Genomic DNA, 142,461 nt, shown 5'->3' with positions numbered 1-142,461 from the left:
TCGAACGGTGATGATCTTGCGTTAGCTCAAAAATATCCTCCATGCAGCACACGATATCTCACTTGGTCGGTCCACACGTTTTAGATAAAACCGAGTGATCCCGTGGTGGTCTCTGGTCTTGCGTTAGCTGAAGGGCAGAAAGGATAAGGAAGCAACATGAGGCGCATGGTATTTTGTGGATTACTCCTGTTTGCTCCTAAGCAGTGATCGTTCCAAGGTCTTGTTTTAAAGCTGAATTGTAGAGTAGATTCTCATTTTGCTTCGCAAAGTGCTCGAAGAATTCTTCCTTCCCCCTTTTCTATTAACTAATCAAGACTACGTACGATAAGCTCTTGTAAATAGCCTTTCTCAATAAATTCCGGATGGATCCCCCTCCTGTTTTCCATCCAAAAAAAAAAAAAAAAAAAGACTACGAGAAGCTGAAAAACTATTCAACTTTGCATTCACGAAGGACCCAAACCATCGACTAAAGAATAAAGAGAGGGTATGGATTAACGTGAGATTACCTTTTCTTGTGCAATTTCACGGTGGGGGATTGCATTGTTAAAGTTAAGGCCCAGTGTGAGTTGAATCCTTGGCAACTAATTGCCTATTGTTTTTATTCCCCTGTAATGCTCCCGCGAGCACGGTCGTCTTCGTATTAGAGAAACACAACAACAACAAAAAAGTGAATAAAAATTAAAAAAATTGTTATTAATCATCAAAATAGTTACAGTGGTTCCACGGTACTATGGTAGATCATCCTACATGCATTGTATGTAGTGTCGAGACTGACAACCCTTCAGGAGAGCCTCATGATCTTACTTTGGATAGTACATATAGCAGAACAAATATCATCAAAAATAAAATAGTTAGATATACATATATATTTTTTAATAGTAATAAAAAAAATGATCAATAACAAAAAATTGTAACCAATTAGTTCAATATGTGGCTATAGAGTAAGTGACTACTACTATTCTGTAAAGGCGATAACCAATTTCTCATACGTATACTATATTATGTTCAATAGTTACAACCATGCCCTCTCCCTAACCCCCAACAAAAGAAGAAGAAGCCAACCACTCTAGCTCAAACCGGAGAAAGAGAAGAGTGTACAACGATAACATACATCGATATCCGTGCTGCGAAAAAACTTATATGCCATATGTATTGCACCTGTACTGTAAGAATTCTAGATTGGCATCTCCAACCCTAAAGCGTGACACCACATTCATCATTTGTTCCACTTTTCTTTTCTTTTCCCCATTTTTTTCTTCGTTACTTGCTAGTGCGACGAGACTTGCTGAACTTCAATATTTTTCGCCTTTTCATACTGCTTGCAATATTTTATGTTACTTGAAACTCACATTTGCGAAAAATATTTAAAATATTTGTGCAGTATTTTAAATAAATATACAACTAGGCAAGTAGGATTATAATGTTACAGCAGGCTGTTCGGTTGGAGCGCAATGCCCGACTCTACAATAGAATGCAGAAGAATTCATCAGTAGGGGTTCTTAATACCATATTCAGCTCAAGGTTCTGGATCAGACAAGAGGCCAATTAAGTCGGAAGCCGGAAGTTCAAGAAAGCAGGAGGCCCTTTGCTGCATCACTTAACTTTGCTATGAACGACCGGAAGCTTTCTTTTTGGTGTCAATGGTATTTTGCGTAGCGAGGTGGTTTTAATTGTGCTGTTTTGTTGTTCTTCTTTGAGCGATTGGGTTTTTTCTTTGTAGTTTAGGTCCAGGGGAGACTTTTCGTCCCCCTTCCTTCCCTCCCAGACTTCTATTGTTGAGGTCTTATTTTGTTCTCTCAATGAAGTTTGTAGTGGAATACCGACCATTTTGCTTTAATACGTACATGCATATATATATATATATATATATATATATATATATATATATATATATATATATATATAGATACACACACACACACATATATATATACACATATCACTACAAGAAAATTGGGCATTAGCGACGCTTTTTTTGGCCTTTAGCGACGCTTTTAAGCGTCGGTAAAAACCATCCCGACGCTTTCCTAAGCATCGGTAAAGCGTCGCCTATGCTACAGTGGGAAAAATATTTTCCGACGCTTTCAAAAGCGTCGGAAATTAGCGACGCTTTAAAGCGTCGTTATAATATTATTTTTTTAAAATAAAATTTCGTGATTTTAACGACGCTTTAAAGCGCCGTTAGAATATTATTTTTTTTTAAAAAAATTTCGTGATTTTAACGACGCTTTAAAGCGTCGTTAGAATATTATTTTTTTTAAAAAAATTTCGTGATTTTAACGACGCTTTAAAGCGTCGTTAGAATATTATTTTTTTTAAAAAAAATTCGTGATTTTAACGACGCTTTAAAGCGTCGTTAGAATATTATTTTTTTTAAAAAAAAATTTAATTCATCCAATCACATAAAATATATATGACTCCAGAATCACATGGTAACTGCATAATATAATTCATCCAATCGCTAAAATATATACTAGTGGTTGCAGCATAACAATTTCAGCTCTAATTATGAAGCAACCACATATCTTTTGACTACAATTGGGCACAATACAACAGCCATGGATGGTGTCTCCAACATAACTGACATGGAACAAGGAGACAGACTGAAAAAGGGATAGGCAGTGGATAAGATGACACCAAATAGTACATGTTCTCAGGAATTTACACTACTGAAATGACAGGAAGTTGGATAATAATAATATGGAGATGATTCTGAAAATTGATTAGCATGTCATGAACAATAAAAATGGATAAAAGAATATAATGAGGATATGAACCGAAACACAGCTTCTTTAAGAAATGAGCACTTGGCTTCTGTACAGGAAAGAGTCTCTCTTCAATTGATGATTAATTTTATAGATCTCAAACTACTTTTCTTCTTCTGGTGGCAATGTTGGACTCTTTGAGCACAAGCTGATACTGTGAAGCTCTTTCATCCTCTCCATGGGGTTGCACAAACCTGAGAAATTTAACTAATTTGGTCATTCAGTTGAAAGAAATTTTCTGTAGTTGGGCATGTACAAACCGGATGTGAATACTAGAAGGTTGTCCGCTGATGGCACCACGCTGACAGTGTTCAATGAACTAATTTATTATGACAAATGATCTAACTGTTGGATCTCTCAGATATTTTTCACATTGAATCAAATAACAAGCAAGAAATTAATGACAAACATGCTAAATCTAAGAACTGAGTTAAAATGTGTAGTATTGTCGGTACATGAATGCATCGGGCTTTTGTTATATAGGGCATACATGCAAAAATTTCAATGCAATCAAATGACAAGTGCTTTCTTTTCCTTTTTTGATTTCTTATACAAGGGATATTTATAGTTCTTTCCTTGTGTGCCAAAAATAATCCATAATGAATGCCTTTTGAAATAACATTGATTAAGATGATTAATAGGATAACGGTGAGATCTAGAAAGAGTTAATTTATGTCTGTTTATGTTGAGTTGAATATACAAGTTATAAATATAATGAGCAGCAATATCCAAAATTTTGGGAAATAGACTGAGCTCTAATTATGGAGCATTTGATAAGAGTGTGTTCCTCCACAACACACTCTTATCCCACTAAATTCCAAGAAAGAATGCAGCATTACAGTTCAGATCACCAAATCCCGCAAAAAGACCACCAAATAAGGCAAAAGATAGAACCATTATCACATAGAGATCTAAGGAAACTATCTCAGCAAGAATCCACAGTTCAGATGAGCAAATCGGCCAAAATAACCACCAAACAAATGGAGAAAAGAGAGAGAATCACAAGAAAGAAAGCCAACAAAAGTATCTACTCCGTACCTGCCCTGACCCCGGACGCGCCGGCCTTCTTCAAACCCTTCTTCTTGACGATGAAGCTGGCGCCGATGAATAAGCTCGAGGACAGCGCGAGGATGAGGCCCTTGATGTTGTCGGCGGACATCCCGGTGTAGGACTCCACCCAGCTCCTCCCCGACGCCGCCCCCGGCGCCATCGCGGAGAAACCCTATCGATCCGGACGCTACCTCGAGATCCCCACCGCCCGTCCCACGGCGTCGCCCATGGCGGCGGCAGCGGCAGCGGCTTGTCAGCGGGAAGGGAAAGCACCCGCGCCGCTAGATTTCGGGACGTAGGGGACGGCGCACGCGGCGGAGAGTCGGCGGCGGGGTGGATCCGTGGTTGCGGTGGGTCGTCGCCGTCGGTCGCCTCGGTCTTGTCGGAGATCTAGCGGCAGTGGGCGAAGAACTCGCGGAGAGAAGCGAGAAGACGCACAATGAGGAGGTAAGCGGAGAAAGAAAGTAGAAGGTTTGCCGGGGGGTGAATGGAAATATGATAGGGGAAGGAGAGGGGAAGAAGATCCCAAACCTGGCCAACGGAGAGGGGGAGAAGGGGAAGGAGATGCGGCGGAGGAACACGATTTGGGATCGTTCGTCGGAGGAGATTGGCTGAGATCGGTGAAAAGGGCTGAGGACGGAGAGGGTCGGTCGCCGTGAGTTAGGGATTTAGGGCTGTGGGCTATGGAGGGAGGGGGTCGATGGGGTTTTGTGGAGGGGAGGAGTGAAGTCCGACGACGCTTATAAGCGTCGTCATATTTTTTTCCTACGCCAACGCGTACAAGCGTCGGCGGAACCTTTTTTACCGACGCTTTAAACAAGCGTCGGCGGTTACCGTTGCAAGAAAAAAATTTGCCGACGCTTTTTTGTAGTGTCGGCAATATAGAGTCGCCAAAACCCTTTACTGTTGTAGTGTATACATATACATATACATACATACATATATGTGTGTGTATATATGTATACCTATATGTATCTATGTATGTATGTATGTATTTTTAAGGGAGAAAGAAGAGAAGTCCCCCTATCTAAAGGATCTTTGATGGATGGCTATAATTGCATGGATCAAAAGTATTTAAAACATGTTTAATGAATATGCTCTACACTGGCTGTAATATAATTTCTTTATTTTTTAAATATTTAAAATACAAAAAAGCATTTTTACTTTAAAAATATGTGTAGATATAAAATAAGAAAAGAAAGAGATAGTCTCTAAGATATTTATATAAATTTGGACGCAGAGACGACAAAAAGGAGGGGGAGATCAGTGAATTCTGTCTCCAGCAACTCATATTACATACAGCATAGATATCTCACAAATTAAATAATTAATTAAAAATAATAATTACAAAGATTTATATCTCCTACCATATAAGCCACGTATGAATAACCATGTGACTTGCATGTGCTGTGATCTATCTTTAGTAAATGATAGGAGATATCCCTTAACCTTGGCTGACTAATCATAATCGTGCTTGGGACTTGACCTCCTTATTGGGTGAGCCGGGTCAGGTTCGGGGGAAGCATTGCCAAATAAATAGCCAAAATTAGCTAGGTCGGAGACCATCTCGGCTCTGGCTTGAGAATACTTTCTAAATCCTAATCGGGTACCTTCGGACGTTGGGTTGAGGCTCGGGCTTTTAGGATTGCGGTAGCGACAAGGTGAGGAGAGGCTGTGTCGGTGGTGAAAGGGGGCGGAGAGGCTGTGGCGGCAATGAGAGAGGAAGGGAGGGCCAAAGCAACAGGAGAGGGGAGACCGTGGTGGCGGCGAGAGAAGAAATAGAGGCCGGCGACAATGGTGAAAGGGGGAGGAGAGGCTCTGTAGCAACGAAAAGAAGAGGAGGAGAAATCGCAGCTGGGGTGAGATGGGAAAGGGAGGCCTCGGCACTTGCCGCATCCAATGCTGGGGCTCAAATCTTGTTTCAAATTGAGCTTAGGACCTAGGCCTAGGGCTAGCTACCATATTGGGTTGAGCCTTAGCCTGATCTTCTAATTATAAGTTATAATAAATTAAAAAAAAAGAAGCTTGGGCAGGGTCAACGTGAAATCGGGCCTAGCTTGTTTAACGGGCGTGCTCTAATTTAGGCCCAGCCCGACCTATCAGGTTTAAAAGCTAGGTTCAGATCCGTTTGAAATACTTTGAGCTCGGGCAGGCCACGTGGGATTTGAACAGGTCTACTCGGGACGGAGTTTTCGCACTAAAGAAGGGTTCACCTAGTAATACAAAGAAAATTAAACGCTTCGCTGTACCTCACGTGTGCGGTCTTGCTCTTGGCATGGTCGCGAAAGCGTAAGCGATAAAGCATAGAGCGGACGTCAGTGCCGCTGCCTTTACACAAACTCACCTACGCGGAAGTAGGTTTGAAGATTCTTGGTCAGTTCTTCCCGAGCTTCCTATTTTACCAACAAAAATCATTCAAAGATGAAGAGAAGAAACGGTCAGCACTCAGCTCTCTCTATCCCTTGTGACCGAAGACCGGTATATGGCTCTTGTGATATTAACGAAGAAGTCGCTTTTCTCAGTCAAACTTCTCTTCTCTTGTACGGACACAAAACCACAGCCTTATATATCCCGACGCCCCATCCCTCCTTCAGGTTTAAAACCCACTCGATCCCCTTCTTTTATTTATCTCATCCTTTATTTCTCAATCTCTTGCGGCCATTCAGCAAGAAACAAAGGGGAAGGAAATACTTCCAGCTTTGCTTTCAGTTGGCCTCCGATCATAGTCTCTTTGTGCAAGCTCGACCGACTTCTGCATAAATAGTTGGTTGCTAAAGCGAACTCCACCTCGTTTGTGCTTCCCCTCCATTTGTTTTATACGCTCCGTTCCAAGTATTGCTTCTTGTAAGTCCCAGCATCATTGTTAAGCTTCGACACCACCCCAACGTTCACGCAATTTATCAAGCGGCAACATTAATACCTCAGCTCAAAGTACATCAGCAGCACTAGACTTCCACTAGAATTACTTCTAGTTCCAGGAACAGCAATAACCTCGCAAGCCATGCCCTGATTCTCTTTTCCAAACGGTTCTCCTAAACGTTTCTTCATCTGCCTTTCTCGGCAATTTTCAATTTTTAGGCACCGACGTCATCTCGTTCTGTAAGTAAACAAATGGAGAAGGGAACCAGCTGGGACCTCAGTTTGCTTCTCGAGGCGCTAACTCAAGGCGAAGAGCAAATTAGGCAGCTCCAAGCGCACCTAGATGATCCTTCCTCCGCTGAACGGAGCAAGTCGCTAGCACAACAGATACGATTCACCTTCACCAAAGCCATTTCCATGGCCAAATTGATCAGCGCCGACAGCGCTCGGCAGCCACCTTGCCCCAATAACACCAGCGCCGGCTCGCCGCGATCAACCGGCAGGAGACCACGGAGCGAGAATTCTGAGAAAGCCTTCAGGGAACACGAGCGGAGGGAGATGTCCAACAAGAGGTACATGTTCAACAGATTTAGCTTGAGAAACCTTTGACATGCATGCATAGCTTTCTTAAAGCAGTCTTTTTTCTGAACAAGATTTTGTAACCAAAATTTCAGGAGGGCTTTGCCCAGGTGGTCTGGCCAAGTGCGCATTTCCTCTGGCGCCACCGCCGAAGGGCCTATAGATGATGGCTTTAGCTGGAGGAAGTACGGGCAGAAGGACATCCTTGGAGCCAAGTATCCAAGGTCAGTAACTTATCTACTATAGGAGAAAGGCAGGGCTTTCTGATCCTATCCTGCTGTATATACCTTTCGCCTTGAAAGCCGGCCACGTTAATTGGCCTCCTACTAAGCTACCCACCGGTTTGCCCCACCCAATGCTAGGGTGACCATTCCTTTCACTCCTTAATGTAACATTTTTGGTGGGCATAACTACAAACTTAAGAGATCCACCAGCTTGCCCCATCCAATTAATGCTAGGGTGATCATTCCTCTCCTACGGGCCATACTTTCTGGCCAAATTTGTGATGCGGCAAGAGTCTTGCTGGAGTGATGATCAAGTAGGTCAACATAAAGAAGCATCGATTCCTTTGTGTGTCTTTGGTAGTGTAGCTAATACTAATTTGATAGTTGCTAGATAACTTGTCCACGTTTTTTTTTTGTTTCTAATTACCTTGAACAGCACTCTTCCTGAAATTTTCCTCTGCCATAATCTTCTTGACTTTTGCCTTTGGTAGGCGAGTGTTGGCAGCCTACCACAAGTTCATTTGAATTGCTTCCTTGATTTGACCGATATTTTTTGCTTATTCTAATGTTTGAATGGTGCATATTGACCGACAAACAGTATATTTCTTCGGCAGCTTTGTGATTTTAATAAGCAGAGAAATCATTCAGTTCTTGAATATAAACATAAAAGGTCCATGAATAAATTATTGCAGTCTCCCATTTTTCACTTTTACAAATTACAATGGATAGAAATTTCCATCTAGTCCATCTTATTTGGATGGACTCTTTCTGGGAAGCACTCTGATTTGGATCCGTCGCATTAGATTACTTAGCTTAGAATCTGTCTTATTAAAGTATGACTGTCAAGGAGTGGATCATACAAGTAAAATGGGGGGGGGGAAGTAATCTCTTAAATTGTCTTCTAGGATAATGCGTCCGGTAATAAAGTTTCAATTCAAATGCTTGTTAGGCAAACACATCAGTCCATGCTGGTAGCTTTCCTGATCGAGCACCTGATTCCAGTCTTCTCTCCGTTCTGACATGATTCCTGCACTGTAGACAAAGATGCATCCTTTCAGTGCTTGATAGGACTTAGCATACTTTGCCTACTTACCCATCGGAATGAAACACTTACCGGTTACCAGTTAGCAATTTTGGAAGAAAAAAGAAGGAAAGTTTGGGGCATCCTCTCCTCTCTGATCTGATCAGAGACCATTAAACATTTCTTGCAGAGGCTACTACCGGTGCAGTCATCGCAATTCCCGAGGATGTCTTGCCAAAAAACTAGTGCAGAAATCGGATGCAGACCCGGCCGTCTTTGACATCACATACTGGGGGGAACACACATGCCTCCAAAGGCCACGGGCGCACTCAGCATCAGCAGCCCCGGAACCAGACATGCAAGGAGACCAACAGAATCCTCCACTCGAGCATGACAAACAACATCCCCAGCATGATCAGCAGCTGCTCCTGAGCTTCCGAACAGGCCTCAAGGTGAAAACTGAAGGCTTGGAGAGGGAGGATCAAGACCTTACGTCTTCTTCCTTCTCTTTCCCTTCTACACCAGTCAGCAGCTTGAAGCATGAGAACCAAATCTTTTCCGCGCCTCCGACACTGGAGAATAAGCTCACGGGCAGTTTCTCCCCTAACTTTGTCTCACCAACAACCTCCGGGTCGAGCCACTTCTCAGTTCTATGCCAGATAGACAACCATGGAGACGGAACAGCTCCGCATACTTCAGAATCTGACCTCGCCGGGATAATCTCCACTTCAGCTTCGGTGACCAATTTCCCTTTGCTTGACATTGATTTCATGCTCGAACCACTTATGGATTTTGAACCAAATTTCCCATTTCATAATTCCAACTTTTTCCGATAAATTATGTAAAAAGAATCCGATCACTCAAATGGGTGTCAAGATGGGCCTGTTGCAAACATTATCTAGTGAAGAAGAACCAAAGATGCAGGCATGCAAGGGAGGGCTCCCATTTGATTTTGTCGCAGTGTTATTCTATTATTAATGTAGGTAGAACTTTCAGTAACTCTTATTTCTTTCTTTTCTGCGCTTGGGAGTTCCTTTGTTGTTGCTTAATTGTTCAATTGTTGAAATTAATAGACTTTTTGTTTCATGCTTAATGTCCTTATATGAAGGCCTCCCATGGCAAAGGCCAAGTGTTTTTCTTTGTTTTTTTTTAATCAGAAGGGAGGCAAGGAGCCACCCAATCTTAATGTGGAAGAATGTACAGCAGAGATTGAGAACAAAGGAGAACAAGGTTTCCGGCAGCTCTCCATGAGAGATATTACAAACCTTTACTAATGTAGGCCATAACTTGAAATCTTCAGGGCTTACCATTAGCCTTGGATTAGTTCAGCTTATTACATGGTGCTAAAGCACTAGATATTCATCAGTTCAAATAAACAAGATGGGCAGAGAAGACAGAGAGCTAATTAGCCAGTGCAAGTCCATCTATGCATGCCAAATTTCAATGACTCAGTTGTCTAGGAGGTTTGAAGGCAGTGCAGATTACTTGTGCATCAGGCATGGATGGTTAGATTGTGCATGGATGGGTTTCCTTTAAGCCAACGGACCTATTATTGAGGATGATCTCATACCCAATCTAGCTCACACTAATTTGCACTGAATCAGAATAACAATTGCATGTCAACTACCATGATGACAAGGAGAGTAATAAATCTCTTTATTCTTATCGATCCAATAACTCCTAAATTTAATATATCAAAATGTTGGAATTGATCTGCCATGGGATTTACATTATACATTAGAAAAGCACTTGAAGTACTAAACAGAATAGGTATTAGTTTTATAATAGTTGGAGCAGCAAACTCGGATCCACCAAGAATCTCATTTTTTAATAGTACAAAGGGGGAATTGGCCAAAATTTACTAACTAATCGGCGCAAACTTCATCAGAATAGTTTTTAATTCATACTGAATTTGAAACATCATCGTATAAACTTATTTCTTGGTTAGCAATCCATAAAAAGAAAAACAAATATTAGTAAAGGAAAGGCTTTTTTTTTTTTTTTACAGAGAGGATGTAGAGCTTGCAACTCAACTTCAAGGAGAATATTATTGACTGAATATTATTGGCGAGGAGTGAGAAAGAGTTTTTTTTGTGTGGCTCTTTCTCTTAATTATTTTTCTTTCGGTATTTCTTTTCTATTTTTTTGTTTGTTCTATATCTTGGCCCAGCATAGTGTAGGCTACCACCCGGTCAATAATTTAAAATGATTAGAGATTGTGAATTGTGACACTCGCCAAACTTCGTGGAGACCAATTTAGAGCGGCGTCTTTTATGGATCTATTACTGGGTTGACTAATAAATTCAAGCATGTAGTTCTTATTTTTGCTTATTGTCAAATCGTGTTTATTTTTCCATGGTAGGCCAACCACATAGATGCTGTTTCAAAGTTAGTATTCAAATATAGTTTGCAAGGACTGATGCTTTCAAATTCTCACTTCCTTGCGTCCATCCATTCACGGCCCACATCCGCCATTGCCCTGATTGAAGACCCGCCCGGGCCAAGAGCACGACCAGCTGCATCACTAAGCTCCTCTGCCCTCTTCCGCAATCTCCTCCCTTCTTCCCCTTCCATTAGACACCGAACGACCCTCGCTATTTCTTCTTTCTCCACCAAACCGCTCTCGGTAACCTTGGGCCTTAGCGCCACCTTCACATCCTCGGTAAGCTGGATCGCGTTCATCTTTTGCTCTGCATACAGCGGCCACGCGATCAACGGTACCCCTTTCACAATGCTTTCGAGCGTGGAGTTCCACCCGCAGTGGGTCAGAAAACCACCAGTAGAAGCGTGGCCGAGAACTTGCACCTGAGGAACCCATGAGGGGACTACAAGGCCCAAGTCCTTGGTCCTCTCCAAGAAGCCCTCAGGCAAGAAGTCCAAGTGGTTTTTCTCGTTCTTCTTGGCGCTTAAGTACGCTGCATTAGCCTCACTCTCATGCGGGCTCTTCGCCGCCCACAGGAACCGCTGCCCGCTGATCTCGAGACCCAATGCCAACTCCCTTGTCTGAGTCAGAGTGAGCGTTCCCCCGCTCCCGAACGACACGTACAACACCGAACCAGGCGGCCGCCGGTCCAGCCACCTCAGGCACTCGTGCTCCTCATCCGGTACGGTCCAGACCAACGGACCAACCGGATAGACCGGAGGTATCCCTTCACCTTCCTCCAGACCCTTCACAGCCCCCGGCTCCAGATCCTCTAAGCTATTCACCAGAATTCCCTTTGCTTCAGGAAATCGTTTCATCGCGTTCAAAAACAACTTGTACGCGTCGCTTCCGCGGTCCTGTATGTTGAGAAAAATGTGCCTCGAAACTCGAAACGACTGCAAATTGAATTCGGCTCAAGTTTGCTTGAAAAAGTCTGTGCCAACTGAATGGAGTCGACTCCTGCAGAGCTGGAGTCGACTCCTATGAAGCTTGAGTCGACCCCAGGGATGAGAGGGTCGACTCGCATCTGCCACAGTGAAGAAACAGAGAGCAGTTTTTTGGGTTGCTTGCAGGAGTCGACTCCAGTCCTGCAGGAGTCGACTCCAGTCCTGCAGGAGTCGACTCCAGCTCTACAGGAGTCGACTCTCTCAGGAAGACAGAGCGTGCCAGTTTCGGTGCTGATACTTGGAGTCGACCCGAGGATGTCCGAGTCGACTCGAACTTATCAGGAGTCGACCCCTGAAAGTGAAGAGTCGACTCCTGATCACGGGATTGATTGAAACGATGGCAAGATAGGTTTTTTGACTTAGGGTTTTTCGTAGGGAAGTTTCCTTATGTGTTGAAAACCTATAAATAGGGTTTTTTGGTGAACCCTAGGTGAGATGAGAGCGGCTGTAGTGAGTTTCTTTTGGAGTCCTATCTCTCTTGTAAGCCCTAGGTGTGCAATCTCCAACAGGAAGAGAGATCATTGTAACCCTTGCTGAATATATTGAATCTGTGCGTGTGGCCTCCGTGGACGTAACCCGTATTGGGGTGAACCACGTAAAATTGTTGTCTTTGTGATTGTTTGATTTTATTCTCTACTTCTTCTTCTTCTCGATTCGTCTTTCCGCAGTTTGGACGCAGGAAAGGGAACAGTACGATCGAGGGTGAGTCCTTTCATCGCGCAACAACTGGTATCAGAGCAACGTTCCCTGTGTTCCAATGGCTGACGAAGGAAGATTGAGGATAGAGAAATTCAACGGACAGAACTTTGGTGTGTGGAAGATGCAGATGGAAGATTACTTGCTCTCAAAGGATCTGGATCTACCACTGGGCGGAGAAGAAGCGAAGCCGACAGACATGGCGTCGGAGAAGTGGGAGCGTCTTGATAAGAAGGCGCTCGCCGCTATCCGTTTGTCCTTGGCATCGGAGATCCTCGCCAATATATCCAAAGTAAAGACTGCAAAAGATTTGATGGACACACTGGCTTCCATGTATGATGAGCCAACAGGAGCGAACAAGGTATTCCTGATTCGACGATTATTCACTTTGAAGATGAGAGACAGTGGGAGTGTTCATTCACATCTGAGTGAATTCAATACCCTATGTGCCCAATTGGAATCTGTGAAGATCACGTTCACTGATGAGGTGAAGGCGTGGGCTCTTCTAGGTCAGATGCCTGAAAGTTGGGAAGGCTTTATCACGGCTGTTAGTAATTCTTCGGGAAAGACTACAGCGAGGTTTGATGAAGTGGTAGCTCTTATTCTGAGTGAAGAGGCTCGAAGGAAAACCCTGGATCCATCAGCAAGTTCATCTGGGAACGCGCTGGCTTTTGAAGAACGTGGAAGGACTTCAAAGAAGGGAGACAGAAATAGGGGTGGACGATCCAAGTCTAGAAACAAGTCTAGACCTCTTGGAAAGTGCTGGAATTGTGGGCAGAAGGGTCACTTGAGAAAAGACTGCAAAGTATCGAAGAACAATGGTGGTTCTGACACTAAAGCAAGTGCTAATTTAGCCGAAACTGCAAGTGAAGATGATGCCCTGATACTTTCCTGTGATATTCATCCGGAGTCGTGGATAGTCGACTCAGGTGCCTCGTTCCATGCTACTGGAAACAAGGCAATCATCTCAAACTATGTTGCAGGTGATCACGGCAAGGTGTATCTTGGTGATGGAAACAGTTGCAACATCGTAGGGAAGGGAGATGCTCAGATAAAGACATCAAGTGGGATGACTTTAACTCTGAAAGATGTGCGACATGTACCCAAACTGGCTCGAAATCTGATTTCGGTAAGTCAGTTGTCGGATTTGGGGTTTGTGACCATCTTCAATGATGATGCTTGGAAGATCACTAAGGGAGCCTTGGTGATTGCTCGAGGTGCAAGGTCAGGAATACTATACATGACAGCTGATACTGATTCCACCGTCAGTACTGCAAATCCGACTGTTGATGCAAGGACATGGCACATGAGACTTGGCCACATGAGTCAGAAAGGGATGAAGGTGATGATGACTAAAGGAAAACTGGGAGATCTGAAATCTGTGGATTTGAAATTCTGTGAAGATTGTGTACTATCAAAGCAGAAGAAGGTCAGTTTTTCAAAAGGAGGTAGTACCAAGAAAAATTCTAAGTTGGAACTCGTACATACTGACATGTGGGGACCAACTCAAGTGGCTTCTCATGCAGGAGCAAGGTACTATGTCACGTTCATCGATGATGCTACCCGAAAGCTATGGGTCTACTTCTTGAAGCACAAATCCGATGTATTTGAGAAGTTCAAGAGGTGGAAGGCTCTAGTGGAGAATGAGACAGGTCAGAGATTGAAGTGTCTCAAGTCTGACAATGGGGGCGAATACTGCAGTGATGAGTTTGAGGTTTTTTGTGCCTCAGCTGGAATTCGAAGACTGAAGACGGTTCCAGGAACGCCACAGCAAAATGGCGTTGCAGAACGCATGAACCGCACCATCAACGAGCGGGCACGATGCATGAGGCTTCATGCGGGGTTGCCGAAGATTTTTTGGGCGGAAGCGGTCAGTACAGCAGTGTATCTGATCAACAGAGGGCCTTCAGTTGCATTGGAGCTTGGACTGCCGGAGGAAGCATGGACTGGGAAAGAGGTGAAACTATCTCACTTGCGTACCTTTGGTTGCATCTCTTACATGCTCGATACTGCAGACAATCGAACCAAGCTGGATGCAAAGTCAAAGAAGTGCACATTCATTGGGTACGGTGGTGATGATTTTGGATACCGACTCTGGGATGCGACAGATCGGAAAGTCATCAGGAGCAGAAATGTTGTATTCAATGAAGAGGTTCTGTACAAGGACCTGCAGCAACAGACGGGCCAAGGCGACAAAGCTGTAAAATCGGAATATGCAGAGCTGGATGATGAAACAATGTCTCGAGACGATGAAGAAGTTGCTGAGCCAGTGGGAGAAGCACAGCAAGAAGAAAAACTGCCAGCTGCCGATTGCTTTGCGCAAGGGTAAAAGAAACAGAAAAACTCCATCTAGGTATGCTGACTCCCTACAATACTTGTTGCTTACGGATGGTGGTGAGCCAGAAAGCTATAAGGAGGCTTTACAGGTCGAAGCCAGTGACAAGTGGAAGCTTGCCATGGATGATGAAATGGATTCCCTATCATCCAACAGGACGTGGGACTTGGTTCCACTTCCGAAGGAGAAGAGAGCTTTGCACAACAAGTGGGTATACAGACTAAAGCTTGAACCAGATGGTTCTGAGAGGTTCAAAGCGAGACTTGTTGTCAAGGGTTTTCAGCAGAAGGAGGGCATTGATTTTGACGAGATCTTTTCTCCAGTTGTGAAGATGTCTACTATCCGGATGGTGTTGAGCATAGTGGCAGCCAAAGACTTACATCTTGAGCAGCTTGACATCAAGACTGCATTTTTACATGGCGACCTTGAAGAGGAAATCTACATGAAGCAGCCAGAAGGATATGTAGTGAAGGGGAAGAAAGATTGGGTGTGCCGACTTTAGAAAAGTTTGTACGGGTTGAAACAAGCGCCTCGTCAGTGGTACTTAAAGTTTGATCAGTTTATGCTGAAGAATGAGTTTCAGAGGTGTAATGGTGATCATTGCTGCTACTTTAAGGGATTGAAAAGCTCATATATCATTCTACTTCTGTATGTAGATGATATGTTGGTGGCAAGTGCCAACATGGGAGAGATTGTGAAACTGAAGAAACAATTATCCCAGGAGTTTTCAATGAAGGACTTGGGTGAAGCCAAGAAAGTCCTTGGGATGCGTATCAGCAGGGACAGGAAGCTTAAAACGTTGAAGTTGTCTCAAGCAGAGTACATTGATAAGGTGCTGAAGCGGTTCAATATGGACGGGGCTAAAGCTGTGAGTACTCCGCTGGGCGCACACTTCAAGTTATCAAAGCAGGAGTGTCCGACTACGCAGAATGATCGAGATGAGATGAAGTATGTACCCTACTCATCAGCGGTCGGAAGCCTTATGTATGCCATGGTTTGCACGAGACCGGATATTGCCCATGCAGTGGGAGTGGTGAGCAGATACATGAGCGATCCAGGCCAGGAGCATTGGAGAGCTGTGAAGTGGATATTGCGGTATCTGAAAGAAACCAGAGACTTAGGACTATGCTATGGTGGTCCTGATGTTTGCCTATATGGTTTCGTGGATTCTGACATGGCTGGAGACATTGATGGCAGAAAGAGTACTACCGGGTATGTGTTCACACTGGGAAGTGCTGCAGTTTCATGGGTTTCGAAACTACAGAAGATTGTAGCATTGTCTACGACCGAGGCCGAATACGTTGCTCTTACTGAAGCGAGCAAGGAGATGGTTTGGTTACAAGGTTTGATGAAAGAGCTTGGCATGGAGCAAGGCGATGCGAAGTTGTATAGCGACAGCCAGAGTGCTATACATTTGGCAAAGAATGCTGCTTTTTACTCAAGGACCAAACACATTGATATCAGATATCACTTTATTCGGTCACTCCTCGAAGAAGATTTTTTCCGGCTAGAGAAGATACATACAATGGACAACCCAGCAGATATGTTGACAAAGGTAGTTACTCTTGAGAAGTTGCACATATGTGCATCTTCTGTTGGTCTTCACAGCTAGAAGTGAAGACAGAGGTTCACACACATGGAGGATGATTGGAGATCATGTTGCTGATGGGGTTACGGTTGCTTCAGGCTTGTTTCTCGGCAAGTGGGAGATTGTTGAGAAAAATGTGCCTCGAAACTCGAAACGACTGCAAATTGAATTCGGCTCAAGTTTGCTTGAAAAAGTCTGTGCCAACTGAATGGAGTCGACTCCTGCAGAGCTGGAGTCGACTCCTATGAAGCTTGAGTTGACCCCAGGGATGAGAGGGTCGACTCGCATCTGCCACAGTGAAGAAACAGAGAGCAGTTTTTTGGGTTGCCTGCAGGAGTCGACTCCAGCCCTGCAGGAGTCGACTCCAGCCCTGCAGGAGTCGACTCTAGCCCTGCAGGAGTCGACTCCAGCCCTGCAGGAGTCGACTCCAGCCCTGCAGGAGTCGACTCTCTCAGGAAGACAGAGCGTGCCAGTTTCGGTGCTGATACTTGGAGTCGACCCGAGGATGTCCGAGTCGACTCGAACTTATCAGGAGTCGACCCCTGAAAGTGAAGAGTCGACTCCTGATCACGGGATTGATTGAAACGATGGCAAGATTGGTTTTTTGACTTAGGGTTTTTCGTAGGGAAGTTTCCTTATGTGTTGAAAACCTATAAATAGGATTTTTTGGTGAACCCTAGGTGAGATGAGAGCGGCTATAGTGAGTTTCTTTTGGAGTCCTATCTCTCTTGTAAGCCCTAGGTGTGCAATCTCCAACAGGAAGAGAGATCATTGTAACCCTTGCTGAATATATTGAATCTGTGCGTGTAGCCTCCGTGGACGTAACCCGTATTGGGGTGAACCACGTAAAATTGTTGTCTTTGTGATTGTTTGATTTTATTCTCTACTTCTTCTTCTTCTCGATTCGTCTTTCCGCAGTTTGGACGCAGGAAAGAGAACAGTACGATCGAGGGTGAGTCCTTTCATCGCGCAACACTGTATCGGCTCGATGAGATCCTTCCCCTGGACCGGCACGCACCCGGGCAACCGGACTGGTTCAGGCAAGTCGCGGTACTCTCCTTGGAACGACGCGTCCAACTTGGGGAGGTGGAAGACAAGCGAGAGACTCATGCACGACGATGTGTAGAAGAGGTACACCAGGATGCCGAGCTCAGCAGCCACGTCGAAGGCGTCAAGGCAAAAAGGATCGACGATGAGAGCGGCGAGAGACACCGTGGATTTTAGAGACCTCAGAAGAGAACGGAGAGGAGGGATGTTGGCTTTAACGGTGAGAAAGACCCTCGCCTCCGGCTTGGTGTCAAGGAAGGCGTCAGGAGGTAAGTTGGGGAGGGAGACGACATTGACTCCGTCGGGGAGGGAGTCAGCGAGGGAGCGGTTGCCGGCGGAGTCGGAGTGGTCCGTGGGGTGGGCGATGAGGGTGATGGCGAAGCGGTGGTGGCGGGCAAGGTGGCGGGCAAATGAAACGAGGGGGATGAGGTGGCCCATGCCAGGGCTAGAGAGGAGGGCTATGTGACGAGGTTCCGGGTCTTCCATGGGGTTGGAGAGGCCTCGATCGGTCAAGCCTGAGGTTGATAGAGCGGTGGTGAGGTCAAAAAGGCCCATTGCATTAGTTAAGCCTGAGGTTGATAGAGCGGTGGTGAGGTCATAAAGGCCCATTGCATTAGTTTTTATCCAATCGGATATACACGCGGAAGGCCGTGGAACTTCCACGAAAACAAAATAAATAAAAATAAGATATCCTAGTAAATAAATTAAATAAGAAGATGGCAGATGTCACCAGAAATATATAAAGAGATTATATATTTCATACAAGAAACTACTAAAATACTTCGAATATCGAAGGACGTGGAACTAACAAATTAAGGCTTACTTAAATAAATAAATAAAATAAAAAGATCATATATATATATATATATATATATATATATATATATATATATATATATATATATATATGTATGTATGTATGTAAGGAAAGGATGTTGCTACATATATGGTACATTACTTCAAAAATATCCAACGGAATATAAATATGGAAGGACATGAAATATTTATTTCACGTGAAGAAATGAAACAAATTAAAGCATCTTTAAATAAATAAATTGTGTAAAAAGATCATAAATGTAACGATATGATGTCGCTACATATATGAAAGAAATGGTTTCTTTCTTTATAAAAGAAAATATAGAAATACATTAATTCAAATATATCCTGTCGAGTATAAACATGCATGGAAGGACATGGAACGTTTATGCAATAAAAATAAAATGAAAAAAATTATTTTTTCCTTAAGTAAATAAATCAATAAAAAGGATCATAATTGTAATGATAGGATGTGGCTACCTCTGTGAAACATATGTTTTATTTTCATCAAAGAAACTATTGAAATACATTAATCCAAATATATCCAATCTAATATAAATATCGCATGGAATATTTATTCCATGAAAGTAAAAGTAAACAAATTAAGGCATCCTTAAATAAATAAACCAAATAAAAAGATAGTAAATATAAGGGCATGATGTTGCTACATATATGAAACAAATGGTTTGTTTATTAAAAAATTGTTAAAATATATTAATTTAAATATCTTCAATGGAAGGACATGGAACATTGACTCCACGAGAACAAAATGAAGCGAATTAAGGCGCATTTTTAATTAATAAATTAAATACAAAGATCATAAATGTAAGGACGGGATGCTGCTATCTATATATGTAAGAGATGATTTGTTTCTTAAAATACAATAGTTCAAATATGTATCTAATCAAATATAAATATGGAAGAACATGGAATATTTATTCCACGACAATCTAGGTATCCTTACATAAATTAATTAAATAAAAAGATTACACCAAATGTATGCAAATTACATCAATTTCCTATGTTTCACAAACAGGGAATGTAACACGAAATATAGGTGTTGGTATCTTCTCGTGTCATGGCGATCATGGTCAGGGGCGGCTCAATACATTCTGGGGCCTAAGGCGAATCCAATGAACGGGGCCTTTTTTTTAATAATTTTTTTTAATAAATATAAAATACTTAAAAATATATAAAAATAGATAGCTATCAAGTACACTATTTTAATAAAGATACATGAATCTAACAAAGACAGACAAAAAGCCTTTTTTATTTAATATAATTCTTGAATGGAAGCACATAAAAGTAATTATACTAAATGAAGGGCCATGAAACTGATTAAATAACTGAGATAATGCTTGGCAATACTGTTTACCATGTCAAGCAAAAGCTAAATAGGAAAAGGTCATCCCATGGCACTTCATAGTCAAGGTAAAGGAAAGAATTTTTCCATACCTTTCTATAAGAGAAAGTAGGGTCATTATGGGAAATTCACCCCATCCCACCATCTCCCCTTCAAGTAAGTACCCAAGCGGCAACTGCAACATCACAGCACAGCAGCCATTAAACCCCCTCCCTCCTTTTCTCTCTCTACCACCTAAGAGGGGAGAAGAAACCGAGAGGAGAAAACTAAAAGAATCTCCACCCTCGAAGAAGTCCATCTCCAATCCCCCTATCTTTCTTCCGGATGGCCCAGCTGGATCAGGAGTAATGTGAGGGAAGGAAAACCAAGACCAAAACCAAAAAAGAGAAGGGATGAAAGATAAGAGTGGCTTCAGGCGTCTATCAAGCCAACCAAATCCCTCCTCTCTCTCTCTCTCTCTCTCTCTCTCTCTCTCTCTCTCTCTCGCTCTCCCCACCCAAAACAAAACTACTGTCCCCAACATCCCAAATTGCCCCTCTGCAGGCCAGGAAACTCTCCACCTCCTTTCCATCAAGGGAGAAGACTCGTAGCCAGCCCCAGATCGGGGCCTTTGCTTACTTTTGGTCAGCCTCCCGGGGGCCTTGCATTAGCCCGGGGCCTTAGGCGATCGCCTCAGTCGCCTAGAGCCCGGGCCGGCTCTGATCATGGTGCATGGACCCCGATAGTGTAATATTGGTTCAGCCTAAGTTTACTAGGCTATCTTAAAGCGGGCAAGATGAAATTTTGGCAAATAGGCCTAGCCGGCTATATAAACCTCCTCGCAGTCTTACTACGGGTGGTGTTAAGAAAAATGGGCCTCGATAAAAGTGGGCCTAGCCCAAGTTGACGCGCATGGTCGCAATCTTACTAGCGGTTGTGAGTTGCGACCATGCGCGTCAACTTGATAACTTGGGGCAAAACCATCCTTATGTTTAAGTGACTAATTATTTTCTATGGATGTAGACCGAACATGCACAGAACAAGCGTCGGCCACCACTTAGCCCCTATAAGGGCTCGTTTGGTTCGCAGGAAAAAAAAGAGAAAAAAATGTGGTTCACGAAAAAGTAATGAGATACCTCTTGTTTGGTTTGAGTTTTCAAAGGAGAGAGAAGAGAAAGTTATATTCCTATGAAAATATGATTCCCACGTTTCATAGGAAAGTCTTTCTCATAAGCTGAGAATCACTCCATTTTTTTTCCCAAAAACGCCCTTCAGCATTAAAGAGGCATTAAAGACCTAATTTTTATTAAGGGTATAATAGGAATTACACAACTTTTTTGGAAAAGTGGATGGTCAACCAAACATAATCACTCTGAAAATCTGTCACTTTTCCATTATCAACTAAAAATGCCAAGCTCTAAGTGGCTGGTCCTAAAGAATCAAGTATTTGTGTGCTTTTGCTTATCGTTGCCAACTAGTGCTTATTTCATGTAATACGCCTGCCAAATAGGTGATTTTAATTTCCACAGCAAGAAGCAACAAACTATCACATCATATTGCAATTGTGGGGATTACCAGCTGAGTAGTTCAAATTTGCCGTAAGAGGATGCTTTCGCTGAGGAACTGTTTGAGAAATTCAGTAGGACTGGCTAGATTTCTTTCATTGAAAAATCTGTTTGAGTAATCCCCAACTCTCGTAGCTAAATCCCCGTGGGAGGCCTTTATAGACTTTTTGTTTTTGTGTGAATGCAGACTATCAGGCCACAGATAAGGATTTGGGCTAGGACTTGGATGGGTCCTCAGAAGCGTAAAGACAGAGCGGGCTAGCAAGCCCAATTCTTGTCGGAAAACCCAAAAAGACGCCGCGTGACTGAGTCGTGGCCCGGGAGTAGATGGTCGGATCGGGGAAGGTCGCCGTGCTGGTTTCCTGCCCGCCTGACTACTCTAGGCCCGTAGATGGCCCAGGCGTTCTCAAATGTATGGGTGGTACGTTTTGCTGTGTGCGCTTGGCCCTGTTGGATTGATTGGGCAATACTGCCCATTTTTTCCCCTTTCTTTCTTTACTTTTTTTTTCCCCTCCTTCTCTTGATTTGTTTCCTCTCTCCTCTTTGCACCTATTTCATCTCTAATAAAATGAATCACAATTTTGTTCACCATTTTGAGAAAAAGAAAACTGTACTGATCAAATTGGAACAAATGGTGATATATCTGGCTTATTTGAGATTCGGAAAGAGGTATGCTAATGAAATCTCATCTAACCAGAAATTGATCCGTGTGCTCATTGCCACATTCTGATAGGGTGAGGATTGAAGTAATGAATTGATCTGCATTTAGGCAATTTCCGCAGTTTGGATGAGCAGAGAACTGTGATTGGTGGGACCAAATGTGATTTCTAGGCATAAAAAACAACAACGACGACGACAACAACAACCCCAACTCACCGGCTACTTCCCTGGCCTGGGCATGTGATACAGGCATACAGGCCCTTCAAAACCATAGCCTAGTTATCACATCCTGCTGCACAGCCAAGCTAAAAAAATCCAAGCGGCTTTTGCTCATGGCTGGCATCCCTCTCTGTCTTATAGGGGTCCAACTGTACAAAGATCAAATCCACATGCTGAAATCCCTTCCACATTTTTAAAATGAAATCTGCAACCAGGATTGTCCAGGTTCGTTGGATAAGCAAGTGAAAAAGATAGTTCTTGAAATCCAAAAACATAATAATAATAATAATAATAATAATAATAATAATAATAAGGCCACGAGCGATCGTACAAATTGAACTGGTCGTATTTTGTAGAGTAATGGAGGGCAAACCGTTTAGTGCACGTCGAATGGCAGGCGGCGGTCAACGATTCCATCGGTTTCATGTGCAAAATATTCTGTCTAAATAGATTGACCAGCACAATTTATTTTGGGCTTTCTTGTGTGTATATATATATATATATATACGTTTAATTATTAAAATCTTGTAGCAATGAAAAAAATGGGGTAAGATTTATTAGGCACGTACCCTGCTCAGGACCAACACATGACCCACTTAGCCGACCATGACAAGATGGGCTAACATGGAGCATGCCCAACTAAAACGGCACCTAAGCTATGGCCAGTAGAGAGTCAAGAACACGCCGTATACGGCATTGAAGCAAAACAGCGAAACGAAGCTACGAGTGGACCAACAATCACGTAACATGATCACTGAGGGCAATAGATTAAGATAAGAATACCAAATTCAACTAAGGATGGCAACATTACCTTGATGACAGATCCATTTTGCTTTGGGCTCGTTTGGTTCGTAGAAAAAGAAGGAGAAAAAGTGTGGTCAATGGAAAAGTAATGGGATGCCTCTTATTTATTTGGAGTTTTCGAAAGAGAGAGATGGAAAAGTTGTATTTCTGCAGGAATATGATTCCCATATTTCATGAAAAAATCTTTTCCATAAGAAACATGAAAAAGTTAATTTTCCATGAGAGGAAATCACTCCATCTTTATTTTTTTCCAAAAAGATCTTTCAGCATTAAAGACGCATTACAGACCTAATTTTTATTAAGGGTATAATAGGAATTACACATAACTCTTTCAGAAAAGTGGATGATCAATCAAACATAAGCGCTCTGTAAATCTATCACTTTTCTATGTTTAACCAAACATGCCAAAAATACATTCTCATGCATTCTCTTTCTAGAAATCTTTTTTTCAAAAATCATATTCTTAGAAGGGAAAATGTTTTTGGATGGAATTCTAGTTTGTGACACCAAATACCGTCTGCAACAATCCATTCAGAATAAGAAAATAATAATAAAAAAGAAAAAAAATCACCCATGCCATTAGATCCTTGAGTTGAGCTCATGCAGTTGTCAGGCTCTCATCATGGATTTGGTGGTTCAATATTGCACGTCTCTATCTCCCCCCTCGGTCGAATCCACCTAGTAGATTGCCTCAGCAAAACCTCATGGGAAAGGAGGCTCTGACGCCGGATTAGAATATTCCTCCCCTTCTTTGGACCACCAGATTTTCACACCCATTGCACCTCTTTTGTGGACCTCCATGAGAAGGACTTGTTTGACAAAACGATCCAAACGCCAGGGATCCATGTTTTTCTAATTTTTCAAAACGGTGTACCATTGGCTTAATTTGGATCGGATTTGATGGAGCTATCAGCGGTAAAATTATATTAATTTGCTGCATCATAGTCATCAGATTATGGAACCTATTTGGGATTTTATCTCGTGTTCATGACTTCTGTTTCATTGGTCAACCACTGCATAACTTTCTCCCTTTTTTTATGGCTAGTGGAAAATTTAGAATGCCATGAATCTTTGGATGCCTATGTCCCTGTCAACCTCTCTATTATTTATCTTCCATGTTGGTTGGAGCATCCAAATTTAAACCATATAAATATTGCTCTTGGATGGAACCCATCTTTACCAAATAGCAATGTTTTTCTTTTAATCTTATTGGTAAGAGTGCCAAGTAGTATTTAAAAGTATTACCCATCCAGAGTTCTAGTACTCGATCCATTTCATCTTTCCTCGCTCCTTCTCGTCTCTTTGCGTACATTTTATTGTTCGGGTTCATGCAATGCATGTCCAAAAAAAAGCTTAATGGCCATCAAAAGAGAGTTTTTTTTTTTTTTTTTCAGTATAACGATAGCTTACACACGATGGACATGAGTATAGCCAACTGAATCAAAAAAGATAAATCTGAGCATGGAACAGAAACCAACGCAGGGTCACAAGAGAGTTTTAATTGATTGCATGGCTAAAAATAATAAAATTCATCTTTCATGACTTGCTTGTGTAGATGAGGAAGAAGGGATGTAATGTTGGAATTTATAATGAAATTTTGCCAACTTAAATGTTGCAAGAATGGGATACTAATCAGTTGAGTTGATGAAATAGGTAGATATTTTCTGTTATCCCCCCATTCCTTTTTTTTTTTTAAAAAAAAGTTCTTTTAGTGTTTTTTTTTTGTGCTGCTCTCTATATTGTTTATTTTATTTTATAAAAGTAAAGAAAACATAGTGCTATTAATTTTTATTTATTTTTTATTATTTTCAGTCATAGTACTACTAGAATAATAGTTATTTGAAAAATTATTTTAATATTAAAACTTAAACAATTATTTTTTTAGATGAATAGTAATAGTGATCAATAATGATTGTAGTGGTGGACCCTCACAACGGGATAATGCGTGATTTAAAACCATAGTCTTCACGTGAGTGGAGGATAGGTTCTTCGGCCAATGCCATCTCCCATCTTTTTGATCTGCCCGATCGAACATGGCCATAAAGGAGGTTATCCTTGTCGCCCCAACTTTTTATATATCCTTCCAAATCTTGAGAGGCAGCATGAGACTCGCAATAGGAGGTAGTAGTATGGTTGCATGGGTTATTAGGTGTGGTATACCATGCGGCCATTTTAGTTCCAATGATATATATATATATATATATATATATATATATATATATATATATATATATATATTAAAAAATTAAGGCTAAATTATATTTGCATTTAATAATTTGAAAAATATACGTCTATGCTCTTAAAGTTTATTTTTATCTAATACTTTTTGATATGTAATACTTTTATCTAACAAACTTTCAAAAAAAACCAAAATAATCTTAAGTGACATAACAACCATCAAAGACATAAATATATATATATATATATTCTCATACTCACTGAAGAATAATTTTAGCTTTTTATATAAGGTAAATGGTTTCATTAGCACCGCTAATTTAACTAGATGCAAGTGTAAATTTTATACATTATTATATATAAGTGTAATGAAAATAAATATGAGGAAAGTTTTTGTAATTCATTCTTTTTTAAAATAAAAATAGTAGATAGGTACATGCCCATTTCTTTTCCTTTTTTTTAATATGAGTATGGAATCTTTGTAATTCAGAATTAAATCGAGAGGTTTAGTTATCTGAAAAAAAAATGTTAATCAGTGGCGACTAAATGGATTGCTAGTGTGCCGGCCCGATCAGATTGATTAGTAGAATTAGCTCGCTCTGGAGACGGGATTCAATTTTGTCTTAATAAAAAAAAAATTTCTAATAGAACGAGACTGGTACAAAGAAATGAAGCAATTAATGTAATAATAAATCCCATATAGAGAACCAACCAATAATGGGCCGATCGCATAAAAGAAAAAAGAATGCGCAAGGCTAAGTTATTTCAAGATGGAACTGTAAGTGGGTCCAGCCCACTTGAGGAGGCCCAATAGCCCATTAGGGCTTAATCCTTGTTTTTTTTGTAGGACCGCTTGGGAGACCGCGTGATGAAATAAAGGGACGTGTGAACCTGAGGCTGGCGGCACATCAAACATAAAAACTGAAGGGCTTGCGGCTGAGAAACACGGAAAAGAAAACAGAGAAAGGAAGGAGCATACGGCAGAGAAAAAGAAAAAAAAAAGGAGAAGGGCGCGAGAGAAAAATCCAAAGATTTGCGCACGCCCTACGGAAAAAGAAACAGGTTCTTTTTCTTGTTCCTTTTTTTTTCTGGATGTGATTTTCACATGGAGATTTAACAAATTGGGTTTCAATCTAAGAGTTGTATTGGATGCTATAGGGAGTTTATAGTATTCATTGCTACGGATCTCATTACATTCTTGAGTTCGTCATACTGTGGTGGTTTGGATGAGATCATTGTTACTCTTAGGGAGGTGATATTGGAGTTTTCCCAATTTGTTGTGAACTCAAGTTTTGGGCATAAACTTGAGGATTGTAAACTCTATATTTATTATAGTGGATTAATTGGATTTGCCCCGTGGTTTTTTTTTCCCTCTACACTGGAGGGTTTTTCCACGTAAATTTGGTGTGTTTTTCTTTTTGCTCTTCAGGTGTTTGATATATTGCCTGTGTGAATATTGCTTCTAGTTGGCTTTGGTTTTGCCTTAGTTTATTCTGCAATATCCCTGTTTTGGCCCCAACAAGTGGTATCAGAGCTGAGGTTGTGTGGGTGTGGAGATATTGTGGAAGTAGATGGAGAATTCTTCTGGTACTATGATGAAACTTAGTGCTTCTAATTATTCTATTTGGAAGCCTATGATGGAGGATATCCTTTACTGTAAGGATTTACATGAGCCCATTGAAGGTGCTAATGCTAAGCCAAAGGACATTAGTGATAGTGACTGGAAGAAGATGCACAGGAAAGCTATTGGGTATATCAGACAGTGGATTGATCTCAGTGTGTTCCATCATGTATCTCAAGAGACAGATGCCTACAGTCTTTGGATGAAGTTAGAGGGTCTCTATGAGAGGAAGACAGCCCAAAACAAAGCCTTTGCAATTAGGAGGCTTGTGAATTTGAAGTTGAAAGAGGGAAAATCTGTTGCTGAGCATTTGAGTGAGTTCCAAGACTTGGTGAATCAGTTGACCACAATGAAGATAGTGCTAGATGATGAGTTGCAGGCATTATTACTGTTGAGTTCATTGCCCGAGAGTTGGGAGACTTTGGTGGTGTCACTTAGCAACTCTGCTCCTGATGGGGTGCTACAACTTACTCTGGTGAAAGATAGTCTGTTTAATGAAGAAACAAGAAGAAGAGACATGGGTAAGGACAGTGCACAGGCTCTTGTTACAGAAAATAGGGGAAGAGGTAAGAGCAGAGATTTCAAGGGGCGCGGTACTTACAGAAGTCAGTCTAGTACAAGAGGAAAAATCAAGTGCTACTACTGTAATAAAGAGGGTCATATGAAGAAACACTGCAAGGCTTGGAAAAAGAAATTGAAAGAGGAAAAGAATCAGAAGAAGGCCAACAATGAAGACACCACTGTTTGTGTTTCAGATGAAGCAGTGGCAGTTCTCTGTGTGGGAGAGGACCAGTGTTGTCATGTTGCAGATCCTGATGTGGAGTGGGTAATTGACTCGGCATGTTCCTGTCATATCACTCCAAGGAGAGAGCTCTTCACTACTTATAGAGCAGGTAAATTTGGCAGGGTGAAGATGGGAAATGACAGTTATGCTGATATTGTGGGAATTGGTGATATCTGTTTTGTTACCAATGTTGGATGCTCCTTTACACTCAAGGATGTGCGACATGTTCCAGATATGCGTCTGAATCTGATCTCTACTAATGCTCTTGATATAGCTGGGTATGATAATTATTTTGGCAACAGGAGATGGAAACTATCGAAGGGGTCCATGGTATTTGCTAGAGGAAAGCTTTGCTGTACACTTTATAAAACAAAAGTAAAGTTGTGCGGTGGTACAGTGAATATGACTGAAGACGATGCTTTACCAGATCTGTGGCACAGACGGCTGGCTCACATGAGTGAGAAGGGATTGCAGATTTTGGGAAGGAAGTCCCTCATTCCTTTCCATACAGGTATGTCATTGAATCCCTGTGATTATTGTTTACTTGGCAAGCATCATAGAATTTCTTTTCAAAAAGTCTCTAGTAGAAAACCCAATATATTGGATTTGGTATATTCTGATGTATGTGGTCCCATTGAAGTAGAGTCCTTAGGTGGTCGTAAATATTTTATTACCTTTATTGATGATGCTTCACGAAAAGTGTGGGTTTATGTTTTAAGAACAAAAGACCAGGTATTTCAGTGCTTCAAGCAGTTTCATGCCTTGGTGGAGAGAGAAACAGAGAAGCAATTGAAGTGTCTTCGTACAGATAATGGAGGTGAGTACACATCTAATGAGTTTGAGAATTACTGTTCAGAGCATGGTATTAGACATGAGAAGACAGTTCCTGGTACCCCACAGCATAATGGTGTTGCAGAGAGGATGAATCGCACCATTATAGAAAAGGTCAGATGTATGTTGAGGATGGCTAAACTGCCTAAGTCATTCTGGGGTGAAGCTGTACTTACTGCGTGCTATTTAATCAACCGGTCTCCATCTGTTCCTTTAGGTTTTGATATTCCTGAAAAAGTGTGGACAGGGAAGGATATTTCCTACTCTCATTTGAAGGTATTTGGGTGCAAGGCATTTGCACATGTGCCTAAGGAACAACGAGCAAAGCTTGATGATAAGGCTATTCCTTACATATTTGTTGGTTATGGAGATGCAGAATTTGGCTACAGGCTATGGGATCTAGAGAAGAAGAAGATCATCAGAAGCAGAGATGTGGTTTTTCATGAAGACCAAACCTTGGCAGATTTTGAAAAAGTAGAGAAGCCCAGTCAAACAGTTGAAGGTGTTCCTGACTTTACATCTATCTCTTTGCCTCCAGAAAGTGCCACTGATAGAGAAGAGATGCAAGTTGAAGACCAAGGTGATGGGCCAGTTGTTGATGAGGACGATTTATTTGAGCAGAGGGAGCAGTCAACTCTGCCAGAGAGTGTTGAGCAGGGGGAGCAGCCTACTGCGGTAGAGCCTCGGGTTAGGAGGTCTACCAGGGAGCGTCGTTCATCAACTAGATACCCTGAATCAGAGTTTGTTTTGCTTACTGAGGAGGGGGAGCCAGAGAGCTTTCAAGAAGTGCAGACTCATAAGGACAAGCAGAGCTGGGTGACGGCTATGCAAGAAGAGATGAGTTCTCTACAGAAGAATGACACTTATGAGTTGGTAGAGCTTCCTAAAGGTAAAAGGGCTCTAGGAAACAAATGGGTGTTCAAGCGAAAGATGGATGGTGAAAAGTTAGTGAGGTACAAAGCTCGATTGGTGGTAAAAGGCTTCAAGCAGAAGAAAGGTATTGACTTTGATGAGATATTCTCTCCAGTTGTCAAGATGAGTTCCATTCGAGTTGTTCTAGGTTTGGCAGCTAGCTTAGATCTTGAACTTGAGCAATTAGATGTGAAGACTGCTTTTCTCCATGGTGATTTGGAGGAAGAGATCTACATGGTTCAGCCAGAAGGATTTGAAGTAAAGAAAAAAGAGCACATAGTTTGCAGGTTGAAGAAGAGTCTGTATGGGTTAAAGCAGGCTCCAAGGCAATGGTATAAGAAGTTTGATTCATTCATGGTGGGTCATGGCTATACCAAGACAGAGGCAGATCATTGTGTGTATGTTAGAAAATTTTCTGATGGTAAATTCATTATTCTCTTGTTATATGTAGATGACATGTTGATAGTAGGACAAGATGTTCAGTTGATTCGCAGTTTGAAGGTAGAGTTGTCCAAGTACTTTGACATGAAAGATCTTGGGGCAGCACAACAGATTTTGGGTATGCAGATTTTTCGTGACAGAAAAGCTAAGAAGCTGTGGTTATCACAGGAGAAGTATATTGAGCGAGTACTTGAAAGGTTTAACATGAAGCAGGCTAAACCAGTCAGTACACCTCTTGGTAGTCACTTTAGACTGAGTAAGAAGACTTGTCCTTCTACAAAGGAAGAGAAAGATAGCATGGCAGTAGTTCCTTACTCCTCTGCAGTTGGAAGTTTGATGTATGCCATGGTTTGCACACGCCCAGACATTGCTCATGCTGTTGGAGTTGTTAGCAGGTTCCTTGTTAATCCTGGGAAAGATCACTGGCAAGCAGTGAAGTGGATCTTCAGATACTTGAGAGGTAGCTCCAAGATGTGCTTGACTTTTGGGGGCTCAAAACCAATTTTGGAGGGCTATACAGATTCAGATATGGCAGGTGATCTTGATGGAAGAAAATCTACTTCAGGGTATTTGTTTACTTTTGCAGGGGGAGCTGTATCTTGGCAGTCGAAACTGCAGAAGTGTGTTGCCTTATCTACCACTGAGGCTGAGTATATTGCAGCTACTGAAGCAGGGAAAGAGATGCTTTGGATGAGACGGTTTCTCCAAGATTTGGGTTTGAAGCAAGATGAGTACGTAGTTCATTGTGACAGTCAAAGTGCATTAGATTTGAGCAAGAATGCCACATATCATTCACGTACGAAGCACATAGATGTGAGATATCATTGGCTACGTCAGGTAGTTGCAGAACAGTTAGTATCACTACAGAAGATTCACACTGACAAGAATCCAGCTGACATGATGACAAAAGTTGTGACAAGAGAGAAGCTGAAACTTTGTGCCGGATTGGCCGGCATGGATTCTAACTAGCAAGTTAGAGTACAGTCTCCTTCCTCTGTGGGCTGGAGGGGGAGATTGTAAGTGGGTCCAGCCCACTTGAGGAGGCCCAATAGCCCATTAGGGCTTAATCCTTGTTTTTTTTGTAGGACCGCTTGGGAGACCGCGTGATGAAATAAAGGGACGTGTGAACCTGAGGCTGGCGGCACATCAAACATAAAAACTGAAGGGCTTGCGGCTGAGAAACACGGAAAAGAAAACAGAGAAAGGAAGGAGCATACGGCAGAGAAAAAGAAAAAAAAAAGGAGAAGGGCGCGAGAGAAAAATCCAAAGATTTGCGCACGCCCTACGGAAAAAGAAACAGGTTCTTTTTCTTGTTCCTTTTTTTTTCTGGATGTGATTTTCACATGGAGATTTAACAAATTGGGTTTCAATCTAAGAGTTGTATTGGATGCTATAGGGAGTTTATAGTATTCATTGCTACGGATCTCATTACATTCTTGAGTTCGTCATACTGTGGTGGTTTGGATGAGATCATTGTTACTCTTAGGGAGGTGATATTGGAGTTTTCCCAATTTGTTGTGAACTCAAGTTTTGGGCATAAACTTGAGGATTGTAAACTCTATATTTATTATAGTGGATTGATTGGATTTGCCCCGTGGTTTTTTTTCCCCTCTACACTGGAGGGTTTTTCCACGTAAATTTGGTGTGTTTTTCTTTTTGCTCTTCAGGTGTTTGATATATTGCCTGTGTGAATATTGCTTCTAGTTGGCTTTGGTTTTGCCTTAGTTTATTCTGCAATATCCCTGTTTTGGCCCCAACAGGAACGGTCATCGTAGAGAGCAAAGCTACAAGTAATTCATGATTTCTCCTTGGGAAACTCATGGTAGTTGCAAATGGTAATCGTTTGAAGAATATGTTGGAGAAAGACCATAGCCTGAATCTTCCTACTTGCATTTTTGGAGAACCATTTCCGAGCCATCATGTATTAATCAATCATTATTTAGAAACTGCTAGATTATAAGTCCCATAATCCCTTTCCTTGACGCCGATCACGTCTAACCTACTTGATACTGATGCTTAATAGATTTCTATGTTCGACCTGATCAACTCGCATTTTTGTGAACATCATCATTGTAATATAGAAACATATTACGATAGATTTCATTGTGTGATCCGATCCTTATAATATAGACAAGACACGAGGCATCTATCTCATGGATACGGAATTTGTGGACGGTCAATTATTTTGTTGCTAATGCTGCAAGTGGGTCTGCTAGATCCAAAAAGGAAAAGTAGATACATATTGGAGCCATGTATGGGTCATTACTTAGATGTGGTCTGAAATTGAATCTCTGACTTCAAACTCCAACCAGACGAGCCATCAATTTATAGAGGGGACACGACCTGTCAGGATTAATTGGAATGGACCGACAATAATTAGTTCAGAAATTTCAGCCAGAATGTTGTTTTGGTCATTTTGCCTTGGTGGTGGTCGTAACCTTAGCTTGTCCAACTCGTTGGTGGATCAAGCATACAGGATTCCTGAAAGGTGAGAAATTTGCGTCAAATCCTTCTGGTGAAATGTCGAAACTTACCTTGAATGCCAAGTATCTACTTAGGGGAGGGCTGCCTCCCAACGGTTGATTTATCTCTCTCTCTCTCTCTCTCTCTCTCTCTCTCTCTCTCTCTCTCTCTCTCACACACACACACACACACACACACACACACACAAAGAGCTAAAGGAATATAGAGGCTGAGAAGAATATGCACCAACTTATATGTGATAGCAACACAGTTTCTAGCTTTAGCTGATAGGATACACTCTCCCTCGGCCGGACTTCTCTTTAATGTGGTTTTGGACATCTTTAAAAGGTACGGAGACATGCTTCAAACTTCAAACTTGTGTTCTAATACAATGTTGAAACTACCACTTATTTTAAAAATTTAAACTTATAGAATGAGATACATTTATTTATATATTTTATATATTTTTTTTTTACGGTCGATAAATATTTACCAACCCAAGATAGCACTTCAGGAATCGGCAAGTAACTCTTGCTGTATGATGAGATGGCTGTATCAATGGGAAATTTGGAGTTGCCTTTTTTTTTTTTCTGCTGTATGGAGCACGTGTGATACAAGTAATGGCCCAAGGAACAATCAGATTTTGAGATGATTTAATGATTAAATAATTATGGAACGGTCGTAGTGCCGGGAAAGGTGCCATCTCTATTAATTCAACAGCTATTGTGGCTGTGGCTGGTTCGGGGTGGTGGGACTCAGCACACGTGAATGTGGTCCCGACGGAGGACATAAGCGGCATGATGGGACTTTGAGCATGCCTCCGTAAGGCATGGGTAACTAAATATGGTCCCTAAGAATCACCATCAATCTACTAGGTTCCTTGGTGATAACGTGCTGTCCATTAATTGCGAAACCAGCTTCTAATCAGAATACGGTCTTTGCGAGCGAGAAACTCGGCTATATGAAAGTATGCCCACATTTCCTTTTTGTTTTGTGTTTTTTGTTTTACATCATGGATTTCAATGTGTATTAACTTGTGAAGTAGGTCATGTTCAGATTTTAAACTACTAGTGTACTCCTAAATGAGCAATTAGCTAATTATTGCAGAGTTCTCAGGTTGTTGTACATTGGGTTAGCCCTGGATGGAAGAAGCTTTCAGCTTTTTTTTTTATATATTTTTTCCCTACTTTTCACTTTCTTTCTTTTATGGTATTTCTATAATCAAGCGAAACCAATTTTTATACAGAGAAAAATATTAGCTCATCAGTAATAAAAGATTACTCCAAACCATAGGAACACCCTTCTCAGAAAGTGACATATAATAGAACCAACACCATACCAAATTAAAAAGGGCAAAGAAAAAGAAAAAAGAAAAAAAAGGGAAGGAAGAAGCCAGAAGACCATATGTTTCTTTACACGGGATTCGAGCCCTTCCATTTCTGAGCCACCTCCGTGAGGGTCTTGTAGGCCAGCCCATCGTCCTGCAGCCCTTTGATCGCCGCCTCTTGGAGCTCCTTCACCCGGCTCCTCACCCTCTTCCCCTCCTCCCCCTCCATCAACTCCTTAGCCACCCTGGCAATCTCCTCCCTCCCGATCAACCCATCCTCCCCTTCCTTGGGCCGCAGCGCCGCCTTGACGCCCTCCACCAGCATGACCGCATTCTGGCGCTGCTCGGCGTAGAGCGGCCATGCGATCATCGGCACGCCGTTCACCACGCTCTCCAGGGTCGAATTCCACCCGCAATGCATCAAGAATCCGGCGGTGGCGCCATGGGCCAGCACCTCTACCTGGGGCGCCCAGGATGGCACGACCAGGCCCCGATCTTTGGTCCGTGACACGAACCCTTCGGGCAGGAAGGCGAAGGGGTCACCCTTGCTCTGGGCGCTGAAGTAGGACCCACTGGTCTCACCGCTGTCGCTAGGGCTCCGGACCACCCAGAGAAACCTCTGGCCACTCATCTCCAATCCCAGAGCCAGCTCCACCAGCTGCGCCCTGAGGAGGGTCCCACCACTGCCGAACGACACGAACAGCACCGACCCATGTGGCTGCATGTCCAGCCACCTGAGGCACTCCGAACCGTCCATCCCCGGCGGGGAGCCGGTCTGGACCAGCGGTCCGATTGGGTAGACCGGGGGCCGGCCCGGTTCTTTTTCCCGGAGGATCTTGGCCGCCCCGGGCTCGATGGCGTCGAAGGTGTTGACCAGGATCCCCTCGGCCTCGCGGTAGCGTCTGCCGTGGTGGACTATCCACTTGTAGCACTCGTTGGACCGGTCCTGGATCGGGTGGAGGAGGTCCGGGCCGGGGACCGGCACGCAGCCCGGCAGCTCCAGCGGGCCGGGGAGGTCGCGGTACTCGCACGTCGTCGTCGCGTCCAAAGTCGGCAAATGGAAGAAGAGGGAGAGCAGCAATAGATTAGAAGGGAAGAACATGTAGTGAGGGATGCCGAGCTGTTTGGGGGCGTCGAAGGTGTCGGCGCCGAAGAGATCGGTGAGGAAGGCGACGAGGTTGGTGGAGGATTGGAGGTCGCGGAGGACGTCGCGGAGGGCGGGGACGGAGCGGGCGGCGGAGACGGACATGATGGTCTCGACGCGGGCGTCGGGGGGGAGGTCGTCGAGGGGGACGGGGGGGAGGGCGACGGAGGAGATGGAGGGGGGCAGGGCCGCGAGGAAGGCGGACTGGGCCTTGGAGGCGGAGCTGGCCAGGGTGATGAAGGTGAGGGTGAAGTCGTGGTGGGCGACCAGCCACTTCGCGAGCTCGGCCAGGGGGATCAAGTGGCCCATGCCCGGGGTCGGGAGGATCGCCAGGTGTGGGGTGGTCTTGGTGACGACTCCATTCGTCTCCATGGCTAGCCTAGCTCGGAGGATTGCTTTCTGTATCTCTCTCTCTCTCTCTATCTATCTGTCTGTTGTACGAGTTGTTATTGAAGAGAGGATGAGGGAAATGGTTATATATAATCATGATGGCTGGGGTTTCGTTTGGCTGGTTCTTAGTCCAAGGGGTGACGTCCTTGTTTTGTACATGGATACGTGTGGGAAACAAGATGGGGGAAGGAACGGGGGGATCGAGAGGAGGGGGAGGTGAGGTAAGAAAAAGCGTAAGGCTTATGTAAGAGAGAGAGAGAGAGAGAGCTCGTGGTTTAACGCTGGCTTCTGGGGACTGATGGGTGGCTTCTAGAAGCTAGGCCTAGTTTCGAGGGACACTTCTCACCTAACAGGGGTGGGGAACGGGATTTGACTGCTGGCTATATTTTTAGAAAGTTCTGAGAGCAGTGGGAGCTAAAGAAAAAGGATTTGAAGTTTTGAACGAATAGAAATTGGGATGGATTGGATCGGGGTGGGTATCCACGATTGCTACGGTGCAAAACACGCATTGCAGATGATCCCACTATGAATGGGTGCAAGGAAAACTAAAAGGTAAGGTTTTGTGATTGGATCAAAGGCAAAGCTCTATGTGAAATTGGAGGCTTAGGTATCTTTGTAGTTGGATAATGACATATATTCTTTTTTTGGTGATCGATATTCTGTGTCCTTATGGTGGGATGGGGAATAGAGATTGCCATAATGGTGGAAAATAAAAGACCTTGCTCGCTAAGTCTTTATATATATATATATATATAGGAGAGAATATTTTATATTTTTTTACAATTCCACATTAACTTACCCTCTCAATCCGAATTAATTAATATTTTCTCTCTCATATATATATATATATATATGGGATTGATATGGTAAGTTATCAATCTATCCATTTTTCATTGGACAAAAAAATACTCATACTTTTTATGACTCTTAAGAATATTTTATGTGTTTTTAACATCCCACATTTCTCACCCTCTCAACCTCCTAATTAATACTCACTCCCTCTCTCTCTCTCTCTCCAGTATATATATATATATATATATACAAGTATGCATATATATATATATATATATATATACATGTATGCATGCATGTACATATATGTGTGTGTATATATATCTGTATGTATATATATATGCATATACGTACGTATATATACATACATATATCTATCTATATATATACATACATCTATTTATATACATGTATATATATACACACATACACACACACACGCATACATACATACACACACACACACACACACACATATATATATATATGCATATATATATTTAGTACAATTAGAATTTGTTTATGATATTTGGGAACTTTCGCTGCATTATACTTTTGATTTCACTGTAATACCTATTCTAGTATTATTTTCTCCCCCTCCTTTTTTGGTAGAGTTGGGTATAAATCAAAAGAGATGGCTAAGCCAATAATGTAGGCGAAGTGGAGCCATAGTGTAAGGATCCGTGCGGACGTGTGTTTAGTCTCACATCAATTGTTCGTCGGGTAGATTTTGAATACTTATATAGAATCAAAAAATTCAAATAATATCATTTGGTGATTTTTTTTTATGAGGTCTTGGGTACTTATATAGAATTAAGAAACTCAAATAATATTTTTCGGCTAAAAAGATTTGATATGATTATTTTTAATATTTGAAAGATTTTGCTGTTAACTTGTACTTGCATATCAAGGGGGGGAAAAAAAGCATTTTGGCTTTCAGACCATCTAGCTTAGGACGAAAACAACAATAAAAATGAAAAAAAAAAAACTTGAAAATTTTGTTTCACTACGGTGCCTATTATGGTATGTATTCTTTTCCTCTCTTTTTTGGGGGATAATGGAGGATGCCAAACCTATGATGCAGGAAAAATCAGAGTATGGAGTGTCCGCCCGGTTCATGTGGTGTTCGTCTCATTCCAGGAGAAAGGGAGCGTGACTGTGCATGAGTTGGTCTCACCCATATGCAAATGTGAGTTATCTAATAATAATGAGTTCTCGACGCTATTTATGTAGAGGTGATAAAAACGTAACCGGATCTATAGGTTCACACCAGAGCTTCTAGACGGTGGAGAAGATTGTGGACCAAACATCTTGTATTTGATTTACTAGTTGAATCTTATAGTCATTTTCTTTTTTGGTCATGTTATAACAACATGTGAGGCATTAATGCGACTTAATTTAGGGCATATTTGGTTGAAAGGAGTTGGGCTCTGAAATAAGAATGGAAATAAGTGATTCTCACTCGAGGATTCTATTCTCATTCCCATTCTAGGAAAGAATGGAAATGCCTGAATACTCCAAAACTAAGTCTTGAGTCTCCTTCTAGTATTCGAATCCCATTTTGCCAAATTTATCTAAAAAGTTATTTTTTCCAAAATTCTCTTTGTTTAATCGATTTTTATGAAATATCTTTCCGTCTAATTAATTTTTGATTCTGATTTTGATTCTGGTCATCAATTAAACATATCAGAAAATATGGCTATTTCGATTTCTATTCCAATTTATTTCGATTCCAATTTCGGTCACAAACTAAGCATACCTTTGAGTTTTCAAATGTGGAACCTACCACCAAAACACTGGCATCAACTTATCCAAAAAAATAAAAAATAAAAATACTAACAATAATGAAGATAATGATGATGAAGAAGAGCATGCCGACGTGGATTGATTGTACATTGAGCAGGGCTCGACCGCGCGGGCTAAATTTACAATTTTTTTTGGATATGTCCGAAGTATACTAAGCTGATTAGCTTTCTATTTTTTGATACAAACTCATTAGCTTTCTAAGACCCACATTTCGCCCCCTGGAAAAGGGATCTACTCAAGAATTTGATATTAAATAATGGATGTTGTAAGTTTTCCGATGCCAATATTGCATTGTAAACTTGAGGCCTATAAATGATAGATGCTCCTTACATGTTATGATTATCAGCGGCAATGCCATAAAACTTACACTATTTTCTATTATATATTATGATTATTTTAATATTAAAAAAATATCATAAATTTTTATTGGTGTTATACAGCAATATGAGGAGATGACATGCTGACTATAAAAAAAGCCTCTATTACATAATAAAATATCAAGACGTTTCTGTTTCACCAACGAATAATTATGTGATAATGGCTTACGATAGCTTTAGGTCATACATAAGTCATAAAACTCTTTATTTATTGAGCAAGAAGGTGGCGAGGCCCCGCCTGTCATCGCACGTAGGCAAGTTTGTGTTTTCAGAAGATTGTATATCCAGTCTCACCCACGCCCCCCCCCCCCCCCCCCCCCCCCCCCAAAAAAAAAAAAAACTTTCTTTTAGTCAAGTATGGAGCCAATATTTTAGCTTCGGAAATTCTAAATTCACCAAGCATTATACAAGAAAGTGCCTTGATTCATTTGAAATTTCTGCACCAACATCGGTGAAATTCCAACTTCAGGATGGTCTTGAGTGTATGAGTCTATATTTTGCCTCTCCGGCCCTGGGACACACACACCAAAAAAAAAGATAGATGACAAATTTCGAGAAAAGCTTGTCTTCTTTCATGTCCTGTGACACAAACCATACAGTTTGTGGGGCGAGTTTCAAAGAAAGAAGGTGCAAAATCTGAAGCTGAGTTGAAGAGAAATACAAAGTAATTAGTTTCACAGACACATTACCTGCCACCCCTTTATAGATATCCACTCTTTTGACTAAAGCAGCAGTAAAGCAAATACTCAATATATCTATACAATGGCTCTAATTTGTTAATCATGCCATAATTAAAGGTAATTGCTCATCACATTACCAGTAAAGTAAGTACTCATCATAAAGCCAAAATGACATTATTGATTGCCCCACTTAGAAATGAAAGCATAAAGATTATAATGCAATTATATGTTAAACATTGTAAATGTTCTTTCCTGGACAATGGCTAGATTCCTTGGCAAGTCAAGGAGAGCAACTATCTTATTTTAATGCAAAATGTGGTATTAGATGCAAAGTAACATACTACTTCTCCAATCATTCATGGAACTAGGATCATTTTAGTAAGGATTTTCTTTTTCTTTTTGAGTATGGTTACCCAAACCCACAACCTTATATAGATAGTGGTAGGCTTGACCAACAACGAAATGACACCACACCTGTCCGGAATGAGACCTAAAGGTTTTCTTTGCCTTTTTGGCGCTTTGCATCCATGGGGATTTCTTCTGATCCCGAGTAATGTCGGTTCCCAGTGAATTCTAGCTAAATCCCCACTTCCTTCGACCTTTTTCTGAAGCAAAGATACTCGCTTTACCATGATACACGCATGACGGGAAAAATAACACCATCTTTTTACTTCAAGATCCCAACATAATCCAACCTGGGAAAGCTTGATTCCAGAAGGCCCAATCTGTGAGACTAACAGGCTGGACTTCGAAAAGTGAACTGGGCTGCATCAATAGCAGTGCGAGCCGGACCGGGCCATGAGATTTAATTTGCATCAAGAGCCGAAGAAGATGGGAAACAATTTCCTGATTCCTAGGCCAAAAGCCCATCATCCGCATCAATCCGGCACTGGACCGTAGTGTACGGCGAGTGCTTCTTCTTGCTTGCAATGTTGCACAGGGATGAACACCCAATTAGTACATATAATTTTTTCTAGCAAATGTTATGTACATATAATTTGTTCTCAATCTTATAAAACTGCTACCATTTTTTCCCGGCCGGCTTGCACTTTAGTCCAGATATAGATGATGCAATAGAAAATGGTCGCACCTTCTTATTTTGGGAGGAGTTAGTGGTCTTTAACCCTTGGGAGTTGATTCCAGTGATTGACTTGTGGTCACTAGTTAACAAAGAAATCAGAAGGTTAAACTGATCTTACTTCAGAGAGTTTTTGAAAAACAGTATACCTAAGTCTAAAGGACCCAACCAACTGCCAAAAATACTGTTCTGGTTACTAGTACTTTAAAGCCAGAAAGAAAGAAAGAAAAAAAAAGGAAAATGAAAGAGGTTTTGGGTGAGTGACCAGTATAATGCAAGTGACCCAGGTCATGGGATGTAGCCTAGTGATGGCTCCATCCTTCAAAATAGAGGAGATTCCATATTAGAAATTTAAAAGGTCTTCTTCATGTTAGATGTATGTATATACACATTTAGTCACAACATATGACAGTGTATAAGACTCATATAAAGTCTATATTTGTATTGGATCGTGAAACCTATCTGATGCATCTTATCTTCTCCCAAGTTCACACTTTGGAATATCAATACATGTATAATTTGTATAATTTTATGAGAAATCATATAATTTTATATGTAAAATAATAACTTATTCTCCCTTTATGTAAACAAGATATAATCTTGTGCCACTATACAAAAAAAGAAAACTTCCGACTCTTATTTGCCCGGCAAAAATTTTTCCCCGTCAACATTTGCCGACGCTTTTTAAAAACGTCGGCTAATGACGACGCTTAAAAACGTCGTCGAAGTTAGTATGTAATTGAGGACACGTTTAACGACGCTTTTTAGCGTCGTTAAAAGCATTGTCGGAATCCAAAAAACCACCTCATTTTAGTCCCACACCGGCGGATCTGAAAAAAAATAACTGTTTATATAGCCAAACCCAACCACTCCGCACGGATAGAATGAATGTACCGATCGGGGAGGTTGTTTGTATTCCTGAATGGAGGAGAAGAGACAAACAGCAAATGGTAATTCGCAGCGTCGGAAATTAGCGACACTTTTAAAAGCGTCGGAAAATATTTTTTCCACTGTAGCATAGGCGACGCTTTCCCAACGCTTTGAAAAACGTCGGGATGGTTCCTACCGACGCTTAAAAGCGTCGCTAATAGCCAAAAAAATTGTTGCTAATGTCCAAGTTTCTTGTAGTGTGCAATTCGTAATTCCTAATTACATAATTAAGGTACATGCATGTAAGTTATTCCACATGTCTGTCCCATGTTATGGGCAGGCCACGGATCATGAATGATGGCAGGGTTTCCATGTAACCTGCCAAAATTTTCACATCATTAAAGGAACCCACCAAATATTGTTGTTTCTGTTCATTATTTGCCTCCTGCCAGCGCTAGCAATAGGCTTCTGTATGCCTGGGCGGAGTCGTGTTTGTGTGAGAGCAGCTTATCGATTCGATCGGTTGAGTTCGAAGGCGCAAGGAGATATGAATGAGAACATTAACGATACGAGTCTTGGCCCGGAAAATCTAGCATGTTGAATGTTTGTCACCCATGCAGCAGAAGGTACGTCCATTTGTTCATGGAACCGATGAGAGATCCAACCCATACGTTTTATTAGTTGGTTTTGTTAATTAGCCACTAGAGCCCCAAAGCTTAAGCTAATATTGAAATAGTCAATCATCAGGCTTAGCACCCCTTCACATGTGGTCAAAACCATGCCAATACAATAACTAAAAAGTATCCAGATAACGAAGACAATGACCGGATCGATCACCAAGCCTCACGTGAGTGAGGGTGTTAAACTTGATATACATTGTTAATCCTTTCGGTATTAGTTAAAATTTTAAGATTGATTGGTTGGTTAACAGGTCTGATTATAGTTGATCTAGTACATAGCAAGTTAAAAGTAAAAATGTGCGGACTTTGGAGTTTATTAGGTGAACCATTGTCGAAGGTCAAATGATTTGTTAATTTATAATGATAAAGGAGAACATGATAGAGAATGAGCAAGAAAAATAAAGATACGTATTAGAAAGAACCAAACTTCAGCTGATGTAGGAGCTGAGTTATAAGTTGTGAGTTGAAGCAACCATGGTTTTAGGCTGTGGTTTTAAGCAATAATATTTTGTTTCTTGGATTCTTCTTAATGTGATCATTGTTGATCTTTTATTTTATTTTATTTTTTTAAAAAAATCATGCTAAGAATTCCATCGTGTGTTTTAAAATTTCTTTTTTATATTTATTTCACATAAAGCTTTCATACATAGTCATCCAAATTAAGGATAGCTCTATCACAATAGACACTATAGGAAAATTGGGAAAAGCCGACCCTTTTTTGCCGACGCTATTCACTCGTGTCGGGAAAAAATGCCCCAAGCGCCACATATCCTCACGCTTCAAAGAAGCGTCGGTAGCTTCCTCCCCAAATACAACTCTCCCGATCGATCCCTAGCCTGGCATCCTTTTCTGCCTCTCCGCCTCTCCGAGTACCCACCCGATCGAGCCCTAGCTAGCCCTCCTCTCCGGCACAGGCACACCGACGCATAAAAGCGTCGGTAATACTAATCTTTTGCCGACGCTTTAAACCGTCGGTAAAGGGTCAGGTAATGCCGATGCTGGCGAAAAGCGTCGGAACGAAAATCGTCCACGCCCACTTGCCCGACAGTTTCGTGACGCTTTTGGACGCGTTGGATTGGAAAGTGCTGACGCTTATAAGCGTCGGTAAAAGCTCTGGAAAGCGCCGGAAAATACTATTTCTTTTGTAGTGAGATTAATCAGATTCTTAGTTTGATTAGCACACATCTATTGCTCTAAATGAGCGATCCAACTTGAAAAATCAAAAATTCAACTCAAAACCTTGGCTACTTATTGGATGAAACACCAATCCAACTTAGCAAGTTTCCATCCCCGGAAATTGTTTAGCATCCATATATATTTCATATTATCTATATGATTCATACATATTTATTTAATATTATCCATACATATTTTATCATAAATATCTTGATCTCCGTTTAAATCTAGATTGCGAATATCAAAAGAGTTGAGTATTCAAGATTTTAGATGATAATTTATTATGATTTCATTTCAGGTTTTGTCTCAATCAACTCTCAAACTTGTCATCGGCACTAAAGAGCAGGTTCAAAGCTACAAGGGAAACATGGCTCTTGTGTCCCATCCCCTCCTAACCAGGTACGAATTAAAACAAACCACAAAAGAGAGAGAGAGAGAGAGAGAGAGAGAGAGAGAGAGAGAGAGAGAGAGAGAGAGCATGAATCAGAAAAGGCAATTCACCAAAAACAATCAATTAACAATAGATATGTCAAATGGGCAGGAAAAATGAATAAGAAATAAATATTTAAATCACTATTCTAGCTAAATATGTGGAGCTAAAATTATTCGACTGTCATTTTTGATGAAACTGAATTGAGGAAGAAAACCTATTTCATACAGACATCCAAGCATTACACTGCTTGTGATAGTTTTGTGATCACAGGTACGTCGTCATAATATATGTTCTAAAGTATGCCTATCTTGATAAAACCAAACATGCCTTCGAGCTGAAGAAAAATTAGCAGTAAACTCTCTCTTGCTTATAAAAAGGGGGGAAAAATGAGAGGCAGGAGTATACAGCCCGACATCAAACCCCACGAAAGATCCAGCTCAAGCTACTCGAGTCTTCGTTGACCAATCGTTGAGACCATTCCGACCCATAGGATCCGGCACTTATTACGCGACGTATTAGCTGCAAGTCGAAATTCCAAGGTCCAAGCAACCCACTTCCATGTTATGGGCGCAAACTGGAGGAGGATGAGCAACACATGAACGGAATATTCCCTCACGACACCACGTTCAGTGGGCCAGCAGTGGTGCTCGTCAACCGTTCCGACATGGTCTTACTCACCGCCGAGTCGAGCTCCGGCGACCCGAAATCCTTCTCAGAGACCTCCGGTATCGAAGCAAGACTGCCCGATCGCCAATAAACACCATGGCAGCCATGCTCATCATGCTGGTAAGTTTGGAGCCGCACCCTGAATGTAGGTCTTAACCGGAACACGGATCGGAGGAGCTTGTGAAGTGATCTGGAGAATTTGGAGTGCTTCTTTGTCTTGCCGGCAGGCGGCAGTGGCGGCGGCGGGTGCTCATCGGATAAGTGCGGCATGGAGAGGCACCTTGAGGCGATGGCGGAGTCGAGCTGCCGTTTAAAGGATTTAAGCTCGAAGGAGTCGTAGAGAGAGCTGGCGCAATCCCATACAAGAGAGTAATTGGCTGGGATTTGGTTTTGGTCTTTATCCATGTTATACTACAAAGTAGAAGAAAGAAGGAGAAAGCTAGGATAAGGAAGTGGTGGAAAGGCGAGGAGATATATGGAAGGGATTGGGAGGGACGTTGGAATTGGAGAAGCTTTACAAGTGGATGGACGCGGCCCAAACGCGTTGGCAACGCCAAGGAAGCTTCACGATCTCTGCACCAACACCATTGAATAGTGGCTGGAGGGAACTGGTGTTGGTATATGCTAGCTTTCCACGCACTTATAACTTGGTGTCTTAATGAGGGGAGCTTCTCACGAGTGCAATAACTGACTACAAGTCTGAAGTTTGGAAAGAAAGCTTGCAATTCAACTTGCTGGGCTACATCTGTCCACAGATTCATGCAAATTGGGTCACATCGAGTTGACCAGCTAGTGGGTTGCATGGCTTTATAACGACAGTAAACTACCTCCCTTTCTGAGCATGATCTCTCCCTGTGGCCACTTCCTTATGGACTACAAGCAAAACAATTTAATATTGTTTAGTAAAATTCAAACATGAGAGGAGGGATCACATATTGATTGATTAATGAGAGGTGGGCTGGATAATGGGGGAAAAAAGGGGAAAAAATTATAAGTAGGCGCTTTGATTTCATATCTTTAAACTCGAGATGATGAGACTTTGATGTGCCCATGGTTCTAATTATAACAGCTGGATGGCTAATTTCTTTTTAATTGCTAAATACCGTTAATTTCATGAGGAAGGATTAGTAGTTGGTAAAGAAATCTGAAATTATACTCCTATCTTTCAAGAATTTTGGATGGTCATCGCCATACTCCATTTTACTTTTTTTTTTTTTTTTTACTGCGATGGATAGCTCACATACTTTTAGTATGGATATATCCAAAAAGATCCACAAAAAAAAAACAATACATCGTAGAGTGCTCTAAGCAGCTCCTTTTTCCGATCCATAGGGTCCTCCAGGGTGATCCGCCATGTACATTTTGCTACTTCAGTCTTCTAAGAAAAACTAAAATTCGGAGATGCATGGGAGCCTCAATTCCACTCCCACAAAGGTGAAAATGATTATGTATCTTCCAAGGGCCATTTCTTTTAATGTGAATCAACGTTCTTAAACTTGGAGCTTGAGACTGCTATTTTTTGTATGCTTGTTTGATCGTATTGAACTGAATTATAGAAAACCTTTTAAATTTGGCATTTTAATTTCTACTTATAAGGTTAAAAAAGTAAAATTTGGGTTAAAAAAAATAAAAGTGCATGCGGCCCGCTGTTACAAAAATATGGGCCTGGGCTGATCCGGCACGCGATACGCGGGCAAATGTGCATGGGCACAGAGGATCCGCACGCGGTTTGACAAAGCCCCGTTATTATCCTGACTTTGCCCAAACTAAATCTAAGACCCTACCCAGGTGGATTTCTTTGGATCCAACTTGACTTGAGTTTCATTCTATTCAAACATACCATAAGCGACCACAAACCGTACCAGCTAGACCCAACTTTGCTCCAGCCAATACCATTTCATATGGTAGCATACTTCCACAGGGTACAAAGCCTTCAGGATTGGCATCCATTATATTTCACTAAGGTACATTTGTGCCGCTACCGGGCATTCAAACGAATCCAATAGACTTGGGCCGTGCCAACCCTTTCAATTAAGGTACCTATAGCAACTGATTATGAGAATGTAAGCAAGATTTACCGTTGCAAGTACTGCCTTTATCATGCGAGCAAATCAAATTTGAAATTTGGAAGGCCAAAAATATTTATTTATTTTCATATTTGAAAAAACTGTGCATCTATCATCCATCTTGAAAAACGTTTGGTGCTAGACTTAGACTTTAATGGACTATCATGCCGGCAAGTTGGATGGTGAGTACATCATTTGTCCTAAGTCAATACATGCATACTTTGTAATAGATACACCTAAAATACTAATACCATGTTTGAAAATATTCTTATGATTATTACAAAATTAAAAATCTTATCAGCTCTCTCAATAATAGAATGATAATGATCTAACTAGTGAATTGGAGCTTTATTTCAATTGTAGCACCTTCATGCTTAACGATCATATATTTTAGATTCAAGTTTTGGATTGTAAATCTCCAAATTTTCAGCCTAGATAATTACCATATGCATAGATCTTTCCTTTTTTTTAAAAAAATCTAGTAGGACTAAAGAGAGATCAACCTTTTTTTAATAAATTTGATAATTAAATGATTTTATATAATATTTTAAAAATATTTTTTGGTACAACCGTGGTTCACATCTGTTCTAGGTGAGTGCAGCTAGATCTGACCACGGTTCGGTTCTAACCGAGGAACCGGACCGGAACCGAACTGGGAAGAACCGGACCGGAACCGGAATCGTGTCTCACGGTTCTTAAACGAACCGGAACCTTGAGAAATACGGTTTGGTTAAGGTTCCAGGTTTGACGGAACCGGAACCGGCGGTTCGGTTCCGGTTCGAACCGAAAAAAACGACTATTTTATCCCTCCTAACAACTAAAAAAGGCTAGTTTGAGGGGTATTTTGGGAAACGAAAATTATCCCCAACACTATATATACCTTTTCAAATCAATTTTTTCACCACACCACTCAATCTTCCAATCTCTCTCTCAATTTTTTACTCTTTTAATTATTCAATCTATTCCAATTCTCTACACATTCCATAACCTTCCCATATTTTCATTTTTCCCAATCCAATTATCAAAAATGTTTTCCTTTCCTCCCGCTCAAATAAAGGCAAGGAAATATATGTTCCAAACCCAAATTCTTAGGATCAAAATTACCGACCCCCCTCTATTGATGAGTAAATAATAAAATGAGGTACAAATTATCATTTTGTATTAATTACACAATCTATTTGTATTTAAAATTTTTTTTCAAATTAATTACACAATCTATTTTTTTTTCAAAATTTTATAACCGAAACCGAAACCATCTAGAACCGGAACCGGAACCGGAACCGTATAGAACTGAAACCAGAACCGTCTATAACCGGAACCGGCGGTTCTAGAACCAGAACCGAACCGACTATTTTTGGTTCCAGTTAAGATTCCAGGTTCTGGTGAACCGTGGCCAGATCTAAGTGCAGCCAATAAAATAAAAAAAAAACATAAAAGGTGAGGCACCGATATATAATTTTTTTAGATGTGGTTTTTAGAGCGGTGATCCGCAAATGAGGTAATAATAAAGCTATCTGGCGTGGCTAGTTTGTTATTAAACCCGTTAACTTTTTTCTGAGCCCGAGTATGGAATCGATACAAAGCGGCAGAACTTTCCTATCCATCGAGTCGCATAGGCACATAACCGGGTGAACTCGAGAGAGAGAGAGAGATGGCGGAGCAGCAAAAACCCAATTCGGCGATGGAGCATCCCCCGAAGCCTACTAATCCGGTGCCGCCTCCGCCTCCCACGTCGGCGTCCTGGACATCCGGCGGGGAGGCGGCGCCTAGGAGCTCGCACCACTACCCCAACCCGCCGGACTCGGTGAACCCGGACGTTGCGACGCTGCGGGACCAGTGGCGGTTCGCCATCCGGCAGTACAGCCGGTGGTACTCCCACGCTTGGGGCACCGCCATCCTCGCCGGCGTCTCCTTCTTCGCCCTCGGATGGTTCATCAAGGGCTCCAATCCCCTCCCCTCCCGCGCAAACCCCGACCACACCGACGATCAGCCGCCCTCCGCCGCCCCAGCCACCGACAGGTAAGCCTCTCGGTCTCGATATCTTTCGATTGTGGGTTTCACGTTAGAAAAAAATAGTTATTTTTTGGTAATTATTTATGTGAACGGGATGTCGGAATTCTGGGAGCTGTTCAGGGTTCCTATTTCTTTGTTTACTTTTAGCTCTAATAGTCTCTTTCGAACACCAATTACTCATAGTCGAACATCAATACGTAATTCAACAGAGCTAGAAGAGTGAACCGGTCATTACTTCGGAAAACCTCTAACAAAATCCGGACTCAGGAAACCAAGAATACATGTGAATGCTTTATGCAAGTGCTCTGTGTCAGTGCATTGCTAGAAACTGTCTACGATATGGCTAATGCCGTCTGGGGTTTGATTGCGTAAACACTGATACATTCTTAGATATTCAATGCTACTGGTTTGAGTCAACGATGATCTTCTGGAGTCTCAGACATTTCCTCTGGATTCTACACATGAACAACTGCTTGAGACAATAAAAAATTTGGTTGAGGAAGATGAAATATGGAGCCTTACCTCAATATTGAATTATAGATCAGATTCGCTATCCCTCGACCAGATCATCGATCTAGTTTGACAACTGGCTATGGTTGGTATCTCATCAAAGGAAATCATTCTCAAAAGAAGTAATGGGTAGGAAATTAAATTGATTTTCTAGAAGATTATATCTTAACATGAATGAGTTTCAAGGTATCCTAGTTGGTCAAAACTAGGTGCTCTTCTAGGAAAGGTGGCCTTGATGGAGCCTTGTCTATGTCTTAGGTGTTCTTTGTAGGCATGTTTGCAATTAAGCAAGCGTTTAGGTGTTGTTGCAAACCTGCTTATACAAGTGCAAGTCATTGTCTTGCCAAATATAGGGTGCAAATGGGTTGGGTTGGGCCGGGTCTTGAGTGACCCCGAGCTAACTCGGTTTTTTGTTTGGATTCTAATTTTGAACTCAGACCCAGCCCAATAAAAGATCGGGTCCGATTGGTTCGGATTTACGACTATAATTTTTGACCTAACGGGTCATTTGGGTCGGTCAGGTTCATGTATATCCCGGACCCAACTCAAAAAATTGGAGTCCGGGTTTGGGTCAGAGTCAAGTCTGGATTATAGTCTTAGAAAATTCGGCCCAAGTCAAATGGAACTGAGCCTGATTTTTAAAGTGGATGTCACCCTGCAATGCATGGCCTGTCATCTAGTCGGTCGCTTGGTTTCCTTTGCGATAGATGTGGGTCGTCTGAACAACAAATAAAGCATGCTACTAATGGATGATATCCAGCATCAATAGGTGAGTAGCATACCTGCAAATGAACGGAGAATTAATCCATAAGTAATAACTGTGGCTAAATCCCCTTCAAGCCAAACTAGTTGTGCTTGAAATTGAAGTATGGTTGTGCTAAAACCCGCCCAAGCAGCTACTAGCTCTGCATATGAGACTGTAGCAGTTGCGAGCCTTTTCCCACGAGCACATAGCAACCTTCCCTGTTGATCTCGTATTACAAAATCTTGTTGCTGCATAGTCACCGCATGCCTTCAAAACACCAAGGGGAGGGAGCGGCCATCAAACACAAGTATTTGAAAAACACAAGTGTAAAGTAGTACCACCCTAGAACCTTGATCACGCCCAAGCAGCTACTAGCTCTGCATATGAGACTGTAGCAGTTGCGAGCCTTTTCCCACGAGCACATAGCAACCTTCCCTGTTGATCTCGTATTACAAAATCTTGTTGCTGCATAGTCACCGCATGCCTTCAAAACACCAAGGGGAGGGAGTGGCCATCAAACACAAGTATTTGAAAAACACAAGTGTAAAGTAGTACCACCCTAGAACCTTGATCATGTAATGTGGGTAGAATGAAAGTCAGCCAACCCAAGTTCAACAAGAAAATAAAAATCTGTCTTACTAGCTAGTGAGAGGTTGACAGGCTTGCTCGAAACAGCCTCTCATTTCTTGCTTTTCATAATAACCACATGGTATAAGCCTCGATGGACTTAATCCACCTCTCTATCAGGCATCACAAGATTGAGCAATACCGGTAAAATAGTGGGGGAAAGGCCCATAATGAAAACAGAAAAACAAGAGCTGCTAGCACTGATTTACAAACGAACAGTAGATAATTACATGAGCATCATCCTCATTATGGTCGGGTCGATTTCACAACTCATTGATAGAGTGAATGAGTGATAGTGAATCGGTGATAAAAGTCTCAGATCTGGCCGGAGCTCTAGGCCGGGCCTTAAGCCCCAGCTCTGGGTTGGGCCGGATCATTGACTTGTCTGGTAAGAGTGTAAGACTGAGACAGTAACTTCAATTGTTTAGTTTGCAACCCTGCAGCCCGCGGGCCTAAATAATTTTACAGATTCGGGTTGGATCGGGTATGAATTCAGTAAATCCAGATCCGACCCAAAAATGGAACGAGTTCAATTTTACAACCTGATCCGTCCCCACAAGTCCTCCAAAATGGGTTGGGTCAAGTCTAAGCGGGTTGTGTCACGAGTCCCTAACCCATTTGCAGCCTTAGCCAAATATGCTAACTCAAGAGACATGCCATGCTAGTCATAAATGGTTAAATGCAAGAATAATCAGAATTTAGGTAGATTGGTAGTTTTTGAGACAAGATGAAAGGAAGCATTAGTCTCTAATGTGACATAAGTGTGTAGACAAGAGAGATAAAGGGTGAGTGTGTGTTTGAGAGAGAGTTGGTGAAGGTCTTGGTTGGCAGTTCAATGGCAATGGCATCTTTGATGGTGGTCCTGATTCTCCTCTTCCTCAACCTTCTGCTTTGGCAACAATGATTATTGCTGCTATAGTCGTAATTGCAACCTTTATTGTTGAAAGAGATGACATGAGGATAAGGAAGGGATAGATCCTTTTTCTCTTAGTTTTATAAATTATTTCTTATTTATGTAGTTTTCCATAAATATTCTTTTTTGCCTCGATGATCAGTAGGGAAAGGCACCTTAGTGGCACCTAGGCCTTAATTGTTCCCCTGTTGATGCATTGATTACCTAATGCCTTTTAAAACATTAAAATATATGAAACATGCCTTTCATGAACTCTAAAAGTTGATCCAAAACTGTAATCTAGTGAAATTGTTCTTACAAAACTTATCTCTTAAATGTTGATCTGATTGAGACAGCAATCCCAACTTCTCTCTTATGGCTGGTTTAATAATATTTAAAAAAAAGAAGCAACCAAAAAAGTAAGAAGAAGAAGAAAAGAAAATATTGATATATGTTTCCCTGCAATCTTTTGCATCCTTTTGATAAATATCTCCTTGTAACCCAGTTTCATTAAGTAAATGAATGGAACCTTCTTGTGTGATTTTCATTGCTAGCAGTTCTCACAATCTTGGAAGAATTCATTTTCAACAAGCTGGAGTTTTGTCCAACAATATTACTTTGCGTCTTCATCTCCTTGATGCCTCAATGCCCACGTTCAGTCTTTACATCATCGTCTTTGGCACATCTTGGCATTATGTTCTTATTCTACAGGAAAGCCCTAGTATTTAGCAGTGAAATGTTCCAACTTTGAAACTAAATTAGAGTAACAACCACTATAAAATACCACACCAAGCAGTCTCTTGGCAATCTTTTCCACACAAATGACAAATCCACTATAACTGGCATATATCAAAAGTTTTCCTTTTCAAAATTGAGCTGAAAGAGCGAATTGAATCTCTACGGATCAGGCCTGCAGGAAGGAACCATCGTAATAAATTCAGGTTCATCAAACCAAAAAATTAACATCAAAATTAGGCGATATAAAATATTAGAATGTCTTACTTGTTGATAACCATAATCACTCACTGGTTGCAAAATGATATTTATTTATTTATTCTGAGTGGAAGAGGGAGAAAAGACCCCCCCCCCCCCCCCCCTCCTCCTCTCTCTCTCCTCTCTCCTCTGATTTATCACCAAAATACAGTCACATAAGCTCACAGATACATAAACAGTACCTCCTTGTATACAACAACCAACAAGCCGGCACAAACAACTATCAAAGGCTGTCCAGCAGATACTTATGTCCTACCCTACCCCTGACTGTGCCAAACTTCCTTTTATCTTCATGATTACATAATCCCTATCTTTAAATAAACAGAGCCGATCAGAAGATCACCTGAAAGGACGATTTTCTGTCTGCAAAAGCTCTTCAATTCCTTCTTTCTAAAGAGTTCAACACTCAGGTATAGCCAACTTATCCCAAGCTCCCCCAAAGAATCCTGTTACCTTCGTCCTTCTCCAAATATGCCAAAATGAGGATGCTGTTGCAGGTCTGCTCTTTAATCCTAGACAAATTCTGCCTGCCAAGTGCGAAATGACAGTTTTTTAAATTTTAGAACGGTGATAAAAAATGAATTGATCTTTGTTAAGGATTTATAATTAATTTCTCATTCTAATCTACAAGCTTTTCAACTGATTTCCTGTTTCCTTTTAAGTTTTGCAGGAATAAGGGTGCAAGAGAAAAGAGTCTAGGATTCAGTGTAGTCTGATGCCTCCAGATTTTGTTATACTAAAGAGGAAATTAAATCTTACAGAAGAAAGAGGAAAACTTAAGGGAATCTTATACATTGATAATTACTTAGATGTAATTTAGTCAAGCTAGTATATTGGAGAATATGAGACTAAATATTGACGATATGGTGACCATATGCTTCACTCAACTCAGCATGACCAAAAGCCATGTCTACTTACTGGAAGAATGAGGGAGCTGTGACTCAAGTTGTTGGATCTATATTTTGTGAAATTGCAGACAATTGTCATACTAGTAAATATGTTAGATCATAGTAACTTACGCATGAAGTTTGCAAATAAAAAAGAAGCATATGTGGTTATACAAAATATGCCACAATAAAATATAGAGTATCATGAGCGCTAAATGTGTTTTAATGTAGACTGGTTCTCTGAAGAGTCGAATCTACTGTCTTTGCCTACAATTTAGTTCTCTTGCCACCTGGTGTTCTCCATGTTAATCTTTCATCTCATGTGATCTGTTCATTTTTATTTTATACCTGAGTGACCCAGGGCATACATGGCGCATCATCTGTGGCATAGAAAGGTTTCACAGCTTTTTCTGAAGCAATGCCTATTTTAATCTGCAGAGCACTAGCTTTTGCTTTTGGGTGCTCGAAAAGTATAGGCCTACAGCATGATCTTACACTCTTTTTTTGTAGAAAATAATATGAACATTATTTTCTGCATTGTTAGATAGCCTTTCAATCCACAAGAAAATCCACTAAACTCGAAAACCTCATCTTATAGTTCCACCAGCTGCTTTCCATTGTGTGTCTGTCAGTATTGGAAATTTTGGGTGTTCTAAGTTTGCTGATTCTTCTTGCCTTGTATATGTTCAAATACATTGTAGAAAGTATGTTCTGAGCATCAATTCATTTAGGACCTCTCTCTCTCTCTCTCTCCATCTCTCTGCCAATATCCCTGGTGTCATATTTTTTTGATGGACGGTGTCAATGTCACATGTCATTTATCAACTGAGTGAACATTACGCGACGGTGGAACTCATGTCAAATAATGATTATACATTGGACCGCATATTATCCAGTACCCGTGTATGCTATAATTTGTAGCATATGACTATGACAGAAAAGAATTATCACATGCAGCAGCCTATTATTACTGCAGATGTGAAGCTATATGCTAGGCTGGAGTAGAATTATTAGTCAACTTTGGGGTCTCCTAACTCATTTTCCTTCAGCTTAGTGGAATATATGCTTCATATTTTTTTTGTTCATTACTTCTGCAATTGATTCTGGATGATGTACCACATTTTTCTTGAGATATTCTTGATGATGTATCATTGCTAGCCATTGATAAACAAAATGCTTAAACATTTCGTTTTTGTCAGGTGATCGGTTCTCGTAAGAGCAAAGTTAAGCAGTCGAGGACAAAAGTTATTTCGGAGTATGGAGGGGGAGAGGGCCAAACACTCCTATGTGAGAACTGCGACATACAATCTCTGTAGTTGACAACTGCTGTAAAAATATAGAGGCTGCAACTTGGATGCATGCTTGGATAATGCGGACATGCCCTTTGGTTTTTTTCGTTGATAAGCCTTCCATTGGCATGGTTTCATTGTTTGGTTGTGTTGTTGTACTCCTGCGAGCTTGTTCAAAATATAAGGAAAAGGCTTCTGAAATGTATGTCAGTCATCATTGCTCATAATGTAATAGGTTTCTGATATTATCCTGTTCAACGTTAGTCAAGATGTCACAAGACAAATCACTTCCGTTGCTTATCTCACCTCAAGAATCTTATATGCAGCTCCTTACCCAATTGCCAAGAAGTTTGCTGCTTCATTTGCTCTGCGACGATAAGGAACCTGAGCCCACGCAAAGCTTGTCCATAACCAGTAAGGATACAAACATATTGAATCCTATGACGGTTTACTGAAGATGGCAACGAACTTCCGCAGGAAAATTTGCATCCATATAGCAAATGAAGGAACAAATGTTGACCAGGGCAGTCGCTCAAATAGGCATGGCAGCTGGATCCCGAATTAAAAAGCAGCAGCAGAAGCTCAAATCAGTGGACCCAAACAGAAGCCAAAGCTGACAGAATTGATCTGCAGTAATATTGCGAGTCCTGTGCGCTACCATGCTCACAAGTTCAGGAACTCAAATCCCATCAAGTTATACATTTGTATGCCTTCTTTCTCTCAGATGTCTGCCTTTTGAGAGAGCTTTGAACTGCTTTTCATCTAAGATTACAAATTCCTCATTGAAACAGAACATTAAAAAAGTCAAAATGGGGCTCTGCAGAAAAGACGAAGAAAAATCCAGCCAGGTATACATCCAAGAAAATTGAATTTTTATGCTGTATCGAGTCTAATACTGACGCTATCTGCTGCACTCATCCTGTATATATAGTGGATACATTTGGGTTACCAAGCACCCATAGGAAAACATAAATCAAATTGGGTTGAAAACCCATTCTGTTGTCGGAGAATAATCTTGGACACAAGAAAATAGCAAAAGCAAAGTCGGAGAAACTGATACCGGGCACTGATACTAGTTGCTCGATGGGACAAATCGATACAGATCCGTGCTGTATCATGCCGGGCCCATACCGATACAATAAAAGAGACGGGGGAGAGCGAGAACGAGAAAGGAAGAGAGAGAGAGGAGGCCGAGAGAGGCCAGCAGAGGGCTAGAGAGTCGCCGAGAGGCTGTGGAAGGAGGACTGTTCGAAACGAAGGATCGGAGCAAGCCCCTCTTTCACAGCTCCCTCCTCCGCGCGGCGGCTCCCCAACCTCCGAAGGCCGGCCTCGACTTTCCTGTCTCTTCCTCTCTCTCTCTCTCTCTCTCTCGCTCCCTCCCCCCACTCTCTCTCTTCCCTTTTTTTTCCTTCATCTTCTCCCCCTCTGGCACAGATCTCATTTTTGTCGTCGGAGCCGTCCCGGTTTGCAGCCGGTACGGCTCGAGACACCTTGAATCAGAAGATTCATGACGGTTTCGTCGACCTTGAGCAAGAGTTTGATGCATTTAAGCATATGCCTCATCGATCAGCAGCTCCAAGTAATGATAGAAGATAACATGCAACGACAATATCATCATCCACCATACTTGGTCAGAGCAATAAAATAGCACAGAGGTTTATATCTGCATCAAGATTTATCTAGATATATGACTGGGAGCAAAATAAATTTTCAAAGGTGGGATATTACTAGCCTAAGCAAGGTTTGCCGTCTCGGTACTGGACTCCGTACCGGTGCCACACTAGCACAGTGTCAGTATAGTACAGTACGAATTTTTTTTGGTGTACCGACACTCAATACGCCACCTGTATCGTATACTAGTACCGAACCGGTATGATACAATACGCTCTGTACTGTCTAGTTCAGATCGATACAGTATGCCTTGTATCGCTTGGTTCATACTGGTATGGCGTACCATAAGTCTAAGTATTTGTAATCAAGGATAGCGTAAGAAACTAAAGGGCTTCAAATCAGAGCCTTCAAAACCTAAGTTGGGAGCTAGAAGTAGGCCCCTAATGCTGGAAAGTCAGATTTTTGTTTCAATCATGCAAGGAAAAAAATCTAAAAGTTGTATATGGATAAAAGGCAAAACCATTTATAAAAAAGAAACAAGTTCAAGTTTCACATTACAGGTCAGAAGACACCTCCAGGAAACTAAATTCTATTTTGCATCAGAAAGCTTGGTGCAGATCTTATCAGCATAGAATCCAAACCACATCTCAACGACCCAAATTAACAATAAATATAGATACAACAAATGCACACTTATGAAAACTATCACAACCAAACTATTTTGACTGCAATGTTTCATAAAGAAAGCACAAATAAATTTAACTGAGAATTCAAAAAAAAAAGGGCAAGATGGGAAAGGCATAACATATCGAGCAAGTGCTGAGGATCAGAAAATGCCAGACCTAGATATAATGGTATCCAGAAGATTTCTGGTAGCTTTATATGAAGATGTATCATTGAAATCATCTTAATCGATCTCCAGGACTACACAACCTCAAGATGCTGTCTTATGCGTCTGCAGGGATTGATACCTTTATGGATTATATAATGGCTGTCACCATCAAGCCTGTACCTACAGATAGTCTCTTGGAACCCGCATGCCGAATCCATGTTTCATTTTCTCAACCCTGTACAAAATATAAGTGATTGAAACACATGCATACACTCCATGCAGTACAAAATATTGGCAGACATACATGTCATCTAGAATAGGAAAATATCACCAATAGATTTGAAGATGCAATATTAAAGAGACACCTCCATTAGGTCATGAGTAGTGAAGAAGTATTTTTGATATGTTAATCTATATATTATTGTTAACACATAAAGATATAAAAGAACAAAAGTTAAGTCTCATTCCATCCAGATAAGGTCAGCAATAGAGCAGAACTTGAACCCAACTTCGAAAAAGGAGGGGAGGGCTTGGTGGAAGGTGTGAACCGGTTGCTGCTACAAGGCTGCTAACAGTCTATGGCTGTTACAATACTCTCTTTCCCACCTCGGACAAAGGCGGCAAGAATGGCCTTGTTGCGCATGCACACATATCAAGGAGAGGTTATAAGAGTCCTCTAGTTTAGAAAAATAAACTTCTGAAATAACATTAAGATTTATAAGTTAATATTTATGATAATGCAAGTAATCACCCATTAATGGGGTGAATTGTTAAATCATAGGAATAACTTAATATGGGACTGCATTCTGTTGACTTGCATGTGCCTCTGAAATGAATTAGGCCTTGTATATCACAAGCTACCATCCTCCCCCTTCATTTAAACCTTTTGCAAATCTCGGGGAATTTTGGGGTTTGCTCTTTGCTGCATGAACTTAAACTGCAATAGTTAAGGTAGATTTGACTTTATAGCTTTCATGGTTGGCCCCTACTTTGTCTAAATATTTTGACACCGATAGAGCACTGACATCTGGTTGACAGTCATAAATTTTGCTCAATCCTCTAATGAAGCCTCTTAAGGTTGCACTCTATTTCCGACCCCATGCTTTGATGGGAAAAGAAGGCTTGGATAATGATGATGATGAGTTTGATGATGATTACAACATATCATTTAATATATCTGGGCGACTAATTTGCCTTCTTAATTCAAGGCATTCACTGCTTAGGTGATGCACCATGCTCAGTTGCTCACGCACGTAGTCAGACCACCTAAGCAATCATGTGGCTTCCAGAGATGAACAGTCCAAAATTTTTGGGTCAGAGACGAGTTTAAGAGCCTCATTGTCATTTTATAGGAATTCTGAGAGCAGCTTAACCCATTTAAATGTCAAATATATCTTTATCTTTGAGCAAATGTCATGCATCTCATGTATTCAAGTTCATCCAAATTGCTCGAGCAAGACCACAATAATATTACCTCAGAACATCCTCCATGATATTCTACCTAGTAACTAGCACTTATAGAATTAAGCTTTCTTTCTATAGAGTTGATCTCATTAGGAAAGCAGGTAATAAGTTCAAACACGAAAAGATTTATCCCAAACATGAAAGGAAAGGTGCAGAGACTCACGTTGGTGCAAGCTTGCCAAGACTATCTAGCTCTTCACCAGAAGATTCATCCCAAACTTTCCCAGAAATCTCAATTATATAACATTGACCTGCAGTAGTTGGGAGACCTCGACCAGCAAGCAATTCCAAATCTTTCTGATGAAGCTCTCTCCCATTAACAAGTACACCGGTATTGCCACCGGCACAATTCTTGCGCATAGGATAATTGAACTCTTCAATAAATGGCTGCAGAACAGAATGTTTCATCAAAAGGTCTTGTGGTGGAATGCTTACAGAATTATTAGTATGCACGCACGTATGAATTTCAGTTGCTCTTACAGGAATTATGCCAAGACATGGATGCCCCATTACACCCCAGAATCCAGCACGGTAGTCATACCTGAATAAGAAGGCAGGAAAAACATGAGTACAGTATTTTAAAGGATGACAATGATTCAAAGCAGGTGCTTACATCAAGGGACCATAACATAAAGATTGAATGTCAGCCAGCAACTTCTGATTCATTATGCATGCCATAAAACATTACTACATCAACCTTGCATGCAATTACATGACTAACAAGGCAGCATGTTCAGCAATCCACACCCTAAGCAGCTGTGGCAACATTAAAACATACTTGGATATGTTGATTGGCTGGTCAAAGAAAACTTGCATTTCATAAATCTCATTGACCAATGATATAGCACATAATCAAAATTTCATGTGATATTGAAATGTTTTTTTCAAAAATGTTCTCTGTTTTAAAATTACCAAGCTGAATAAAGCTTGAAATGGGTATTTGCTCCCTCAACTCTAAGTCTGACTGTCTTCGACATGTCTGATCACAAATCCAGGTTATTAGTGATTTCGCCTTTGTTTTCCATTTTCATATTAAAAATTCAAAGCAAGGTTATGGAGCCTATTGATAGCAAACTGAGGATGCTATTTTCCAGAATCTCATATCTCAACATTGTAGTTATAACTTGTTTTCTTGACAACCTGCATTTAAACATATTGATTTTTGTCACCTCAATAATACACTAAAGCACCTAAATATTACAAAATATAATTAATATAATACATTATTTCCTATATTGTAGTCATCTTACCATTCACAACTTATAAAGAGATTAATGAAGCACCTAAATTTAGATGCATGGATCATAAAACATTAGAAAATGCAAGTCATGGATGTGGATAGATGTCTTACCAATAGTAACCAGAATAGATTGGTCCAGCTTGCTTTTCAGCCTTCTTAACTAATCGATCTGGAATAGGATGACCGTTAATTGAAACTTTAGCTCTGCCATGCCCCAACGATTGGTTGAATCGAGAGAAATCTCTAAAGCTCTTCTTTATAAGGCCGGTAAGGAATGAGTCACCACCCTTGACAGCTTTAGGTTGACCTTCATCTTTGCTTATCATGTCCCAAGAATCTTGAGACAAACCAGCAGTTGGATATTCATCAGATGACAAATCCATCTCAGTTGCCACTGGTACATCTTTTACTGAGTTGTGCTTAAAATTTGCATTTTCTAGTATGCTCCTCTCTTGATCAGAGCGTTGACTCCTGCTTCCCTTTCCAGGCCCATCAGCTACTTGATCAGACAATGAGTACCCAAAATGCTCACGAAGTGGTAAACTTGGGATACGTGAAGTTGCTTCAGCTTCCACGGGAATCTCTGCAGAGCTTGGGGCATCTTTATGAGAAATCACACTTTCCGGGCTCTCCACATGCCCAGACATGCTCGAGGATGAGGACAGGCCTTGCATTTTCTCTGAATCACTAAAATTCAAACCATTCTCTTTTTCTACCAAGCCATGATCGAAAACATCAAAACTGTAAGGCAGAAGTATCTTCTCATCTGGGGACTGGATGCCATTGCTTGGGCTATCGGTATTTTTTTCGGAAGATACATGCGAGGTTGGCGCAGATGAAGAAGCAACAAGTCTACTTCCATCAAGCTTGACCGAGACTACCTTAGAGCATGACCCGCACTGCAGCTTAAACTGATTCTTGTCCACCAGCAAAGATTTTTTAGGTAGTTGCAGCAATTCAAAGCAGTTATAACATATAGAGAAGGGGGCGGCACCAGCAATGGGTTGGCAAGAATGGCCGACCTTCTTACTGAAAACGGTTCTCTGGTGGGTTTGTGGCTCGCGAGAATGAAAAGGAGGATTCGCAACTCTTGAATTATAGCTTCCTCCACCAAAAATCGAGGGACCATCCATGGGGTACAATCCTTGATTGTTGACATAATAGGGAACCTCCTGATGACTGAAAACGGTGGGTGGGCACTGCACAGGCAGCGAGAATTGTCTCTGGTAGCAATGCGGGCATGAGCATGCAGGTTGATGGTAAAAACCATCATGATGACAAGGGATGGCAGGATAAGGATCGAACCGTCCGTAACCGTCAAACTGCCTGTGTGGGTAGTGACCAGGTTGGTGAAAGGGGGCTCTTCCATGTAGTAGCAGCTGCCCGTATCCAGGAACATCATTTTGTGCAGGCACAGTAGAATGAAAGTTTGACGCGTCCATTTTCTGTGTGCTCAAAAATGAAGAACTCTGAGAAGTATTCCTGTTCAATGATGCAGAACTTTCATGAAACCAAGCACCCCGATGGCCATAAGAACTTGAAGTTGTCATCTGCTTTACAGGAGAAGCATTTTGTTTGTCTGCGACCTCACAAGTTCTTTGCACCTGATCTCTCAATTCATCGAGCATCTTCAGAAGCTCTGCTCGGTCTTGATTGAGGCAGCTAGCTCCCTTCGGCATGAGATCATGCTCACCGTCACCATATCTATATCTTGGATTCTGATGGTAGTCGGATGGACCTTCATCAGGATAAGGAGCAGGCCGAATGCCATCAATCGGAGCCCTGGGTTCTCTGTCCCTCTCTTCGCCCTTCTGGGCTTGTGTTTGCTGAGCTCTGTGATGCCCATTGTTGCATTCAGCTAGTGGTTTGTTTTCTGCTTCGCCTTCTATGTCTGATTTAGTCAATTCATTCACATTTGGGACGAAATCGCAGACTGGTGCTTTAGATTGGAGATGATAGCCATCACCCCTGCCCTCTGTTCCGCTTCCTACGGAATGATCATCCAGTCTCGAGGTGTTGAATTCCTGCAAGACAGCACCAACTTCCCCTGCGGAGACAGAATGACTGTGGGAAGCCGTCCCTTTGTCTTTAATTAATATCTCCTCGTTCCTGAACTCCGCTCTATCGGCCGCTGCGCTTGCGTCGAAAACCATCCCTTTCTTCTCACCAGCACTCTCCGAGACCTCAAGATAGCTGACCTTTTCTCCATCAGATTTCTCCAACGAAGCTTCTGATCCTGGAATTTGCTTCTTTGCTGCACAATTTTCAGTTAGAAAAAAGAAGAAAACTTACTTGACTCCGTCCAAACTGCTAAACTAAAGTTTACAAACAAAAAACCAGATGATGTACCACAGAAAAAGAATAAAGCAGATGGAAACCAAAACTTTTCTATCAAAGATCAAACGTTTCTAATCAAAATCAAAATTTTCTCTCAAATATAAAACCTTTTACTCAAAAAAATCAATTTTTCTTTAGGACAACATCGATTCTCGGTTAAAATCACTGAAAAAAATTCCCAAAACGAGCAAATGAGAGAAGCAGAGGCAAGGGAAAGCTCATGATATACCTTGAAGAGTAGCATCGCAACCACCGCATCGGTAGACGGAGAAATTGGGAAGTTCCGGGAGAAGCTTCCCGCACTTGGGGCACCGTACCACCCGGACCTTGGCTCCTCCTTCCGCCATATCTTTCAAGCAGAAAAATGCCTACAGAAACTCCACGGCTCCAAAAAGAAGCACCTTTAAACCCTTCCAAACCCTCACAAGAGGATAAGAAGCAGCAGCAGCAGCAGCAGAGGCCTCCCTTCACTTCCTCCAGCCACCCCCCACTACCAAGTTCCGTCCTTTCCCACGCCAAACGAGACGAGAAGGAATCGCCTTCACGACAAGCAGCAGCGAACCCAAGAGCCCATCAATCGCTGCTGTTGCCGGGTACTCCGCCTGTTATGTCAAGCAAAAATAGCACCCAAATTTCTCCACTTTTATCACGGAAAACTCTCCCCTCCCCTTCTCCATTCTCGCGATTCCGCCGTGAAAGAGAGATTGTACGAAAGGATGGAAGGCTGAGAGAGAGAGAGAGAGAGCGCGGGGACTGAGACTGTGGAGAACGTCGGAGTAATGATGAGAGAGGCGCGAGGTTGTGTTCCGCTTCTTTTGCTTTTCGTTCATTTACTCGGCGAGTTCTTTTAGCTACCATCGCTGGACGGGTCAATTGATCGGGGAGGATTATTATAAGTAGTAGTGGTAGTAGTAGTTTGGCGTTTGGTTTGTTCTTTTTTTTTTTTTTTTTTGGGTACAAGGTGGTTTGTTCTTCCGAAGCGTGGAATGGATAAATCTTTGTCCTACGCTTAACTTGTGTCCCTCTCTCATTTGAAAACTAAATGCTGAGAAGGCCCATGCAGTCGACAATGCCCGTGTGCTCGATAGATCCGAGGTCTGAGATGAGTTCGGAACCTCTGCGGTTTAATTTTGCACTTCAAAATTTTATACTATTGCAGATACATACCACATCACCTATTTTACAGATAGAAAATTTTTATTTATCTTACAACTATATAAATATTTTTTTAGCACGATATGTAATGTAGATAGAGATAAAAAAAGAGCCATTCATTTTCCAGATAAGTGAGCCAGATTTGTTTAACCTAAACCCTTCCTTTCTCTCCTCCTTCTGTTCTGAAGTTAAGTACAGCCGTATTTCGGATTGCACGAATATCCGGTGAGGGTGGAAAGAGGATTTCAAACAGTTCAACTCTAGTCTCACTATCGTATGGTAGAATGGAGCCCTTTTTTTTTTTCCGATTCGGTGAAGTGTTTGAATTGGTTCAAGAAGCAAGCATGCGCAACTGGTCTAATCCAATTGACAATAATACCTGAACTTTCCTTAGGAGAGATTTTCTTTTCTTATTCCTAGGTTTCCTCTCCCTTAAGGTCAAGTTGGTTATAGGGCCCATCTCTTATTCTTGCTTGTTTCCTTCCTCTCTAATGGTCTGACAAGTTGGTTAAATATGTTCAATTAATAGGGTTCTTTCTCTAGAGAAAATCGTCCTAAAAAGCTCTTCTCTTTGACGAAGAATATTTTCTGATAGCTATTTCTAATAGTATCATATTCTATGATGCAAAAGTCACAATATAAATTTTAGTTGTATCTATTACGATAATATTAAGATAGTTGAGTTGAGTGTACAAGACATTTAAATGTTGAAATTTAGTAGAATAATAAAGAATTGAGATACCAACGGGTATAATTATAATTTATTGTTGACTATTACAATAAAAAATTATTAATCACAACAATGCAATTTTTCTGCCAGATAATTATTAGTTGGAAAATTCTCTTTCAGACTTATACTAAAAATCGAATTTAAATATTATTTTTATTTTGAAGGGTAACGCAAATACACGCATCACTACAAACCCTATCAAACTTATATAAATGGCCATCCATAAAATCATAACAATTGCGATTGCAAGACCTTGACTTGTGTTGGAACCATTATGTACTAATTAGTGGAATTAGCAACAATTATTTGCTCAACTCACCCCTTTATTTACTTCCAAATTTAAATAGGATAAATTTAATTCTCGGGCCTCATATGAGAATTTTTACGCATGCTTGTTTTTGTTCTATATGTAGTTATGTTTGTTTGTCACTTGGGTTGACTAAAAAGTTAACATCTGAATTCATTTTGAGTTTTTTTAAAAAAAAATTAAAACATGGCTCTATTTATGAATGTGTACGTTCGTAAGTACGAAAAATTGATGACTAATTAATATAGAAGAACCAGATCTACTTTCATGGACAAACAGCACCAAATTGGCTGTCCGATGCATGGGTCCATTCCTGTCTACAAGATGCATGGGCCCATTCCTGTCTCCAACTAGCAACATTGATTGGTGCCGTGCCTCACGTGAACACCGTTCGAGTTTGCATGCTTTTAGGAGGGACCTCTAATTAGGAAAAGAATGGTACTAGCGAGCATGTTTACGTCCAGATAACAATGACCGAGCAGTGCAACATACGACAAAGTGTACCCGTATCCTGTATTTAAATACACGATCCTGTTAATATGAGCAAGTGTATCCCATACAGAAAAGCACTACATACATGATCTCTTTAGTTAAGATAGCATGGTTTCATCTATGTGATATAATTTTTCAGGTTTGTTCAGGATGTTGGGCAATTGATGTTGAACTACTGCTTGAATTAGTTTATAAAATGACCATTTAAACATTTACTGCAAGAAAATGCTTGAGGACATATTGTTTTCCTCTAAGAAGATGGAGGAGGTTATCCCCCATTCAGCTACCAGATGTAGGTGGGGTTTGAACCAAGTCATTGAGTATCAACATCCAGAATGACTTCACTAATTACTGCAATTGGCATCCATATTTTAAAACACTTGTTAAGGTATATGATAATTTCATGGAGCCTACTAGTTCTAGTTTAGCAATCTAATAATCAACCATTTCCTCTGTACAATACTAGTACCATTGAATTAAAAAAAAATCCTCTTGCACCACCTCATAAGTGGAAGCTTTCATTTATACAAAATAGGCTTCTCGGAGCATTACCCCTTTATCGTGCCATAGGTTTCTCACCATCTTACACATAATTTGGGGCTACTGAAATTGATTTCTATGAGCCGTTTGTTTATACTTATTGGATGTTAATTTTAGGGTATTTTATTCATTGTTCAGCATGAACTTTTCTACTGTAGACATGATCGAAATTATAGGAAGCTTCGATAAAGACTAGCTAAATTACATCTTGACCTTTAATGATAAAAGTTTATTCATATATCTTTTTAGTCTTGTATATTGACAACAAATGTATATATATAACTAGCAACGTAGTTACATTACTCTCTATGTGAGATGGGAAAAAGACTAGGTGCGGAGCCTTCTTGCAAATTGTGGGCAATTAAATATTCAAATTCATAAACACAATAATAATCTTGCAAAGTGCTAAAATTTAGCACCAACCTTAGATTATCTTAACCATTTCAAAAATTGTAGTGAAGTATGTAAACAATGATGGACAATGAATTTAATGAATTGGATAGTTCATAGACTATCAACAACCTAAGTTTGGTATGAACGCATTATTAGATTAAGCACTGACTGAAAGGCATGCCTACCTAATTCTTTCTGACAACTCACCATCTTACACAAGTATGCACATAAGATAATGCAAATAATAATTCAAGCATTGGACCATTTCCTACATCTGTAGCTATCTTTGGTGCGTCCTTTGAATATGTCCCTCTAACTCTGAAAGTACCAGAATGACGACAATTTATATATAACCCATATATACACACACGTACACAGGCACATAGTTAAATTATTAAATAAATTCAGCTGAATTATCAAAGTACAATAGTTTTGTCAACTCAAGGGAGCACAAAGAAATCGAAGCAAAATAAGTCGCCTCACACAATTCATGGCCAAATTAGCTACTTTGCGTGCTTCTGTGTGAATAGACCAAAATTTTAATTTTTTAATTTACATCTTTTCGATGCTTTTTATAGTCTCTTCTGCCCTGCAGCTTCAAAGATCCTCAACAACTGAACGAATGCTTCATGAAGCAATTCACCAACTTTTTCTCAAACCATAAGCAAGACAAGGGAGTCACCTGCAGTGATTATCATTAATTATTTATACGTACCACCTGTGAGAGGACTAGGCGTCCATGGAAAAAGACTTGTAGGAGCTGCTTGTTCTTCATTACACTTTGCAAGATGGAACCAGCCCATCCTTGTATTTAAGATCAAGATGTTACTGTCCAAATGGGCCCCTCACGATCCAATTCGAAGATAACGGGTTCAAGTTAAAAAAAAAAGAAGAAAATATTATGAGGGGAGACAGCTCATGCTAGCCTAGCCGAAAAAGCGCGGTCAATCGGCGATCTTTTCCTTTCCTTTTTTTTTTTCCCTCTTTTTTTTTAACAAATCGATAAAGTACGGTTTTGGCAGTTGAGTTCTTCTGAACGACATGAAGAGCTGAGAAGCGGGGCGGGAATCGTGTCCTACTTCCGAGGAGTCGGACTTGAAAAAGAAAAGGTCCGAATCCTACCAATTCTCGACTTTATGTCCCGTTACCGGGCCCGGTCCAGACCAGGCCCAATCTACCCTTCTTTCGAAGACAGACGTTCGTTCCGTGTCTGATCTTGCGAGGAAGTTGCATTAAAGAGAGCGAGGACGAAGGGTGTTTTAGGGAATTGGGCCAGGATGGGCAGGACAGGCTGCTGCACGTGGCAATGCCAGGCTTTACACGTGTCGGTATCTGGTCTCGCTGCTTCATCTGATGCAAATGCAGGACAGGGTAGCAGCGGGAAACACGGTCAAAGAAGAAGAGGGCGCGGTACACGAGATAATGGTTGTCAGTACCGAGGATCGAGTTGGCAGCCTACGGTTTTGGGCGAACCCCGCCAAATACAGGCTGCTTCCGGAGTCCGGCGTAGGGCCAGCTAGGCGTAGATCCTATGGTTGAACAGTCGCAGCAACGGAACAGTTGATATGGGTCCAATTATTTGAAGCCAATCATGCAACCATTCTATAACAAGTATTATAAATATAATTGTAAAAAGAAAAACCTCAACTTTTCCTCATAAAAAAGTAAAAAAAAAAAAAAAAAAACGAATGTAAGTGTAAAGTTCATTGTTTTACTTAATATATCTAATTGTCAAGTTCGAATGTTCAATATGGCATAGGCTCGGTCCGACCTTAGGAAAGTTTCTTTCTGCGTACCCATAAGATTTATCTCATGGTATATGAGCTTTTTTCGTATTTATCTAGAGAGATATCTGCAAAGACTTAATGCATGATGTTTTACATTGTTTTTAATTTTTTAAAAAAATTAAAGGTTAAAAAAACAATTGCGGAGGATAGTTTTTTTTTTTTTTCCTTTGATGTAGTATATGCCTGTTCCAACAAAATGATGAATAGAATGATGCACTCCCTTTCCAAGTTCAGACTTCAGAGGGGTTCAAAATAGTGTTTGATTATAAAAAAAGTAAACTTTTGGAGATATGTCCCCCACTGTACCAAATAGGACCCTATGCATTTATTTGGAATCCATACTCGATTCAAGAAGGCTATAGATCTCAGTTGAGTCTAAATATGTTCTGAATCTGCAAGCCTCAATACCGGTCCAACTGGTTTTTGCATTTGATCCTTCAAGATCATTTGTCAAAGGAAATCGCTAAATTAAGTCTTGATACTAACTATGATCAATATTTATTGAATGCAGGGTGGTTGCTCCCGTGCTCTTGCATCCAAATTTTCACATGTACCAGTATGCAGGCGGACAGCGGCACTTTGGCACTGGATAAATAGATGGCGATACCAATTTCAGGCAAAAGTGGGCTTGTGATGAGGGTTTAAATAGGAAAACTGCTCCTTTTAGAGGTGCAGGCCGAAGCCATATTATTTCATGCAATGCGCCATTCTTCTGCTATCTTGTGCCTCGTTGCTGATTCGTTTCGGTTCGCAGTGATGCCCGGATCATTCATCTGCCTGAGTTGACCCCTATTTGCGAGGCTTTATTTTTTTCCTCTTTTTCGACCCACTACTGCAACCTTTGCAGAAGTAAAGAGAGACATGGGATCTGCTGAGAAATTTCATCATATAAAGGGAACACATTTAAGGAACCGCATAAGGAGCAAGCCATGGTGGTCTCAAAAGCAGAGGAAATGGAAAAGACCAAATCTTTCTTTGATCCTTTAACTTTAATCAGCTTTGTTTAAAGCTAGTACTGGAACACCAACTTTAAGACCGGACGGGAATTTCCTACATCCGCTTCATTCTCCCATTAAAGGACGAAGAGAGATCAGCTTGTATTTTATTACTAAGAAATGGCGACCACAAGGTTGTATGCTGTCCCATTAACCACAAGGTCTGTTATACATAAGCAATAACTTTTAATGACGACCAAGTACAAATTTCTATCATTAGTACTAGCATCATTGATAGCAGCTTTCACATAGCAATTGAGAGCTCTACATAAGCTTAGCCTAGTTTAGAAACTCTCATCATTAATATGGATGCCATTGATCCAAAACCATGTAATGTGATTTTTCCTCTTTTTACTAACTATTTTCAATATGCCATACGACAGTGCAACAAATATAACAAATATGACGTCTAAATAGTCAAATTTCTGCTGTATATTAAATAATGGAATTCAATAATGATTGGAGATATTAATATCTGCATCATTAATATCCATTGTATAATAAAAAATAAAATTTAACAATGACCAACAAATTAATGCTAACATCCATACAACGAATAGAGACCTCTACAGAAATTAAGCCACCAAGTATAAATTCTCATTATTAATACTGACATCCAAAGTATGCTGCCTCGGTATCGAATCCTATAGTGATGCCATTCTATTACTATGCCGGTACACCCAGTGTAGAGCTAATTCAGTATACCGACACTTGGTACACCTCTTGTATCGCATACTGGTTCGGTATCCCTTCTATATCGTATACCGATAGCGTCAATATGCATTGATACCAACCGGTACGACAAACTTTGTCGTCATCATTGATATCAGTGTCCATATGGCAAATGAAGAACTCTACATAAGCAAGCTTTTATGTAAATACTCTCGTCATTAATTCTGGTGTCTTTAATTCTGGCGTCATATAATGAGTACAATTTTTTTAATTTTTTTATCTATTCTTGAAAATATAATAATATAATATAGTATATTATAATAAATAAAAGGCTTCAATGTCGCATAGTAAGTAATAATTTTTAGTGATAGATAAGTACACTAATATCATCATCATTAATATTCATTGCATATTAAGTAATGAACTTTAATAATGGCTAGCATATTAATATTAACATCATTAATACGGGAGTCTACATGATGAAAAAGAACTAAGCCTCCATTATATACATGTAGGATGCATGCACCGTGCATCCATTCATCCATCCATCCACACACACACACACACATATATATATGCGCGTGCGCGCGTGTGAGATTATGTATATATACGCACATGTATATACGCATGTGTGTAAGCAGGTACGTATGCAGCAAATAATTCAAGCTTTGATTGTCCTCATGGAAATATCAACTGTACCCTTGAACTTTATTATATAAATTAGTTTATTTAATCACAAATTAAAGTTGCGTTCTGTTATGCAATTCAGAGGCGAATAATGTCCACCGTTGATAAACAAATGCATGATATTTTTTTATAGTTTAGCATGTTTCATCTGGTTAATAATAGAGTCGTAATTGATGGATGAATTATTTCTACCATAACACATATTAAAGGACCTTTGTTCACAGTCATTGGTAGGGGTAGGCTATGACTCTTAGCTATTTGTAATGACATTTTTTTATTCCGAGCAAGCATTGGCTGGAGACTGGCAAGGACGAAGTATGAGTTTAGAGAGAACAGATAATTATTAGATGGTGGTGGTGAGCAAGACCAACACTTATATAACCAAATAGGACAAATATAGCCAAAAAAGTCAAAGAACGTGACAGTATCAGTTCGTGCCTTCTTGGAGCCATGCCCCTTGCAATGATACTAAGTCCTTGGCCTTCCTACCCATGGTGACATCACCACCCTTGGAATCCATAACTATGGTAATAATGATGTCTTCCCTCCTCTCCCCTCCGATGCTATGTTCCAAATTACCAACACCATTGTTTGATCCATCCATGTCCCCTGTTAAGATTAGGTGAGTCATATATCTTCCCACAGTCGAGCTCAATTTCTTTTTCCTATGTTTTTAATATTCATTATTAATTTGCACAGGTTTTTATGGTGGGATATAATTGGGAATTGTTTATGGCATGGATTTAAGCATCTTTTGGATGAATAAAGTGCTAGTTTTGGTGAAGTTAAACATTGTCTCTGGTCTTGAAATTTAGTTAGAAGTCTAAAAAAATATTAGGCTCTTTAAGGTAAAGCTACCTGTGATTTACCGCCATCTCAGAGACTTTCGGGAATAAACATCTTTCCTTCCTTGGAAGCTTGTACTCGAGTACAAGAAATGGTGTGCTCCAACAAGCCATGCATATACCTGCACATGTAAGGATAAATTAAGTTCTGCAATACTTGTTGGAGAGGTATAAATTCTCCACCGACCAGAATCAGTTCCTCAGTGTATGGAGTCAGCACCATTTCTGTCTAAGCTTGGAAATTAATGCGGCATGAACTTGCGGAAAAAACAACCATACATTGACACCAAAACTTTAGAAAAATAATGCAGGTCTGAAATGTGAATATGAGACTAAGATACCAGCTTAATCAGTAGAGTTTTCAAAGCTAACCAGTTTTCTATTCAACTACCTTGAGTGGATCGTGAATCAGGCAAAACCTTTCGCAGCTTGGAGGGTTCCAGATTCAGTATTTTTTTGTCCATTCCAAAGAATTTGGACTCCATAATTTCCTTGGGCAGGTTCAGAGTCTTGACTTGTCCATAATGCGTGAATCACTATCATACTACACTCAGAATGATCTTCTTCATGCAATCATGTGGAGTTGGCATAACCAAGTTTCAATCAAACAAGCACAGAGGTCGATAACACCCCATGTCTACTATTCCAATAATCAAGACTAGAGCATTATGCATGTCTCAGAAACTGATCAGTGGTGCATACCTGCTGATGCAGCCGAAACTATATGCAGGAAGCCAGTAGCAACAATTACACTGCGCTTTTCACCTACCCTGGACTTGAGCAACCGAGCAGCAACCTTAATTGAATCACTTACAGATGAAATATGACACATAACCAACATTGCTGGGTTGTGATCTGATGATCCTCGTGAATCACTGGGATGACCCTCAAGAGTCTTCCTATCATCAATCATCCCCAATATCCAAAAAAAATCCATTCCTAAATCTAATGTAGTTCTGATCCAGACATCTTTTAATGTCGAAGCTGAAGCGACATGAGATTTTCCTCCTGCAATGCTGACCTCTGTCAACAACCGAATCTCTGGCATTCGACCTGTAAAGAAAAGTAGAGCGGGCATAATCTTAAAAAAAAAAAAAAACCATGTTCACTTGTCATTCTGATTACCTAAGAGATATAGAACCAACCAACTTTCAATTTGTTCTCAATCTCTAATGTCCTTAAATACACACACGAAAGGATGAAGATGAGAATTTTAGCAATTCACTTGTGTTATCATGCTGTCAGTTTGACTTGGTATAACACTTCCTCAGAATAAAAGATAATATTGAAAATTGTTATGTATTATCAGTGAGGAAGTGTGGTTCATATGTTAGATTTAAAATGCATCTGAAAGAAGAATAGAAAATTAAAATACTTGGTTTCACAGCTAAGGCAAAAGAAAAGCACCTAAAGAGAAAAACCATTAGAAAAAGAAAATAATACAATTAAAAAAATAACAAAAAACATCAGCATTGCATCAAAAGAGCAGACAAAAAAGAAAATGTACAATGGATAATACAATATGGGATAGCCTACCAGAAGAGTTCCTGAAAGTTATCTATCATTATGTAGTGAGTCACAGTCTTTTTTTCAGAGTTATGAGAGATTCAACCATACTTCATTCGCTAATAAAAGAAAAATATTCTTTAAATTACCAGATCACCCTAACCTTTATAATTGAAAAAGAAATTAGAAACAAAATGTATATGAAGGATTAACAGAGGAAATTGAAGTTTTTAAAATAATTTTAATGTCAATATTGATGACTTCTCTTTTATGTCTAGAATGAAAGCTCCATCCTATTTCACTTACAAGAAATAAAAGAGCAATTAGAAAATTAGATAGAGTAACATGACTAAGACAACTGAAAAAATTTATGAGCTAGAAATTTACAATATAGAATATAAAGTAGTTTAAGACAAATACATTGTAAAAAGACTAAATAATAAAATATGCCTTGTTTCTATAATCCTATGGATATGCATGTACTGCAAAAATCCTAATAATTTGTGGTCCAAAAGTAGGAGAATATTTAACATGTATATACAAAAGTTTGTGGATCTAAGAAAGGTGAGAAAAAGAAAACAAATAGAGATGAAAGGAGATAAAACAAATATAGAAGAACAAAAAAAAGAAAGATCCTTATTGATTCGTGCTAAAGGTCTACGAAGTCGTTTCTTTTCATTTTACTCTTTCCTTTTGAAAGCCCAAGCTGGCTCGCTCACTCTCTCTGACTCTCCCTCCCCCCCTCCTCTCTCTTCTCTTTCCTTCAATAGTTCCCAAAATTGGTATTGGAAGTCAAACAGGACCCTCTGTGGCAGGCATAAAAGGAATTCTCGATGCTCGGGGGGTCCATGGCCCCTCCCCTGAGATCGACCATTGGATTATATAAATATTTGGGTGGCCAGGAATACCATATTAGCCCCTATTACCAATGTATCTAATGAATTATGGCAAAGAGTATAACAATAATTTTATGAATATTTTGGTTGTGATTATCGAAAAGCTAAACTGGAATGGAGGTCAGATGAACAGTTCTATCATCCTTGGCACTCTCGTCCTGCCTAGACAGCCCACTAAGTGAGCACTTTCTTACGGAACTAGGCACCTGTTTAGGCAATGGGCCGTCACCTCGACCATCCATTTCTATCAAGTGCTCACCCAACCCAGCCCAAATATACAGGACCTGCATGACTCAATGTCCAACCCAGTTGAGCATAGGTTCAGTCAACCCATTAAGCAAAACCTTTTTTTTAAAAAAAAAAAATTGCAGCATTTTTCATTACCTTTTCCCCCATTTTGGAGTTACAATTGATGTTATCAAGAGGATATTTCTCTTCAATATTTGTTGGTGATTCCTCTTTGCAGTTTTTTCAAACAATATGCTATTTCCAGTCGGCAGTTGAAGTCAAAATTTGTGATTTGCATAAAATTGAGTTTATATTTGTTGTTATCTTTATCTGATTGTGCTTCGTAATGATTCTTCCATAGGTCAAGCAGCCTAAGGCAATTTCTTTCTGTTCTCTTTTTTGGGAATATGTTAACTTACTTGTTTTCATTTTCCTATTGCTTCTCTTGTATTGTGCTCTGTTTTCATGTTTTTTATAGTGTATATGATTGATAGCAGTAAAATACCAGCCTTACTACTGTTATCGTAGTATAAACGTCATGTATATCATATATGAACCCATATTCCACATCCAAAAAGAATGTGCTCTACAAGTGGAGCCAAAACAACATTGAAGTTGAATACTTCTATTCCTTAAGATTAGTACAAACAATAGTTTCATGATAGACTTGGAAGTCTTCTTTCTTTTTTTTTTCCTTTATAAAAAAAGGTAGATTTCATGCATTAATTATTATCAATGTACCCTAAAATCACACAATATGGATAGCTTATTGAAACAATGCAAGCTTCGACCAACATTTGAAATACATGAAGAAATTTTTGTATAAAGTCTGTTGCCCTGGTGGTTGCCTAATTGCCATTTCAATTTTATATGCAATCAAAGGGTACATTGCCTAGGGTCTTCTCCTGGGCTATTTGACAACTAGGGTGGCACTATTTTCAATTTGTTCATTTCAAAAATGCCATGCAAATGATGCCTGTCAGTTAGACAAAATGTTTTGCATCAGATCTTGTCTCACTTTTGCAAAATCTAAAACTGCCCGATATCAATGAGATAACCCAGTTTGGACTCATGATAATATGCACCAAACTTTTCGCATAGGATGCAAAGAAGACCACTATAGAACTATTAAAGTCTTATATTGTGACAACTTAAATTTGAAGAACATGAAATAGAAAACTGAATGATATATAAGCTTGCATTTTGGAGCCTGTACCACACAAATTCTATCAGTTTTATATGTTGAAAATACATGCAAGAGAGAACTAGATTAGCATTCGAGAAAAAATTGTGGATTTCAAAGTTTTACATTATGGTGAGTCAGAGACAAGGACCCAGTGAAAAATCTGCCTCCTCCAACTACCCCCCAAAGAGAAAGGGGTTCAGCACAAGACCTTACCAATACATACTTCTCAGGGGTAAAGCAGCCATCAAAAGTCAGGATAAAGCTTCACAAAAGCAGATTTTATTTGATGAGATTGTAGAGAGGTGAAAACTGAATCAGATTTCAGCAGCACTTTATAGGATAAAGGAATAATGATCAGATTAACAAAGTAGGAATGTAGAATTGCTGTATTATCATGAAATATCAATTGGTGTTGGCTTTTACTTAAAAGAGATTCATCCAGATACAGATAAAAGGTATACAACAACCTCAAATAGGACTCTTTGGATTTAGCATGAATCTGCAAGCAAACATTGTGACAGTATGGCTGGCTCTATTCTACTTGCAACTGAAGCATATTTGGACTTGGTTCATAAGTCCTCTTTTTCCTGTTTTTTTTCTTTCTTTGCTTTTTTGAGTACAATGGTTCAAAGGTCCTTCACTAGAGAAGTAAAATGGTGGATATGATATATCAGTGTTATCCCATTATCAATGTTGTAAGCCAATAAAAGTCACCAAAAGAAGGGAAACAGAAAAACAACATTCATGTCTCAAAGGTCAGACTTTAGTCAAATGAAAAAGTCAGCTCTCTTGGTCGAAACGGAGATAAGTCAGGTAAAATACCTTCAAACAGTCCATAAGTCCCCAACCTCTCATTGAAATCTAAGAATTTTAGAATTCCTCTTTCATATTTCCCACCAACTGGCACCAAGAATGACTCTTCTAGCATTCTAGACCAAGTCAAGTACAAAATCTTAATTATATGCAAATGAGAGTTGCTTGGACTAAGAAATAAGACAGGATCAGGATCTTAAGTTTCATATATCACACACATATGCAGACCTGCTTGACCAAAATCTGAAAAATTGACCAAGATCATGATCTTGGTGTATAATTGGATTAGGTCTTAGCTAAGCCTAAGACAACAAATGATCTATTGATGTTCTTAAAGCAAAAGTTGCCTTTGCATACAACAAACAGATAATATATATATATTGGTGTCTATAGTAGATAAAGTAGAGCAGATAATTGTTGGTACGCCCCTTCATGCTGTTGCATTTGTCTCCTGAAAGAAAATTTACTTATGAAGGCAACAAAGACTCAGATATGCTATGTAAATTATGCAGCTGAATTTAGAGCACCAAAGATACACCAGTTATAGGAAGAGCAGTTGTCAACATGAACCCATCAACCCATCCGAAAACATACCCGAAAAAGAGAAGGCAGGGCGTTAAGCCAAAAGATTCAAATTACTCTGAAACCAACCTGTTCATTAGTGGACTGGCTTCAAATTGAATTCCTACACGATCGGGTCAATATGGGCAGGTGGAGAGAGAAAGCAAGGGGGGAGGGCGGCTGCCACCCTCAATCTCCAGAGCCAACAAGCCCTCCTTTGAAACATCTCCTCTTGTTCCTACTCTTCTTGGCTTTGGCCCTATTATTGCCAAAATCATGAAGAAATGGGGTTTAATTTTTATTTATTTTATAAACTAGTATTTAGGACACGCACTGACATGAAAAAGATATATGATCTATAATATCTCGCCATTATACAACTTCTAAAGTAGTATATGAACAAATTCTCTCTTTCTCTCTCGTGATGGGATTCATCTAGTGATGCTTTGATAAAACCATAAACATAAAAAAGATTCAGCAGTCGGTACAGAGAAATAAATCAAAAAAAGAATTCTTTCCCAAAGATTCTTGCACACCTTAAATTGGGCGTGGGGGTTGCCAAGTCGTTGCAGCAGCTGCTTCATCCTCCCAAGATCCAAATCATCATCAGTATCCGTTCCAGTCCCTTTAAGCACACCCAATCGCTCATAATTCTTGAGCTTCTCCATGTAATCCAAGAAATCGCCGAGCTCCGGATCCTCCGACATTGCCGACCGCATCGTCGATCGCAAGAATCTCGCAACCAATCAAGAAACTTCAGTCCCACTATCAGATGGAAACACGGGAAAATCAATCCGGCAAGGCATTGCCTCTCTATTTTCACCGCATCAAAACTAATCACGAAGTTATTATCGAAATCAAAAGAAACCAAAAGTGGCTGTCCCGATCAAGAACTCGAATAGCGGGTTTCTTGGATAATTTAGAAATTTGAATGGCATCCGATGGAGACAATAAAACTCTAGAAGAGACGGGTAAAACAACGATATCCAATAAAAAAAAATTTTATCGAAAAGAAAAAGAATAGAAATTGGGCATCGAATGGAAGAAAGAAAGACAAATACGCGCAAACCTCTTCATCTCCACAACGACTGCTCTCTTACTCCATCATGGAACGCCTTATCGCCTCTCAATTCAGAAACGGAAGAAGATCAAAGATGAGCGAGAGTGGGTTGCAATGAAGGGGCTCTAGCGGGCCTCTCATGGGAATCAAGATTGCTTTCATAACAAATGCGGGTTTTAAATTGACGCGACCCGCTAATGATCTTGGGTGATGGGCCCGATCAACCTGCCGGGCTTGCGAAACGCCAATCGATCCAAGAACCAAGAGCGGGCTGTTCATCTAAGGATTGAGGAATCAGGAGAGTATTAACCGAAACTGGGCCAAGTAGCGTATCCTTCAAGCATCCAGCTGGCTTCGCGTGGTGTGCGTATGCGTGTTGACCAATCTATGGGCCGTCTTGGGTCGTGCAAGCACCGGTCCAATAGTTAAACAACGACCCACCTACGGTTGGAGACAAAATTTGGACCTTCGGATGGGCCTGCTTGACATGCTGGGCTTAGGTTATACCGCCATAGTTGACTGAAAAGCCCAATATATACCCCCTTTTTTTTGGTTAAGGCAGTTAAAGACATATCCATCTAGTATAAGTATATCCAACACAATCAGAGATAGAATGTCCCAAAAATGAACCCTGGATCCTCTTATGTGATGCATCCAAAGTAATCAGCTATGTAAAATGCCATCCAATCGGTAGCTCTATTCATCTCTTTATATATGTGGGTGGCCTAGATGGAGCTGCAGTTACTAACTATCCTCTAAACAGTGAACACCAACGGACTGGTGCTGCCTTGATATCCACCAAATCATCATCGCTCAGTCTCCCTCTAAAATAATATAGCTCACTCGTAAGATTAGCCGTGCATTCCTTATGTTTTTCCATGCCGCTCTTAGCTTTACTTTAGAATAGAAATATCAAAAATTTGACACCACCTGTAGCTACGAACCCGGAATCCTGTCCTCTGATCATAAATCAGGATCGACCTCTCCTACCTCCATCTACTACGCTACTGCCGAAATTTATCTTGAGAAAAGCCATCCGAAGGCGAACAGTAAACATAGAAATTTTCTTATATAAAAATGGGAAAAAGAAAAAGGAGGGAAGACCATGAACTTCTCCTAGCATGTTAGGATGGCCGCTTCAGTTAACCGCGAATAAACTGCCCAAACGAAAGGGAAAGTAGCTACCAGCTTTGACTTGTGAAGCCCATGCCAAAGGTTTGAGACCAATCAGCCATCCAAACATGGAGCTCCACCTCGGATTTCTTCTCAAATGTGGTTGTCAACATTCCCATTTTATTAAAATTTTATGATCTAAAGTTTCCCTAATAGGTAAAGACCTCTCCTACCATGACCGTCTACTTCTCATCAACAACCATTGGTGGAATATTCTTGCAGTTCCTTAATGATGCAATGCCTTCTTTTCCCCGAATCACCCGGCAAGATATGCACCAGAACGACCAGACCTCCGCTTAGCATGATTATGTGAGAAGAGGCCTTCAGGTAAAAGTCAAGATGCAACCAAACTTTGCCAATGCAATAACATTCAGGAGATTTCATTAGGTGCAAGTGGATTGTTCATAGAATGAAGATAGCATTCGTAAAAAAGAGCCAAAGGTGACTTATTTGTACATAGATTACTTGAATATACATCACATGCAAAGAGTCCTATAGTCTAGGGAAACATTATTTACACTATGTAAGAAAGCTTTTTTCACCAAATATCAAGTGTAGCTACCTTGGGGAGTAGGATTACCAAAGTGACAGCGAAACCAATTTATTGGATAAAAAATTCTGATAAGGATACTTTTGTTTTAGAATAACATTATTTGAGCATTCCAAACATTGCCTTATAAGAGTGCAGTTCATTTTCAGTTGTTATAGTTCAAGGTGGCCTGCTACATGGTTAGCTATTCGCTCTACATGGATGGGGGCACCACCCTGATCCCGTATCATTTGTCTTGCTATCTCACTTGCCATAGAAGATAACCTCAATGTGCATTCTTCTAAGTATCTTACGAAGTTGCAACTGAAAAAGATTCGATGGCTAGTCGAACCTTCAATTTGTTTGCTGTTGATGAATTGAGAACTATTGAATACTACTAAAGCAACAAAAAAAATCACATAAAAAAAAGTTAATATGATTGATATGTAACCTTTTGATAATCCAACAACCAAGTGCTTGTATTTAGTACCATACAGTGATTTTGTAAATAGATCAACCAAAAAACTACATATCTAGTAAGAACTTCTTTGCATGAGATTTCTGTATTTCCCCGGAGGCTCAAGCCAAATTAACGGGAAAAGGCCGTGTTTCGATTATGCAGCGGGCCACGTAAGTGGTCCTAGCTGTGTTCAAACCATAGGCTTTGATCCGTGTCTCATGCAAATAAAGTCTCATTTGGTTAGTGGGGAGGGGAGAAAGAAAAATATAGTGACCAAAAAATTGAGGAGTACTTTATATTTAGTTAGAGTTGTCAAATAAGAGAGATAGAAAAGTAGCTTTTCCATAATAATAAGATTCTTATATTTTATGAAAAAGAAAAATCTATATAGACATGAAAAGGTCCAATTTCTACTAGCTGAAAATTAAAAAAAAATTTTCTAGAAGTGCCTTCAAGCTTTTAGATAGAATGAGGTAAACTATTTTTTTTTATCAAGTGCATAACAAGTATTTTATATAACTTTTCTAGAAAAGTAGACGCTCGGCCAAATATAAACCAATCTGTAATGTGATACATTTTTATGGTCAACCAAATATACAAAAACCAATCAAACACACAAAAACTACTTTTTTAGACATCATAAACCCAAGCACTAGTTTTTCAGAACCAAATGAGTCATACTTATTTTCCATTGGATGGATGTAGATAAAAACAAGCCAAACTCATTACTATTTACAGATGAAATAAGCCAAAAGTCTATTATTGTTTGAATTCTTCCAAATAGTAAGCGACAAGGCATCCTATTTTTTATTTAGAAAGAGATAGGACTCATTTTGAGATTGAATATTTGTATGAGATTGAATCTTCTTCCATCTAAATTAATTTTCTACCCCTGATTGGACCGCTATTTAATGATTAGGGCCTAAATATTACTTTACACCATATTCAGATCAATGATTGCAATCTAAATATTGATTAATAGCAGATATTGGAAGGTTAGCCGGTATAGATAGTAATAAATCTTTAAAAAGAATATTTTATGCAAGCCAAATAAAAGATTTTAAAAGGACGCTAATCTTCAATTAAGTACCAAGTTGTAGATTAAGAATTTGGTCAAGAGGCTGAAGTGCTCGATTAATAAACCAAAATTATAGTCAGCCAGTAGGCCAAGTTGTCCTTGATACTTAGTCATTAAACCAAAGTACTCGGCTAGTAGGCCTAAGCATACAACTACCAGGTTGAATACTATTAGAAGAATACCAATCTTGGACCAAGTACTAGAGAAGTAGGTAAAAACACGACCAAAATACTAAGGGTACAAGTCGAAGTATTAGAGTGTAGGTCAAAAAAGTATTAAGGGTGGAGGTCGAAAGACCAAGGATGCAGGCTAAAACATCAAGAGCTATCTATCTAGAATGAGGTTTTTAGTGGAATGCAACCCAAAGAGAGTGGCTGATCGGTAGTTACCACTCCCTAAAATATTGGAGAATAGGTAACACTATGTAGAATATAGGAATAGTTGATGGAAGATAACTACCATGTATGGTACGTAACAGTGGCCCACATGATGCAAACTAGTAATGATGAGTGTCAAAATTAGATAGTAATATTTATCCTAACAATTAATAGGAGCTACTTATAAATATCAAGCTATAGCTATGGAAGGAAAAGCATCAACAAATATTTTTCCTCTTTATCTTTTTATTATCTTTTTATTAGTTTCTAGTCCTCAATAGCTTTGGTAGCATTTTGATAGTTGAAGTTCTTGAAGTTCAATATAATCAAACCTATCTACTGCCCTTCTTTGTTCTGATAATCATGGGTGGCATGCATGCAATTATCCAATTCAATAATGGACATGTTCTTTTTTCCATCCCATCTCGAGAGAAAGGAAACAGTTTTTTTTAAAAAAAGTTGTTGGTTCAATCTATATACGGCTTGTGATGCTTATCCTTTTTCTCCGCAAAAGAAAGCTAATGCTTTTTCTTGTTTTTAAACATAGGTTGGGGAAATGTTAAATTGAACTCGGAATTAGAGACTAGATGAGAACTTTTTGTCAGAAGGTCTTAATATGGACATATGTTTAATCTTATATCGGTTATTTATTGAGTAGATTTTGGGTACTTATACCGGATCAAGAAACCCAAATAATTTATTGCGGCTAGTATTTTTGGGTAAGGCCCTGGGTTATTACAAAGAATATTAAAATGAACTGGCCCATGACCTATGTGGACCAAAAAATGATGCACTATGAGTATATTTGAGCTGATCGTGGTATTAGTGATTGGATTGGAATGGATTTGGATTCTTAACTTGTCGATGACACTAGGGCTTAAACGGGAGAAGTATGCGAGGATCCATATAGGCATGTTTTTAGTTCCATCTTGGTTATTTATTAAATAGATTTTGCGTATTTATATAGAATCAAAAAATTCAAATAATACCATTCGGTTAACTTTTTTGGTCGAGGCCTTGCGTTATATACCATGATTAATTTAACTCGCTCTAACTGGCAAACAACTTACCATTGATAAAGCTCTCGAAGTCAGAGCTGCTTGGGAGGAGGGAGTTTGTTTAGCCAGTACGGTGCTCCCAAGTACCAATCATGGGTTGACCATAATCTCATCTCGCCCGAGCCCTCATTCTCCTACCCATAATATATTGCTTCGTGATATTTGGGCTAGCTGCGGCAATCTTTTCACACTTCCATGCTTCCTATGCTCTCTGTGGGGGAAATCAATTGGTGGGTTGGTTGGCTCCTGCAGCATCTCAGGCGACCAGGATTTTGTTGGTCACGCTCAATGCCTCTACAAGCTGATGAACTTGATAGTTGCTGATTGCCACGGCTGTCTTTCTATCAGAAGTTAATTTGTTTCTTTGCTCCTTCCTTGCGTACCTTGTTAAGGTTTGACCACCTCCCTCTTACAGCAGCTAGCTGCACCATATATATGTGATGCTTTAATTATTCATTCCCCAATCCTCTCTAGCATACTCAACACTAACTAATCCTCGATGAAGAACGTTCATTAAAGATTAGTGACAGTCTTCATTGAAGGCTATCTCTTCAACCACTCAGCATATTGTGTCCATATATCAAATGCACCACAAGAACAAGAACTCGAGAAAGTTGCCAATTCTTCCTCTCATTTCTTATATGACAGTATAACAATGGGGAAAGTTGAGGAACACTGCACCACTTGCAAGCTCAAGATACAAAGGAAAAACTAAACAAGAGATGCAGCAGCCTTATTACAGGATAAATACATGGCAAAATTGCTATCAGCCATATGCAGTGCTAAAATAGCTCTTCATAGTATTGCTGCACAGGATCTGCAGGACCTCGCTGTTAGATGTTCCCACGCAGCGCGGTGTCTTGAACTGGCTCACTGCAGCCCCAAGGCACAGGTAGTGGTCCAGAATCTTCTGGAAGGTTCCTCTTTCCACGACTCGTAGCTCGAGCGGTCCAATGGCCTGTGCCTTCCTTGAACTAATGTAGCCAGCGTCGACAAAGGATCGGTCCAAGCGGTCACAGCAGCTGTGCAGCACATCGTCGCTGCAGGCGTCGGCATTCAACTCCCAGAAGATCACGTAGCGACCAGGGTCTGCCGACATGTCAGCATGGCTTGTGAAGTCCACCAGCTCGAGCTTCTCTTCTGCTAAGAGCTCAGTGGCTTCTTCAACTGCTGATTGGAGGTCCTTCTCAGTGTTTTTATCAATGTTGACTGTAAGAAGTAGGCCTCTCCGGCACACAAACTTAAGCTTTGGAGTGGAGTTGTGGAAGCCTGCTACTTTCACGACATCGCCGAGCCTGTACCGGTATAAACCTGCCATTTCCACAAGAACCATGCATCTGAAAGATAATGGCTGAACATGTCCACAGCAAGAAATGATTCAAGGAGGATTGTCAATGTGCTAAGTCTTGGCTAGCCCATTATTGATAAGCTTTCTAGAGCAAGTGTGATTAAATACTTCATTCATGGTCAAAATGTAGGGCAAGAAGAAGAAGAAGAAATTACAGGATGGCTGGAAGAGGAGGAGGGATTTTCAAATGATCTTATTGCCACATATTTGAAGAAATTTATCAACACTACAACAATGTTTGGGTGGCATGCTCATGAAAAAACAATAAAACCAAATTTGCAAGGTTAAAGAGGGTTGCAGGTCAGGTATTTATGCCACCGGCACTTTGTGAGCTTGTATTTTTTGATTTTCTTGGATGTATTCGTACATTATTGTAAAATATTGCAGGCTGTACGAATTCAATTCAAGGCAGCAAGACCACAATTTAGAACTCTGTAGTAACCTAGGAAATTGTGGGAAACCATCTCGACTAACACCAACCCTCAGGTTGGTTGTCCTAGTGAAAGATGACCATCTCCTTTGACAGCAGGCCTACTCAGTTGATTTTTTCTATTATAATAGCTAATTAAGCATGCCCAGTATTTTAAATTCATATGATAAAATAATGCAAAATGCGTATTTGCATGTGGTTGGTTCTAGTTTCAACTTAGCGTTGCATAATTGATATTTATACTTACATTAAACAAGTTTATAAATGCAGCAAAACCAAGGTACAACAGGTTTTTATGACATAAACTTGCTGGTTGTAACATTTCAATGCATGGTAAACCTAACTTTATGCAATTTAGAATCATAACAAGGATAATTAAAACGATAGAAGGATGCTAGCTAGATTAGTTAGCCAATAAACTCATAACAAATAATGAAAACACTCACTAACCGACCATCCTCTAAACAATAACTTTCTGCTCCATACCTAACACAACATAAACCACGGTCTTAATAACTTAATTGACTTGCCAAACACATCGCTCCAGACTTCGAAAAAAAACCAAAAAGGCTAGATGACATGTGGCAAGTTAACCGACTACTAAAAGATCACCATCATAATCTTTCTAGCACGCAGAATTGTTTTACCATGTTCTTGATAGTTGCATGCTTGTAGCCTAATTTATAAAAATCTATTCAATAGATCGGCTGAAAAATCAAGAGTAAACTATCCACTTCAACAAACTAATTCCTTCAAAGTTTATCAATTATCACATTAGTGATTAGAAAGTTACATGCTCTACATCCAAGCCGGAGAATGTGGCTCGGTGAGCTGGTAGTCCAGTCCACTCCTAAACCAGAATAAGACTTACCTCTTTCTGGTCTCAACTTCATGTGATTTAATCTAACTTGTTCAGATCAACTTCGCATATATTTGATACTCGTTCTTGATAACAAAGTCAATAATTTCACTAGGGCTATTGAACATTTTGCTTATGACAATATCTACTTAAAAGCCCTGGCTCTTATCTAAGAACCAAAGCCACACCTATCTTAATCTCATGCTCAATTAAGTAGTAAATTAACAGATTTTTTTGAGCAAAGTAAATCAACAGAATAATATTATATTATGTAGTATGCATTTGCATGCCTCTATGTGACTTACTTGGTTGACATGTTTGATGCATCTCATTATGGGTGCGTCAAACAAGAAGCTACCTTCTAGAAATAACGTACCATGCTCCGCCACCAACAACTACAGCAATCTATGGTTTAGATGACCAAATTGACCCAAAAATTAAAGAACCAACTTTCAAAATAAAGCCTTGTTTTCCTTGCAGTAGTTAAGAAAGGCTTCCAGCCACTTTCTTTCTCGCGGAAAAGGCTCTTCCTATCACCTTTTTCTCCCTCGTAGTTCACACTACGAAGTGCCTCTGCAGTTGAACAGAGACGGCAAAAACAGGTCCCAAGAAAGAGGTGAGGCCTTGCGAAAGAAGCAGTCAATAGTCAATAAGCGCAACTATAAAAGTCTATCATGCTTAGTTCAAGAGGAGAAATAAAGAAACCAGCAACTGCATGCTTTCCCAAGCAAATGATAGAATTTAGAAAACTGAAGGGCCACTTTTAGGAAAATTAAAAAGATAGTAAAGCTCCAGCATCTCTGGATTTTTTTTTTTTTTTTTTTTTTTGATGCAATCTGCATCTCTGTTGTTATGCTGAAGTCGGTAATCAATTTCAGATTAGATAACAACACACGCAACATTGTGAATTTATGGTGCCATATTATCTGTCAAAGTTGTGCGTTAATTTCATTATCTTATACTGCACCTAAAAGTATGGAAAAAGAAGACGCTGGAGGGGGGCGCACACACACACATATATATATATATATATCAAGCAAGCATAGTACCTGCGAAATTTGTGATGATGATTTCATACTCTTCACCAACCTTGACTTCTGTGAGACCCACTGGCTCTGATTCTGTATAGTGGATAGTTGGAGCACTTCTCTCCAACTCCTGCTCCCTTGGCTTCTCCCTGAGAGGAATAAATTCAAAATAGCCAATATCAGGGAGAACAGCAAAGGTTGCAGATTCAGGAGGCAGTCCAGGGTCGGCATTAGCGCCTATCCACCCTTCAGAAGATCCATATTCAGCACTGATCAATGGTAGATTTCCTGCATAATGTCTTAATTTCTTCAAGTAAGGCTCCATGGATCCTGTCATGATCCCATACACATATTTGGCATTTGGCCAAAGCTCTGGAATCACACCATACCAGTTACTTAGACCCACGCATTTCTCGTATATCGAATCAGCCAGATCAGGATTGGGGCTTAAGAGTCCAGAAACTGATTCACGGATAGATGGAACAGTAATCCTGCTGGAGAGAACTCCCTCCCTGACGTCTGCACAAAGCTCTTCCCAGACCTGCTCGAATGTACGGAATGCATGAACGATGCTGTGGGCGAAGGTGGAAGAAATGAACTGGACTTCATCTGAGTAGATTAGCCCGCATAAAAGGTGGCAGTACAAGGACTGGTGGAAGTCGGGACCAAATATAACTGCATCAGGGCTGCAACATTGTGACTGGATATCGTTCATGGTGGATTTGAATTGTTCGCTGCGATATACATTTGTAGTGGCCGTTGTAGCGATGAGACCCCCTTTCGTTTTGAACTGTTTGCTGCTATAGATGAATTGTAGAGCTTTTCCATTCCCAATGGGAAACTCTCTTCAAGATTCAGAGCATCTCATTGTTAGTCGCACAACACCATGAAGCTAAATGAAGGTTAGCGTCACAAATGCAAGGCCTTGGTTTGAGTAGAATTGCTAGTTCCCATATCAGGAAAAAGCAAGGAAGGGATCAGCCTCCCTAATTTTGCACAATAAACATGCATCTAAAATTTTGTTTGCGAGTTGTCCCAGGAGGAATTCCAGGGTTCAAATCCTGAGTATTGCCCATAAATATAAATATATATATATATATATATATATATATATATATATATATATATATATATATATATATATATATATATATATGTATGTATGTATGTATGTATGTATTGAAAAATAGCAAGAGAAAGCCACCAAGGTGGTAGCCCAGTTGGAACGGGGCGTTTGCTTCCAACCAAGTGGTTCCAGGTTCGAAACGCACGGACGTCGATTAAATTCGGGGACCGGATGCCCCATGCCTGGACACGGGGTCTGGAAGCGCTACTGGTCGGCTGGTAGCCTGGGTGGTGCCAGGTGTGACGTACTCATACGGAGGGTCGGGTCGGATAACTGAGCCGGCCCACGGGTGGGGATGGTATGAGTAAAATAGGTCGGGGTGCCCAACACACGACTCGGTCTACCCGCATCGAACATTCTCCTGGCGGGGTGGGGGCCCAGTGGTCGGGGCTGCTACGCGGGGGTGGGCTTGTCCCTTCCTCCCCCCTTCCCCTTTTTTTCAGCAAAAAAAAAAAAAAAAAAACAAGAGAAAGTGCTTCTCAGGAATTGACTTGCAATTTCATTCTAAAACTCCGAGAATGCATGCTTGGCTTGGTTTGGTTACTGGAAAACTGAGGGAATAAAAAAAAAATCAATATTGAATTTAAACTTGGGTTTCCTGTCCCTTGTTTTCACAGCATTCAAAAATCCAATTATACAGAAGAGAACATAGATCAATAGCCATTGGTATACCAGAAAACTAGAGAAGAGTAACCGAAAGGACCACTGAATGTGGACATCCAAACTTAGTTTCATCCAGGTATAAAACATGGGACTGGGAAGCATGTTAAAGGTCTTGATAAACTGAAAAGAAATTGTTTTCAGCATGGAAAGGATAAAAGTGTCTAAACGTAAGTCGCAAAAACTAGGATTAATAAAGGCATCTAGCAGAAAAAAAAACCAACACATAGGTGGGGCAAAAAAAAAAAAAATCATTTTGCAACAACAATTACACATAAAATCAACATGATGCTTACTTTCGAAGACATGCCCATGAATGGAACTCTAAACTGAAGGAATATGAGAACTTCCAATTACACAGTCGAGCCCTCAGTTTGGTATCGAAAATAGCAAGACCCATGATACTTCCATAATAAAACAGTTACAGGAAATAAATAGAAATGGCAGCTGAAAAGATAAAATATGTATTTTGAAAGAACATTGCATTAGAATAGCCGATGTAAATACCCTTATATCCTTAAGGACAGACAGATGCTTCATAACAATGTAATGAATGAAGTAAACTACAACCCATGTTCAAGAAGATTAACTCGGTACCTGTTTCTGAAAGCAAATGATAACCGATATATCTGCATTGTGGAATAGACCAATTCCTCATTGAACAGCAGAAGTTTGGGCTTTCCTTGTGTAGTGCCAGAACTATAGTGAGGGAAAATAGGGGGGTTAAAAAGACTAGGAATTATTAGCATGCCAAGCATACATCTTATAGGGAGTAGGCCAAAGGAAGTATCCAAAAGGTACCTCAATGATATAGATGTTACCGGCTTTCCTGTGAGAATGGGTGAAGCATCTCCATCAGCAATTCTCTGGATGTAAGGTTCGAGATCTTTGTGAGTAACCAATGGAACACAGGCTTTAAAAGTCTCAGGATCAGTTCTCCCTCCAAGACCCAGATTTTGCAAGTACTCTGCCTCGCCATTCTCCTCGAGAATCCTTCGAAGGGTCTCTTTCTGAACCCTCCCAGCATCCTTTGTCAAGGCTTCAAATTCCTCAATCACACCATCAATATTGAATTCCCTATTCTTCTCCGGCATCCTAAAGCTTATGGATTACCGTACCAGAAGTTACACCCAGCCGAAGCTAGACCTTCAAAATCCTGTGAAGGAAAAGGGAAGACTTCAATCGATGAGCATAGCCAAATATAAAAATAACTGTAACTGACATCACCAATAAACTACCGGGTGGGTCACACCTCCCGCTTTCATCATCAAAAAAGAAAAAAAACAAAACTGTAGTTGGCGTGAAGATACTGACAAAGGCATCATAGAGGGAAAAAAAGAGGTGATTTTCTAAGTTTTACAAGAAGCATTTCATCAAAAAATTTTTACAGGGAGCATTATAGTTAAGGAAAGTAATGGGTCGGACAGAAAAAGGTAGAAACACCATAAAATAAGGCTGAAGTCATCCTAATCAAGTCAAATATGAATAAAATTCAAAAATAAAATGAAAAAAGCAGCAAGAGGTGTCTACTTAGAAAATGAGAACAAAATCGGAGAGAAAAGTAGAGCGTTGGAAGTCCTCACTGAGGATCCAAGACCCAAAGAAAACTTTATACTACAAAGAAGAAAAATACGTCGTAGATCTTTTGAAGTGTGAGCAAGTGGATGACAGAATCGGAACAGAGAGGAAGGGAGGAAAAGAAAACAGAATTATGGGTGCAAATCTGCAAAATTCTGCTACGATACGAGATTCCACCAAAAATCATCAAACAGAAACGGAGAGCTGCGAATCGTTAAACAGAAACCACATCGTCCCTCAATGAGAGAACAAATTCACTAGAAGAAAATATTGCTACCCAGATCAACAGAGAAACAAAGCATGCACTTTTTTGTTTTGATGTAAAAAGGATGTAATCTTTTACACAGCAACCACGACGTCTTTTAAAGAAAGAAAGAAAGAATCTACTCGTGAAAGATGTAATCTTTTACACAGCAACCACGACGTCTTTTAAAGAAAGAAATAAAGAATCTACTCGTGAAAAATGTAATCTTTTACACAGCAACCACGACGGCTTTTAAAGAAAGAAACAAAGAATCTACTCGCGAAAATAATGATATGATTCGAAATCCTTGAAAAGAAAAACGATGAGAAAAGTTTGTCTCTTGTGAATGCTTAGTACGAAGCGAACAGGAATCGAGCCGTCCGCTCCATCTTGACTGCGAGCAATCCGAGGCACCGAGAGGTGCGCTCCGTGAGCTGAGCTCTCTCAGGTCGTACTCGTATTATCCGGATTGGAGTCGGGGAGGAGCAACAGGGACCTCTCGATTCTATGCCGGCTTCCTTCCAAAAGGAGTCGAAACAGAGAACAAGACAAGGAGCAGCATCTACTGTTTGTTCGCGTGGGACTGGAACTCGGAACTCAACACACGCACGCAGAGAGAGAGCGAGCGAGCGAGCTTGCTTCTCCGATTTGGTGAAGGATTTCTGTGTTTTGGGGGAAGATTTGAGGAGGGAAGCGCCAATATATGGCCGCGGGACGGAGATCCGTGACGGCCGTTAACCTTCATCCGGAAATGCCTCTGCTCATTACTAGAATTGCGAGAATACCATTGTTCAGTTGGGGGCAATTGAGGTGTCGGGCGACGTGGACGTTTTTTTAATCGCCGGTTGGAAATCATGGATACCAGCCCCCGTTCGCGGTGGGATAGTTACCGGATAGCGTTATCCCCACCAGGGATAGCGTGAGCCGGAATATGCAGCTTTTCTTTCCGTTGGAGTTGGATTCTCCTCTTCCGGCAATAAAGACGCTGCGCATCCGAGTAGACTGACCCAGATATGGGGTATTGTGGTTCAAATTTGGCCCGAGGGTGACCACGCCGGTGGAGCCGAGGGAGCCGCCGGTGCTGAAAAGGGGAAGATGGAAGCTACCTCCTGCGCGACGGCCGCGAACTTGCACAAAGCCTCACCGATGTTCTCGGTGAGGACCCTCCGACGGTTAAGTTAGAGTGGGTAAATTTGGTCTAGCCAAAGATTCCTTAGAAATTACCTGATCGAGCTATTTATAGCCTCAGTGGAGTGGCCCAGGTGGCGGAGGTACTGTTAGCCCTCATCATGAGGGGACGTGGCTCTGAGCCGGACGGCGCGCAGCTCAGGCTGGCTGGTGGCGTGCGGTACAGCCCGTTCTTGAAAACAGTAGGATGTTGATAGTCACAGCAGGGTATGGCCGGAGTAGTCAAGGTACCGTCTGACTGCTGTTAATCGGTTATGGTGACATGACACGGTAGTATGGTGAAGTACGGCCATGTAGGTGGGCGTAGGCCCGCACATGGGTGTGGTCATTGGCGAGGCCGAGCTCGTTAAGTAGTCGCGTCATGCGTTTGACGAGGTCGGCTTGGCGGGTGCTAGGGTCGTAGCTCGACTTTCCGGATTCCGAGATGTGCTCGGTGGAGCGCCCCGAGCTCGAGAGTTGGAGCGTATTGCTGGGGTTGGCGCCCCGAGCTTAGTCGGGGCGGGTCGGCAATTGTCTGGAGGTACCCCGAATTTGGTCGGGGGAGTCGGCGAATGTCTGGAGTTGGTGGAATTTTCGGCGGAGTTCCAAGGACGAGCTGGCCCTGGACCGAAATGAAGATTCAGCCGATCGTCGTTGATGTTTACCGAACCGAAACTGGACGGCCTTTTAGTTGTGGGCTGGACGATCCATTTTTCTTTCTATCATAGGGATATTGTAATTTGTGATTGGCCATTGATGAGAGATGAATGTAATTATATTCTTATTTAATTTATGCAATAATAAACAATAAATTATCGAGAATTATTAAATAATAAATTATTTAATATTTGAGAGCTAGCTTTCTGTGGGATTTATACTCAGGTTACCTTATCGAACGGTTAGCTTCAAATGATTTGAAAAGGAGGTTATGTTGGCCCTTTAGTTTCAGATCAAACCACGCAAGGGAATGAATAGTTTCGATAGCACGAGGGAATAGGAGTTTCTGTTTGGCTAAGATAAAATATGCCATTTGACGGAGTTGTGTAAAGGCTGCAATGATTGGGATCTACCCAATTTTCTCCAAGAAACGTTTAACATCGAACTTGCCAATTATGATACGTATGAGGCTAGACATGTGAATAAGGATACTAGTTTGCAGGATATCTATATAGGTTTGGGTGTTGTTTTTTTTTTTCGTTATAATCCCAGCTTTATTTTTCCAACTATTAAGGAGTTAGATAGAAAGCGACTATATTTAATGCTGGGTGTGATGATTACAAAAGAAGGTTGTGGGTGCTAGTCAGCATTAACGTCTTTCCACAGCTACTAAATGATCAGACTCTCACTCAAACAAGGATTAGTTGTCTATGGAGGGAAAAAAAAAAAAGGTTTTTTTAAGAAAAAAGAACTCCGACGAACAAATGTCGAATGTATTTTCTGAAAACAGAGAAATTTATACATGAATTTTATTTTTCAGACAAGCATTTCTAAACATTTGCGAAGAGTCCTCTCTAGGGATTCTTAGTGGAGGAAGGGAAACAAAGTAGTAGGAGTCAATGGAAGTTGACGTACCCTTCTCTCATTTTTTAGATTTTCAAGATATAGCGTACTTGAAAGGAAGTCTCTAGAGTTTTGATAATGTAGGATTTATGGACTTCATAAGCACTTTAATTTTCTGGAGGCGTCGGATTTGTGATTAGAAATTTTTTTGGCACACTAGTAGCAGCTGACGGTCGTCGTACGCCAGAATTTACCGTTGTTAGGGTAGAGCTCCGGGCAGCGTGGGAAGGCTTATCTTATACGAGGCAGGTACTTGATGCTGAGCGGATGCATCTGGAGGGAGATTCATCAATGGTGATCAACTGGATACGGGAAGCAAACAGGTATGACGATGGTCATTCTCTCATCCGCGAGATCCATAGACTGGCTCGGGAGATGGACGATTTTCAGATAGCATGTAACAAACCAGGACCTCACCCAAAATGGCTAGCCGGAAGGTATTATTTGGGTTCCTTGATCCTGTATAAGTACCCAAGATCTATCCAGCGAATAACCGATGTGGGACTAAGCACACGCCTACACGGGTCCTCACATACTCCCCCCGTTTAAGCCCCGACGTCCTCGTCAGGCTAAGGGTTCAAATCTATTCAAATCTAATCACAAACACCACAATCGGTCCGTGGTTAACCCCAATGGATCTGTGCTGCAGTGTCCTCTAGTCCACATAAGTTATGGGCCGGGTCTGCCCTGATACCATTTGTAACAATCCAGGACCTCATCCAAAATGGCTAGCCGGAAGGTATTATTTGGGTTTCTTGATCCTGTATAAGTATCCAAGATCTATCCAGCAAATAACCAATGTGGGGGTAAACACACGCCCGCACGGATCCTCACACAGTACATATGTTTAGGGAGGCGAACCGGCCTGCAGACTGGGTCGCCTTCTTTATTGCCCGGCATACTGGAGAGGTCCTTTGGACTTTAGCAGTAGACGCTCCTCTCTTCTCTATGTTCTTTACTTTCTCGTAATTTGGCAGGATGTACTCACATTAGAGCTTTATAAATTGCCGTCTTCACCACAAAAAAAAAACAAAAAGGGTGATGGCAGACCTTATTATCTCCCCCTCCCTCCTAAAAGTATTATTAATGTCAAACATTTGAAAGCACCTTCTTTCATTCAAACATGCAGGTGGTGGAATTGCATACATATATATAAGCTAATCGGCAGTCCAGGCATGTCTTAGATTTGATATGATGTGCAGTGTTCTAAGTATCATGTTGAAATATTTAACAGTAGTGCTAAAGTGAAATATAGACTTTAGCTGCAATCTTCGCAATAGGAATAAAAAAAAATACTTTTACTATTGGAATCTTGCAATGGTTACAAAAATTTTTAAAAAATTCATATTGGTATTTTGATGGATAAACACCCATTCTAACTTTTGGTATCGATACAAAAAAAACTATAGACTATAGTCTTCATGCACCTTGTTGAAAGCAACTTTATTTGTCGTGCATCTATTTTTTTGATAAATATTTGTCATGCAGCTAATTAGTTTGAATGTTACAGGCCTTGTTTTTGAATACATATTTGTCATGTAGATAACAAGTTTGAATTTTACGAGGCCAATGTAGCAACAGTCTTAGTTGGCGTTTATCACAAGCTGTAATATTAGTGGAAGTGAGGTCGTGATGAATGGAGCCAAGGGTCAAAGCTCTTTGAATTGCGTCACTTTAGAGGCCATGTTTCACATTTGTTTGTATCGATCATACTCCGCTGGATACGGCTAATAATCCCAGCCCGTCATCAAATACCGATACTATCTTTCATTTTATTTTTATTAGATAGAATAATAGATTCTTTGGACCGTATAATCATTTTTATGAGAAATTTTGAAGGAATAAATAAAATTTTAAAATATTATTTTATTCAAAGGGAAGTACAAGTGAAAGTGGTAGCCGTTATCTATCCTATCCTGGCAGGCGTAATTTTTTTCAATACAATGTTCAAAATATTCATTTTTATGAAAAAATTAAAAAAAAATCTTTTCTTCATTGTTATTTCCAATTGTAGAGAGAAACAGTGATAGTTGCTCCCACTATTCTTTTAAAACCACCAATACTATTTTTAGAGACTTTGAGATTTTGAGATAGAGCAGATTGGATATGGATTGGATACTACCACATCCATGTCCATATATGTTTTACTTGAATATAAATACAGGTGAGGATGTTAGTCGGATGCAAAAATTTATTTCTATATTATTTTAAATAGATACGGATACAAATCGAATACTAAAAGTATGAATATAAATCAGATAATTAAACTTTATGACAATAGAATCAATGATATTACTAAGTGGATGATAAATTAAGTTAATAGTATGTTAATATGGTTATTTATATTTTAAAAAAATTTATAAATTTTATATAAAATTAAATAAAGTTACAAATGAAATCGGATATTCGGATACGAATCAAATAGTTGTCTATCCATATCCATATCCATTTTTTTTTACATATATGGTTACAGATATGAATATTAGTTGGATACTTAAATTTCTATTGATATTCGAATAGACTCGGATGCAAAAGTGGATTCGAACGAATATTATTCTATCCGCTTTCGCCCTTAGTTTGAGACAAATAATGACTATTGAAATTGTTAGAGGGTAATATCTTTTGAAGCTAGTAAGTTTTGCTGGTGTTGATATTGCGATGATCCGTGCGGCTAAGTACTTATGCAAGACTATGAAATTCAAAAAAATATCTTTTGGGTAGTCAATTTGGGCGAAGTCCTGAGTTGTTACAAATGGTATCAAAACGGATTCGGTCCATGGCCTTTGTAGACTAGAGGATGCTGTAGCATGTGCTCGTTAGGGTTAACCACAGGCTAACTATGGTGCTTGTAATTAAATTTGAATAGATTTAGATCTTTAGCCTTGCGATGACATCAGGGCTTAAACAGGAAAGTATAGGAGGATCCATGCGGTTGTATATTTAGTCCTACATCGGCTATACACTAAGTAGATCTTGGGTATTTATACAGAATCGAGAATTCCAAAAAATACCTTTCAACTAGCTATTTTGGACGAGATCCTGAATTGTTGCAGATATAAAAGATCTCATATCTAATCTTATCTTTACTACATTTAAATTTTCTCTATTTTTTGAAAAACCAAAAATTGCTTTATAGTTATTGTAATAGTAATCCGATTGCATGTGATTATACCGTCCCTGGGCAATGCAAAAAAAAAAAAAAAAAATCCACCGAATAGGACTATTTAATTAGTTATTAATTTGCGAAAATGGGCTATGTAATTTATAAATAGTGGGTACCTACACTTGGAGGCATCGATTGAAGTGACAGCCCCATGCACCATGCTTGTGAGGAGTGCTGTTCATGCTGTTTTCTGTTCTAGGTTGATCTGAGAAATCCCATCCCTTGTCATGGTGGAAACGCTCGTTCTAGAAAAAAGGAGCCCGTTAGCTTGGTGTAAATGGGATTTAAACTAGAGGAATTGGGCAGCAGCAGAGGCCAACGACTCGGCGCACAAACCATGCAAGTTTTTTAATTACTTACCATCCATGTATAATTATGAAAGGTTATTATGTGCAAGTGAAACCTTCCTAAGTATGCTCAACCATTGCAATGATTGCAATTTTATGAATTTAAGATCAAACATCTGTAGCACAGTGTCTTGTGTCCCAAAGCATATCTATGGGAGGAGCAAGCAGTGGAGTTCAATGAAATCGCAGAAGAAGTTGAAATGCCCTGTGAAGTAATGTGGGCTCCATGTTTCCCGTCGGTTACCACAAAAGAAAAGTGGAGCCGGCTGACTCGTACCAAGTGGAAGAGCCGTCGTTTAATGAATAAAGGTTACTTTAAGAGTAAGAGGTTAATCGATCTCCTCTAACAATTCACCTCGGCATCTCGATGTCAGGCTCTTTGCCACCTAGAACTATAGCATGTTCCAAAAGTTGAATTGTTTGCTCATTAAAATGGTATGTGAGCTGATTTAAAATGTCGTGAGACGGGTCGGTCTATATCCAGTATGGGTGTTAGAGCATTGAGAGAATCTTTCTCTAGTACGAGAGGATTGAAAAGGACGCACCTCTTATGCGCCTGTTATTGTGCCCATAGTAAATATTGGGTAGCTAAGTACGAAGTGGATAACAACTAAGTATGTTGTGCGGAACACTTTTAGATTATGTAATATTTAAATTATATTAATAACAAAACATCAATGCTATGCTAATAGGAAGTTTTTAATATTTAAATTAGATGCAACAATTGGAATTCAGCATGTATGTGTGTTTTTTTTGAGTTTTTTTTTTTTGCAGTATGCCCTTCAAAATATACAAAATTATATAAATACCCTCATAAAATTATTATTTGCACATATATCTTCATAGAATACTTATTTTGCATATATACTCTTCTTTTTCTTTTTCTTTTTATGTATGTACCCATGTCATCTCACATCGTTAAAAATAAACGATTTAAATTTAAAATGACTGAAATATCTTTACCGGTAGATGCACAAAAAACAAACTTTATAAGGATATGCATGCAAATAGTAACTTTGCAAAGATATTTTTAACGCATATTTAGGAGGGTATATACTTAAAAAAATTCAATAAAAATGATCAAAATTCAAAAACGATAATTTAGTTATTCTTAATAAAAAAGGTGGCCAAAAAAAGATTAGCATTATTATGTCACGTGATCTCATTTTAATATCAACTATTATAGAATGAATTATGTTACTTTTACAAAATTTTTGCCTCAAAAATAAACAACTCAACATTTATAAATCACTAAAAAATATTTTACTAATCTAAGCATCTATAATTAATTTAAATTTGATATGATTTAATCTTTTAAAAATAATGAAGAATATATAAATGCTATAGATTTAATAATGATAATTATATCAAAATCAAATGAAAAATAGCATTGCCAAAATAATTACCTAATATTCTAACTTGACCGAGTCATGATCTTTAAAAAAAAAAGACAATGTGACTCAATCTTTTTTTGACTTGTAGATCCAATTGAATCATAAGAAACTTAGCAAATTTCTCCAATTTTTGGTTTTTTAATAAATTTTTTGAATATATACCCTTCTAAATATAAAAAAATTACATTAATGTCCCCATACAGTTGCTATTTGCATCCATTGTAAAGTTGTTATTTGCATGTATACTTTTATAACTTTTTTTGCATATCTACCTATAAGGATATTTCCATTATTTTAGTTTATATGCATATAGTAATTTTATGACGATATTCATATAATTTTATATATTTAAAAGGTTATACATGCAAAAAAAAAAAAAAAAAAAATTAAGTCAATTCAAGATTTTAGCCGTGAATTCTGCTGCTTCTCAAGTGTGCTTGATACTAATGTTTTTCCACCAAATCAAAGACAAGATAAAGACAACTTTAAATTACAGTCATTTGTAAGGAATACGGAGCGCAGGAGCATGGTCAGAGCTCGTTTGGAATTTTCCCACTTCCCAGGCGAGCAGGGCCAGCACATTGAGACATCAACGCCACGGAATCGTATCCATCGGCCTTTTCACTGACGACTTTCGACGTTTATCCGCTTGAAACTGGACCCTCTCAGACTTGGCATTCGCCATCTTCTGCCCTGTCCTTGGTCTCATACTATTTATCAGCAAATCTCTTCCTCTTTCTCGGTCACCATGCAGTGGATGTCTCTGGCATCTCGGTTTGTGCCCAAAATCTCCGTCGTAATAAATTGATTCTGAGAATTGGTCGATGTAATATTAAAGTATTCTAATGATTAAGTATTATAACTGACATTTTAGAATAATAAATAATTATAATCATATTATACATCATAATTTTCCCCCTTTTTTTTTTGATTCCCATATATTGATTGAGATCCCAAAATATTTTTCCCCATATTTTCACAACTTCACATCTCAGTCAAGCGATCTCATTTAGTTTTTTCCCATATGTTACATGTAGCTCGTTTTATTGTCCAATAGAAATGGCGTTACATTGTCCACATCTTTCGAAGTGTGAGCGTCCATTAAGATTAAAAACTAATCATAATTAAAGACTGCCCATCATTGGAAATTAAAACTATACCATCCATCTTGAGATAACCTTGTGAACCTATGTTGGGATTGGATCCAATCCACCACACCCCCTATGAATTGCATTCCCATGCACATATATATGAATGTGACTCACAAAATCCCTTAATTGTTCTCCCTAGCGGTTAAGGGAGGTTTATAAGTTTCTAGGAACTCGACAACTAAAACAACCCTCTAGTATGAGTCTTCCCCTAGGCCTCTTTTAGTAGGATTTAGCAGTAATTGATCCTCAATGCTCTTCACTCTATAGTTATGTCGGATAGCGACACTGATACAGGGGATCAAACTGATTCGCCAAATCTCCATCAACTTAGTAAGAATTCATGCAAATCCTCTATGATTATAAAGGATCAAAATGATTTTCCAAATCTTATTAAACTTGGAAATGATTCTTCAAATTTTCACAAGAAGTCAAACAAATCTTCTATGATTACGTGACTATTATAGCAACATAAGAGATTCTTTCCTCTTATATCGAAAAGATTTTTCTATTATTTCTTATTTAAATTTTAAATATAATATTTTTTTGTAATTTTGATGATATATAGAGCCATATACTGTTATTATAAATATACTGACATACATACTCAATTCTTACATTGAGATTGAGTCACCAAAAGTCTATTATCTTTCACTTTTGTCTATGCCCACCCTCCATGCATGTATATTTATCAAGAAAAAAAAACATTCTCTAGGATGCAATGATAGTCCAATAGAGGAGCCATTCCGCTCTTTTTTTTCCCCTTTTAGTACAAGATGAGCTATTCTACTTGGGATCCTACTCATAGACCGAGGAACCATGGCTATGCTCGATGGCTGCCCATTCCTCAGCACTGTCATATATGACACGTAAGGGTACCTTATTTGATGACCATCCATCTCCTAATAGTATCCATCGAGCACTGCATCGCGTGCTAACCGCACACAACAGTGGATCTATTCTTCTACTCATATTGCTTTTATTTAAAAAAAAAATTCTATATAGAAATTAAGGATCCAAATGCCTAGTGAGTCAAAGCCTTGCTAGCATGGTAGCCAGATCCGCAAAATCCGTCCAAATTGCTAGCAGAAAGGCTTTGGCTTTATATAATGTCATCACGAGGGATCAGGAGTCAACATATTTTACCCTAATTTGTAAAAAATTATAAACTAAGGTTGCTGCTTGGTTAATTAATAGTTTGCAAGGTGGATGTAGGCTTGGTCAACCACATGAATTTGAGTGATAGGGACCTCATGGCGGCTAGGACATGAAATTCTATAGATATCATGAAGATTAAATACTTAACACCAGCAAAAAAATCTTGCTTCATGCTATGGATGTGAGCCGCCCTTCTTGAAGATTCAATTAAAAACCTAACAACTCGCTCATATAGTCATATGGAAAAAATACAAAAAAAAGGAACCATAGGAATGTATATATAGGTCATATCCCATTAAGCCATGTGCCATCAACCGTGATTGTCATTTTGGGAGACCTAAAGAATACTAGTAATAAGTTGAGGGACTGAAAATTACTGATAATAAATTTGAAAGCATCCCTTTAACATGCAATAACATATGAACCTAGTTACCATACTTTTTGGAGGTTTTGAGCTTGCATTTTGAATTGTATGTTTCTGAGGACTGAAATCTAGATAATTAAAGCATGAATGAGTCATCTTCTCTTCCTCTCAAAAAAAATTATTTCATAAGATCTTGAAAAGCTATAAGAAGCGGATTCTTTAACAAAACCAATTATCGATAGTTAATTCTCTGCTACTACTTCGTAGCTTTTAAATTGTCACGCATTGCTTGCTATTTTCCTTTCTCATGTTCTGCAGTTGCCACCACCTTCCTCTTATGTTTTGTAATTGCCACCACTTTAATTCTGTCTAAAATAAATAACCTAGTTTTTCTATAACTAGAACTCTTTGAAAAGCTTTAGTTAGTAAAGTAATTAACAAGTTACGACGGATTTCATAATTGAAATCCTTCACAACCGTGGCCGCTAGTGCTAAGTTGGCATGCCATGATATGTTGGGATTTTTTAGATGGGAGGTGAGCATAAATTTATATCGCCATCCATTTGAGGACCTATTGATTTTAAGAGAAGAGTGATTCAGTAATCATACCGTCTAGGTGGATGGTGCTCCCTAGTTATTTTAACAACATGAAGAAGGGAAACAAAACCTCGCTTGAGTATATGAAAACTAATCATGCAATAGCTTTATTTGCAAACGATCTATAACCTTTCTTCTAGTGCAGTCGAAAATCCTACCGACCAGCCCTTTTTGATAGACAGATGTGATTGAATGCCACATCCATATGGCAAAAAATTCCTTTCACTCCATATAATTTTTCTTAAGAAGAATTGCATCAAGAAATTCTTGCGCTCTTTCCGCATATTGATTAAAAAAAAATACTGTAGCAGTATAGAAATCTCACATGAAAATGTCATACATATAGTACGAAACTGTTCAATGGAACCCATAGTTACTGTGTTAAATTTTGACTGCAACTGACGTACCGATGAAAGAGTTAGATATCCGCCGTATGATTTTTGATATGCTGCCATACATGCATGCACGCATCTTGATATGTTCATCTCCCGACCACCTTTGGCCTTTGCAGAGGGCAAGACGCCAGGGAGTGCACGTAAGCGTGGAATGCTCCATATGCATGCATCTTATCAACGTCTTCGCAGTTGCTGGTCTTGTCGGAGGCAGTCGAATATTAAATTGCTGGGATTGGAATGGCAATTGGATATAGATGACAAGGAAGCACAGCGGCCATTGTTGAGAGGCATGGCCCCCCAGGCCTCGGTACCTTCGCCAAAGCCTATCAAAATCTGACGACCATACATTAAACTAAAATCTCATGCAATGCAATTCACGCGGCACAATAGAGTGACAAAAACGTAGTTGTTTTCAGTTCACATGGTTTGCAAGAATAAAGACCTACAAGATCTATATTTTTCTGAATTTATTCAAAAAGGCGTCCATATATGGATCATGAGGTTGAAGGATGGGTCCAATGCTCCTCGAATCATTTGGTCGTCTAACGCGGCATTTGATCATTTGTTTTCTCGCAAAATACTCAGGATAAAGGGCACACATGTAGATCGTAGATTTGTCATCATCGGTTCAATCACTTATATCATGCTTGTTAAAGCATCACTCATGGTTCATAGAATGTTGAATGATTAAAGAATTTAGCATGCATCAAGTCTGTCCTGTTTTCGTTAGGTCAAACACCCCGTTGATGACAGATTTCATGCATCCATAGATATGACGACAAGGGCCGCGCGCGCGTTGTTCCATCGGTTTCACTTTTGAGATGGAATCTGGCCAAATTCCACAGCCTACTTCGAGTAGGAGATGGACCATTCATCCCTGGCTAGCCTCAATCCTCATGGTGGTCCTACAGAGATGGGTTAAAAAAGGCAAATAGGACGCCCTTCGTTGATGAGATCTGCCTTGGTATGATGAAAGGAAATCACGACAGTTTCTGCCAATCTTCCGCCATCTTCCACTGCCTTTTGCGTTTGCCTAATGAGAGTACCTATAGCTTGTTACATGAGCTTAATATTTTTTGAGAACCCATGTGGATGAATATTTAGTTCCACATCAACTATGTACTAATTAACATCTTCTAGCCAGTATGTATGAGTAAAGTTCTAAATTGTTACAAATAGTATTAAAGTGGATCCATTCCCTAACCTATATAGATTAGAAGATACTGCAACACAGGCATATTTAAACTGGTCAAAATTAATTGTAGTATTTGAATATATTTGGATTCTTAACTGGGTGAAGATGGCAGATCTTAAATAGAAGGAGCATTTAAGGATCTGTGCAAGTGAATGTTTAGTCCTACATCGATTATGTACTGATTAGATTTATTGGTGAAGTTTTAGATTATTACAAATGTTTGTTAATTAGCTATGTGATTATTTGCGGCATGTTAATAGTCAAATTTAACCCTATTTGTGAAATCTTTGTTCGCCGCATACATTTGTTTTCTTCGTACCACGGCCCATGCAATCTCTCTTTTTTCTTTTTTTTTCTTTTTTTTTGGTATATAAAAGAAGAAAGAGGGAAACTAACCCCACCCGCGTAGCAGCCCTCACTGAGCCCCTTTCCACCAGAAAATGTTCCATGTGAGTAGAAAGTTTCTCATACTCTCTTCGACCCGTGGGTTGTTCAATATGTGAGTAAGTCATCCAGCACCACCTCAGTATTCAGAGGACTAGTAGTGCTTCCAACGGACAAGTCAGATGGAAGGCATCCAATTCTCATATTTAATCGTCGTCCATGCGTTTGGCATATGAAAAAAAAAAAAAAAAAAAAAAAAAAAGTCTCATTCTACCATCTCGTAGTATGCAATCTCTCTTTCACATGCGCAGACAACCACCGTTGCAGCCTTGAGTACAACAACTGTTATTATTAATGCAAAACAGCTATTGTGACCTTTCGAGGTACCCTGAGGACATGCACATAATCTATTATTTGTCTTTGTTTGAACCATCACGTCTGTCTTTTCTTACGAGGAGCCACTTCTTTCATTTCTGTGGGAAGATGGCGGTTCTTGCGGTTGTCTTTTTGAATCTTTTGATAAGAGTGCTGCTGCAATGCAGATATCTTCCTCATTACGGTTTATAGGTCTGGCCTTAATGCTGGTAGTTTAGGTCAAGACAGTCTAATAAAAAAAAAGATAGATCTTGATCGAAATAAGCTTTGGTCAATCATTGGTTATCACCCACCTACCCCCGTCCCCGCAAAACAAGAAGCGAAAAAAAGGCAGGGGGTCACCCTAGCATCAGTGATTAGGTGACAATATTTGTAAGGTTCTATATAATTTATATGATCATATTTTTTAAGCAAATTTAGACTTGCTTACCTAGTTAAGAGATTGTCAGTTTTGTTATTCTTCTTTACTTCATGCCAAGAAGGTATTGGAAGAACAATTTAGAACAGTTATTTTCTGGATTAAAGTCAACAAATTGTTTATGGATGGATACACATCCATTACTGTTGGACATTTGGAGATTAATAGTATGTAGTTAAATATATTTTAAGAGAGGTTAATAGGATAGTTGATTGGATGGCATTCTTTAGTGCTGATTTTAAGAGGTCATCGGTTTTGTTTTTCTTCTTTCTTTTATGTGAGGAAGGTATAAAAAATAAAAATATATTTAAAATATTTTTGAAAACTAGAATAGAAGAAATCTTGGCCGAAATCATGATGGACGCAAGATTCAGCATCAACCCTAAAAGGCTTCACCAATTACACTAGCTGGCATCCCCAATATATATCTAAAATATTGTATCATTCATATGAGATGCTCTGGCGTAAATTCTTTGCACTGCATAAATTTTTCATAAAATTGAGACTATGGATGTACCGAGTTACATCATCTTTATGCAAGGTTTCTAACTTGGCACACATAAAATCTAGGTCTGACGGTGAAAAGTCACTGATTTCATACACTAAACATTAGTTGTAATAGAAGTGATTAGTGGCCATAAACCTCCAAGACTAATAAGTGAAAGGAGTCATGCATATAATTCATGTGCAATGGTGCTATTGCCATGGAGATCAATTTTATTTTTCTTATATGTTCGTCCATTTGTCCTCATCCCCTTGATTCAGAATTAAGAATTATGTTTTGTATCTTTTCTAGGCAACTTCAGCATCCTTATGCATATCACAGTTACTTACACCCTAAATGCATAGTGACTGATTTAGGTTAATGATTGAAACCACGCATCATGTTTCACGTCCCAATACATATGTTGGCTAATGGTAGAATGAGTATATAGTTTCCAATCATTGGTAAACGCATTTTACTCTCCAAATATTGAAATGCATCGACATTGTGATCACTTGATGTATAGTTTAAAATAGTCTTTAAATCATGTAAAAATTTATTTGTTGAAATTTTTATGATATAATATACTGATGTGTGATCATGAAACAAAAGTTTTACCATGCATTTTGGCATTCAAAGTTGGAAAAAATAATCATGCCTTGAGAAGCTACAACCATCCATTAATCTGTCGATAGCATTTTTTTTTTCTTTTTCTTTTTTGCTTTTTCTGAGAGCAGGGAGGGGTAGCATAGAGAAACATATATAGGTTACACTTGATAACAACAAACTCACTAAAGGAATGCATTAGCTTAAGGTATGAAAGGTACCTTTTCCTTCCGTCTAAAGAAGATTAAAGGAGGGTGAAGGTGTGGGGTAAAAAATATAGGTTACATTTGATACAACAAACTCCCCTGTAGGGATGGATTAGCTTAAGGTACCATAGGTACCTCTTCCTTCGGTTTAAAGAAGAATAAAGAAGAGCAAGTAGATAGTTTAGAACAATTTGTAAACAGTCAATGCCCTACTACCCACTTAACCTGATTAATCCGAATAAAACTATCAAAAAGATGGAATGACCTAATTTTGGAATGGCCATTCTTTTTGAAAAAATGATGGAAATGACAGCTCTTGCATTGAAACCTGGAGTCCCTCCCATGGTCGAGGAGATGCCAAGTAGTTTCCCGATCCCGAGACCAAATATAACCAATATTTATCCTTATTTCATAGAATAAAAATATCTATGTAGTGCTTCAGTTTCCAAATTGACACCTTTGTTATTAGGGCCGAGAGTATCTTCTATGCGAGGTATATTCGAGGTATATACTAGGTGCAGATTTTCTAGAAATGTAGCTCCTTCCGAGCTACCTATATTTATCGGAAGACAAACAGTGTGACTGACTAAATAGCCTCCTTTGCAGTATATCACTGAGAAGAATTTCTTCGAAAGAACCAAATGAATGTTTCTTATTCTTTTCACTAACTTCTGATTTCTGATTTTATTGACTACACTCATATATATATATATATATATATATATATATATATATATATATATATATATATATATATATATATATATATATATATATATATATATATATATATATCCTATGAGACGCTATTGTACCAAAAAAAAAAAAAAACATTATTGAGCCGTTCATTGCTCGTACCTTGTGTTGAACTTTAGAATGTCCAAGTTAAAACTTGGTTCCATCCTTTTTTTCCCGGAGAAAGGGAGGGATCTACCCACATTATCCAATTATCAAAGTCCAAAGAGGAATCACTGTTTAAAACAAGAACCCAAATCTCAGGCCCAAAGAGTATGACCATTAAAGCAATCTCCAATTCACGGATTAAATGTTATAATCCAAATTGGGCTGAACTTAGCAAGGCATGCACTAAATGTTATAATAAAAAAATCAGTTTTATAAATTTTCGCTGAAATCTCTCATAAATATGTTCAGATAAGTATGATGCACTATTATATAAACTGAATTACATAAATTGAGGAGACTTAGCCTGGAACAAGTCATGCTTAATTGGTGGAACACACGAGCGCCAGAGGAACTAGAGCGTTAACCTTTGATTAGTTACACACGATTCGAGCAAGAGATACATCATGTTCATAAACAAAGGATCCATGAAAAAAATAGCAAACACACAAGCCGCATGCATACAAGTCAATGAGAGAATATCTTCGATTTCCATTACCACTTCACTACAAAGCCTCAGATATTTTCTTTATTTTTTGATAAAATAATATTTAAGCGAACTTGACCCCGTCAATCTCATTCAGCTCAACTTGTTGGCATTTCTCTTTCTAAGTTTCAATGGGAGGGGTAGCAGCACACCCACCGTATTTCTCACAAAGACGTCATTATAGCTTGCACAACAAAAATCAGAACCCGGCAACAAGAAAAGGTTGATCTTTACCACTTAATTTATAAAATGAAGTGGTTATGCTCCGCAACTGCGTTTTCAATGCCCAAAGAGATCAGCAGAAAGTAATCTATTATATCACGCCTGTCCTGAGAGCTCCCGTGAAATAAAAGAAACCCTTCTCTCGCAAAACACTTCAAACACATCCATCAGCACGACTTCTTTCCCTTCGAAACAAATATTATCACCATCATCTATTCACATAAAGTATATAAGGCATCTTGATGACGTTACTGGTTATTCCAAGTGACTGGAAAGCATCAAGGGAAGCTTCGTTCTTTTGTCATGGTTGCGAAACAAGAGAACCTCTTAATAAGGATCGCCTAATCTATTAGGAAATCATGCTCAACCATTCCGAAAATTTCAGTTCAAGGACTGGAACCGATGGGGGGAGAGAGCCACCAACACCAACAATCAGACCAGCCTACGGCTATAATGGACACCACCAACAACGCCGTTACAAGCATCCGTCAACTTGATGACAAAAAAAAAGAGATTAGACAGGTGCAGATTGAAAATCACCAGATAATCAATCACGCAAATAGTAAATAAATAGAAAAGGACAATGCACTGCATACCTTCATAGTCAATTCAGAGACTGCAAATGATGGCAGAGAAAATGGATGGCTAGGGATATATGCTTACCTACCCTGAACATTTAAAAAAGGATGTAAGTGTCACAGAAAGTTGAGAGATGAATTGAAGAAAAGAACATTGCTGGACACGAATCAATCCATTATCTTTGCATACAAGTTTCTGATCTCACTATACATTGGTAAAGAAAGACACCGAACAGCTACGCTATCATCTCAATCCAAAGTGAAAAAATGATTTGACACATATCAACCCATTATATATGCATTACATTCAATCCTCATCAGAATCCACTTTCTGCTTTTTCCATTTGTATGCAGCTTCCAATATTTTCAGATTTGGAGCTATTGCCACTTCATCAGGGAATATGTAGTCAATATATTCCTCAAAACTGCATAAAATTCAACTAATGTCAGCTCAATCTTCTTATGGAGGAAAAACGGAAAAGATACAAGCCAAAATTTCACAAGCAATTATGAATCAAAAGTAATTTAAAAACAGAAGACAATAAGCATACCCTGCAGGAGTCCCATCTTCAGTAGATATGGCCCTCTTCCTCTTTACCTTCCTGGGTAACTTCTTTTGGACTGAACTGACATCCCCAAGATTTCCAAAACTACTCTCAAAATTCAACCACTCCTCCAAGAGCATCCCCCTTTCCTCCTTTAACTCAGGGGCAGCCGTTCTGAAGTAGTCGAATGCCCTCTCAAAAACACCTGGTAGAAAGGAGAAAGTTGAAGTTATCTCCATCTTAGAATTACAAACAAAGCAAACTTTAATTTCATTTTTCATCTAATGTACCTCGGCATCGTTGGATGCACTCCAATTGCTGCTCATGACGAGAGATATCATCACTGCTTTCCTGAGCCTCCCCATCCACCTCTTCATCTTCCATACCAGCTGAATCCTCAAACTTGGCATAACTAATCCATACCTTCAAGTGTTTTGTTCGATCAAGTAACCTCTCATAGAGTTGCCTTGTTCTCTCGTATTCACCCTCTGATATCTCGAAGTCAATGTAAGCCTGCAATGCAAGGTGAGAAACAGATGATGCTGCATCAAGCTATGGATGGCAGTATTGGCAATACAGATATATCATATCCTCACTTGAGATAGATTTCCATATTCACTTGATTATGTAATTAACTACAGAAACCCATTGAATGCATGGTTGACAAGGCTTGTACATCACTAAAGCAGCGCTCAAGTTTCAACTCCATAGAAAAAACAAAGTTGGATGATATTATTTGCATGATGCATTAAAGAACCCAATAATGGAATGAATAGAGATTTTACATGCAATCAATAATTCACTGAGGCTGACGCTGAAAATAAATAACAGAGAAATCAAAGTAAGAAAACTAAACGAGACACGATCTAAAAAGGACCAGTACCTAGTAGGTTGTGCTTGTCCAACATTGTTATATGCAAAGTTATTCAGGATTTTTCGCCTGTGTCTCTTCGTCCGGCAATGATGCACCACCATTGAGGCCTTTGTGCCTTTAGCCAAATGTAACAAGTGAAGAGATTCTCTACATTTGTTAGGTTAGGTCGAGGCAGACACCAAGTCACCAGGTGGTGTCATTCAACCCTCTCAAAGACCAAAAGCCACCTATATCGAATGATACTATGCCTTTGGAGTTGTGGTTAGGTAAAAGTTACCCTATCAACCTCTATCTCCAAGGTGATCTCCTCTTCTTTATTAGGGAATACTTAAAATCTAAGGAGCTTAGACTTCCACCAAACATATGTTAGGAATACATACTACTATTACTATTACTAGAAAATGATCTAGAAAAAGATAAAGGGAAAATAGAAGACTCCAAGAATCTCTTTTTTTCCCAGAAATTATAAGATGAACTTCAGATCATATAATTTAGAAATTTAAACTCTGCAATCATCGTAATTTTTTTCTGATACACTGAACTTATCAACACCTTCTTATCATATATTATATTAGACAAAGCCACAATTCATAAGCACAAAAGAAAGCTCCAAGTCCTTATGGCTAATTTTGGGTCATTGGGAGGCTGGACAGTGATGAGAAGTAGAACATACACCCAAAAAAATGAAAAAGGTTTCCTTCGTCACAAGATATTTGACACTCAAGAATTAGAACACAGTTACTTATAAGAATGCTAAAGATGAATAACAAACCAGAGATATATATATAGAAACAAAGTGGGCCCACATAGGTACAGGAATCGCGAACAAAGGATATTATTGAACCAAGAGGTTATACTATGAGACAGTAATGACCTTATATAAATTGGCAAGTATATCGGAACGAAAATATTGGTCCATCTAATTTTTTATATCTGATTTAGATCATTTTTAACACTCAAGCACCCAATTTCTTTTGCAAGATCAAACACAAGAATAAGTGGAGGTATGTGTTCAAAAATCCATCAATCTAACTCAACCCATCCAATTTAAATTGATAAGGTGTACTCAAAAGGAATAGCTCCAATATGATATGACTTCAAAAATAAATAGAGAATCTGCAGATCCCAACTTTGATTTAATTAGCGGAGGGTTGACAGTCATGATCCCAACTTTGATTTAATTAGTGGAGAGTTGACAGTCATGACCCCAACCTTGATTTAATTAGTGGAGCTGACGATCCCAAGCCCAGATGAGAAATGTGGAGGGGTGACACCACCTATTATATGCGATAAAAAGTGGGCAAGAGTTGGGTAGGTCATTGTCCATAAGCGATCCGCTACAACATGACATGTTTGTAGTGACAAATGAGCACGGTCTGGTTAGCTTGTCTATAAAGGACCAGCTATAACGTGGCATAGTTTCAGAGACAAATGAGTAAAGGCTGGTTAGGTCATTGACCAAAAACAACCAGCCACATGTAGAAAAAACAATATTCCTTGCTTACAAGAAAATAAATAGAAAGGTAGTAAATCCAAAGATATAGAGGATGGTTATAAACTAGTATATGTATGCAAGGATAATAAAAGAAATAGTGTAGGAATGGTAGCAGATAAAGAAATGAAAGATAAAATTGCAGATATAAAATAGATAACTTATATGTTAATAGTTATTAAATTAGCTTTAGATGAGAAGATTATTAATGTAGTTAGTACTTATGCACCACAAGTAAGCCTAATGGCGAAGACTAAACAACAATTTTGGAAAGAAATGAACAGATTGATGCCAAGTATTCTTGAAGGACAAATGGTACTTGTAGGTAGTGACTTAAATAGGAATATAAGGAAGAGCAACATAGGATATGAGAGAGTACATGAAGGATTTAATTTTATGGATAGAAATTTAATGGGCGATTCAATTCTTGAGTTTGCAATAGCTTATAACCTAGCAATTGCAAACGCATTTTAAGAAGAGAGATGTGCATTTAGTAACCTTTAAGAGTGGATCAAATTTACTACAAATAGATTATTTTTTTATCAAGTGGAGAGAAAGATCAACATGTAAAAAGTATACGGCAATACCAAGAGAAGACGGGAAAAAAAGAAATTAATAATTGACCAAAGATAAGAGAGTGAAACTTAAATTTAAAAAAAAAAAGGATATTCTATAGAGATAAATTACTAAAGGAGAGAAATTGAAACTTAAAGATGGAACCAAATAACATATAGGATCAAATGGTCAATTGTACCAATAGGGTAGTTAAAGGTGTTATAGAAGAGCCAAAAGCGAAAAGAGAGACAAAACTTGGTGGTAGAATAATGGCATACAAGAGGCAATTAGAATAAAATGAATCTGCTTTAAACAATGGCGAAAAAACAAATAATGATTAATGACAAAGATTTTATGATATATAAGGAGGCTAAAAAGACGCAAAAATGCTAGTAAGACTAAAGATATAGTGTATGATATTTATATGATAGATTTGGCTCAAAAAAATATAAGAATAATATTTGTAAAATATCTAAAGCTAGAGAGAGAGAATCTAAAGACACTGATCAAGTTAGATGCATTAAAAGTAAGGATAATAAGATATTAGTGAAAAGATAAGGAAATTAAAGAAAGATGGAGATATCATTTTAAAAATTACTAAATGAGGATTCTGCCTGGAATATTATGTGATAGATGAAGATATACATAATCTAATTTTAGTTGGTTGGATGAAGTAGATAGGTCCAAGTAGATAGGTCCACTTGGAATGTTATGTGAGATGTGCATATATTGAAAATTTAAAGAAAAATTTAATAAAACATTAGCATGCCAACATTGTATGGTTCAGAGTATTGATTGAAAGTAATGGGAAATTGATTGAGAGGGTGGGCACATATACAACAAAGATCTGGCCGGGTTCTAGAAATGAGAGGTACTTTGCTTTGTGTTGAAAGTGATAAGAAAAGGAGAGGAAAACCTAAGGTGACACGAATAGAAGTTACAAGAAAGGACATGGAGAAACTTGGAATAACATTAGCGATAGGCCTAAATAGGAATAGCAAATGAGGATCCATAAAGCCAATCCTAAATAATTAAGAAAAGGCTAGATGGCCATGGTTTGATTTAATTAGTGGATTTAAAGGACTAAGTCACACTTAACATGGTTACAGGAGTTTAAAAAGGACTTTCAGATCCTTCCATGGCTTCAAGTATCTGTGGTAAGAGTGAGACAATTGTCCAAGGTGAACAACTTCACTCTCGACTTGCACCCATGGCAACCACAATGTAGAATAATGGTTTAAAGTGTCTAAATTCAATCCATCGTTTACTACGCCCCTAATCAACCATTGTGGTAACCCTCTTTTCTTTCCTAACATATTTTTGCAGAGCATGCAATTATCTCAATGGTTTATCAACCCACCGATGCCCAACAACACAAGGGCCATAACACATACTTATTTAGCTCCCTCCATTCTTCCATCTAGATGAAATAATCGACCATTGTGTTAGACCATTTTTTCTTTCCTAACAAATTTTTGCGCAGCATGGAAATAACTCAATGGTTTATTAACTCATCAATGCTCAACAACACAAAAATGGGGCCATAACACATACTTATTTAAAGATGTTAGGTAAAATGGGATGAAAATTCTAGCTTGGTAAATTAAGGCCCGAATAGACAAAATTAGAAATTCTCTCAACTACAGATGGTAAGATTCTATCTGGATTATAGAGTAGGAATCAAAGATGTTATTATAGAATGATGTTATTATAGAAGGATAATTTGCCGTTTGTAAATAAAAACGTATGCTACGAGGACTCTTAACCAAAAAAGAGTAAAGGTAACATTATCCTAATCATAAACAACCAAAAAGATGTAGCCTCTTTACTATTTCAGGTCTATTTCATTGTCCAAGTGTCTGGTAGGAATTGATTTTTTGTTAGAATCGACAACTTACTTTGGTGAAATTCTTTTTCTAGCTTCTCTTGATGGCCATTTTCAAGACATTCATTTTCCGCATATTTTTCACTTGGATTACATTTTATATGCCATTTTACACCACCATATTAAAATATGGTTATGATACATTACAGACTAGAACTTCAAATCGATTCGTGACGGCTCAAACAGTACAATACATGAAAGGAAGGCAACAACAAATAAGGTTAGAAAAACTACATACCTTCCACAACAACTCCGGCATGTCCAATGCAGGTTGAGCAATCGCAAGTTCAAATATTGATCGAGCACGCTCTGTCTCACTTAATGATCTTTCCAATTCAGCATACTTGCTCCAAGCATAGCAGTTTGCAGGAGCCCACTCAAGATACTTCTCATATAGGGTTCTGCAGCGGTTGATATTTCCTAGCTGGAGCTCAATCTCAATGTACTTCTTAAAGATCTAAGGAAAGTAGAGCATTAGGCCAAGAACCAATGGTAATATCATGAAGCATTACACACTCTCTTCATAACAGTACCATAACAAGAAGGAAAAATATGATACATACCTTATCTTTTGGAGCCATTCCAATTGCATTGCCTAGGATTTGGCGTGCAGCCTTAAGATTTTTTTGCCTTATCTCAAACTGGGCTGCCAGGAGCCAAATTTTCGCAAATGAAAATTTCTTGTGAGGAATCAATTTAATGCATTCCCTATGGAAGCAAAATAAATTGACATTATTTAATGTCTGAGCATCAAAAAAACAAATAACAAAATGTATTTATTCCTAAATAAATGAAAAAGAGAATTCTACACATAGCAACATAACAAAGTAATAATTAATAGTTATCATGCATACAAAGTTCCACAAGCAGATAAAAAGTTGTTCTACAAATACAAGAAATTGATAACGCATATATTGCAAATAAATAGTCGAGTTAATAATTAGTTGTTCTAGTGAAGAGCAATTAAGCCTTCTTCCTAGATATTGTACCAAAATCTTACTAACCACAAACCTTTATAAAAAAGTAGATGCACTGTGAACCCTCTCCTTTACATTTTTCATAATTTCTTCGAAAAATATGTTTACACCACTCCCTTTCCTACAACAATCACTTACAAATGTATCAAGGTTAAAACTAGAGAATCAAACAAAAAATAAAAGCAATTGAGCTACTCACAATCTGCATATTTTTAAGAATATTTTGGTCATGCAATTGTCTTCAGCCTTCATCTCAGTTCTCATTCCAAAAAACTTACAGCTGTTGACAATGCCTTCCATCTTGTTGTGGTATTTACAGCAAAAGCAGAATCACAGTCAACCCTCCAGTTGAAACACATTACACCTATTTTAACTACGATCTCCTTGCTATCACATTCTAAAGCCATTCACACAATAAATAGACTTTTCATCAAATCCCAACCCAACTTATACCCCATGTAACAAGATGTAAAGCCTCATATATTCAGCAAAACTCTACCTACCCTCCAATAAAAATTATGCCAACTACTCTTCAATCTAATTAGCATAAAGCTAAATTGCTTATAAACCAATAAAAAGTAACATGTGGATGTTAGGCACATAGCATCAACTCAAGTACTCACCTCTCCGACCATGCCTACTCCTACGTTTCTACAGGTATTATAGCTCAATCAGATGTGAATGAACAATGACTAAAGTTGTTCCCTAAGTGGAACTAAGCATGGATGCTTTTCCTATAATATATATGGGCTTTGTTTTAAAGCTATTTTTTTAATAAAAAAAAGAAAATATAAGGATCTAGTATTTACATATATGTAGAGATTGTTTCCAAACTAATTGAGAGGATAGCCTCTACTTCAATCCTTTCATACATATGCTAACACCATGTCAGGGAAAAAAAACTCTAAGTTTTAATATTTTAGAATAGATGTATGTTTATCCAATAAAGGTAGGAATTTTTAACCTGTAAACCTCTCTAGTCCTCTCCATATCTCCAGCATCAAGCTCTTCATACAACGCATAATTTATCCTGTATAGAATGATTCAACAAAATAAACCATTGAAATACACCAATCATCAGCAAAATCTTTTTATATAAAACAAAATCCTATCATTCTTACCACAAATAGATGTATCGCTGCCAGTACCGCTTCTCTGCTGCTGGAGGCACATTAGCAATCGCCCTCTCATAAACTTCCCTAACCATCTCCTTATTCCCGACACTCTCCTCCAGCCTAATATAATCGAACCACGAGTCATAATTTAGTGGATTTTTCCTTACCTCCTCCTCGTACTGGAACCTCCTTTTTCCCACGATGGCATCCTCAATCCCTTCCCTGTCCCCATACTGCTTCTCGAATGCAACGAATTTTTTGTACAAGTCCTCAGCGCGGCCCTTGGGGATGTGGTCGAGTGAGAACTTGTAGATGCATCGGGCACGCTCCACCTCCTTGCACCGTTCCTCAAACTCAGCGAAAGCAACGAAGAGCTGCTCAACTTCTTCGTCCTCGGAGAGGAGGTCAACAGCACGCTCATATACAGCACGGGCCCGTGGAACCTCGCCGTTCTTCATCTCGAACTTGGCAAAGCGGATGAACGCGTGGGGGCGGGGGTGGCAGGCGACAAACCGCTCGTAGATGGCGCGGGCGCGGTCGACCTCGCCGTATCGCAGCTCAAATTTGATGTACGAGAGCCAGCCCTGGGCATCAGGCTGCCAGGACATCCAGCGCTCAAAAACCTGGCGGGCGCCGGCGACGTTGCCGAGCATCTCCTCCATGTGGATGTACTTGTACCAGAGCTGGTCGACACGGGGGAGAAGGGAGACGGCGCGGTCCCAGACGTTGCGGGCATGGTTGACGAAGCGGTTGCGCATCTCGAACTCGGCGTACTTGAGCCAGAGCGTGTGGTTGCGGTAGTCGACCTCGAGGGCGCGCTCCCAGACGGAGCGGGTGCGGGCGAAGTCCTTCTGGGACTCCTCCCAGGCGGCGTACTTCACCCAGACGCCGGTGTGCCATCGGACGCGGCGGATTTGGTCCTCGAACTCCTTGCGCTTGCGGAGTCGGTAATCGGAGAGCTCATAGACGTCCGTGATCTTCTGCTTGGGAGGGCGGATCTCGGGCTCCTGCCGCTCCCGGGCCTCCCGGAGGATCTGCTCGGCGGTGATCTGGATGGGGGCCGGAGTCTTGTTCTTCACGCGGGTCGGACGGGGGAGCTTCACCTCCGTGTCGCGCTTCGTCAAGAACCCAAGGTTCGGATCCGCGTCCTTCGCCGATGCCATCCTTGTTTCGTCGATCTGTCTCCCTCTGTCTCTGTTTTCTCTGCTCAATGCAGGAGAAGTATAAGAGATTAGGGATTGGGTCACGGGCAGCAGGGAAGGAGGTCGAGAAGACGAGGGCAAGGAGGGTTTCGGGGAGGGTCCGAATTAAGTGGGACGCAGGATATCAAAACCTAGGGTTTTGCTAAGTCCTAGTCGTTGGTTTGTGAGGGGCATAAAAGGAAATCAATTTACAACCGGTTACTGTAATTATTTTTTAACTAAATCACAATTTTCTTTTTTGAAACTCTATATAAATTATAATTACATACAATAATATAAAAAACTATGCTTAACCTACAAAATTTATTTTTATTCAATACTCCAATCCATAACTTACTAAAATGTTAATCAAATCATTAACTTTTAATAGGACCCAAATGCTACATCAAAAAAAAAATAAAGATGACAAAAATAATTTTACAAAAATCTTTCTAAAATTTATGTTTATTACACGTATACCCAATATTTTATAAAAGTCTACACTTACCTTCTTTAAATTGACAGTATTGGTGAAACCATTTATCTACTATAAAAAATCAAAATTACCTTCATAAGAAAATAAGTCTCATTTTTCAATTTTCCAACTCTCGGAACTCTTTGAAGTACTACGTCTTCAAAAGTCTTCTTCTCTTTAAGATTAAGTGTCTACGAGTTCTTTTTCATTTCACCAACCCACCAAGAGTGACTAAAGACAAACTTCCTTCCCAACCGATATCCAACGATGAGTATCCTTTCCGACCAACCTCTGTCCTTTCTAATCAAATTTTTTTCTCGCTTTTCCGCCCACCATATCATAGAGATCGGGGATGCCAGTATATTATTTATTGATTTTAAGTTCTACTTGTCAAATACTATAGACATGATTTGCTAACATTATTGCGGTAAATAAGAATTCCTATATCTACGTATGGAGCTATGATAGCTTTAGGGATCTATCATCAAAATGATCCAATTAGTACATGCGTGAAACTCTTCTTTTTGGAGGGTGCATCAGTTGCAGTTCTATAACTTGGCTTGAACCATGCACAAGCTAGCTCGAGTGATAAACTCCTGATATTAGTTTTCTATAAGAAAAAATTCTAGAAGCATCTACTTATTTGAGAGATATATATTATTTTTTCTCAACACACGATTTTTTTTGATAATTTATCAAGATCAAGCTCAAACTCATGGCACCTCACAACTGTTGTTTTCCTTATTGGATCGGTGTTATATCACTTAAGTCCAGTTTGATCATTTTCTAAATTTTTTTTTGACGCGGCATTTAGATCTCATTTAAGTTAATGATTTGGCTAATATTTTATTAAGTTATGAATTAAAGTATTAGATAAAAACAAATTTTAGCTTATTTTTTTTAATTATTAGATATAGATATAATTTATTCTTAATTTTAGGATTTTTTTTTAAATTTACTCGTCATTTAAGAATAATTTTGGCTTTTTATATAAGATTAATAAATTTACTAATTATAAGTGTGGGTACAATTGTAATAAGTGTAAAGTAGAGCTTTTTGTAATTTACTTTATTTTTTATATTATAATGTGAGCTACGGCCATTCGATTGGTTTTTTGTTTTAACCAGTTAAACGTACGGGAAAAGGGGAGAAAGAAAGAGGGGATGATTGAAACCCCTCCCATTCTCATCCTTCCCAAACCCTCCTCCGCAACCGCGCTCAAACGGGCATTGGCACGCTCCGCGGATGCCTCTACTGCACCAGGGAGGAGCAGTCCTCCGCCAGCGCGGTTGAAAAGCCGAGCCTCTGCACGAAAGGTTGGGTTTTGGTAGTGATCGAACGACGAGTAGGAAGCGGAGCCGACGGTGGAAGGGGAGGAGGAGGCAAAAAAGAGGGTTGGAAGCGGAGAAGAACCGACGGTGGAGCGGAAGGAGGAGACGGAGGAGAGGGTTGGAATTCTCATCCCGGCGCCACAACGAGGAGTCGGAGTGTCGGGAGATGGAGGATCTCAGCATCCGCAACTCGTTGCCTTCCTAAAGTCATCTTTGCGGAAGTCGGAATCGGAGACTCTGGAGAAAATTTTCATCTCGAGGGAGGAAACCCTCAAGGCCGAGATGGAGAGCAAGTTCTCGGAAGACTTGATCGCGAAGGAAGTCGAGAAAACGGAAGGGGAAAGAAAAATCCATAGCCTCGAAAGAGAATTGGGTGCTCTCAGAAGCCGGTGCTCCGAGCTGGAAGGGCAAACCAAGAAAGTAGAGGGTTTTCATGTCCAGAAGGAGAAGTCGGAGCTGGAGAATCAGATAGCTCGATTAAAAGAAGATTTTAGGGTTGTGAGCGAGAGAGAGCACAGAGCTCAAGAAAGGATCATGAGTTTGTTAGTTCTTCAGAAGAAGTGTAACGAAGTTGATGTCTGGAAGAGGAAGTGTGCAGAGTTGGAAGCACGGGTGTCGCGGCTGGAGGAAGAAAACTCGAGTCTGAGAGGAATTAAGCAAGATAAATTCCAAGCTGCTTCTGTTGGAAAGCCTGTATTAGGAGTAGTTATCGAAATAAGTGACAGCGAAGAGGAAAAGATTGGTAAAGATCAGGGTGCAGAGGAACATGCAAAGACGGGAAGTTTTGATTTCAAGACTGAAGTAAGTCCTAAAAAGAGTTCTAACATGATGCATTTCGACCAAAGAAATATTTACGGAGTGGAAGATGATGGCGAGGGACATGCCGAGAATTCTCTGCCAACTCCAACGCCCAAAAGAAAGCGTGCTGTGAGAGTAGTTACTAGTGACAGTGAGAGCGATGACAATGATGATAATATTCCAATTGCCAAACTAAAGATGAGATTTGGGGCCATGGCGCAGGGTATTAAACAACAATGTGATGCTATCCAAGAGGCTGTAACCCCTTCTAGGAGGCGTTTAGTTCCACTAAGAGTGCGTGACAAAAGAGATGCTGGGGCAAAAGAAAGCTCTTCTGGAGATCTAGCAGCTCAGAGAGTAACTCCTGATAAGAAGGACAAGATTTCGGGGAATAGGGGAATTGCATGCCGCAAACTTGGATACTCAGACATTGAAGATGACAAAGAGGATGAATCATATGATGGCAGATCAGAGAGTGAGGGTGGAAGTCTGGGTGGATTCATAGTAAGTGGATCTGATAGTCTGGAAGCTGAATCTAATTCTGATGACTTTTCTTCTGAAGAGCAAGCAACAAGTAGTGATGTAGACCTTGATGATGTTTTGTCTAATATCCGCCGGGAAAGGAATGCCAAACAATGGGAATATGAAGCAGATATGTTAGCCTCATTTGGAAAAGACTATCAGCTCTGCATGAAAGCTGTTTGTGCTATTTATCGACAACAAACATTAGAAGAGAAGTCAATAAAGGAGACAATTTTACTGAACAGCCGGGGGTTTAACACAATTGATGCAAAGAGGTATGATTTATGGTAGCTATTCGGATCCATGCGCCTGTTTTTTATATCCAATTTTGTGACATAGGCCTAGGTTTGTAAATTGACCAGGGAAAGTATGACAAAATAGATAAATACTGGCAGTAAATGCATAATGCATTTAATATATGATTAAATATTGCCTTGTCTCTCAATGCCTGCACTCTTATGATAGAGCACAAAAACATCAATGGAAACCAAGGTTTCATACATGCACTACTAGTTGCTAGAGATTAAAATACATCAGTGTATGCAGGGAAAGCAATTATCCCATATGTAGAATACATATTACACGACATGGCTAGAGATTAAAATACCAGAATATAAATCTCTATGACAATGTATGTTTTGTGATTTTAATAATGACTTGAAATGTTTAACAAATCATAAAATCAGGCAATTAGGCTGCTGAAGCATGAAAACTTAGCATTGCGGATTTGAAGAAAAACCATTAAGGTGGAATTTCTGTCAACCATTAAAAAATAATAGAAAAAGGGTATGTTAAGAAGCTTGGGAGTTGCACAGATGATCGAGTCCGTTTTGATGAAATCTGGAAGAGGCCCATTTACATCGGGGTTCAATTTATGTTGAGGACCAGAAGACAATTGGGGAAACTGATAAGTTGCTAGGAAAAATATTCAGAGGTGTGCTTTTACTTCAACCAAAATCTCAAGTTAGATCAAGGAAGAGAGAAATGTATAGATTATAGATACAGGCTTTTTCTTCTTGTAATTATTTACTCTGAATTTATGAGGCTAGATTTACCTAAACCAGAAGTGTATAAGGTGTTTAAAAATTAAATCCCTTTAAATGGAGATATAAGACATCTATAAACTGAAATTTTGCAGTATCACGTTTCCACTTATATTTATGATCACAATTGATGGTTAACTTTTTTGAAAGAAGAAAAATGTTCGTCCATGCCATGCTTATTCTGTTCAGCAAAATCTGGAGGAGGCCCATATGGATTGGGGGATTCAGATTTATGTTGAAGGATCTAAAGACAAAGGGGTGCAAGTAACATCACAAGTTAGTAGGAAAGATATACATAAGCACACTTTTACTTTCTTCCACAATATATGATATTTGTTTTGGTGTGAATTTATGAGGTTATCTTTTTTAAAACTTGGAAGTGGATGAGCTGTTCAAAAACAAATCATCTTTAAATGGAAATATAAGGTGATTTCCACAAACAGAAATAGTACAGTATATATTTATGGTTGTAATTATAATTACAACCAATGATCGACTTTTTTTCATCCGTGCCATGCATATTCTGTTTAGTGAAGTCTGGAGGAGGCCTGGCTAGGTTGGGGATTCAGATTTGTATTTGAGAACAGAAAGGCAAAGGCGAAAATAGTAAGTTGCTAGGAAGGATATGCAGAGGCATGCTTTTATTTTGTCCCACTGCAGTCCCAAGTTACCTAAAAGAAGAGCAAAATATATGGAAATAGGTATGTTGGTTATTATCATTTTTTATGCGAATTTTTGAGGCTAAATATTCCTAAACATGGAAGTGGATAAGGTGTTCGAAATGAAATGATCCCAAGTGGAAATATAAAGCCTCTGCAGACGGAAATGGCATAGTATAATGTATCCCATCATGTTTATGATCATAACTGATTGTTGACTTGTCTTTTTCTTGGGTCCATGCCATGCTTATTTTAGTGATTTCAGTTATTTGTTTTGATATTTCCTTACTGTGTCGGCTGTAAGATTCCCTGCCATAACATAACGTTCTTGATTAATGGATTGTTTTACTGTTGGTCCAGGGGATCTTTGATGGCAGAGTTTCTTTTGGATGGTGATCCACATGGGCCACTCAAGAAGTCTGCCCAGGAATTAGAGAGGTATGATCCCCAGGGGCTTGACTACTGCTACAAATTGGCCACATGTTACTCCAAGCAGCTTTTCACGATCTATCAGAACAAAGAGGATCCTTACTTCCTGCCATCCTAACACCGCTAGTTGTCGCTGCTGTTTAATGCCAGCATAGACTTTTTGAGACCTTATCATTCGTGCTCAACCTTTTTGTTCCATATCCATGTTTATATGTACAGTCAAGCATATTATGATAGGAACAGCCTTGCCTTTTTCTAAAACTAATAGTTGTTGTAACTCTACTAATATGCTATAGAAGTTAGACATGATGCGCAGCAGCTTATTTTCATAGATAAATGTGAAATTTGGAATGAAGCAGCAATGCCAGTACTTTGCTGGTGAGATCTCTGATCAAGTATAAAATTTGTTGGTCCCTCATTTTTGTAAATCATTATATTTCTATGCTTTTGTCTCCCAAGCTACAGTGATTAACAGCAACTGTTCATGCTTAAAACATGTGGTGATTGGAAGAAAGGACTGGAGGGTTTTTGCCATTCTCTTGGCTTTTCAATTTGAGAAAACTGGATTATTGAGTTGCACAGCTTTTTGGAATTTTGTTAAAGGAAATTCAGATCTTTATCGTTCATAATAATTTTGTTCCATGAGCAAACTTTATTTGTTTCCTTATTGCACTCAGCGAAATTCACATTCTCTGACAATTTAAACAACATACAGAATTATGTGTGCGTTTGCAGATAAACCTATTTGATATATGTTTTCTATATTAGGGAAATATGGAAAGTCACAGGAAATCAGATATAAAACAGGTGGTGTCAGCTGGGAATCAGAAACAGACTGCAGATGCTATAAATTCGACAGCTTCAGTGACGATGTTAATGAAGCTGAAATTCTGCAACTTTATTGTGAACCACTGCATTGACAAAACTCAATATGGCAAGGACTTGAAAGGCCTTCGTCTGCCTTAAAAGAAATATTCGCAACTTGGTCATATCACTGGGACAGCGTGAACTGGGCAATGCCCCAGCAGCAGCAGCAGCCAATATCTGATGATATTTGCAATACAGGCCGGATGTTAAATGATAAAGCATGGACTAATAATATTGTTGCCGATTGTGATAATACTGAACGAAGGCAATGGCAAAGTTAAAACTTGTACCTGGCAAGACGTGCAAATATCAAGCTGGTGATTGATGAGAAAGTAGTAACCCTTGGAACGACTTTTGGGTATAGAAAGCAAGTGTTGGAAATGTAATTTGTATGCTATAATATTTTTTAGTTATTTCTGCAGCTCTGTGTCATTCAAGTAACCAATTCCTGGATTTTTACTTGTGAGAAGCACGGTCCCCATGTTTTTGAGAGAGAAGGTGCTTTTGTAGGATTTCAGAAGTGAATCATAATGTGGGCTGGTAAAAGAGAAGCAACGCTGAAGGACTATATATCAAGAATAGATTAAAAGCTTATTGCGTCTTTTAGCTTACGGGATGCAGATATATAACTTCAATTTTATCCAATCTAGTTGCACTCAGCAGTCAAAATATGAAATTGAAGTAAAACTTCTTCAAATTTTATGCCCACTTAGGTTGAACCTTAATTGTTTATTTGTGGCCAAAATTTGCAGGTGATATCTGATACCACCAAAAATTTCAGTGCTGGTACACTCTCCATTTTATGCTGCCAAATATATGATGACTCGATCACCTATAAGTCTTTCTTATGCTCCTACATTCTAGTCGCACAATTTTTGTCATAAGCAATGAAGGCACTCACTATGAAGAGTAGGGGGGGAAAAAGAAGAATGATGTTGGATGTGATTAGATCATCTGATAATGAAAAACTGGCCAATCTATTGCGTAGCCTGTTCAACAAGCTTCAATTCAGTGGCATCCTCAGTCTCTTAGGCTGCTTCTTGTACCTGTTCCTCTTCACAGGCCTATGACTGGCAAATAACTCACATAAAATAATGACCAAGAGGTTAAATTTATATAGTGTATTTATGTATGTATATATGTAGTGTATTTATGTATGTATGTATGTAATAAACTATGTGATTACATATGCATTTATATATATGCATGTATCCAAGGCAATAATATGGGTTCATGGGTTTGGAAATCTTGAACCTTTACTAGATGAAAAAATTTCAATAGGTTTGATCAGAGCCTATACCTAGACTTTTCATTGTTGGATCTAGATCGAGTTTGAGTCAGGTCAGATTGTGTATTGAGTTTATGTATTAGAGCAGCAGCCTTGCTCTTGTATTACACCAAATCTTGGAATTTAAACAATCACTTTGTACTGCTCAAAATAGGAGCTACTAACTTTTTTTTTGCCCCAGCAGACATCACAATCTATTTAAGCTATCCATGTGATGAAATAAGCTTTCTATATTTCATGAGAAGGAAAAATCTATAAGGAACATAACAGTGTTAATTTTCCACCAGTTGGAAATTAATTTTTTTAAAAAAATTACACTCAAGCTATCAAAATTTATAAATAATATCTTTTCCTTTATCAATGGTATAATATATATTTCATATAACTTTTCTAGAAAAGTATATCCTAAATCAAACATAAACTACTTTGGAATGTACTATACCAAACATGCCAAATTATTTTTCAGACATTTTCAAAAATCAAAAATAGTATTCTGGTGAAAAAAAATTTTTTTTGAGAACCAAGCAAGTCCTAAATAGGATGGTTCCGATGATAGATTTAAAAATTAAAAATTGTTCGATTTTGATTTCAATTATGATTTTGGTGATTCCCTAATTCGACATAAAATTCAAAACTTAACTTTAAATTGAACATATTCGATATTTAATATTTTAAATATTTTTTTATATTTAGAGTAAATCTAAAATACTAACTTTATGAAAATAACCATCAAATAATCCTAGATCTATCTCATTTAAAATATATGGAAATTTTTACATAAAAAAATGAATAATTTTTGATTTTTTTTGGTTTCGACTTCGCCGTGTTTTCTTGCAGCGGCGATTATAATTTTTTATTTAAAATTCGTTAGGGAAAGTGAATTTTGATTTCACTTTCGATTTTTTTACTGGTCGTACCGAATCCAGCCATCCCTAAACTAAAACACTGGACCAATTTATAACGCGGCATTGTAATTGGTCTCCAACAACGTTCCCAGATCTCCCTTGGGCCGTTAAACCTCCTCACTCGCTATCCTCAGCAAGAAAGAACGATGCAGTGGTACTTCGTTGCTTCTCTTCTCACTCTCCTCACCAGTTCCCAGGTTTCAACCCAAAACCTAGCTTCTATTTTCTCCTCCCCTTAATCGCATTGCTTTTCGTTTTATTTAGATTCTATGTTCAAAGAACTCCCCAGATCCGTGTTCGATTCATTGCTTGTCATAACTTTAGGGTTTCACGGATCCGCAATTCAACATTGGAACTGATCTGCCTCGCTGCGCCTATAAATCTTTCAAATATTTCGTGGTTTTTATTTGCAATTGTATCGAAGGATCTTCTTTTCCCTCTATGTTTTACTTCAGTAGGTGGGGATTGTTCGGTGAATTTGGCGATGAACAAAAAAGGCTCTTCATCGAAAGCGTTTCCAATTTGGATTTCTTGATTCCTAGTTCTTGCATAGTTTTTCATCGATTTTTAGAGGGATTCAATTTCTTGTTTCTTGCACTGTTAATTGCGATAAGTGCACTGAAACAAGGCACGGGAGTGAAAATATGGGTAGCAGGTGTTCTGATTCAACCTTTAGGATTCGTTCAAGGGGATCTGAAATTAATGAACCTAAGGTTCTTGATTCTTATATTTTATCGATTGATTTCTTCTGTAGCCAAACTGATGTAGTGGCATCTATTGAAAAGAGTAGGCTAGGATTATTTTATATGCTGTATTGTTAGATATTATTACTCTATGACCGATTTATTCTAATTCTGAGTGATCTGGATGGAGATCCTCTCCAGGCTTTTCTCATTTAACTGCACTAAAAAATGCTGTATTTACTGATTGGTTTAAGCCATCCTTTTGATTTCCCAACAGTCAGTAGATGCACCAACTTGAAGCACATTTTTAGAGATAAGGGAATGATTATATTTTCATGTTTTTGTTGTACCATCCAGAATGAAAACACCTGCCTTAGTTGATAGATACATTATATTCATCATCTTGGTATTGGCTGGGGCTTGCGAACAACAAACCATCTTGACATAAAAATGTGCAAATTAATGGACTTACTCTCAATGATGATTCAATCTCTCATGTGAAATTGTGAAGACCCTAAGAATCATGAGGAACTTAAAACATGGAAACTAGATAAAACTAGATGCCTGGTGGATCAAATATGTAAGATACTATGTGAGTGGTGATGGAGGTTTAAGGGTTTAGGGCGACTACAAGAAAGAAGTTTGCTTTTCCAAAATACAGCGTATTTGATTTTGACTTAATGAGGGGTGCTGGATTTTCTGAAAAGTGAACCTGAAGTAATGCCTTACTCTTGAGATTTTGATGGCATTGTGTACCTCTTAATGAGATAAAATCCTATCATAGTGTGATTTAGATTTATATTTAGAATTGCCTATTCTTGTTGCTAGAAAGGATAATGCTGGTGGTTTAAGGCATGTGGATTGGCTGGGGATTGTAGTGGCGGTGGTCATCTGACAAAATATTTTTTTATTATTGTATTATTTATTAGGCTTATCTTATTCTTCCCCTTGGTTTCTTCTTAGGAAATATTATCTATCAAGCACTTGGATTCACTTTAAACTCTTCAAGTTATGGGTCTCAAAGAATGGATCTATTTTTAGAAATATTATATTAGTAAAGAAAATGGTGATAGTGATAATGAATTTGTTTGCAAGATACCTTGATGGTATCAGTTATAAAAGGTCTTGTTGGGCTACAATTAACAGACAAACATTTCTCTTTGTTTACATGGCAGGGAATTTTGACAACACTCTCACAAAGTAATGGCAGCTACACATATGATTATGCTACCGTTCCATTTCTTGCAGAAATATTCAAGGTACCTTTTGCTTTTATATTGTAACTTTGCCTTGTCTATTATTGCAACCTACTCTGAGGCATAGACTGAAACCTTAAGCATCTCAGCAAGAGATTTACATGATCTGTTATAGGATATCTGAGATTGTACACTAATATGTTCTTTAAAAAGTATCACCCATCTGTTTGATAGTAGTTGCAATTGTCCTGCTGACATCATCATCCTATTTTCATACTTCAGCTTCTAGTGTCCACTTTCTTCCTTTGGAAAGAGTGCAAGTCATCAAGCCCTCCAAAGATTACCACAGAATGGAGGACTGTGTGGTTATATCCAATTCCTTCGATGATATATCTGATCCACAATAATGTTCAGTTTGCTACCTTAACTTATGTGGATCCATCAACATATCAGATAATGGGCAATCTCAAAATCGTAACAACTGGTATCTTATTCAGGTACTGCTCTTAGTCCTTTGAGAGGAATATATAGAACTAGATATGTAGAGTTGGTTTGAAGAATTATATTCTTGTTCTTGATCAGCTTATGCATCATGCGAAAATAAATTTGGATATCTCTATAAATTATTTTCTTATTCAGCTGTTAAAGTTTCAGAAATATTACAGTCACCATTATAGGCATGTTTTGGAATGTTTCAGCCTTGCAAGATTATTTTTTTATTCGGTCTTTTCCCCCTAATTTGGACCCTCCAAGTATCCACTTTACTGCTTTACTGTGAGTGGGAATGGCTAAAAATATGAAATTTGGGAAAAATCCAGATCTTGGAGTAAGATGAAGATCAGGACTCACATTCATGACTTAAGTAGGAACTAAGAAAAAGTTTTCCGCGAGCTTGGTGTGACTATATCATGCCTAAAGATGTCTATAATGTTAAATATTTCTTTTAACAGTAAAAGCCTAACCTGAAAAGTCTTACATCTCTATGTAGTTCTAAAATCCTAAATCTTACATATAGTTTTTGAGGAGTATATGTGTGTATTCGTTGATATTTTTGCTAACATAATGTGATAATTTTTGAGTAATAGAAAATAATTATTAGCAAATTTTTCTCCTTTTGATGTTTTAGGTTGTTCCTGAGGAGGAAATTGTCAAACTTACAGTGGATGGCGATTGTATTATTAGCTGTTGGAACAACTACAAGTCAGGTTGCCCTTCTACTATGGAAACTGCCACCTTTTTCTTTGTAGAATCATTTTTTGGGCCCTAAAACATATTTTTTGGTTTTATTTCTTATTTATTGAGCATCTGTACTGCAAAAAGAAATTTAAATAATTTTACAGCAATGTTATTATTGTTATTTGAGGTTTTCTATTTAGGAATAGTGGCATGTCATGTTTGATGCTTTCGATGCTTGTGCTTGGTGCTCTAGCTAGTTCTGGGAAGCAGCCATGTGAATCTTGGGTGCCCAATTCATTTGATATTATGTGTAAATCAAAACTCAGACATTGTTGACTGTATCCAGTTACTGTACATGGTGACAGTAGTTTACTGTTTTCTGTTATATCATGACTATATTCTATGTTACGAACTTCTAGATATCAGTATGCAAATCTGAGAATCTCATCTAGATAATATTTGAATAATTTCTCAAAGTAACATATTAATTAATTTAATTTTACCTTGCAGTTACCTGTGCAGTTGTTGGTTAGTTTGGAGTTTTGTTAGATGTCGAATCTGTTGGAATAATTGCATTTGTATATATCAACCTCAGGCTCTTGAAGACAGAGGATTCTTACTACCATTTTATCCATCATAATATGAATTAAAAAGACAATTTGTTGGATATGAAAGATAGGAGCATAACATCCTCACCTTCGATAATTTATAGAAGATCGTCAAAGTGCTATACCATTCTTAAAGCCCTTTCTAATTGTCTGTCTGCTAAAGCATTCACCTCTGCTGGAACATTTCCCAGATGTATTATATTTTTATTAAAATCTGCACTATATTTTGATCTAGGGAAACCCATCTGAAGTACCTCTTTCTTTAAGTATACCTTCAAACTTTGAAGACCGTACCAAAGTCTCTATAACTTAGGAGTCCATAAAACCCCATTCTCCTGAGTAAGCTCTTTCCACGGTCAATCTGAATATCATAAAAAATGCTGGGATATCTTATCAAGCTTATTGCTTGATAAAATTCAGTCAAATTTAAGTGATGCAATATAGGATGGAGGTGTTCAGGATTTCTGGATTAATGAACTCCCTTTTGCCTCTGTGACCTCATCATTCTGATAGACTTTTTTCATTAAAACTCACTGGGGATAAAGTTTTTTCTTTGATGAAACTTGGAGAAATCCATGTAGTTTTGTTTCATTTGGTCAACTTAGAACTTTACTCTTCACGTATTTTTATCAACTTTAGAAAGATGGCTTGCTCTGTATTTTTGGATAGATCTTGATATTTTTTGCTGGTTTTAGGGATAAAATGGTAGGAAGGTTGATTTTTATGGTTTAGGGCTTCAAATGGCTTGAGAGGTTTTATGATACGATAACAAATAGTTGGGGTTTAGAGTGGAAGAGTTAACTAAAAATAAGTAAGGACAACACTTCATAATAGTATCCTGGCTGAAGTAAAAGTCTAAATTGAACTGACATGTTTTTGTAGAAGACCTGTTACATTCTTTGTTTAAGGTGATCACAAATTTGATAAGGTTAGGATCCATCTTGCCATATTCTAGACCCCAAAAGGTCCAGCAGTCATTGAAGAAGGTTTAGCAGGATCAATATCTGCCAATTGTGGGCCCCACGAGGCCCAAGGACTGCTTAAATGGGTTCTGCAGGACCCAGAACCGCTAAAGGAAGGCCTTGTTAGGCCACCTGCCCTGGAGAAGGGTCCCATATGATGCACTACCCTTTTTTTTCTAAAATCTTTATTCATGTTTTATTTCTCAATATATCTGTTGCTCATATATCAGATTTTTTGCATATTTTTAGTTAGTGCTTCTTAAGAAAAAACCTCAGGTGAAAGCCCTTTAAAATAATCAATAGAATTTCACTAATAATTTGAATAACAACAATTTTCTTCATGTGAACTGTCAAGTAAATTCAATCCACCCTATTCTTAGGTAAGCATAAATTTCCCTCATGTGTGATGCAGGTGAAGGGTTGTGGAGAAGCATCATGTGACTCTCTCTTTTCAGCACCTATACAGGGATACATGCTGGGACTCCTGTCTGCCTGTCTTTCAGCACTAGCTGGTGTTTATACAGAATACTTAATGAAGAAGAACAATGACAGCCTTTACTGGCAAAATGTACAATTATATACGTGGGTATCTCTATGCGGCCATTGTAACACTGCCTCTGCTTTTGGGCTGGCAGTATCTATAGGTTCAACTTCTTAGGCATTGAAGAGAAATATGCTTCTTGATGTGAATATAGCATCAGTGTACTTTGCTAACTTTTCTCCCATATCACACACTGTCAGGTTTGGCGCTATCTTTAATATGGCACGACTTCTTTTGGATGATTTTAGAGTTGGATTTGAGAAGGGACCATGGTGGCAACGCCTTTTAAATGGGTACTCTACTGCCACATGGATGGTTGTATTAAATTTAGGATCTACTGGGTTGCTGGTGTCATGGTTGATGAAATATGCTGACAATATTGTGAAGGTAATTTTATTTACTGTCTACTATCATATATACACATGTTAATAAATGTTCAGTTATTCAAACCAATCATGAGAGACTATGTTTTACAAAATTATTTTTGAACACGAGTAGAACATGCATTGTAACACAACAATCTGGCCAAAACTTCTGATTGTTCTCTTAATTATTGTGACGCGTTTTTATAAGGTCTGGTCTATATCTTTTTATTCTATTTTATTAATATCATGATCATGATAACAGAAAAAAGCCATTTGCTGACCTCCAAAATCATTTGAGAGGAGGTTACAGTGGAGCGGTTATAATAGCATGAAGGGTAGATGCTTTTTCATGAACCTGACCAAGATCAAATATAGTAGACAACAAGCACTAAAACCCATCTCAAACCTAGACTATACCTTTTATCTTTGCTAAGAGAGCACAAGTACCTCTGCTTTATATTTTTGTTGAAAGAGCAGAGCACTTTTCTTATCACTTATAGTGGAAATAAGGTTTGTTTTCGAGATTCTTCATATAGGTTTGAGGTTTACTAAATACAAAGTTACAAACATCATCAGATCTGAAATTCTATGATCAATTCTCATCATGGAAGTTTCAGAATGTGTTTCTTGAACTTACAGCTTACATAGTGATGATTTAATGGAAACATTACATGTCTAGTGTATAGAAGTGCTTAATGCAGCAGGAGTGGAAACCTTTCCTAGTTTCTTAGATATGCAACTGAAATGGGGCTCATGCTAGTTATATACATCCATTCTTTTAATAACTTCCTGCTGATGGTTGAGGAAGTCCAACCTTAAACTAGATCAATCTGTTCTCTTCAAACATGTGGTAGGTGTAGAAGAGAAGCTTATGCGAAGTTCTATGAATTCACTGAGGTTTCTTGATGACTGAAAACCATTTAAAGTAATGAAAAACGAAAAAAGTCAGGGCTTTGTGTAAAATAGAAAAAGATTTATGAAGAGACAGGTAAAATTAATTATTGCTTTTTGATAAATTTTATTACTCAAAATGTCAGTATGAAGAGTAACCTTCAAATGCTAGGATATGTATCAGTATTATGGTTATATATCTAAAATGAATTAAAAGATTACGTTATTCTCATGCCCTCTCAATATGTATTTAACAAAAATAATAATTAAATTTATCAAAATTTATGAAATCCATGATTAAGTTAATAGCAATGTGTACGTGGTGTATGCCACATGCTTTATATGTCATTTTTCTGCCTTAGGTTTATTATATGTTGTATGTTTGAGTATTCTGTTGCTAGTAAGCATGTGAATGTGTAAGTTATTGACATGTCTCTGCACAAAGGGAATTTAAGAATTTCTTGTCAGGGTGGGGAGCTGGTTAATGGAAATAATCAAACAATTTCTTGAAAGTGCACTTTTTTGAACTTTTTTGAAAGTGATCATGAATTTTACTAGCATAAAGTGCAGACTGTTAGTGATCCTGAGTTTATACGTGACCACAAAATCTGCAAGATTTAGGAAGGCCATGGGGGGAAGGGAAAGATAAGAGAGCCTACTTATAAAGGCACTGATTGGATGACCTTTGTAAATAATTTTGCTGGAGGGCCATGGACTTGATGACTTTGAGGAGCACATCAAAACTGCCATGACAACTTACGCCAATCAAGACATTTAGCACAAGGCTGGTGGTAGAATACAACTAATATGGTGAGGGGACAAGGGCGGTAAAAATTGAGGAGAGAGAGAAAGGCCCGAAATCCCAAGTATATGGAACCCTATGCAATCTTACACATATGGAGGTTGGTGAAAAGTAAATAAAGCCAACTGATTGTTTCTGGGTAAGTAATCAAGTAGTTATAAGAAGAAAATTTACAAAGTGATATTATTTGCTTTGTCCACTTCTACCATATGCTAGATCATCTTAATTTTGCAGGAAGGTTGATTAGGTGAAGAGAGAGTGCACTAGGATGACCCTGCTCAGGCCATGAGATCACAGGAAAATATGCAGATATGGTGTTTGAGAATATCCTCTTGACCAATTAGGATTTGTATGATGTTTTGTTGACTTCTGATGGGTGGACAAGGGTGAAATTGATATCCCCATGCAACAAGGTTCATGTTTTAGTTGAGAAAAATGATAAAGGTTGCAAGTAGATTAGGTAATTCCAAAATACTTAACCCGTTTCAACCTAATCCATACCCAAAATCTGGATCAATGATTAGGTATATATTCTAAATTGAGACCTATACTTTAACTAGGTTCTGTATCTATCTTGCTTAATTGGTCCAATGTGATGAAACATCACGAAACACAATAAGACCTAACAATCCTAGTTCAGTATTCATGTCTAGCCTGTTAAATTTAGACATGATCCAGTTCATCAGGTGACCTGGATATGAATCATAGACCCAGAGCCTGTTCATGTCATAACATGATCTTAGGTAATGGATACCATCTGTGATGATGATGCTGTATTTTATAGATGCATGCTAAGGGATGGACGCTATTTTGGAAAATCTTATGTTGCTTGTTGTCAGGGTATTTGGTGGTGCACGTCATATCGCAATCAAAGATCATCTATTTTCTATCCAGCTAAGAATACTATGATCATTGCCATGGGATGATGAGGAAATGGAGGCATGAATATTCATCCAATTCCATTTCTTATGTTTACACATGGTTAGGAGTTGATCTTTACCAGCTGTTCATTTAAAGTTTCCACAAATTATACTCTATACTAGGAGTGCTTCAATAATTCTAGAGTCCGTACTAATCACATCTAGGCTCACACTTGCAATTTCATCTACTTGATGTACAACATACAACTGCAACTGGAGGAAGAAGGCAATGGCAATGGCCAACATCTAGTGCTGCATTAAGGTATATGAGATTTTTTATTATGTTTATTAAGTTAGTGTACATTGTCTTGACCATAAGATATCTAGTCATATTATGCCTCTAGGTGACTTAGGTAAATCAAGTTGTGATCCATTGTTCTTTTGCCTTTTGTGAAGGACATAAGCCATGAAGTTATTGGGAAGTTTAACGTTCTTTTTCTTGCCCGGCCCCTGTAGAGACGTAGACTTACCCCACTTCCCTAAGGCAGCAGGAGGCATCTTTTTCTGGACCAGCCAGTAGGTTGCACGTGAATATCACTGCAAAATGTTGATTACGCTCCTTAGCCCTGAGTCCACCTTCGTCCATCCATTGTCTTTGCTGATACCCAGACTCTTTGATTCAGGCCTTGCTCTCTTAGTATGAAAGGAGAAACAAGAAAATTGCATGAAGAAAAAGGGAGACTGGACTCATCTTTTATTGTAAGAGAAAAACACGGAATTGCAGCCACCATGTCTGTTGCAAATCTGTAGCACTAGTTCGTAATATAGGGCACATGTAAATGTAGGGGCATATAAAATTCTGAAAAAATTTAAGAAGTATAATTAGTAATTATGATTTAGGATTTGATTTCGAAGGTGTATGATTTGCCTCTCAATTTATTTCGTAGTCTCCTTGAGAGTTATTTGTAAGCAACTGAATTAATCCTAAAATACCTCAACATAGAAAATTATAAAAAAACCTGTGAATTGGAGAAAGCAAAAATGCATGGTTTAGGAACAAATCTTAAAATGTGGAAAGTGCATATTATGTGTGTAATAATGTGTGTTGCATATGCTCCTTTTTTGAAAAATCTAGGATGGCAAAATTATTTAGACAAGCAGACATCATGATTTAATCATATACAACATTGTACGTCATTATTATAAAGTTGTGGAGGATAGCATGGAGTAGAAAATGCTAGGGTGTATCCTTGTTTATTTTGATTTGCCTATGTACATTATCAGGTCATTATATGACAGAACTCAGTGCTAAAAAGCTTGACTAGAAGTAATGTCAACAGTGTTAGTGCTGGCTGTTATTGTTGCTATTAGTCATACTTTGTCTTATGCTTCCAACTGACCTTTATTTGAATTTTGATGACTTTCAATGCTCAGAGAATGTGTGGTTATGTATAAAACATCTTCCAACTTAAAAAGAAGCAAGCTCAACCTTTCTTACTTTCTCTGGCTAATTTTGCCATATGAGCTTTGTCAGATAGGTGGATATAATGCTGCTGCTCCAAGTTTGTTCTTTTTCATAATTCTTTTCTTGATGGTGTTACTCCGAGTTTTATGTTAAACTGTGCTACATGTTTCTCATGGTTAACTGTGCTTCAGTACATATTATATCAGTTCCTGTTGTCCTCCAGGTATATTCAACATCAATGGCAATGCTGCTAACAATGGTTTTATCGATATTCCTTTTTAATTTCAAGCCTACTGTGCAGGTAAGTTTCAGGCCATCAATGTGAAAATTCAAAATTGTGATGTCAATTTAGTTGCTGATGTTGCCTGTTCTGTTCTATGACAAGCTGTGCATGTTCATATGCTAGTTTATCTGTCAGTATTGAACATGTTATTAAATATGTTCTTTTCTTCTTGCAGCTCTTCTTGGGCATAGTTATCTGCATGATTTCATTACACATGTACTTTGCTCCAGTGCGCATGCTTGTGGATTTGCCAACTACAAAGACACCAACTGATGCACTAAATGAAGTTGTTGTCGGACGAGCAGGAGAATCATAATGTTGGATATCCTATTAACAGAGTTCCCACATCCCTGCCACTCAGCTACCATAAGGTTCGACCGATGGGAAAACCATAAGTGTGAAGTCTTGGAGCATCAGGCTATGCAAAGATCAAAGAGCAAGTTCATCTAGGCAAGCAGGCCTCAGCCTACGGCATCAAGTACACGTCTATTTGAAAAATGGCTAGGTCATTTTGTAAGGCATACACTCTCTAAAGGCACCAGAAGTATGAATTAGGGCTGCCTCAGAACACTCTGAGCTTCTGTTGCCAATAGGTGGAATCAATTTCCATCTATTTCATTTTTTAAAAAAAATTGATATAGAGGTCATACTTGGTTTTAGACATTCGAAATTTTGAGGATACTTGGAGTTTGAAGAATTGCATGATTGGATATGACCCTTTCTTGACCCCACAATGATAGGAGCCTCGTGCACTGAACCATTTTTTTTTTAACTATTTTAATACTGATAAAATGACCTTGTTAGGAAAGAAACAGGTCTGATATTTCTCATACTATTCCGAATTCTTGTTAAGATGTGTGAGAGAGAAAGGGTAGGTTGTCGGGATAAGAACAGGGTAGAAGTGGGGATCTGATCGGTAGAATTTGATAGGGCGGTTAAGGGCTGGTTTGGGAACAATCCCCTAGATTTGACAGGATGGAGGAGGGAAGAGAGGACGGGAGCGTAAGAGAGGGAGGGAGCGAGTGAGAGAGGAGATTAATGCCGGGGTCGCAGGCTTGATCGCAGTGGGATTTTGAAAAAAAAAAGAAGAAAAAAAGCCCTCTCCAAGTCCTTTTTTTTCTTTTTGGTACAAATATCTAAATCTTTTTTATTCAGGGGTTTCTTTACCAGTCAAGGAAACACATTGGGCGATCCTGGACTGGGCATATCGTAAAAATTTTGGCTCAAATTGACCTGTAGGCTGGCATATGTGAGTCCCCTAGCTGGGAGCCTTCACTAGGTTTTTTGTGATGGACATCTTCTTGGAATCTCTCAAAAGTAACTTGCAGAAGGCCATCCATTCGGAGATATGGATATCATCTACCTGTGGTGCGCGAAAAGTTTCTTCCAATCCTATCCTGCCGAAAGATTTCTTATTGTTCTATGTGGCTAAATATCTTCTAAAATGATATTAATTGCCTATAAAACTGGATTAACTGTCTTCTAAAATGATATGGAGCAAGCTCTTCCTGGATGATGTTTAGGTAGAGAAGGTGGACCTCGCCTATCCTTAGAGGTACAAATGGGCCAGACTGCCAGAGCTTCTAACATGTAAAGCTAGTCCGTGGAAAAAATGTTGTCCTTTATTCAACTATTTTAACTTCATTGGCATAACTTCTAATTGCGGGCTAAAAGATAGATTCTCTTAATGGTCTATAATCTTCATTTAGTCTTAACTAATAACACAACAATCATACGAACTGCATAATTTGCTAAAAAGAATGTCGAGAAACCTAACATACATATAATATGAAATTACCACATCTAGTATATCCTTTCTCCTGGAGTTCCTATGGTCAAAAATTCCAAGCCATCTGAAATCGCTAGAACGCGATTCTAATCATGTAAAAATGATATGAATTAATATACTTATATATGTACTCGCAAATGTGCGATGCTTATTAGAGGTGGGTCTTGCTAACCTCTCCTCACCCTACGTGCCAAGGGATATACAAAGAAGCGCATGACCATTAACCTTCAAGACACTCATGGCTTGACCTAGTGATATCCACGATGAACAAGTGTAATATAAGACTGTATTTTTTGAGTTTTTTCGATGCTATTATGGACCTTTTTTCTTCTAAAAACCTTTTGCAAACAGTTGCAGCTCATGGTTTTTATGAGACCGCCAAAGGCAAAGTTGGCATTATAGCTTCAAATGATAAACAAACTGCTCGTATATCATACTAGAAGTTAGAAAGAGATTTCATATTTGAAATTTAGAGGCGGTAGATGGACGAGTGTAATCTAACAGAGCGAGCTCTTTAGCCTTTTCAGATACTACTGTAGGTTTTTCTGCTGCTGAAACCTTTCCAGTTTGGTTGAAACCTACGGATTAATTTCTTATTTATATAAAATAAAATTTATGGATTTTTTTAAACTGCCATAGCAATAACCAAATCCCTCGTGCATGTTACTAAAAACTGGATTTACTGAGGATATCCTCGAGAAACGTCACAGCACGCACCAAAATAAAACCTATAATATAGATATGACGAAAACAATAAGAAGTAAATAGATTTACCCATAAAAATACTCTAAAATAGTTACATTAGAATGGTTCACAAATTTCCATCAGACATCCAAGCATCACGTCACTTCACCTCCATATCCTACAAAGACCCAACAGACTTGGGGTGATGCCCGGCTCACACTGGACAAAGTTTAAAACCCTACCTACGTGACCAACTTTAGCAGCACACTGACACCACAACCTAATGAACACGAAGCAAGACTCTACGACTACGGACAACAGCATGAACTTAGTGGTGACTTGAAGCACCAAGCAGGGTCTCTCAGCGAGTCCAAAGGAAGGCGCCCATGGCGAATTCCCTCTTCTGAGAGAGGTCACCGAACACGGGCAGCCCGTACTCCCTCAGAAGGCAGTCGACCTTCCACTCGGGCATCGTCTCGTAGTCGGCCTTGGTGTACCTCGGGTAGTGGAGGGGCATCCGGAAGTACACCCTGCTTGTCTCCTTCCCATGATGGCCCTGCCCGTTGGCCACCGTCGGCTTCCTCCTCGTCAGCCACTCCATGCCTCTTCGCTCCTTCTCAGTTCTCACCTTCTATTAATTCTCTCTTTGTTTATCTCACTCTCTCTATATACGACCCCTATGGGGATGGAGTCCTTTACATAGAGGGAGAGAGGGGTTCGGGAAAGTACTGAAGGCCAAAACCCACCCGGGGAAAGGGTGGTTTCCGAGTACGCACAGGATTTGTATTCCCACAGGGACAAAAATTCCCACCTTCGTTTGGAGAATCCGGTCCCTGGATTGTCAGGGTGGTATCTTTTTCGGCGGTTTGGGGGGGGCGGGGGGTCGGTGATAGAGCTTTAATTGTTGGGCGGGGTGGCCCTGGTTTAGTTGATGTCATAAATGATGGTTGATATTGCTCATTTGCACGTATCACTTATAAGTTATATATAGTATTGGGTATATATAAGATTTAGGAAATTCACATGCCGTTATATGTACATGAAATATTTATCAAGCCCATAACTGCTGATTTACCAATTCCATAATCAACTAGCTCTCCATGATTTGCCTATCTTAAAATTTTGAATTTTGCTATACGGTGCTTCTTATAATCTATCCAGAATAATTAATTATTTAAATTTCTATTTACTATTGACTGTAGAATGAAATTAAGGTTCTAATTTCTCTCCTGATAACCGGATATAGCCGTTGGAATGCCCAAGTATGGATGCCAAAGTAGTATTATTTGGATAAATTCCAAGAGTTATAATTGACACCCTACTCGTCATAATTTACTAGATATTATTTATGAGGGAATTCTTTGATACCCACTAATATTTTACTAGATACCCACCAAAAACCACTGGTTAGGATGAGTCTCCACTTTTTGCCAAAAAATGTATATAGTAAGACGCATGTAGTAATCCCCCAAACTTTGAATTCGATAATACATGGGAGGTTTGTGGAGGAATAGCCATTCTTTTACTGCATTTTGTCCCCATGTCTAGTGCAAGACGAGTGAAATACACATGAGATCATCCGATCTGTGCCCCTGCAACCACTGCTAAAATCTCAATTACAATCTTCATAAATGATGATCAAATATCTCTACGCTATCACACATCTTCAAATTTCTATAAACCAAGGCGACCTCCATATTTTCATAGTTGGGGTGCATATGCTCAGTAAAAATAGAGAAGAATCACCGAAAGCTATGGAGAAATGTTGCTTCTCTATCATGAACTTTATATCTCCTGTTTCTTTCTCCCCTCTTACCTTTTTACATTCTTCTGCATCTCTTTCCATGTATAAACTTATCTCTTCTTAATAATATAATATAAGGGAAACTTGCCGCTACCTCCATTTTTACTCAAAGAGAAGCCTCCATATTTTCTATTTTTCAGATTATCTTTTTTAGGCAACTATATATACTCCCCTCCTCATAAAATGTGATTTCATGCATTTTTGTGCATAACATGTCTTTGTCTATAATATATGATGCAAATCTTCTCCACTAGACTTATATCAAACAGATACTTGAAGAAAGTTTTGGCCAAGGTCTCAAATATCCTTACCAATATACATACTAGTTGTTTGCGATACCAATACATATCATATTATACCAAAACAAAGGTTGGATGTTTTAAGTGCCAGTCCCTTACGAGTCTAGTTCCATGTGCATACTGGTACTTAAATCCATGGTGTAGGCTATTGATAAGACTACTCGATAGTTGTATCAGAGATGTAAGATCAAATCCTCTCTTCATCAAAATTATGTTGATAATTAAAGTGATTCACGCACACAGGGTGCACATGATGAAGCCAATGTTATCAAGGTTCTTATCCAATATTAATAGTGTCCTCACAATTATGTTAACTGTGAAATTGATACACAAAGAATTAGGTGCATATTATGAACCCAATTTTGTTAGGGTTCCTAGCAAAATATTAATAGTCCTCCTAGCACGGGATATATAACCGAAACCCACCCTACTTTATTCGGACAATATCATTTATATCCCACAAGATACTGGAATTTTAATGTTCTTAATGTAGGCCTATTTGGAATGTGAATCGAAGCATGTCATGCAGTGAGGCCATGCATCCGTGCCATGAGATGTATCTGTCACACAGAGAGAGAGAGAGAGAGAGATGAAAGAAAGTGCTGATCAAGCTTAAACTCATTAGAGTCAGGCGTAATACTTTGGCGACGTAGGTTCTCGTACATAGAATATATCCCCTGTACTGGCTTGTGACCACAGACAGCTGCTTGGCCTACGAGATTGCAACAAGAAAACCGACGTCAAACCTGCGAACCAATAACTCCGAAAGAGAACGTCGTCCTAAATGAGATGAGAGGCGATATTAGGCGATGCATGGAAGACACTTGTCAACGTTCCGTGACACTCCGATCACAACAAAAAAACCTGCCGCTTCTTCCATCGCCCATGCCAAGTCCTCCCCACGTTGAGCAAACTAATCGTCAAAAATTTTCTCCACGTACTCGCTGGCCATATATCCAGTTTTGCATGCATGCAAAATGTAGTTCGATGGAATTCGATGCTTCTATCTTGAATGCTGAAGTCTATTTCGTGCCGTGCGATCTCACTTATACATGTATATACTAGCGTCTCTCTCCGAGAGAGAGAGAGAGAGAGAGAGAGAGAGATGGCCAGTGGTCTAACGTGGAGTACACTATCTAAGTGGGCAGTGGAAGGACGTCAATATGTGGCGAACCTACAGCCACAGCAGAAGGCTGCGACTTTATGGCTTACCATCCCCTTTCCAGAGATCCGAATCTGGACCAAGGAGCATGTCCTTCGCGTGCCATCCACGCCTCTCCTCTCTCACTCTCTCCCGCTCGCTCTGCCACCCATATGAAGTAAGTGGGACGCCACTTTCTGTGGCTATTCCGATCTCCGCTAACGCCTTGTCTTGCATTTAATGAGAGGGACCGTCAACACGGACTCAGACATCAAATGGACGACTGACACGTCTAGTTTCTCCAAATTAGAAGCATAGGGGCATGAGCCAGGGGGTCAAGTGGCCCGTAACCTAACGGAGAGGGACATGCCTTTATGAAGGCTAATAAATTGGACCTAACGGCCACTGCCCAGGTTGGGGACATTCAATTTTGAATTGATTTGTTTGGGTCTGTGCTTTTAATGTAAGAGGTCGTCACTTATTGCAGCGCTTCGTCAAATGGGGTTGCCTGTATCCATTACTTTGTTGCTTGCAGTAACTTGCATGTGAAAAATGGACCTATAGTCTGCCTATGAAGTGTTGAAAAATGTGCAAGCGGCTGTGATTGTAGAGGAAGTCCAGGGTTGTCTCGAACGCTGGTAAGCTAGATTTGCGACTCATTTGGGCTGATTCAAATTGTTGGCAGAAACCTAGTTGGAAGCAGCTTTTGTATGATGAACTCGCTATAAAAAAAAAAGAGCAAACAGAAATTTAAAGTTGACGTTTTGCCTGCCTCGTCCTCGCGTTCTATTTGTTTTTAATTGTTTTCCTACTCAGGAACTTCCTTTTTTTCAATTCCTCTTTTGTGTTCTTTTCTCTTTTTCATTGTTTTAATAAAGTTTAAGGGGCTTTCCATAATCTTTTCTCCAAAGGAAAAGTAGTAAATGATATTGTGGCGATTGGTTTGCTTTAATACTGAATTAATACTTCTAAGCATCGTATCACAAACTAAATTACAAGGTGCTCTTCCATTCATTTCTCATTTTTCGCATTCTATATATCTACGAAAACCATATTTTAACATTCTACGTATTTGTTTTATTTTATTCGGATGTCTCCGAGGAGATAAAACGGTGTAACACAAAGATTTTCCAGGACGCCATCCATCCTAATACTTCTCTCATCTAAGCTAGAGTTCCGAAGAAATCCGGTGCATTCGTGTGGGTATTAATCGCACCCAACTCTTTTCCATCTCACTGCAAATCCAAGTATAATAGTCGGTGGATTTCTAAGTGCCTCAGATCATCATGAAAGCCTCTTCAACTCTCCACTCCCCTTCAGAGGAAGGGAGAAACTAGAGAAGCTTATGAATCTCCTTGGCAAGGTCTACATCAAGAACACTAATTAAAGACAAGTTTGCATGGAGGTGGTACTGCACCTCAGCAAGATTCACAGTTAAAAATCAAAGGAACCGGACCAGCCCCTCTTCATTAATTTGTACTGTGCAAAGACGAGGAAAAAATTGACAGTGGATCACCTATTCCTGAGCCGCCCATTTCTAAGCTTTGTGTGGGATTTTATAAACGAGACTCTGTTCATTCAATGGCGTGCCTACCGAAGAAGCTTCATATCCAGTGCATCAGTAGTTAAGTTAGGTATAAAGCTAAGGCCCTGTTTGGGGGAGCTTTTGGAGGGCCAGAAAGCACTTTCTGGCCCTCCAAAAGTACTTTTAGATGAAAAACTGTGTTTGGTAAATTTTTCAAAAAGCTGTTTCAGCTTTTGCGAGAAGCTGAAAACAGCTTTTGGGAGGAAGCTCCAATTTGGAGCTTTTGGGAGGAAGCTGTTTCAGCTTTTTCGGAAAGCTGTATTTTTGACAAAAATGCCTATATTAAAACAACATAATTACATAGTTTAAGCTTAAGTCTGAGGAGCAAAGCACTTTGTAAACAAAACACGACCCTTTCTTCGTTTTACTTCATGATGCCATAGCGTGCATGAAAACCCACCTTAATCCAAATGGACTGATAAAGTTTCTCCTCTTGTAAATATCCTTTATTTTAAATCAATAAAAAATCGGGTGGAAAATCCTCTCGTTTCATCAGAAAACATTCGACATATTTTGTCTGCTATTTCGTCGCCATACACCTTTTTCTTGGTGCATTATTTCATGTTATCGGTCACTTGTCATGCACAAACTGGTAGCCCTGAGTGCACTTTTACCTATTCCCGTGGCTCGGCACCCAAGCAATTAAGCCTTCGTCGCCCGGCACTTCCAGAATTTTCTATGGACATCTATAGGAGAGATTCTTTCTTCTTTGTACTCTTTACTTTCCCGCGATTTGACTGAATGTACTCAAGCTAGAGCTATATAAAATGCCGCATTTACCAAAAAAAAAAAAAAAAGCCTTACAACATACGAAAATCTTGAGAGTCAACTCTTATTTGTTTCGTATAGACATCAATTTGTCAGAGCTTTCCTAATTTTATATTCATGGTTGCGATAATTATTGCATTAGACTCTAGAACAAGGGCTTAAATATATCTCAGATTGTGAATGTTACATGTGGTTTTTGCGTGCTTACAAACATGATCCAACCCACAACAGCGCGCGGCTTCTTCCTCATCTTCCAATAGTGAGAAGGCAGGACGAGTTCGACATGGCCAACTTTTTCATTTACGTTGTACGAGTACATCCACTTTCTTTCAACTTAAACCGGTGAAATGCATGGTGTTTTTGGTCTTGTGGGTTGAAGGCAGGTTTGTTGCCTCTTTTATTCTTCCTCTTGTGTTTGTCATTTTTTAAGTAATATTTGAGCTTTGCATGCTGCTGCAAGACAGCTCTATTAGCCTTGGCCTATGATCGAGCAGCAGGTGTGGCTGAGAATTTACAGGCCCCAACCGATCCATAAACTTTGCCTGACTACACTAAAAATCGTGCTATGCATGGCCTTAACCGGAGAAAACAATGTTGCCTTAACACTACTATAAACTATTTCTATTCTGCCACCTTCATTCAAATGGCTCTGGAAATTTTTCCAAAATCACTTCATGAGGAGATGCACTGCTCCACTTTTCGTTGTTGGTTAAGCCCACTGATGTCGTGGTTCCTGGCCCTCTGTTTAACCAATGGTTACTAAATAAGCATTTAAACATGATCTTAGAGTGTAAAGCTGAGAAGTAGAGATTTTTGAATTGTAAAGCACAGGATTGTATTTCCGTTATTTTTTTTTTTGAAATTTTAAACAGTAAAATTCTTCGAAGCTGTTTAGTTGCTATGGGACTGACTTATAGAATGACCATCCAATTCCGAGTGGAAATTTCTCAGAAGTTATACATGAGAAAGCTGCCGATTTTAATTTTGAAGCGATCTTTTATACTGATTTATAATAGCAATTTTAAATATACAGACAAGTTAAAACAATAACCTTCCTCCACAGGCTACCAATACATGGTCCCAAAGAATTATACGTTTAAAGGTGGATTCAGCCTTTGTCCCGCTGTACATGCGACTCTTTTTAGTATATACCTCTTTTTATATCGCAGAGGATGCCAAAGTTTGGTAATCATCAACTCCATAAAATCATGAGTTTGTTTTTGGCAAAGAAATATTTATACTATGATCTTTGAGAATGCTATATATTCAAATAAAAAATTAAAAATGTTAATTAGAATGAAGGTACAAACATGTAAAAATTTAAAAACTTTACATAAAAAATCAAAACTTTTCCCATAACAGGGCTTGCAACCCATATACCTGCCCTGTCCTTCCAAATGTGGATCACGTAATCAGATATTAAATGATGTTCCATCATTATATATATCATTGCTCTTAAAAATCATCATGCTTATGATGGCTATTTAAGATTGGTGCGGTGCGGTGTACTAAATCTATAATAGTGTCAGCAAAAAGTCATCATCATTTATTTTTTGGAGCACCAACGACCAAAGTTAGGTAGGCTTACAACAAAGAAAAAAGAGGGTCATAATAGGATTAGAAAGAGAAATTTGGCTCTTTTTTTTCCAAAAATAGTCCTCATCATTATAAATGAAGACTATGTACTTCAAATTTTTAATCATCAATAAAAAAAAGCTTAAATACTGCTTTTACAATTTTTCTATTTTCTTCTCTTTTTTTTAGAAATTCGAGTTGATACCTAAATACATTATTGCGAAGTTATAACTATCTCAAAAATATCTAAACATGATTGAGGTACTATGAACAAATTATCATTTTCATATAGTAATGGGTTGCTCTTGGCCGACACCGGTAGATAAATGGCATATTTACCGGAAGGCCATATATTGTTAAACTTGCAGCAATATTTACTAGCACAAGTAAATAAATTGGTTTATTATGGATGAATCATATCCTAAGAGAAATGCATTTGTCAAGAAATATATTTCCAAACACGTTATAAAAGAACTTTTTTTTTTATGTGGGCCATCAAATACAAAATTAACAAAATAAAAAAATGGGTCAGTACAATCATAGAGTGATGATACAAAGTTATATATAATATATTGATCGACGTAAGTAATTAGAAATGACCGGCATGAAATTTATGGCAACCACACATTAATTGAACCTCTAAAGTTTAGGAGGTTAAGGGTTAGGACCACAAGCTGCAGTTTTGGTGATTGATATGATAAGAGAAAAACGTCATCAAATATTCCCACAACTAAAACCAGAACCCACCCCCCTCACCGATCATCGGCGTGCAAGGTCCCATCAAAATCCGTTCCTACGTCAGCTCGCGCATTAACTTCCATAACTAATAGAGACGTATATCGGGCAATCGAGGACGACCCACACGCGCCTAGTGGTGGCTATATTGTGGCCTCTTGGCTTCCTTCCTTCCTTCCTTCCTTCCTTCCTTCCTTCCATTGCCTTCCCAAATTTCGGTTTCCTCCTCATCCCTCTCTCTCTCTCTCTCTCTCTAAAAGCCCACCTT

The 142,461-nt window shown here is 39.2% G+C and overlaps 12 protein-coding genes across 29 annotated transcripts; 4 read left to right on the top strand and 8 right to left on the bottom strand.

The window, feature by feature from the left end:
- The first annotated feature begins 6,285 nt into the window (after positions 1-6,285).
- On the top strand, positions 6,286-9,906 carry LOC103708157 (putative WRKY transcription factor 53). Of its 2 annotated transcripts, none has more exons than XM_088709381.2 (3): positions 6,286-7,246; positions 7,349-7,477; positions 8,427-8,831. In XM_088709381.2, the coding sequence occupies exons 1-3, from the start codon at positions 6,927-6,929 to the stop codon at positions 8,494-8,496; spliced, it is 519 nt and encodes a 172-aa protein (XP_088565507.2). In that variant the 5' UTR covers positions 6,286-6,926; the 3' UTR covers positions 8,497-8,831. The 2 variants fall into 2 exon arrangements, with proteins under 2 accessions (XP_088565507.2, XP_038986227.2); XM_039130299.3 differs by having other exon boundaries at positions 6,341-7,246; positions 8,689-9,906.
- Positions 9,907-10,566: 660 nt separating this feature from the next.
- On the bottom strand, positions 10,567-18,248 carry LOC113462119 (hydroquinone glucosyltransferase-like). The gene is made up of 2 exons (XM_039130595.3): positions 17,468-18,248; positions 10,567-11,783 (listed from the first exon to the last, which is right to left on the bottom strand). The coding sequence occupies exons 1-2, from the start codon at positions 18,140-18,142 to the stop codon at positions 10,932-10,934; spliced, it is 1,527 nt and encodes a 508-aa protein (XP_038986523.2). The 5' UTR covers positions 18,143-18,248; the 3' UTR covers positions 10,567-10,931.
- Positions 18,249-33,467: 15,219 nt separating this feature from the next.
- Positions 33,468-35,379, bottom strand: LOC103708237 (hydroquinone glucosyltransferase-like). Its single transcript, XM_008793102.6, has one exon. The coding sequence runs from the start codon at positions 35,007-35,009 to the stop codon at positions 33,579-33,581; it is 1,431 nt and encodes a 476-aa protein (XP_008791324.5). The 5' UTR covers positions 35,010-35,379; the 3' UTR covers positions 33,468-33,578.
- Positions 35,380-43,088: 7,709 nt separating this feature from the next.
- Positions 43,089-44,039, bottom strand: LOC103701352 (uncharacterized). Its single transcript, XM_008783387.5, has one exon. It carries the CDS (start codon positions 43,988-43,990, stop codon positions 43,532-43,534), a length of 459 nt encoding a protein of 152 aa, XP_008781609.4. The 5' UTR covers positions 43,991-44,039; the 3' UTR covers positions 43,089-43,531.
- Positions 44,040-47,256: 3,217 nt separating this feature from the next.
- Positions 47,257-53,853, top strand: LOC103708312 (uncharacterized). The gene is made up of 2 exons (XM_039130298.3): positions 47,257-47,670; positions 53,518-53,853. Exons 1-2 carry the CDS (start codon positions 47,303-47,305, stop codon positions 53,519-53,521), a joined length of 372 nt encoding a protein of 123 aa, XP_038986226.2. The 5' UTR covers positions 47,257-47,302; the 3' UTR covers positions 53,522-53,853.
- A 1,868-nt stretch (positions 53,854-55,721) lies between these two features.
- Positions 55,722-61,957, bottom strand: LOC103708391 (uncharacterized). The gene is made up of 5 exons (XM_008793329.6): positions 61,321-61,957; positions 58,866-61,008; positions 57,995-58,055; positions 57,678-57,901; positions 55,722-56,285 (listed from the first exon to the last, which is right to left on the bottom strand). Exons 1-5 carry the CDS (start codon positions 61,436-61,438, stop codon positions 56,231-56,233), a joined length of 2,601 nt encoding a protein of 866 aa, XP_008791551.3. The 5' UTR covers positions 61,439-61,957; the 3' UTR covers positions 55,722-56,230.
- Positions 61,958-64,925: 2,968 nt separating this feature from the next.
- LOC103708524 (uncharacterized) lies at positions 64,926-76,212 on the bottom strand. 11 transcript variants are annotated; one of them, XM_088709377.2, is made up of 6 exons: positions 75,954-76,202; positions 75,421-75,649; positions 74,975-75,143; positions 70,397-70,747; positions 69,708-69,816; positions 64,939-67,363 (listed from the first exon to the last, which is right to left on the bottom strand). In XM_088709377.2, exons 4-6 carry the CDS (start codon positions 70,740-70,742, stop codon positions 67,285-67,287), a joined length of 534 nt encoding a protein of 177 aa, XP_088565503.1. In that variant the 5' UTR covers positions 70,743-70,747; positions 74,975-75,143; positions 75,421-75,649; positions 75,954-76,202; the 3' UTR covers positions 64,939-67,284. The 11 variants fall into 11 exon arrangements, 5 of the variants coding, with proteins under 5 accessions (XP_088565505.1, XP_088565506.1, XP_088565503.1 ...); XM_088709378.2 differs by having other exon boundaries at positions 75,421-75,619; XM_088709380.2 differs by having other exon boundaries at positions 64,937-67,653; positions 75,421-76,201.
- Positions 76,213-81,224: 5,012 nt separating this feature from the next.
- LOC103708705 (jasmonoyl--L-amino acid synthetase GH3.5-like) lies at positions 81,225-88,563 on the bottom strand. 5 transcript variants are annotated; one of them, XM_026806228.4, is made up of 5 exons: positions 88,250-88,563; positions 86,872-87,226; positions 86,668-86,769; positions 84,306-85,129; positions 81,225-81,930 (listed from the first exon to the last, which is right to left on the bottom strand). In XM_026806228.4, the coding sequence occupies exons 2-5, from the start codon at positions 87,162-87,164 to the stop codon at positions 81,386-81,388; spliced, it is 1,764 nt and encodes a 587-aa protein (XP_026662029.4). In that variant the 5' UTR covers positions 87,165-87,226; positions 88,250-88,563; the 3' UTR covers positions 81,225-81,385. The 5 variants fall into 5 exon arrangements, with proteins under 5 accessions (XP_026662029.4, XP_008792017.4, XP_017696990.4 ...); XM_008793795.6 differs by having other exon boundaries at positions 88,259-88,563; XM_017841501.5 differs by having other exon boundaries at positions 88,459-88,563.
- A 15,546-nt stretch (positions 88,564-104,109) lies between these two features.
- On the bottom strand, positions 104,110-113,829 carry LOC103708791 (crooked neck protein, putative / cell cycle protein). 3 transcript variants are annotated; one of them, XR_604360.6, is made up of 9 exons: positions 112,490-113,811; positions 112,333-112,398; positions 110,955-111,099; positions 110,630-110,848; positions 105,876-106,098; positions 105,592-105,790; positions 105,346-105,465; positions 105,059-105,130; positions 104,110-104,954 (listed from the first exon to the last, which is right to left on the bottom strand). XR_604360.6 is itself a non-coding variant. In XM_008793981.6 (7 exons), exons 1-7 carry the CDS (start codon positions 113,644-113,646, stop codon positions 105,348-105,350), a joined length of 2,127 nt encoding a protein of 708 aa, XP_008792203.4. In that variant the 5' UTR covers positions 113,647-113,829; the 3' UTR covers positions 105,180-105,347. The 3 variants fall into 3 exon arrangements, 1 of the variants encoding a protein (XP_008792203.4); XR_604364.6 differs by having other exon boundaries at positions 104,226-104,954; positions 105,231-105,465; positions 112,490-113,808; XM_008793981.6 differs by lacking the exons at positions 104,110-104,954; positions 105,059-105,130 and having other exon boundaries at positions 105,180-105,465; positions 112,490-113,829.
- A 1,418-nt stretch (positions 113,830-115,247) lies between these two features.
- LOC103708939 (uncharacterized) lies at positions 115,248-119,349 on the top strand. Its single transcript, XM_008794093.5, has 2 exons — positions 115,248-117,065; positions 118,853-119,349. Exons 1-2 carry the CDS (start codon positions 115,753-115,755, stop codon positions 119,037-119,039), a joined length of 1,500 nt encoding a protein of 499 aa, XP_008792315.4. The 5' UTR covers positions 115,248-115,752; the 3' UTR covers positions 119,040-119,349.
- Positions 119,350-122,019: 2,670 nt separating this feature from the next.
- LOC103709021 (CMP-sialic acid transporter 1-like) lies at positions 122,020-132,483 on the top strand. The gene is made up of 8 exons (XM_008794218.6): positions 122,020-122,178; positions 123,840-123,923; positions 124,143-124,357; positions 124,987-125,065; positions 127,019-127,188; positions 127,348-127,534; positions 131,754-131,831; positions 131,989-132,483. Exons 1-8 carry the CDS (start codon positions 122,128-122,130, stop codon positions 132,127-132,129), a joined length of 1,005 nt encoding a protein of 334 aa, XP_008792440.3. The 5' UTR covers positions 122,020-122,127; the 3' UTR covers positions 132,130-132,483.
- Positions 132,484-134,110: 1,627 nt separating this feature from the next.
- LOC149751570 (uncharacterized) lies at positions 134,111-135,118 on the bottom strand. The gene has a single exon (XM_089926729.1). The coding sequence runs from the start codon at positions 134,885-134,887 to the stop codon at positions 134,648-134,650; it is 240 nt and encodes a 79-aa protein (XP_089782855.1). The 5' UTR covers positions 134,888-135,118; the 3' UTR covers positions 134,111-134,647.
- Positions 135,119-142,461: the final 7,343 nt, after the last annotated feature.

The sequence above is a fragment of the Phoenix dactylifera genome, chromosome 12, assembly GCF_051530095.1.
Source record: "Phoenix dactylifera cultivar Ajwa chromosome 12, Ajwa_hap1_PhDact_Kaust_v1.1, whole genome shotgun sequence".
In the NCBI taxonomy this organism is placed as follows: Eukaryota; Viridiplantae; Streptophyta; class Magnoliopsida; order Arecales; family Arecaceae; genus Phoenix; species Phoenix dactylifera.
The sequence above is the reverse complement of the archived record's forward strand: the minus strand, read 5'-3'. Positions and strand labels throughout refer to the sequence as shown.

Excerpts from the sequence above, each read along its gene's own strand:
- LOC103708237 (XM_008793102.6), bottom strand. The coding sequence starts at position 35,009 with ATGGAGACGAATGGAGTCGTCACCAAGACCACCCCACACCTGGCGATC.
- LOC113462119 (XM_039130595.3), bottom strand. The coding sequence starts at position 18,142 with ATGGGCCTTTATGACCTCACCACCGCTCTATCAACCTCAGGCTTAACT. Across the intron at positions 11,784-17,467 it reads GGAAGGATCTCATCGAGCCG|ATACAGGACCGCGGAAGCGA; the intron begins ATACAGTGTTGC and ends ATTTTTCTCAAC.
- LOC103708524 (XM_088709379.2), bottom strand. The coding sequence starts at position 70,742 with ATGCCAGAGATTCGGTTGTTGACAGAGGTCAGCATTGCAGGAGGAAAA. Across the intron at positions 69,817-70,396 it reads AGTTTCGGCTGCATCAGCAG|GTATATGCATGGCTTGTTGG; the intron begins GTATGCACCACT and ends TTACATGTGCAG. Across the intron at positions 67,364-69,707 it reads GAGATGGCGGTAAATCACAG|ATCCCATGTCTCTCTTTACT; the intron begins GTAGCTTTACCT and ends ATTTCTCAGCAG.
- LOC103708312 (XM_039130298.3), top strand. The coding sequence starts at position 47,303 with ATGGCGGAGCAGCAAAAACCCAATTCGGCGATGGAGCATCCCCCGAAG.
- LOC103708157 (XM_039130299.3), top strand. The coding sequence starts at position 6,927 with ATGGAGAAGGGAACCAGCTGGGACCTCAGTTTGCTTCTCGAGGCGCTA. Across the intron at positions 7,247-7,348 it reads AGGGAGATGTCCAACAAGAG|GAGGGCTTTGCCCAGGTGGT; the intron begins GTACATGTTCAA and ends CCAAAATTTCAG. Across the intron at positions 7,478-8,688 it reads CTTGGAGCCAAGTATCCAAG|AGGCTACTACCGGTGCAGTC; the intron begins GTCAGTAACTTA and ends CATTTCTTGCAG.
- LOC103708791 (XM_008793981.6), bottom strand. The coding sequence starts at position 113,646 with ATGGCATCGGCGAAGGACGCGGATCCGAACCTTGGGTTCTTGACGAAG. Across the intron at positions 111,100-112,332 it reads AGGACTAGAGAGGTTTACAG|GGAATGCATTAAATTGATTC; the intron begins GTTAAAAATTCC and ends TTGCTTCCATAG. Across the intron at positions 110,849-110,954 it reads GAATGGCTCCAAAAGATAAG|ATCTTTAAGAAGTACATTGA; the intron begins GTATGTATCATA and ends TACTTTCCTTAG.
- LOC149751570 (XM_089926729.1), bottom strand. The coding sequence starts at position 134,887 with ATGGAGTGGCTGACGAGGAGGAAGCCGACGGTGGCCAACGGGCAGGGC.
- LOC103708939 (XM_008794093.5), top strand. The coding sequence starts at position 115,753 with ATGGAGAGCAAGTTCTCGGAAGACTTGATCGCGAAGGAAGTCGAGAAA. Across the intron at positions 117,066-118,852 it reads AACACAATTGATGCAAAGAG|GGGATCTTTGATGGCAGAGT; the intron begins GTATGATTTATG and ends CTGTTGGTCCAG.
- LOC103701352 (XM_008783387.5), bottom strand. The coding sequence starts at position 43,990 with ATGGATAAAGACCAAAACCAAATCCCAGCCAATTACTCTCTTGTATGG.
- LOC103708391 (XM_008793329.6), bottom strand. The coding sequence starts at position 61,438 with ATGGCGGAAGGAGGAGCCAAGGTCCGGGTGGTACGGTGCCCCAAGTGC. Across the intron at positions 57,902-57,994 it reads CATGTCTTGGCATAATTCCT|CCATTTATTGAAGAGTTCAA; the intron begins GTAAGAGCAACT and ends TCTGTTCTGCAG. Across the intron at positions 56,286-57,677 it reads CTTGGCAAGCTTGCACCAAC|GGTTGAGAAAATGAAACATG; the intron begins GTGAGTCTCTGC and ends TATTTTGTACAG.
- LOC103709021 (XM_008794218.6), top strand. The coding sequence starts at position 122,128 with ATGCAGTGGTACTTCGTTGCTTCTCTTCTCACTCTCCTCACCAGTTCC. Across the intron at positions 122,179-123,839 it reads CTCTCCTCACCAGTTCCCAG|GGAATTTTGACAACACTCTC; the intron begins GTTTCAACCCAA and ends TTTACATGGCAG. Across the intron at positions 124,358-124,986 it reads ACAACTGGTATCTTATTCAG|GTTGTTCCTGAGGAGGAAAT; the intron begins GTACTGCTCTTA and ends TTGATGTTTTAG.
- LOC103708705 (XM_026806228.4), bottom strand. The coding sequence starts at position 87,164 with ATGCCGGAGAAGAATAGGGAATTCAATATTGATGGTGTGATTGAGGAA. Across the intron at positions 85,130-86,667 it reads TCATTTGCTTTCAGAAACAG|AGAGTTTCCCATTGGGAATG; the intron begins GTACCGAGTTAA and ends TGAATCTTGAAG. Across the intron at positions 81,931-84,305 it reads CATCATCACAAATTTCGCAG|GTTTATACCGGTACAGGCTC; the intron begins GTACTATGCTTG and ends TGGAAATGGCAG.